Raw genomic sequence first — 140,578 nt, 5'->3', positions numbered from 1 at the left:
CTGGCTGCTGAGAAATGTCCTGTTGTGGCTGTGTTCACAGAGTAATTACCCCTGTTTATCCCAGAGCAATAACCCGTTCCACCCACTTCTGTGGTTCCTTGAATCCATCCTCCCGCTTTATTGCGCACATCTCGAACAGGCAGGAGACTGCCTGGCGAGGGGAAGCGCTGCAGCATCTTGGCATGTCTCAATTCTAAGCAGTATTGAAGTTTCAGCTGAAGGCTCTCGTGGGCCCGAGGGAACGGGGGTAGAGGGGACAGCAGCTTCCTGTGGATTTCAGCAAAGCAGAGACAGAGCCGTTGCTGATCACCACAAATACCGGTGCTGCCATGAATTATGCATCCCTTGTTTAAAGAGAGGTCGCTCTCATCAATAATTGAAAGCTCCCTGCTCTGCCTTCAGCATCACATCTCCCACACCGGGAGTTAGGGAACTCATGAAATCTGCATGGACTTCCTCAAGGTGGCTAGGGGCTGATGGAGAGAGGCAGCAAAATGCAGGCAAAACAAACCAAAAAAAACCCTGCTGACAATTTTGGTGCACGAAATTAAGAGTCATTGGAACCTGCCAGCAGCTCTGCTCCGGTTCTGCTCCTCATACCCCTCTCTCCTCCCCTCTCCCTCCCAGGGTATGCACAGAACGGTAGGCTTGCAAACATGGTACAAACCAAGATCAGAGGGTGTTTCTCAAAGCTTTTGGCTCCATTAGCCGAGACTAGTTTGCTTTGGGTGCTTGCCTAGAAATGTCTTTACAGTGGATGGCGGGATGTTCCCGGGGGGACAGTTTGAACTCTGAAATTTGTCCCTCTGGGAAGATAATAATCATTAGAGTCTGTGTCTCAGACTACAGACATAGACTCCTGGGGCTGGGGTTGGTCCAGCATTCAAGGTCTTGTCAGCCTGGCTCAGAGGCTGCAAAATCATCTTGCCTGCGGGGCAAACTTTTTGAAAGGTGCCACTCTTGTTGCAGAACTGAAATCTCAGAACAGAACTACCAAAGCCTGTGGTGATCCTAACCATTTCAGAGTTATCAAAGAGGACATAAATCAAACAGCTTTTCAATAGCGCTATAGGAAAATCGCAGGCACCTGAACTCAGGTGTCAGCCTTGACAGATCCCAGTTACCTGGGCCTCTCCCCTACCTCTCTGCACCATTCACCTACACATCTCCTTTCAAACTACTCCGCGACTCAGGGAGAAAGTCACATATGTGACTTCTTAAAGTTGTATCTAAACAGTGAGGCTGCCTGGGTTGTTCTCCAGCCTGGGAATCTTCATCTGTCTCCCAACATCTCGGCTGCCCTGGCTGTGGCAAATTCTATCCTGTGTTGGTAATTAATCAACAGCAGACGAAGGGATCGGTCACACGTGATGCTCTGAGCCTCGGCCAGATCTTCCTTCTCTTCAGCATCAGTCTGGGGCATTCAGGGTGGGGCTGGGGTCTTCCTGCTGTGTGCTTCTCTCATCCTCTGCTCCTGAATCCTTTCAGATTAATGCCCCCTGCATCAGCACATGAGCTTAAATGGAGTCTGGATGACGTTGTGTCCCAGGATGCAAGAAGTTTGACAAAGAAGCATGAAGCGAGAGTAGTACGAGAAACATTTTGTCCCTTTCATACTCAGCTTTGTGCTCTGTGTGTCTGTGTTTGTTTATTTTTAATGGAGAACAGAAGATTGATGGATGAAATTAAGAAGAGGGATGTGTAATTGGAAAACAGCTCAAGAAGGCTACAGGCAGTATATTGCAGGCATCCATCAAACATCCAGCTAATGTTGTTAAGGGTGTGTAACACAAACAAGAGCTGCAGGAGACACTAGGAAAAAAAAAAGGAAAGGGAAGAGAAAGGGGAATAGGCAGGACACGGGAAATAGCAAGGGAGGAGAAGAGCCAGCAAGAGAGTACAATCAATAATATTTGTATTGCAGTCACAGTCCAAGGCTCCTGTTGGGATCAGTGCAGGACTGTGCAAGCACATTAAGAGACAGTCCCTGCCCTCTACAGCTTAAACCCAGGAATTACGGGATGATATCTGGAGATGGGTTTAGATGATCACAAAATTTTCTTCTGATCTTGAATCTCATTTAATGGGATCTACTCTGAATGGGTGTAAAGGCCGAAGGAAGATAGCTGGCTGGTCCAAGAACACATACAGTAATGCCTGCCAGCCAGGCATGCAATTAATCTGAGCCACTTAGGGGGCTTTGTTTTTAATTATAAAAAATAGGTAGAAATATGCGCAGTAAACCTCCATAAGGCCCACCGGGGCCATCAGCAGGCTACCCAGAGGCATTGACATGCAACTGGGTTTTGATGCTCTGTTTTCAAAAGGATGGGCTGATGCTTTAATGGACCACTTTGTGGGAAATATTCCATGCAGAGTGGACATTAAGAAAATGCAAAGGTCCTTTGTGTGGGGAAGGAGAGAAGATGAATGCTAAAATTATTAGTGGGCCAGGGGATTCCTCTAGTCCTGGAAACAGGGAAGAAGAGAGACTGAAGGACTGAGAAAAGGCAGGTGAAAGATACAAAGGGACAGAGAAGAGCACAAGCATGATGGATGCAGGGGGACAGCAGTGAGGGAGAGGAGGTAAGGTTTTAAAGAGAAAATAAAGTATTGCAAGACAGATTTTCTGAAAACGAGCTTTGAGTCAGACTCCTCCGTGAGGTTCACAAATGACCTGGTGCTTTATGTGGGGTTTAACTTCTTCAGCACTGCGTGCTTTGGAAAAGCAATAGCGAGAAGGTGCATGTCGAAATAAATGAGCCGGGAGCACCAGGGGAGTTGCACACACAGACAGCATCTCCACTCGTTTGCAGTGTTTGAGAAGCATGAACAGGGCTGGCTGTGAGGAGGAGGAGGAGAAAGAACTAGAAAGAGAATTTGTTAAAGCTCTTCTAACTCTGATCCACTCTCCTCTGTGCTCTCTTGGTAACACAGCTGCCACCACCGCCTCCTCCTCTCCTTCCCTCCCGAAGCAACCTGGGTTTGCAGCAGTGGCAGGCTCACTCTGTAGAAACTGTGCCTGTATAATTAAGGGCTTTTATTAAAAGGAAAAAAAACACTGGCTGCCTGATTCTAGTGCAGGGACATTTGTAATTGCAAGCATACTAGAGGAAGCAAGGAGCTGTGATGATGACAAGACAGGGCCCAGGTGGACCTAGGTGTCTGCTGCCATTACGAGGCAGTGCAGAGCCCTCCTTGGACTTCTTTGGTGGCTCTGTCTGTTCTCATGGCCCTGAGTGATGGGCAGCTTTGCTCTGTGCTGCTGCACTGGTAAGGGAAGGGATTTCCTGGAGAGAAAGCGGCCCCTGGTGTGTGTCCACACCATCCTGCCCTGCATCCAGCCTAGATCTGTAGCTTACCAAACACCCATGCCCTCAGCAGTAAAGCTTGAAGGAGACTCTTGTACTTGCCCTGGACCCAGCCATCAGAAAGCAATGAAGTGATGCAGAGCCAACACGTTTGCTGCACAAGGCTCCTGCTGCCATCACCAAAACACTCCCATGTGTCCCCTGCCACACAGGTTCCTCAGCCCACTTCTTCATCAGTTTTCCATCATTTCAAAGTAGAGGAATGGGCACCACGGTGTTTCCTGAATGAGCAGGTAAGAAGCATTAGAGATTATCACCACCAGTGGTTGGTTTGGGGAGCAGTGGAGACAGGTTTCCTTGAGGGATTGCTCCAGCGTGGTACTGTTGGTGTCTAACAAGAAACGAGTTCATGTTGCAGCAATTTCCTTAATAGGGCTTGTGAGTATCTACTTGCCTGCCAGAAGACTTGCTGAGACATGCTAGTCTTCTGTCAGATTTGGCTGAAATGGGTTTGATAGCTATTGGCAGGTAGGGCACTGATGAGCCCTGCTATCGCATTATCCTTGTTTTTTCAGGGCATCAAGGTAAAATGTCAAGGAAAAAAAATTGAAGGGAGGTCCTAAGAAGGTCCCAGAGGATGAATTTAAAATAGCATCCCCTGATATCCTCCAGGAGTACCATGTGACTGCTGTCACTAATAAGCAGAGCCCTTTTGGACCGGTTGTCATGTTTCCTCTTACACAATTCTCTAAGGCAATCCTTCCCCTTTGGTCAGATAACGAGCTGCTGGGCCTAAATCCTGGGCCAGGAGTTTCCTTTGCACAAAATGTGCCTATGACCCTTTGAGGGCCTTGATTTTAGATGACTGGCCTTGAGTACACCGAGGAAATCCCTGGCAGAGCAGGAATTTAGAGCCAACTAATATGAATCGCTTTCCATCCTTTGTATTGGTGTGATGCCATCGCCCTCTTCTCTCAAACTGCCTTCAGCCTAGAAGAGCAAGATGGGGCCACGCCGTTCAGCAGCTCGCTGGTTCCCAGGGCATGACTGTTGTTTCCCAACAGAAATCTCTCTGCAGGAGGCTAATGAAAGTTTTATGCTCCCTTTAGCCTCCTAGTGAGCATCGCCGTGGCATCGAGGAAGTCCACCAGAAGTACTTGGCATCAGAAAAGTAATCCCAGAGGAAGCAGATTACAGATGTCACCAGGAGGGAGGGGGGAATAAAATCCAGCTATCAAACATAAGGCAACCTGCTTGGAGTGATAGCAGAAAGTTGTCAGATGGTAATAAGTAACTTTGTACTCTTCAGCATTTCCGTGGGCTGCTGCTCTGCAGCGGCAGGAGTGGGTCCCTCTTTCTGAAGCAGCGCTTTTGTTGCTGATGTGTAATAACAGCATTGGGAGGTTTTGCACCCAGAGAGAGACCAAAGCAGAAGTTGGAGGGAAATGTTCCTGACGGTGTGCCAGAGCCATACAGAAGGCAGCACATGCACTAGGCAAGCCCATTTGATGTTGGACTTCCAGAAGTCATCTCTGGGATCTTATGCTCGTATGACTTACTGCACACAGGCTGTTAAAGCTCTTTCAGACAGGTGAACCAGGACTGGGATCTCCTCACACCATGACTATACACAGGACTGAGCCACGTCCCTGAACAAGTGGTCTGCAATGTGACTGGACATGATAGCTGTAGCTTTTGGTAAGCTACAGACAATGGTCTGTATTTTCCAAACTGATCATGAATGTTGGGTACTTTGTTGAAGGCATGACTGCCTTGAGAAAATGAGGATCTGATTTGCAGACAGACTGACTGCCTGTTAATCATACTAACTAGTGGGAGCTGAAAGTACTCAACAATTGTGAAAAATGAAGCACAGGACTACCGTAGCTTGGACCATCTGTAAATAAGCCACTCCCTGTTGTTGACTATTCCTGATACTTTTGTCCTTTATTTCTCTTCATTTTCTTTTAGTTCCTCTCACTTTATAGGAGGAGTTTAGAAAACAAATGTTAACTGTTGTGATTCCTCAGATCTCATTATCACATGCATTACAGAAATAAGAAATTTCTTTCTAAGAAGGAAATTAAAGTGTTCTGAAGTCTGTAATTTAAACTAAATGCTGCAGTGGCCAAACACTGCAAGCTGGGAGTAGAAAGGGACATGGAATAACTAAACTTTCAGCAGGCATCACCAGCACTGCGGAATGACTGAGGCAGGGGTTTTGTGGAAAACTTACTAGGTGATAGCATGCATCGCTGATTGCCTCAATGCATCTGCATAAGGAGGATGAAATAAAACTGCTGGAGTGAAAGAGATGCTGGATATCTTGAGGATCCTTGACATTTTTTGTTTTGTCCACTTGCATATGCAGGAACACAAATCTTGCACGCAGTTTTAAAAAATTCTACAAAAGAAGCAAATTAAATGCTCATCACAAAGCTCAGGAATGAATACCAGCCCTGGAGAGAGGACAAATAACAGTCCTCTCTGGCTTCAGAATCAGCAACATGAACGACCCCAAGTCAAGGACAGTGGGTTGATCATGGGGCAGCGGGAGGTTCTTTATAGCAACATAAATAGATAAAAGCTTCTATTCAATAGCACAGCAATTGGCCAGAGCAGCTGGATAATTGTTCAGGCCTGCAATATTAATGGGGCTCCTTGTAAACTTACACTTAGACAAATGCTTTGCTGGTTCAGGGCCCAAAATTTATCATGCGCCCTTCCAAGCAAGCCAAACTCAGTCTATTCATTTGGCCTCTAGACTTACTGTCCTAATGTTTGTGGTGACGGATACTTTAGAGGCCTTACTCTTTTTTTTCTGCTCTGGAAGGTAGAGATGCCTGGGCATTGGAAGCTCTCTGCAGCATGCTGAGGAGACGTAACCTTCTTACCACGCTCCTGATCGCCTTGCCATGGGCTCTTCTCCTAACCTTGTGGCACCAGTACCCAACCACCCGCTACCTCAGCCTGCTGAGAAGTAAGTGCAAGCATTCTGCTGTCAGTGTGCTGGTGGTTGTGATGGTGGAGGGTGCAAACCGTCGGTAGGAGAAGCTCTCTCATGGAATGGGTTACTAAAAGACAAACTTGCCTGAAGGCCCCCTCAGCGTTTGCCTATTGCAGGCGCACAAACCGTTCTTAAGAGTGTGTTAAACATGCACCTTAGGCTGGCTTTGGGGAGAAGATGCTGATGTGCTGAGCACTAACTCCAGACAGATGTGTCCCCAGCACTCCCTGGAGAGGGGGCAGCCCAGCAGTGATTAGTTCTCTAAGATCTCTCTTCTTCTTCTTCCTTCCTTCCTTCCTTTTGTCCCAGAAGAGACAGATGAGAATGTGACCTCTAAAGCTCTCCTCAATGGTACATCTGCACTGAGAGAAGAAAGCCTCCCATCATGCATTCGGCAGCAGCAAAGCACAGGGGCAACGCCTAAAGTTGTCCAGAATTATGTGTACTCCAGGCCTCCCCCATGGTCAGATACCCTGCCGACCATCTTCGTTATCACCCCTACCTACACCCGGCCAGTGCAAAAAGCTGAGCTGACCCGCCTAGCCAACACCTTCCTACATGTACAGAACCTGCACTGGGTGGTGGTAGAGGACTCGCCTCGGAGGACCAACCTGGTATCCAACCTGCTGGAGAAGGCAGGGCTCAACTTCACCCACCTCAACGTAGAGACACCCAAGAGTCTGAAGCTGGGGCTGTCCTGGATCCCATCCCACACGCCAAGGGGGACACTACAGAGGAACCTGGGGCTGCACTGGCTGAGAGACAGCTTCAGCAACACCACGCCACCAGAAGGGGTAGTGTATTTTGCCGATGATGATAACACCTACAGCCTGGAGCTCTTTGAAGAGGTAAGAGTCATAAAATTACCTGGGACAGAAAAGCAGGATAGAGCCACAAAGCCTTTTAAGGCCAGGTGCACTTGCAAAGACCTCTAAGATAGGGCTACCATGTGGGCTTTTAGCATCAGCTGGGAAACAAAGGGCTCTGGCATGCTGCCTAGAGCCCTCCTCGCCCACCTTGCACTCAGTGGGAGCTGAGTCTAGGGCAGAGGCAAACCTATAGCTATGCAAACCAGTGACCACACTCTAAAGGACTGAGAGAGCAAAGAGCACATCTGCTGTGGTGTAGGCTGCAGATGTGAATAGCCACTCACACAACGTTGCGCCAGCTAGAGTCCCTTTTGCCAGTGACCACAGGATACATACTTTAGAATTTATCTCTCTCCTCTGGGAAAGCTGACCTGATTTAGACAAACACCAAAGACAAACTTCTGTCAAAGCACAAATCTGCACTGTTGCAGGGGTGTGATGGGCAGGAGATGTTAGAAAAGTCGACTTTCTAATCCACCTTTTCTCCTTGGCTGCCCTTCTGTACTCTGAGTTCCAGCCACCACAACAGGACTGCGCCCCTGGGATCACAGAAGCTTGCCCAGGCTTCTGCTGGAAACCTGGCTCTTGTGAGATGCCAAGTCTATTGCAAACTTGCAAAAATGATTATTCAGTGAACTCCCTTGTCACCAATTTAAACCAAACTGTACAACGGCACTTGAAATACAGAGTTACGCATCAGAACACATTTCCAGTTTTCAGATTTTTTTAGATCTCTGTTAAGCTTATCCTTCCTTATTTCTTTCCAGGTCCTTTCTGAGAATTTCAGTAAACTCTCACTCTTTTAGGCAGTAGCCATGGATGGAAGAACCAGGCTGGGGGGAATTAGCAGTAAGTGAGGACAAAGATGCATCAGCCAGGGAGGGATATTACTTGCATGAGGATGAAGTTGGTGTAAGCAGAGTTGTTAATACGAAGCTAGAGGCCTGGCAGTAGTTGTGTTTGGCATTTACAAAAATGACAAAAATTTTACCAAAAAATGCTAAAAGTTCAGATGAGCTCAGAAAACTAAAGGTTTTCCTTCTTCTGAGGGACTGACAATGGGCATGGAAAAGCAGTGAGTGTGGTGTTCAGAGAACGTGCTAAAAAAGCCCTGTGGCTTTGCAGGCTGTAGCTCTCCAAGCAATAGCACAGGTGAACAAGAACCCCTGTGCTGCCTAGAGCTGTGTGAGTCTGTGGGAAGTCAACAGGGGAGGACAGGTGCCAATGAAAGTGGCGGATGGTGTACTAATGGGATGGGACAAACGTCAGGGGGTTGAATTCTCACAGCACTGTTTCTTTCTGGCACACAGATGCGCTACACGAGGAGGGTGTCCGTCTGGCCGGTGGCTTTTGTTGGCGGGCTGCGATATGAATCCCCAAAAGTGAGCCCAGCAGGGAAGGTGGTGGGCTGGAAAACCGTCTTTGACCCTAACCGGCCCTTCGCTATTGACATGGCTGGATTTGCTATCAGCATCAAGCTGATCTTGGAGAAGCCTCAGGCCAGTTTCAAGCTGGAGGGAGTTAAAGGAGGCTACCAAGAAACCAGTCTGCTGAAGGATCTGGTGACTATGGATGGGCTGGAGCCCAAAGCAGCCAACTGCACAAAGGTGAGCAGGACAAGAGACCTTGAAAATACATTCTCCTGGGTGGGTGCTGGCTGCTTTTGTGGCCTCCTGCCATGCTGCTCCACCTTCCACTGTGCTTGCCCTGTGCTGCCGCATGTCCACACCAAACAGTGCTGGGACGATGGGCAGAGCCTGCCAAATTCTTCACAGATGGTAAGCTCAGAGAGCGCTGAGGAACAGTTAGTGCTATGCACTCTTAACTGTGCTAATAAAGAGCCTCAGCTGTACAATTCATGCCCAGATTGCTTCTCCAAAATCCAGGGGGATTGGCAGAGGGTTGAGTCTAGGGTTTCTGTCCAGAATGATCCCCCCTCCTTATCACTGTTTCATGCGCCCGTGAAGTCTCTCGCAGGCTCAACCCCCTTGCATGACATGCTTCAAACAGCTGCGAGCCCCTGGTTGCTGAGGATCCCACCTGATGGATGTGCGGCGCTCAGCGTTTCCATGGCATCCGGAGCCCTTGAACTTTTTATGATTCCTTCTAGGTGTTGGTCTGGCACACAAGAACTGAGAGACCCACTCTGGTTAACGAAGGCAAGCGTGGATTTACAGACCCCAGAGTAGAGGTGTAAGCAGAGAGCCAGCTCCAGGGTGTGAGTACCTTTGTCTTTATTGTTTTTAGCAAGGCAAATAATCTGTACCTGTTTCCTTATTTATGCTATGATTTCCTCAAAGACTGTATATACGGTTGTCTGTGCCACGCCACCCTTTGTACAAGAAGTAGATTATCATCTTTACCCACTTACAATCTGCATTTCATACTTATTCAAGCCCCCTTGAAGTCCACATGGAAGCTTTGCCTGCATACAGTTAGAGAGAAAAGTGGGAGAAAAATCCCGTGGTTCCACTCAGTAATAATGACAAGCCAAATTCCTTGCTTCCCTACTTCTGCCATGTCCAAACTCTCTTTAGCATGGGAGTCATCCAACAGTGTGCAGAAAGAGATCACAGCCCTACTGATGAGCTTTTCCCCCAGCAGCCCTGCCACCTCTGCAGTGGTCCATGCATCCACCTTCAGCTTTTATCCTGCACGAACAACCATGGTGTGTGTGCCGCAGGGAAATGCTGATGGGGACACTGAGACCACCTCAAAACAGGAACTAGCAAAGCGCAACCTCCACAGACTCTTACAGGGTTTGAAGCGCTCCGTACCAGCATCACTAGAGCTAGCAATACATCTGCTGCGGAGGAGAAATAGCAAAGGCATTAGGAGTGCCTTTGTGGTCCACAGAGGTTCAGCAGCAGGAGGGGAGATTATGGCTACCACCACAGGTGCAGGAAGTAGTGTATCAGAGATCAGTGACATGTTCTCAGAAGCAGAGATTGATGAAGAATGGGCTTCAGAGGAGCCAGCTGCCATGCCCTCTGATCCCAATGTCTGCCCTTGGCAGACTCCTAACCCCAAAGTCCCAAAAGGATAAAGGTATCCAATTTGGGAGTACCCAGCTCTTCCTGGAATGACTCATATCTCTGGCAGGATACAGGATGCTGAGTGATTTACTCCTGCTTAGGAAGATATTCCAGGGCTGCTTTCAGTCCTGACCCCAATATACACCTCAGCTCAGCTCTACCCATGGAAATAAAACTGATAGCTTTTGTACATGCAGTCACGAGTATTTCAGCTCCTGCACTGATCTGCTGCCTGCATTACGAGTAGCTGCATAGAGCATTTCCACATCATTTCATCGTCTCTGAGTGACAGCCATACAAAGAGTGCAAAGCAATCCCAGCGCCTGCACACCCAGTGGCAAATGGGAGGGACAGAAGCCAGTTGCCTAAACCCAGACACCTGGTGTCACCACAGGGACCCCGGGTAGGCTCCCTGGCCCTCTCGTAGGGCACAAATTCTGTACCGCAACTACCAGCTTTTCATTAATATCTCGGATATCCTAGCGATCTGTAAATGATGCCAGACACCTATGCTTAGGCAGCAGCCCCTCTTTCAACCTGTGCTTCTGTGAAATCCACTAGCGGGAACGGGCTCATTTTACACACCCACCAATGCTGGGTCTGCAGTAGGCTAAAGCTAGTGTTGCCCAAACTCAGCTCTGAAGGACTCAGAATCCAGTTAACTGGTCTCAAGGTGCCACTTACTTTGTAAAGGATGAGCAGGCTTATGAAAACTCCAACAGATTAGACCTGCCTTGCCTACTTGTCAGAGGAGGGGTTGACAGCTCCACTGCAGAGTGTGGATTTGATGTTTTCATAAGTGTGTCATTTATGTATCAGCGCTTTTGTCCTCACCTTCTCTCCCCAGCCAAACACTCAGCCATCCTCCATGAGAAATGCCACACACCTGCTATGGATTCTCATGGGAAAGCTCCCCATAAGTCATTTGATGTGGGAAAGGGAAGCAACCAGTCTGAGAGACCAAGACATTGCCATTCATTCATCAGCAGGATTTGCACCCTTATCTAGAGCCATCCTCTCCGGTGCTTTCAAGCCAGATTGTCAGCTGGGCCAGCTTTGTAGATTTTGAAGGAGCTTTCCACTTGCACCAGCAGAGGATTTGACCACAATCCCTTCTGCACCACCGCCTGCCATGGGGGGGCAGCTGCTCTGACCTGTCAAGTGGGCAGGTGGCATCCACTCCAGGAGACACCTGCAAGCTAAATTGCTGGACTGGGCAGTCAAGCAAAATCATTAGATTCCACCCCTTAAAGTTTTAAATTGAGATCTCTGCTGATGGCTATGGTGTTTTGGAGGCCCTTACTATCAAGGCTGCTGAGCTTCAGAACCTTGACAGACATGATCTAGATAAGCCAGTGCTGAGAAAAAAAAAAAAAAAAAGAGGTAAAATTGCTCCCCTGAGGATGTTCTGTTCTTAGGCACAATAGGGAGAATATTTCTGTCTTTCCTTCCCAGCAATTAGTCCTTGTTGAGGATCAGATGGAGCCAGTCAAGTAGCAGACCTCCCAGAGGCCTCTTTCCCCTTTAATGCCTGCAGATGCGAGCCAGGCAGACATCGCTTGGTGCGGGATCTGGTGCTCTCTTAACCTCTAGTTGGACCACCTGCACGGCTGCTTGGCACATGTGCCTTCTTGGTGGATTGCCACAGTGTAAAGGGACCTGCTGATCACGTGAACTCTGAAGATCGAGCTTCAACAGGTGCTGCATAAATAGGGGTTATTTTGTCCCAGATGGAGTCCACTCTCTGCCTTGCCCGCATTAGTTGCATCCAGCTGAGTCTAGGGTAGAAAACTGTACAGGCCAAATCAGCACAGATCTGCAAAGGGGGAGTAATAAGACACATCAGGGGTTTGCTTGTCACAAGAGACAACAAAAAGAAAAAGAAGAGCTCGACATTTTTAAAAAGGAGTTTTTCTTTTCTGCACTAGAAATTCTGCTTTTTTTTTTGCTGCCCTGAGAAGCACTAGGCAGGATCTGCGATGTGCTGGGACTGAGGATCGAGGGTGAGAGCCTCAGCTCCTTCCCCAGCCTCTTCATGCAAAGTGGAGGAACAGGAGGAACAAAAAGGGGGTCCCTGAGTCCATCTTCAGCTGGATGAAGGCTTTTACTGTTGAGACAGTGTGCAAAATGGCTGTAAGCCTGGTCTCTGAGAAACACTATGGGGACATGCAGAGTAGGAAGGGGAATGTGAAAGACAGGGAAAATCCTTGGAATTGTCTGTATTGCAACAGGGGCCACAGGGCAATCAAAAGCTATTGCAGCATACGGCCCTGCCAACTGTATGGAAACCCCCTCGAAACACAGGCTTTGGCTTCTCAGAGCAAGAGATAGAAATTAATTTTGCTTCATATTTCTCTTTGTTAAAGCCCTGAAAACTATCACTCAAGTCTGGTGTTATAAAAACTACATATTCTTATTGCTAACATCTATATACAGGCATCTGAAAAAGAAGATTTTGCTTAGGTTAGCACAGGACTCCTGCTGCCTTGTTATATTTGGAAACAGGGAAAAAAGTTCACCTGCACTTCAGAGCTTTCAGACAGACTGAACAGGGACCCTCAGATCTCATCCTCCTGCTCTTACTGTAAAAAAAAAAAAAAAAAAAACAGAACAAAACAAAATAAAACAGAGAGGTTAAAATAATTATTTTACTGGTGAAAAAAAATCCTTCAAAAACTTTTGCTAATTCATAAATAAAATATCCCAGCTAGGACTCCGTGCTGTGGCTAGAACAAGCCATATCCCAGGCCACATCCCAGCCCAAAGCTGTGCGTAGTGTGGCTGAGGAACTGGGTTACTGATGCCTGCCTAGTGTCTACCTGAGACAGGGGGCAGCCCTGTTGGAAATGCAGCTCCTGTCCTGCCATACTAGATGTGACATTGACACCTCTGTCTCCTTCTTACCTCATCTTGTGTTTGTTTTGACAGAGGCAGAGGGCAGTGATCATTCCCAAAGTTTGTCGGCAACCACAGCAGCTGCACACACTGCCTCTTCTGCCCAGCCCTCTGCTCCACCACTGGAGGACGACAAACACCCCCAGACGTAGCCAGGTAGATCAGCTCCTGCTGCCCAAAAGGTGGGGACAGAGCTGATGTGGAGCCCGGCGATCCTACAGCTCTTCATCTATGACTTTGTGCGCTGGCTGTTCCTGAGCTCGGAGAGGAGTGCTTCGCTTCCCCTATGGGCTCTGTGTTTTTAACCATTCCTTAAAATTTATTAGATGTGATCTCCATTCTCGACTAAGCCAGCACAGAGGCTGAAACCCGGGACAGGTGCAGGTGCCTCTGAAGATCCCTCCTGGCATATCATCAATCCTAAGCTTCAGGACAGCTGCTGCGAGCTGCACTGGTTCAAGGACAGGAGTCGTCACAAAAGCACAAACATGGACCTGTCAGCCTGAGGCTGGTATGCTCTCAAAACGGCTTTAAAACAAAGCTAGCCAGAGAGAGGCTCTCCCTCCAAAGGATGCACTCAGATACCTACATGGACTACATGGACCAGCCGTTCATGTTGGTGAGGAAGCTGTGCTGAAGCGCTTCATTTTGGGCTTTGGGACTTCAGAAGGGATCTGGTGCCTGCACCTTGTCTGAGAACTTGAACTGCCTCCACTCAAGATTGTTTTGGAAAATGCCATCCCAGATGCCAGGCCCAGAGCCCTCTGGATAAATTTCCTCTCCTGCTCAGGGAGACTTGGCAGGTACTGTACCTCAAAGGCCATGCCTCCACGTCTTGCTGCAGAGACCAGAAAGCAGGGGCAAAGATGGGTGAACTTGAAAGTCTTGTTCCTAGCCTGGAACCCTGCTGCAGCACCATCAGGCAGTTCAGTAGCCTCAAAACATGTACACAGATTTGTTTCCTTGACCTCCAGAGAGGAAGACACCTCTCTGGGGTGGAGGTGGGGGAGAAGTGCTCAGAGAAGAGGAACCCACAGCCTGCACTCATCTCCTGTGAGAATGTCAAGGAATTGGAGAGGCATCATCAGGAAACGTATCTTGAGCATGTAGATGACAATTGAAATAGCAAATGCGACAAGGTTTTTTCCCAGTTGAACTTTGAAAGGCACGCGTGGCCCTGTGAAGAGAGAGGAGAGTGTCATGTGGAAGGGTTTCCCTTTCCCTCAATAAAACAGGAAGACAGCCAGGTGGAAGGCAGCCCACAAAGGAGGAGGTGACAAATGAGGACTGAAGGAAGGATGGATTAAAAGCACAAGTGTTGGTACCATGTGTGTGCGTGGGGAGTGGTGTCGCTGTGACTTTTCCAAGAAGATTCCTTGAATGACCCAGAAACCCCTCTGAGCACATCTTGAAAACTGTCTTCACTCAGGCCATGAGAAACAAGGCTTTAGGTGTTCAAAACACATGGAGGATTTCACAGCTGGGGGAAAGTTATGAGCAATTGAAACAACCCCCACCCAAGAAATTCTGAGCTGGCAGAAGACTTATTTATTTGTTGATTTATTTATACTAGGATTCTTCTCTGCCTATTCCTTGTTTAGTTTTGGTTTTTAGCTTAGATCACCTGACATGTTCATGAAGAAAGCATATTTATCCCCTTGCCCCAAACTCTCGCAGAAGAACAGCAGAGCTTGGTGTTCACTGATGAATGTCAAATGTTCTGCGCTCCCTGGGGTTTCTTTACAATGGTGTCTTAAACTGGCAAAATAATCAGAAACACAGCAAGGAGGGGAGTACAGCGAAGGGAATTACAGTTCCTTTATGCAAGAGACGTGGGTGGCACTAAGTTTCTGGTTCCCAAGCAATCATAGCAAGGTAAAAACATGTGCAAAGGAGTGGCTCACTCGGCAGATAGTCCCCATGGGATCTCGAAACCTCCATGAAGGGGGCTCTTTGAAGGGTCTATGAGAGAGGGAGTCGGTCCATGTTCCTGCACATGGGGAACAAACAGCTGCATCCTGCTACGGGAGAGCGGCTAAAGTACAGGAGAGGGCAGAGGGGGTGAGATGCCTCCTATCAGAGAGGAAGGCAGGAGAAATCAAAGAACAGGCAGCAAGGAGAGAAATGGAGGAGGTGTTTAGTGAGGCTTAGGCCAGGGTCTTTCTGGATGAACACAGCCAGCACTTCAAGGCCACCCTGCCAGCCATCTCAGCATGAAGAAATACTGAATGGGCCATGAAAATGGAGTCTTCTCTGGGCCCTAGAAAGGTCCTTACAGAGCAAGGGTCTGGCTTACTGGCAGTGGATAGCACGTCTATGAAACACTTTTCATTCTCCATTTGTCAGAGCTTTGTGTCCTGTCCTCTGCAGCAGGTAACAGGCCTTGCACTCCAGTGGGCTTTGCCGACCCATCCCTCCCACCAGGCAGGTGGGCTCAATGCTTCCACCCAGTAGTAAACCAAGATTAAATCCTCTTCTCTGTGGGTTCAACGAATGAGCAAGAGCGAGGGAATAAAGGAGCTGATTTATGATCCTCCATTTTCCCCTCCGAGATGGGCAGGGTTTCTGCCCGCATGAACAGGAGGGGATATGGTGATTAACTGCCTGGCCTTTAATCTCGTGCAGGTCCTACGTGGGGTTCTGGCACTGACCGTGGGTGTTTGTAGCAGGGGTCCATTCCCCTTGCAAAGGATACCCCCACACACGTTTTTAGAGAGCTGTTCTCTCTGCATCCCTACAAGAAAGCAAAATTATTATTCCTGGTTTTCCCACTGGGGACCTGCATTGCAGTGATTCGCGCTACACTGTCAGTTCAGCGCCGGTTGGAGCCTGCTCTCACGACCAGCCCTTTTTGCACCATCCCCATTCTTGCCCCAGCCTGGCCCTGTGGAGGAGAGTTTCTGTGAACCAAGAAATTCTGTCAGTCACTAAACTGTGCAGGACCAAGACCGCAGATGGACAGCGTGGATGCACACAGCTGATATTCCAGCCAAGCAGACATTTGGACCTGTTCAGCACAAATACTTTTTTCCCTTTAGAGCAGCCTAAGGACAGCAAGGGCTGCTGCTGGCTGAGGTGTATCAGCTAAGGGCAGGTGAGTAACCGACACCACAGGTTAGGATGGCAGTTTGTTAGCAGAGCTGGGTGGGAGAGCCCAGGAGTGGAGCAATGGACAGAGCTGGAAGCTTCAGGGAAAGTGAATGCAGGGGTGCAGTGAGGAGATCAAGCCCAAAGTGTTTAAAAAAGAGAAAGCATCCCAGCACCTGGTTTTTACTAGCATACTCGTATCTGATATTTATGTTCTTTGAGATTCATCCACTTCACCAACCAATGCATATTACTAACATTTCCTGTTGCAGAAAATACTATTGACAAAGGAAAGATAATGTCAAGAAAGTAATTTTTAATGGTTATTTATTTATATTGAATGGTACTAGAGCGTTATTAAATATGATGTGAATAGTACGATATTGCACCATTGTCTTGTCTTGCAGCATAAATGCTTACTTCTTTTCCAGGGAAGAATAGCAGAGTCTGCAATCGAGAATGTATTAGTTTTAGTTGTTCTCATTTCAAGGGTAGTCCCTTTAGTCTTCATCTGACCCAAATGCCAGAAGAGAAATTCAAGCAAAAACATTTTGGGTCCCTGAGATCAGTGCCTGCATTATGGAGATGAAGGAAGGAGACAGGAGAATACAGCCTGAACTCCATAGTCTTGTGTCATCTCTAGCAGCAAGCTGTCATTTTGGTGATGTGGTGGCAGTCCTTACTCAGACTGCCCTCTAAAGGTGCTGACCACCACTCAGAAGTGGGTGGTGGTCAAAACATAGAGCAGGCAGGCAGTTCTCCGTCACAAGGGAGAGGGGAAAGGTGCCGCAAGCTCTTTTAGTGCAATGGCAAGCTGTGTTGCATGGTCGTGCCTAAAAACGGCTGCTGCTGGCAGTGACCAGGCTGCCTGATTTCTGTGGAGGTCTACCAGGTGACGTTATGAGGTCTATTCTGCAGGATGTGTGGTATCCGCTCCAGCTCTGTGGGGCCAGCCAGCTCCTGCATGCTGACCTTCCCTCTGGGAAGATCCAGGACAAGCTCTCCTGGCAGCAGTACAGTAAGACAGAAGGGATCTCCTGCAGGAATGTGGCTACGCGTGACATCTCAGGCCTCAGCAAAAATTGATCCAAGGTCATATATCCATTTTGCCTGTCTGATCCATCCAAGTCTCTCCCAAGTGGTTCTGGAGGCCGTGAAACCTCTCAAGAGACATTTTTCAACTTCCTTCCTCCTGCAAGAGGACCAGTTGCTCAGGACAGGATGCAATGGGAAGCAGGTGAGGGCAGTAGCTTGTGGCCCTCTGCAACAGAGCCCAATGCATCTCCTGGGGAGAGGGGGAGACACCCAGGAGCAGCACCAACAGGGTAAGGAAACGCAGGCTAAGGCATTACAAGGCTTAGTCTTCCTAACCAACTGCACACTGTTTCAGTCCCCGCTTCTACCAGTCCCTGTAAGCTACAGTCCACTGGGAAAAATGCATAAACTCTCATTGGGGCACTAGAGGTCAATCCAGTGGGATCAGGTAGGGAAGCAATTCTTAGTCTCTTGGTTCTTCCCTCCCTCTCCAGAAAGACCAGAGAATGGATGGGTCTGTTTGACAAGAGCCCACTGTTGGCTAATTTGCAAGCCTAGGAGAAGCCACTAGACCCAGGTCCTGTTTCTAAGGCTCTCACTGATTTACTCTATCATTTGGCCAAGGTATGTCATATCAGCTATCTGTAGCTTTGAGGGTTTTTTAACAGCAACAAGGGACCCACCTCACAGAAACATGGAAGCACTTTTAAGACTCTTTTGAGGAAGCATCACTAAAAATTTAGCATACAAGCAAACTACATACTTGTGTAACAAAAAAGCACATTCACAAAGATGTTGCTTAAAGTGCATTGTGCAATGTGCAAGCAAACAGCCTGTGAAAGACTGGGAAAGATCATCCACCCTAGAAAACATTGTCACCCTGCCAAAAAGAGGGACAGCTCTGCTTGGCTTTGGTGGCTGAAAGCCTCTACAATGCCTGTACAAGGATTAATGCTACCTTCCTCTTCCCTTGACAGAAACCCTGGGGATTGGGAGGGCAGTGGATCAGACACATTGACCGACACTGCCCGAGCACACTGCTTGGCATCCCTCTGTTACACCAGCGCATCGTTCCTCCCCTCCTTGGGCCTTGCATTTTCAACGCCAAGCTTCCCAGCCACTCTGCTGCATTTTCAACAGGGATCTGGTTGCAGGTCCCAGGAGAAAAGGCAGGGGAAAGAGAAAGAGCAAGCAAGAATGAATCTTATTAAATGGTGCAAGGTACTTCTCTCAGTCTCTCATCACGTTCAGGGCTGACTGGAGGTGAAATTACATTTGGAGGGAGGGGAAGTCCTCTCCCCTGGGACAATCCAGAGGCTCTTGCACAAACTTAATTTCAAGCTCTGTTGAAGATGGTGTTTGTCTTTTCTCTTTTTTTTTTTAATGCATTCAATTTAATTTCTCAGGCAGACATGTGAAAATGAGACAGGCAGACCTTTGACTGTGAAGACAGCCTGGTGCCTGCTTCTTACAGATCCAGTCTCACATTGTTTTCCTCCATCTCTGCCCTCAATAAATCTGTGCACAGTGGTTGCTAAAACGCCTGCAACCTCCCTTCCACGCTTCGGTGGAGGCAGTTAAATTTTTTTTTTTTTGCATTTAAGCAATCCTATTCATTTTTAATTCAAAACACCCCCCAGCTTTCGACATCTCTGTTTAAAACAGGAGCACTGTGACCTTGAAAATGGAGGGGCATGCTGGCAGCATGAAGTTCTGATCTTTACTCTGCTCTCCAGTTCATACTTGCTTGCTGTCTTGTGAGAAAAAGGCTCACGCTGGTTTCTGAGCCACCCATTTCTGTGATGGTGGCAGAGGAACTGTATTACGTTTTGGAAGGCTCCTGAAGAAGACATTCCTGGAGATTCAGCTCTCCCAGCCCACACAGCAACACGTGCTGTTCAGTTCTTTTGCAGACAGTTGTTCTGGCTAGTTGTATGTTCGTTTTATAGCCTTAAGAGCATATAAACACACAGGTAAAAATACAGACTGAGGTAGGCCGTTGCCTTTCCAGCTGAACTGCTGCTTCTGCCCAGGAACTGACACAGGGTGACAATTTGTACAACTAAGCCCTGACCGCGAGGAAGTCAGCAGAGCAGCCAGCACAGGACAGTCCCAGCGTGTCTGCCCTCTCCTTGCCTCTGAGACAGATGGAGGCAGACAGGCCTTGCTCAAGTTGTTCCTACATCACATTTTCCTACTGTGACCCAAAGGAGGATCGCAAGCAAAGCATAAAGCAGTACCAGGCTCTAAAACAATTGCCTGCTACCCCAGGTCATACCACGAAACCATAGAATCATAGAATGGTTTGGGTTGGAAGGGACCTTTAAAGGTCATCTAGTCCAACCTCCCTGCAAGGAGCAGGGACATCTCCAACCAGATCAGGTTGCTCAGAGCCTCATCCAACCTGGCCTTGAGCACTTGCGATAATGGGGCGTCCACAACTTCTCTGGACAACCTGTTCCTGTCCCTCACCACCCTCACAGTAAATAATTTCTTCCTTATATCTAATCAAATATACCCTCTTCCAGTTTAAAGCCATTACCCCTTGTCCTATCACTACATGCCCTTGTCAAAAGTCCCTCCCCAGTTTTCTTGTAGGCCCCCTTTAGGTACTGGAAGGCTGCTATAAGGTCTCCCCCGAGCCTCGTCTTCTCCAGGCTGAACAGCCCCAACTCTCTGCCTGCCCTCATAGGAGAGGTGCTTCAGCCCTCTGATCATCTTTGTGGCCCTCTTCCGGACTCAATCCAACATGTCCACATTCTGCTTATGTTGGGGGCTCCACAGCTGGACACAGTATTCCAGGTGGGGTCTCACGAGAGTAGAGGGAGAGGGGCAGAATTACCTCCCTCGACCTGCTGGCCAAGCTTTAATGCAGCCCAGGATGCGGTTGGCCTTCTGGGCTGCAAGCACACATTGCTGTCTCATGTTGAGCTTCTCATCCACCAGCACACCCAAGTCCTTCTCCTCAGGGCTGCTCTCAATCCATTCTCCACCCAGCGTGGATTTGTGTGAAAATCTTGGTTCCTCTGTTTGTTTCATGGTAGATGCAGAGATTAATTCTTCCCTGTCCATGGCATTGTACTCACTGGAGCTCTCAGCAGAACAGTGAGAATTGTTTTGTTTTATGGAGGGGAAGATAAGCAGAGTGGGTTTGCCATGGCCATGGAGGGAATGGCACGGGGAGAACGTAAACAGTAGAGACTCCCAGCGGTGTGCCAGGAAAGCAATCTTTGCAGTGGCAGTATTGGGTGAGTTTAATCAAGCAAGATTTTACCCAGGTAAAAGAAATGTTAAATATTTATTTATTTATTTATTTAAAAAAAACAATTAATTTAAAATTAAATGTGAAATTACAACAATTTACATCTAGGCCTTAAGCAACCCACTTAAATAGAACAATGGCTTGTTCTGTGCAGCAGTATGTCCCAGGTCAAGTTTCCTGCAGATGTGTCCCCTACATCTTAGTCCAGCTCCGAAGCAAGAGTACTCCCAGCCCCCTGTATAAACAGTATCACCCTCTCCCCCCCCATCTTTTTCCTCTCCCACACCATTTGGAGGGCAAACAGCCACACGTGCTTGGCCTGGCTTGGGGCCAGGGAGCTGCGTGCCCAGCCCCAGAGTGGGAGGGGAGGCTGAGCTAAGGGTGCCTGCCCCCACCACAGGCACAAACTTCCTTTTCACTCCTCTCCTCAGAGCAAACACCCAGCCGCTGACTTTTCTTTGAGGCCTTGTAGGAACTGAATAGCTGTTAAGGCTTCTTTTCCACTGGCAAATTTAAGTGAAAATTGTCAACGCATTAAGAATTTGTTAGGAGAGCAGTGAGACGGACTGTCAGCACAAACTTATAAGCTGGAGCTCATTAAGAAGTCGTCCGAAAAAAGAGATGAGTGTAAAAGCCAACTTTTTTCCAGGCAGTGAGGCCGTGACAGGCCGTCTCTCACTGTGACAGTAGTGCATTCACTTCAGTTCATCTCCCTCTACTCGGTTCAATAAGCAACGCGGACCCGGGAGAGCTCAGCAGCCGCCCCCACCCCACTCCCCTCCGCCCCAAAGCGCCGTTACCCGGCGGTTACCTGGCCGTTACCCGGCGCACGGCCTGACAGCGGCCGAGGGAGCCGAGGGACTACAGCTCCCAGCATGCCGCGCGGTGGCACTGCCCAGTCGGTCCTCGCCCCGCCCCGCTTTGCATGCTGGGAGCTGTAGTCTCGCCGGAAGGCGGGCCGGGGAGTACGCGACGGGGGCGAGGCGCTGGGCGTGGCCGCCGGGGCGGCTGCGTGGCGATTGGGCGGAAACGGCCGCGCCGCCGTTCCCCGCCCGCTCCGGGGAGGGGTGAGGGCGTTCATTTCCTCACCGCGGGCCGGGGCGGCGCTGGGGGAGGTTGTGCTGCTGGGAATCTCAGAGGGGGTTTAGACGCGAACCTGTCCCTCCCCGCGGGCCGTGTGCCCCTCTGTCCCCGGGTCCTCTGCCGGGGCCGCCCGGGCGTTCTTCCTGCGGTTGCCCCCGCCTCAGGCAGCCTGTCCCGCGGGGGTGGGCGTAAGGGGCCGCTGCGCTTCTGCTGCTGCTGCTGCTCCCCCGTGGTTCTTCTGCTCTGGGTGGGCTTGAACGGCTTCTTCTCTTCCCTCAGTCCGCCCTGCAGAGCTTGCAGCGGGAAGGGGCGGCTTGGCTCAAAGCCTCCTGCCGGAGCCGTGCTGGGGGAGCGGGCTGCCGCCGCGGAAAGTTTGAAGAGGAGGAGGAGGAGGATCTTGCCCGCACAGCCGTGTGGCCCTGAACGTGGAACGGCGGCTGGTGGAAGGCAGTTAAACTCCACCCGTCTGACTGCAGAGCATGGGCTAAAAGCTATGTCCCTCTCTCGTGTGGAAAACCCTTGTTTTCTGCTGTTTCTCTTTGTCTTCCAAGCGATATTTATCTTAATACTCTACCGAGGTGGACCTCTGAACGTGTTTGGTGGGTTTTTAGACTCGCGTCAGGTTCTGGATTACTCGAAAACTCACGATGTGTATACAAACCTCAGCTTGTTCACCCGAGCTCCTAATGAAGAAGCTATGCCGTACTGCTCAGCGCAGTCACCGATATTTGGTAGGTATAAGCCGACGGCTGGAACTAACTGCTCTGGTATGTGATAGTGCTGAATGCTTTGCAAATGTAAGTTGTATATTTTTCAAACTTTTCCACTTTAAAAGTAGTATACTGATCTAATACACTGACAAAACTTTATTGTGTTAATTGACTCATTTTTATTTGTTATACAAGAAAAAGTATTTTACTGATCTAAAAACTTCCAATGTTAAGGATTTAGCTACATGGAGACTGTAGGACAAGAGTGAAAACAGTGCATGGTGTTAATACCAAGTTAATAATACTTTTTTCTTTCTTTTTTTTTTTTTTTTTTACTTGGCAGTCCTGTTTAAAATAGGCCAACAGTTTACTTTGGTAACTGACTTTTCACTCACTGTAACTCCTGGGTTCTTTATTTCAGCCTATAGTTCAATATAAATTAAGTTAACTAATTACATTGGCTTTAAATGTTGTTGGTATGAGAACGTAGCATGGCACCTTTCTCTTAGTGATTTTTTTGGCCTGTGATTGTTATGCATCCTTTAGACTTAGAAACTTCTCCTTTAGACTGAAAAGTCTGGTCACAGGTAATTAACACTAGGACCAAATTAGAGCTGATCCTAGGGGCAGGATTCATCCTGCTACTGCACAACTAACACAGCTGAGGAACTTTAAGTAAATAAAAAGTCAACCTGTAAAGCAAGTTTGTTGGTAGTAAAGTGGTGCATCTCTGGTAATAGCAAATCAGTTCCACTCAGCCAGCCAAGAATCAATGAGTTGTGTAAGCATGCACTTACAAGTGGTTTTGGGGATGCCTGCTTCTTAAGAGTACTGTGTAGTAAGTGTCCCTGTCTGTTTTCCATACTGCACAGGTTTCTGCGGATCTGAGTCTTGCATGTAACTAGTCTGGGAGCACTATTTGGTAGTTGATTTGCTGCTCCAGGAAAGCAGGTGGAGCACAGTAAGAGCAAATGGCTGACCTTGGTTCACAGGTGGAAGTATTCTGGAAAGCCAGTGCACTAGTTGTAATTCTGTGCAGCTTGCCTGCAAACCATCAGATAAGCAAGAGTAGTGACGTATATGGAGGAGGCAGATGCAGAATAAAATTACACTAATCAAAGCTCTTAGAGCTGTAAAATCTTTTTAAGACCTCCTCTTCTGCCCATCCTTGAGAGTGCTGAGAACAAAGGGGATTGGCCTGAATGTGGTATTCCAGAGCTAAAATAAAAACATAATGTCAGTTATAGACAGAAACAAACAGTAAGTTGTCTGGGAGAAAAAAAAAATATAAGGCGAAGTAACTGTGGAAGTTTTGCTGCTTGAAAAAATAACGGTTGAGCATATGAAGTATTGTTGTTGTGAAACACGGATCATTTGGAGCATTTGATACAGGTTTGGTTTAAGAAAAATAAGTGCTTTGCTACAACTTAACTTTTACTTGGTGATTTTTCCCTTATAAGAAGTAAATTATTCCTTCTGGTATTACTATATGCCAACCTCTTCTGGGTGGTTTGCTTTTTTTTTTTTTTTTTTTTTAATGTGCTGCTCTGAAAGGTAGTTGCCCTTTGTTTTGTGTGCAATGGGCACACAGGGATAGATGTATAAATCCTTTATAAATGTCTTGATTGGTTGTTATAATCTTGTCTCATGGGACTGATCTCTCTTGGAAGTGTTATATCAGAGAGAATGATGCCTTTTAATTTCATAAACTCCATTAAATGAGACTTCAAATCAATTCTTGAGGACTCCAATCTCCAATTCAGAGCTGGTAATAAGTCACTGTGTCCACTCCAAAGCGTGTTAGAGTAACTGGAAGAATGCCAAATGGCTTAAATGGTTTCTGCATCAGGGCTTTTATGAAGTGCAGCACTTTTTCCACTTATGTATATAGTAGATCATTTTGATAACTGTTTGAATGTAAGATCAGCTTCCAGCTCATGTTGTCTTTTTCTGACCTCCTCAATCTACAGCATCTTGGTTCTTCCAGTGCTGTGGAGTAACAATTAAAGTACAATTGCTAAACATTTCTGCCTTGGAGGAACTAGACTCTTGCTGACTAATGGTACTTTTTAATGCTTAATGATGTCCATTGACTCTCTTGTGACTGACAACTTGAAAAGCATTGTACTAGATATTCAGTGTCATTATTAATATTGTGAATAAATTACTCAAGTTGCCTTAAATGTTAAAGTTTCTACACAAATTACCAGTTGCCTGTTCCCTCCTTTGTTTTTGGAAAAACAAAGTGTTTATATGCTATACTTGTGGTTATTCAAACTTAACTAAATAACATTTAAATTCAAAATCTGACTTTCTCACGTTGCACACAAGATGTGTTGTTTGTTTTGGTTCATCTTTTCCTCTTACCAGGAGGAAGCTTGATGCTAGAAGACTCAGGTTTTTATTTATTTATTTATTTATTTAAAGAGGTACCTTACCTTACGTCGTGCATGATATGTGCTGAAAGAGCTGGTTTGGCCCTTGAGGACTTTAGTAATTGAAAGTTCTGTCTGTAAATCTGCCGCATATAAGTTGTTCATGCTATGGAATAATTTTTTTCCAAGCCTTTCTTATAGTAGTTACTATCTTTCATTCCCATCTGTCATAACCTTTTCATGAGTGTGACCGTCTGTTGTGGTAATGAGTAGCTCCTGCTATGTTTTCTAATGGATGCTCTTCTACTAGTTTGTTCTTTTGGATTGAAAGAGAAGTAAAATGTGGTAATGCTCAGATTTATTTTCAGCCGCAGTTGAGGCAGCCTTGTATTGTCATTAGAAACTGGTGCTTAAATTAAGGCTGTTGGTCTACTTTTAAAAAATTTTTCTTTCCTTCAGACAGTGGTAGAACTATACTAAAGTAACTCCGTTAAAGTAGCGTGTGGTGCTGCACTTTGTCAGTGAGATATTCATCCATGCTACTGTTCCCTTTTGTTTAGCTTGTGTAAGTTTTGCTTATTCTGGTTGAACTCTGTAATTACAGGATACCAGTTCAGATAAAGCTGTGCTTTCTAGCATTTCTTAAGATGGGGTTTTCCTCCTTTCCCAAAGCAGTCTTATTTTTCCGTATTTGGTCCAGCCTGCAACTGCTCTGTTCACATCTGGGATTTAATTGGATTACGGTGCATTAGTCTTTTGTTAGTTGGGCGGAAAGGAGACTGAGAGCCAGAATTTAGCTTGTAGTCAAGGAGTGTAGGGCAGCCAGAGGTTTTGGGGATATAAGTCACAGACTAACCTCTTCTTTCAGTGTTTCCTTGGCATATAATATATTGAGTTTCTGGGCTGAGTTGTTTGAGGTATGGAGCCAGGCAGCTCAGGAGAACATGACATCTTGAAAAACCTGAAAAATGCAGATACTACCTTCAGAAATCATATGCTTGGGTCTGGAGGGAGACAACAGGAGTGAAACTATTGCACATTATCCTACTCCTACCCTTATATCCAAACTTAGATTTGATTTCTTGGAATTACAGGGATTATTGCTGCAGAATCTTACTCTGCAATACAAAGAGCCCTGATTATATTATAGAAAACAAAACTCTGCCTTTATGGGAGAACAAAAGGGATTAATTCCCTTTCTTATGTTTTCCTTGGAGCAATGATCTGTAGTTGAAATCCAGTCTGAAAATGACATTTTTTTTAGCAAGCTCCAGTTATCATCAAATCACCAGTTACTGGTGCTTTAGTTAAAAGCTATGATAATAAGGGAGTTCATAAATCTGAAAAGCAACATAAATTACAGGTTAAAAACAATGTTGGAGTAAAATGTGGTGGTCTTAAAAGCAGAACAGGAACTGTCTGCATAGAAGTAGGTAATAACATCATAAAATCTTAACAGTAAATGTGACCTAGATTCATGAGCCCACAGTGTGATTCTCTGAAGAGCTATTCTTCTGTTTCTAGTACAAAGGTATGGCAATGTACTCCAGTTTCCTACTAAGGGTAACGCAGTCAAAATCAAATTGTCCCTGCATTTTGGATACTTAGGGAAGGATTGAAAAGTGATACTTAAGAGTCAGCTATTGCAAGACCTTGCTGACGAGCAAAATTCAAGTTTTCCTTTTAAAAACAAACAAAAAACCAACCAACCTGCAAAAACAAACCGTCAAGTGGGGTTTCCAGTGGCTGCACATTTTTGACAGTGTGAGAAATGGGATTAGTGGCTGTTTGGATCGACCTTTAGCCATTATGTGTGTTCCTTGATGAGGAAAAAGAGAGTAGGTTTGCCCATCAGAAATGTGAGGTATACCAACTTCCACATACTAGCAAAATGTTTCCCAGTTCTGAACGGACAGCTTAAATCTTAAAACAAATTTAGTCCCTAAGCCTTGTTAGTGCTAAAAAAAAAACAAAACCAAACACCAAACCAAAACCAAACCCCCAAAACCAGTGGAGGGATGTTGCTTCGTTCAGTGTCAGCTAAACAGGATGTGGGTAAATGCAGGCTATATTTTTTTCATTAGAATTGTAGTAGAGACTTGAATGTAGGATGAGCTGGAGGAAGTATCTTCTGGACACACCTGCTTAAAGTACTTAGACTTAAGACACGCCCGTACCTTTCCCTGCTCAAATGAAAGCTACTAAACACCGGGCCTAAATATTTGCTCTTTCTCTCTCAGGCTTCATTATCAAAAGTTTTTTGAGATAATAATTTATTTCAGTGGTTTAAGATCTAGTCTGACTTACAAGATACTGAAAACTTGCTTTAAGACAGCCATAGCATTAACTGTCAGCTTGGAAGGAAAAGAAAATATTATTTATAGCTCTTTAAAAAAAACCCCAAAGCTTGCCTCACAGGCTTCTGGTGGAAAAAAAAAAAAAAAAATTAAAAAAATTGGGTATCATAGCCTGCCCAGAATTGTTGGTCCTACTTAAAACTGTCATTTGAAGTTGTCAGCTTTTAATTGTGATTTAGGTGAAAGTTTCTTCCTAGTTCATTTAAGTAATAGATTTTGATCTTGTTCTGCATTTGTGCTTTATTTTTTTAGAAGTTGACAGTGGTTGGAAACCTTTAAGACACACTGATTTGTGTATAAATATAACTCTTCTGCTAGTTCTGGAACCTTTTCTCACTACTCAGGATAGGTGTTTAAATAACTGTAGAATTTGTTTATTCATATTGTAACAATATGAGCATTGTGTTTAATGGCAGTTGACATTTTATATTGATTTTTTATTATTTGTGACTTGTCAAGCTTTTTCCATCTGAAGAATAGAAGAATTCATATAAAAATGCACAACTTTTTTTTTTTAATTAGGTAAAAACTGTTGAACACATCCAGTATGCTTTGTATTTAAAGTTGAGGTGCTGAGCAGAGGAACTATCGATGTAGTTTCTTTTGCTACCATGCGCCTCTTCCTGAAAATATAACATCTCTCTTTTTCCTTCTCAGTTCTGTCATCTGCTTCTCCCACAACTTTCAAGTACTGCCTGCTTATCACAGTGTATATAATTAAATAATATCACAAATACAGCTCTTGGTGACATGTGATTGTAACATCAAACTGAACTTGAAACTTTTTTTAAGATAAAGCTAACATTTCCTCCAGTGTTTCTGTTCTTCCGGGCTTTAAACTATTTCTCCCCAAACCTGCTGAATATTCTTTTGGACGTCTTTGTCCTTGAATCTCCTCTGAAAGAGGCTTAGAGACTTTTTCCATATGGGTAGCAAATATGTCTGTTCATCTTGATTCATTTTCAACGCTGTTCTTAAAGTGAATACATTTATTCAAGGATCCCATCTAAGCAACACAAGATAGAAGGTTTCCTTGTGTAGTAGGGAGCCAGTACCAGGCAAAAGCAAGCTGTGCAGGAGCCCAGTGAAGCTTGCTGGCTGTGCCAGGACTTGAGATTCCTCTCTGGCAGGTCGCCTGCTGGCCAGGTGCTGAGGGCGACACCCCTCGGCGTGGGGCGGTGACCAGCAGGCAGTGGTGAAATTCATCATGGGCACATCTGTGTGGCATTGGTAACTGTTCTGTGGTAGGGCTGGTGTCTGAAGTAGTAAACGTGTAGTTATTTGATAGGTTTGAATGAAGGTTGACAAACGTAACTTTTTTTTTCTTTTTCTGTCTCTCCTTACAGTTGGTCCATTAACCATCACCTTCAGGGTGGTCCCTAGTGAAAGAATGATCATTAAAAAAAATCCTTTTGTTCAGTCTGGTGGCCGCTACAGGCCACCTCACTGCCTGGCCCGCTACAAATCAGCCATACTTGTAGCCTACAGGAACCAGGAGAAGTACCTTCGCCATCTTCTCTACTATATTCATCCTTTCTTGCAGCGCCAGCAGCTCAGTTACAGTATCTACTTGATTCAGCAGGTAAATCTAAATCGGATGTAGCTGAGCTTCCCAGTTAAGGGTTAGGTTCTGAACAAGAAATGCGCATCTTCTCATGTAGAAGTAGTTTTATGCATGAGTTGAGAGGAGGTCAGTTGTATGCTGTCTCATCTCCATGGCTGCTAATGATTGAAATATCATACCACTTGTCAAAATCATCATTCTACTATTGATTGGTTCTACTTTTTTTTTGTAGTTGTTTTTTTTTTTTCCCCCCCTAGAGGGATAAAGTTGTAATTAAGTGGTAACTTGTATTTTCAGCTGTTCAAGAGTTGGATGTGGTTTGTCTGTAACTTGTCAGTGTGGCTATTGAGCAAAGCTGTTGAGACTAAATGCCGAAGTGAAGTTGGATAGTTTCAGTTTGTATCAAATAAAAACACCTGGTTACTTGGCTGTGGGGCAGCCTACGCATGTAAAACAGCCAGTTTTAACTGACATGGACTGGTGTTGCAAAAGATCAGTAGTGAGAGAGCAAGTTTTGGATTCATTAATTAAAACTGATGTCTGATGGGGAGGGAAAAGCTTTTTCTTTTTTTTGATCAAGGTTGTTTTTTCTAATTTCTAAGCTTTAATAAGCAGTAGTCAGGGCAAAAGTGTTCATGTGCAGATGTGCAGCTGAGGATTGACTTACTGGTCTCTTAAAAGCCAGCTTCTTCAGGTGCCTGCAGCACATAGCCCCTGACACAGCAAAGCTTACAATTGCTGAGAATATTGTGAAGAGAGTGTGCAAAATTTTTATAGTCTGGGGCATGAAATCTGCATCCAGTATTGATTCATTCCAGTGCCATTCAATTGAATAAGGCTTTTTTACTAACAGAAATTTTAACTGAGTTATCCTCTTTGTTTTTTTGGTGAAGAAATGTGGCTTTTCTTTTCCAGGTGGGGAATGGTACATTTAACAGAGCAAAGCTGCTTAATGTTGGTGTCCGGGAAGCCCTAAAGGATGAAGACTGGGACTGCCTTCTCCTGCACGATGTTGACCTGGTACCTGAGAATGATTATAACCTCTATGTTTGTGATGAGTACTATCCCAAGCACATGGCTAGTGCCATGGATAAGTTTCAGTACACGTAAGTGCCTCCATTTGCTTTGGATGTATGTTTTCTAATTGATTCACTTTCTGCATAGAAAGTAGGAATGGTGACAGTGAAAGATAAAACCTTTAAGAGGATTTTTGTTTTGCACTAGTGACTTCCCCAGAAAAGGGTATTCTTAACCTAAGCATGCAATCTTGAACAGTTCCCCTGCCTGAAGTTCCCTGTTCCACTGTTAGCTCAGCTTGGTGGCAGATGGCTGGCACATTTGTTTGCGTTTCCTTCCAGACTAAAAGTATAGGGTGGGAATTACTGGATTACAGGGAAGGTGTGATAGGATGCAGGTATTTTGAACTAACCCAGGATGTGAATTTCAAAACCAGCTTTATTTTGGTCTGCTGTGGGAGGAAACAACAGAGGGGCCATCAAATGATAGAAATTACACTGGTATTGCTCCTTTGGGCGTTGGCATTGTCATGACTGTCTGTAAGGTATGTGATTAAAATGTGTGACTTGGATCATGTTGTTAGTTGGTGGAGGACTGGTATTAGCCTTCAATATTGATGCTTTTTTTTTTTTCTTCTCTCCCCTCTTAGTCTGCCATATAAGTCGTTTTTTGGAGGTGTATCTGCTCTGACTCCAGAACATTACATGAAGATGAATGGGTTTCCAAACACATACTGGGGCAGTGGTGGTGAAAATGATGACATTGCTACAAGGTACTAATGCACATGACAGGCTTAAAGTAGAACCAAGCTGGCTAGTGAAACATGTAGCATTACCCTAAGAAAGGAACTAAAATATTGTTCCTTAACATGCTTGCAGTATCGTTATAATCCAAAATGCTGTTGGTGTTGGCAATTGTTCATGTCAGAAGATGCTCAGAATCTATGAATCCAATCATTATGTGCTGAGAGGACAAAGCTTTCCTCAGACTCTGGAGGGTGGAATGTTACTTCACATCCTTGTGCCTCCAGTTGCTCTGGAGAATGTCCTGTGGGTTATAACCACCAGTAGCTGACAAGTAACTCCATTGACACTGTCAGCCCCAAGGGAAGCAAGCTTGGTGAATAAGAAAACCAAGAAGGTACTTATTAATTCTCAGTCAGTTGGGGATTTAAGTTATGTTGGGCATCTAGGTTGCTCCAAGTATTATCTAATCACCAATACTTGGAATTAAGGCACGCAAGGAATTCTAATGTCTCTCTTCAGTGCTGGGTGATGGAGAAGCCTGTGTACTACTGTGAGTCGGTGACAGCAAGATCTGGTGGTTTTTCTTGTACTTTAGTTGCCATGGCAGCAACATGCTATAGAAGTGAATACAATGAGTTCAGTTCCAGGTACTCTGCCTAATGCTTATTCTTCCAAGTCCTAATAATGGCTGTAGCTTCTTTATTCAGCTTTGTAGTTGCACTGTGCACCTTCATCATCCTGCACGGAGGCAAGCTCATGGGGAGTTTATAAAATTAAACTGATGAAAAAGGCCTTGTGTTTTTTGGTCTTGCACAGTGTGACAAGTTACACAGTTCTGGTGAAGTGTTCTGTTTGAGGACTGTAGGAGTTTTTACAAAGCAATATTCTTCTAGGAACTGAAAGTCAGATTTTCTAACATAGAATTCTTCCTTTTCCTCTCAGAAAAATCTAACTAAAATGGTGTATGATCATCTAGAGATTCAGCATTAACTAAAGGAATGGAATGCTGGGAAAGTAGCTCTTTAAATCAAACACTACAAGGTTAGGTCTGTTCAGCTGTTCTTAGTACAGCTTAGGCATCTAATGTGGTTTTCAGTACCAGTGGTAGAGAGTCATGCCAGTTATGCATAAGAGTGTACTTCCTTACAGAAATATCTTAAGGCAAGTAGGTTATGTACATCTCAAAATAGCCCTTTCTTGAAGGGAAGTAAATCATATGTTATTTCTCTGAAAACTTATACTAATGATTAGCAATGTTCTGGCCCGTAGGTACATGGAGGCCAGGGACAGTGCCAGTTAATGATTTATTCACATACTGAAGTCTCAACCTGCAGAAGTTAGGAATGAGCTGGCTGGTTTTGAACAGCCAGCTTGATGTACCTACTGGGATTTGGATTTTAGGAGATGCTTAAGCGCTTCTTACTGAGTAGCAACAAAATTAGTTAGTATTTGAAACTGGACATTGAAATGTCAAAAAAAAAAAGTAGTCCTGTGTAAAGATTTTTCCTGGGATACTGCTTATTAAAGGAGAGTTAGTGGAAAAAAACATGCTGGCTCTACCTGACAGTTGGCAGATTGCAGTACTCCATAATATTAGGCCTAGCAAACACCAGGATTTACCTTTTATTAGAAGAAAACACTACTTTAATTGGAACCACTTAAGTGTTAACATTATCAGCTACAGGAAAGTCTGTTGGGTTCTTCTTAACTGTTGAGTTCTTATTAACTGTTTTAGTTTAGCAATGCAGAAACTCTAACAGTAGAACTAGTTCAGTGTTCTTGCTTTATCTTGTCTTTTTGCTTGAATGTGCAGAAGCTTATGTTCTGAAAGCAAGAAACCTTTTCTGAAATAACAGTATGTCATACTGTCAATAGAGTGCTGTAATTAGATTAACAAGTATTTTAACTACTGTAGCCTCTTTCAGCTTTATAGCATCACTGTTCAGTGCAGCTTGCTGCTGAACCAGATCTCAATGGAAGGCAATCAAATGTTGCAAACATGCCAGTTAAATAACCTGAACTGAGCAAACATTCATACTTGCATTCACAGGAATCAGCTTTGCGTAAGAGCTGCCTGGTGATAATGGTGGTTTGCTAGCCCTAGCACTATTACAGGCACTTTTTATTGGACATAGATGCCATCAGCAATGGGTTGCTTGAAAGTCACACAAAATGTTATTTTTAGGAGCTCTGTTCTGTAATTCTGAGCCTTCAGTTCACTTTTTTTTTTCTGATCTAACTGTCCTGCAGCTGAGCAGCTCACATTTGTTTGTCTGTTGCCTGTATTTATCACTAATCTTCTATGAAGCCAGTCCTCTAATCAGGCCATCTGAACGAATGGCACTTCTCAAAGAACAGAGAGGAGCTTAATCTGGATCTGACACCCAGGACTGGCTTTCTTTCAGAAACTGCAAGTTTGGGGGTTTAGACTTTTTTTTTTTTTTTTTTAAAATAATTTAGGTGATGGACCTCTAAGCAGTAAAAGCTCTGCTCTTACAAGGAAGTGAAAAGAATGCTCATTTGTCAGATCCATAGGAATTGCTTTTGAATGCTGTGTATGCTGCTGTTTGTTTCCTGCTTGCTATAGTCCTCTGGACCTTGTTGAAGCACACTGCAGCTGGGAGCTTTCTAGCTCAAGCCTGGTTGTTAGAACCTGCTAAACATAACATGGCACTGTGGTGTTAAACTTGCTTGCTTCAGCTTGTACATTTTGCTTTGATTGCATTAACATTGAAAATTATCTCTGACTTTAAGCTTTGTAATAACTAAGCCTAGGATTGGCATCTTTATTCCTAAGCAAACATTTTGTTTGTTTTAAAGGATTCGGTTAGCAGGAATGAAAATAGTCCGGACATCACCTCATCTTGGACGCTACAAAGTGATGGACTACAATGAAGAGACAGAGACACAAGAGCCTTGGAAAAGGTAACTGTTTGGGGAGGGGGGGCAATTACAAGGCTACTCTTTGCCTTGTGGCAGATTGACTGTTCCAATCATCTTCCTCTGAACAGGCAGAAAGTATACCTAATGCCACTGCTTCTTTTTCTGCTTTAATGTGGCTATTTAAAGAAGGCTCCCAGTCAGTTTCAACTGAGTAATACCGCTCCTGTCTCTGCATTTGAAGCTTCCTACTTTCTCCTTTTGTTAAGGACACGTGCTAGCTAGGAAGCTAACACATATCAGACTTAAGCATCAAATTCTTCAGGGAATAAAACTTACTTAAAAAAAAAAAAAACAAGCAGTGCCTGTCTTCTAACTAGGGAGAGTTCAGTTTGAAGAGGTATTTTGTTCCTGCTTCCCTATAATAAAAACTTGCCCTTCAATCTGTGTGGATTTACAATATGCCATTAAAATAGTGGAAAGCAGCATTCCAGTTTGAAGATGTGAGGAAGGTGCTATGAGAGACCTTAGTAAAGACGCAGTTTTACATAAGAGCTGGAGGAGGGTGTTGGGTCAAGTGTGGTGGAGGCTCCTCATACTGACAGTGCAACTTCCCTATATAATCTCAAAACTCAGGTTTCCATAACAACCCTGTCTTAAAACTTACCTACAGCAGTTTATGTGCACCATTGCTGCAAGCCCCTGTGTTGCACTGCCAGGTCTCTCTAAGCTGATGCTGGTTTCTTGGTTTTTCTGCAGACTGGAGTTGCCACTTGATTCATCTCCCTGTCTGATAAGGTTCCAGTCCAAATTGTCCTCCTTGTTTAGAGTACTCAGTGTGAAGTTATCTTGATCTGTTTAGTCTTACAGAATGCCTTCTCTCTCTAGTCTGTATTCTGTGAGGATTTTCTTGGAGCTTTTCTGTTAGTAGCCCTTGGCCCCTGCAGCCCCTTGCAGTTCCAGCTGCAACCATCACTTTTCTTCTCTCTAACTGCACATACTCTTCCTTCTTCAGGCCTGCTTCCCGACACAACACCAGAAAAACATGGAAGGATGATGGAATGAATTCATTAGAGTTCAAGCTCCTTTCCAGAACAAAGCATCCTCTTTATACCAACATCACTGTGGACATTGGATATGTTCCCCCATTTTCTTAAGAGAATGAAAACAAAAGCAGAGCTTGAACTCAGCATGACAGCATGCATATGGGTGTTCAGCCTTTACCTCCTGTTGTAGTGTGGAGCCAGCACCACCTGAGACTAACCCTCTTGTTTGTCATGCATTTTATTTTTCTTCTGACTGTTTAAGATTTAGAAGAAAAAGCTTCAGGAATAGGGTGCAATGGGTGATAAACAAGCTGCTGCTTACTGTAAAAATTGTCAAAGCACTGAAGGCCTCCTTGACAATAAGCTGACCCAGGGTTTCTGGAATCTTTGTTCCATAGCTAGATAGCTCTGTCCTGCTTCTTTAGTGCTAACTGGGATGCAAGTGATTCTGTCAGATGGACCTCTGAAGTGCTGTATTTTGAGAAGGTGTTGAAGCCAGTTACAATTCTGTAAATATTGTGAATTTGAGTAAAATAGAGTTATGTATTTGGGTTAAGATTTTCTAGAATACTTAAGGGTGTAATAAAGGATAAAGTTGCCCTGAGCTTAAGTCTTGTGTTCTAGCCTGATCCATCACTGGTTAAATGGTTTTATTGTAGCTGAGGGACCTGAGGCTGTCACCTAATCTAACCTCCTGCTCTGAGTAAGGAAATTAATCTAGTATTTTAGCTGTTGCTCAAGCATTAGATGTCTTTCAAGGTTGATCTGTCTTCAACATAACACTTCTGAGGAATCAAATACTAGAGGAAAAAATTGAGTCAAACATGTCAACAGTGGAGCTGTGACCCTAGCAGGAATGCATTTGTACTTACCTGACTGCAAGACTGACATAGTCATCTGCCCAAAACCTGGCCTTTCTGTAATCTTTCTTCTCTATGATGTCAGTCAGTAGTACTGCCTGCCATGTCCAGTTATTTTGGAAGAATGACACAGGGTATTTTTGCTGCTTACTTGTAGATACACTATTTCAGTGAACAGGGAATTTTAGTATCTGTCCCACTAACACCTAAGTTTTTATTTAAAGCTTCAGTCTTTGCAGTTGAAATGATGTGTCAACCAGCTAGATAATCATTCTTCAATATTATAGTAAGCAGAAGTTGCTTTTTGTCATGCAATTCTTAATGTATGGTGTCCTAAAAGAAACTCTTCCAAGCCTGGCTTCACATATACCTACAAGGGATGCATATCCAACAAGCAGGTGGTAAGGACAGGAATGTGCTGTAATCAAGACTTCAACAGAAATCCTTTTACCAGTCTTCTAAAACAAGAATCACAAATAATAATGGCCTGAGTATGTATACAAATATACACTCTGGTAACAGCATGGCCTAAAGCATTAAAAAAATGCAGATTGAAATTTCTCTCCATCTGACATAGCTGGCCACTGCATTTCCTTCCAAATCTCTTGAGAATAATGCAGCCTGCTGCAGAACTGAGACATTCATTTTGCCACAGGACACTTCAGCAGTCCCACAGCAGGATGAGCTGAGCTTAAGGACAAGAGAAGCCTTTTGATTTCAAATGGAGTGTATTTATTGAGAGACTTTTAACATCTCCTCACTCATTACCATTATTGCCCTTCTTTCACACATAAGCAGTTTTTTCCCCTCAGGCTAGAAAAAATTAGCTTTTCTCAGCAAGTTTGTAGTTGGCAAAGAATACTTGTGCTTTTAATGAAAAAAGACTGGCCTGTTCCTTTTGAAGTCATGGCTGTGTTGGCAGTGCTAGGCTGCCTTCCTTCTACAACAAATAAAAAGTTTAAGAATAGTTGCAAGAACAAAATTTTTCCAGAAGATCAAGTTCTTTCACTGGACCAGCCCAAACAAGGATACTTTTGCAAATGTCCCAGCAGAAAGTGCATAGAAGAACATGGGAACCTGTCCTTCAGGTCAGTCCATATCTCCAGTCCTCACAAAAGGAAGTTATCAACCAATCAATTAGCTGCTGTGAAGAAAAACTTTTTTCTGTGCTACTGAAGTATTCTTTCCACTGGACTGCCAGGAGTCATCTGCTGTAACAGCAATCACAGACAAGATCTGTTGCCATTTCCTATAGCCAGTGGGTGCTCACCCTTATGGTATCTTGGGCTGCACACTGAAATCCACTGTGATGTTGATGTACAAAGGGTTATGTTCAACTGAGAGCAGGTTATATGAACAAGAGTTCAGCCCATCTGTTTTCCATGTTCTAGATACCTGACGTAGAAGCTTCATTCTGAGGACAAAGAGGAAAACATCTTCATTGACATGCACAGTAGAGGAGTTTTGAGCTCTTTCCCACTACTAGTAAACTTAGAAGCAGAGCTACAATCACTCTGTATCTACTGGGAATATAAAGTCATGCTCTTCCTGTCCTTAACACAGACAATCAGATACTGGGAAAAAAAAAGTCCTTCGGTTTAATCTATGAAATCATATCAATGTAACTAAAACTTTTGAAATTTCCAGGGAATATCACTCAGTTGATTCTAAGCAGATCTCTTGTACAGAACAGCTGCCAGCTGTGAACAGCAGTATCACAGGGGTGTCCCCCAGAGCCTCTAGGTACCACAAAATGCCTGTCTGGCCTAGAGCAAAGAAGTTGGACACTAGGTGCCTGGCTCCTAGCCACATACCAAGACAATGCAAGGTGGAACACTGTTCTTGACTCACCTTTCCCTGTTCTCCTCATTACCGTAGTCTCGTTTGTGGAAGATCATCGTGTACCTGCCTACATTAGCAGATGGCCTCACAACTCTCATCTTCTGCATCTCTACCCTGGAAGAAACAACAGTGACATGAGCAAGACTTCACCTATAAACAAGCTCTTAAGGAAGAAAACCACAACAGTTGGAGACTTGATCTCTGTAGATCCCATTGAAGCAAGCACAGAGAACTGTAGGAAACTCATATTCATGTCTTCAACAACCCATTGTGCTGGAGAAATGGAGCTGGGAGTTGTGTTTCTGGAGAACACATCCAGGAGGGTGACAGAAACTCCTTTCTTTTGAACAGAAGCAGGTAGCTACTACAGTAGAGCCTACGTAGAGCTTAACACACATTAAACAACAGAATACATTTACATTGGCATTGTCTGGTCTAGTTTGTACTGCCCTGTATGAAACATACGAGGTCTGTAGCAAGATTCCACACATTTTGCCCCAAGTTTATCTAATAAAGCCCCTATACTTTATAATTCTTCACTTAAAAAACAACCCTCATGTTTCCTTTTTACTAGTTGGCAGACAGCTGCAAAATTTTTATTTGTTGACATGAAGAAAAAATTTCCTTCCAAGAACAGTGCCAGAAACACTAAGCCCCATGTCTAGATTTAAGTGTCTGACATCAGGCACTTGGTTGGAGGTTTTGGCCTAAAGTGTATCTGTGGAGCACAACAATTTTGCTCTGTCATCAGAAAGGGTTAACTTCATGACAACAGAATTAAGGAATAGCCCAGGTCTTTGTTAGTCACATCAGCAGCTGAAAGAGCAATAGGAAATCAAGAACTGAAGAAACTGAGCTCCTACAGGTTTCCAATTACTCTTTGTAGCAGTAAGTTATCCAACAAATTATCTGAAAATCTCTTTGTGATGCACACCATAGGAAGGGGCCCAAAGAAACCATCACATTTAACGATGAGGCAAAACAGTAGGGCCTAGAGCACTCTGGCCCCGAGTTCCTGAAGATACTGAAGGGGATGCTGCCATCTGCTGTCTTTGCAGAGGAAAGCTGCAAGGATGCCCGTACAACAACCCACCAAGACACCAAGCTTCTCATTACCTGCCCACTGCAAACTCTGTAACCAGCCCAGTCCAAGATCTACCCAAGAGGAAAGGTATGAGCCAAGTCAGGTTGCAGTGTGTACTCATACAGTTTGGTTTTCACACCGAGACCACAACAGCTGCAAACTTATGAGGTGCCACAAGCAAGCATCTCTCTTGATTCCAACGCCTTGCAAACATTATGGAGATCCTCTGTAAATCCTGCTGATCTGCTGCACAGTTGGTTCTCTGCTGCCCACAGAAACCTTTGAAAGAACACCACTATGACCTTTGTTCACTTCTTAACTGTAACACTTCTCAGGAAGCTGGGGAATAAGATGGTGCCAAGCCATCCCCTATCACTATAAAAACCAGCTTCCAAGAGGTCACAGAAGAAGCTTGTGTGTCTACCATGTGGTAGAGAGGCAAAAAAACAAAAACAAAAAAACCCACACCATGTTGTGATTAACAAGGGACAGAAATCCATGTCACTGGTAGACCTTTTAGATTTCTTGAGATACAGCTGACCAATCTGCTGAACTAACACAGAGAAAAACTTTCATATGGAAGTTCCTAACTTTAACACACTTGATTTCACAATTATTTAATATCACCAGGGGTATGAATTCTATGTCCCCGAAATGTTTGTTTGTATATTTAAGCAATTGAAAAGGACAAACACTTAAGAATGACAGGATACACCCAGGTTACAAATTGACAGGTTCTGCCAGGAGAGCTTGTGGGGTTGTAGAGTTTTCTGTTGTTTTTTTTTTCCTTCCTTCACTAACAGCAAGGCAGGATTAGAGGTTTCCTCCTAGGCAAAGGGCAAAAAAACTCAGAAGTTTTGTTGACTTCTTTGTCCCACTAAACCTCTCAAACTAACAAGTTTCTCATACTTTGACAGGCATGTCTGCAAAACTAGTTTTAACAAGAGCAAAGGGCACATATACATGCAGTCTTTCTAAAATTCAGGTTACTCACTATCTTAACTATCATCAACACCATCCACATACAAACCAAGCCCTGCTTGGAGTAAATCGTGGTAGTCAATGAATGCAAACAACCCAATCCCACCAAAACCAGAACACTCTCACTCTTTTGCAAAGTACTGGAACTCAATACATTTGTGTCTCCTTGGCAAATCACACTCCAGACTTCAATCTTATTATTTCAGTTATAACCAATTTCCAAGCAAGAATACAAATACTGTGTGGCAGAGACAAAAACAAACCAAATCACCTAAATTTTAAAAAACCACCACAACAAAGCACCACACCCAACCAACAACGCTGTCAGGAAGAAGACCAGGTCTCAGGCATGCCCAACCTTTTCAAAGAAGAAACCATTCACAGAACTGCATCTCACATTCCAAATCCCTACTGCAATATTGTTTTGAATTGAAGGCTCCTGTAGTGTTCCACCTTTGGAGGCTAGGTGTGAAGTCATACCAATTTTTTTTATTTTTTAAATCAATGCTTCCAATTCTCACACCCATTTCCCTCTAGCCTTTTATTTATTTTTATTTATTACCTGATTCGAAGGTCATCATCTTCTCCACCCCAACCCCAGTAGTTGTTAGAGAATCCATTCACCTTGGAAAACTGATCTCTTGTTAGAGCAGTTACACCTCCAAAATATCCCTTGTACCGTAACCTAGAAGTATACAAGAAGAGAGAATGAAGAATTAAAAGTCAAGTTCTAACAACAATGAAAATATCACCCTGAAACTATGGATCTAGACCTGTCTTTCACAGAGTTAAGGGTGCATAAATCCATGAGGTAGATCTTGTTCTCTTCCTCTTTTCACAAGAAGATGATGATTTGCTTTACACCAGAACTCTCCAACCGAAAGAACATAGCTTTCTTCAATAGTTCTCTCTCTATACAACTCCCTATGGCAGCCAAGAAGGCCCTTCACCTCAAAGACTCTGATAAGCAGAAAAGGAACAAAGCTACACACTAATATAGCAGAATTTTTGCAATAATAATAGCAAGCCATCAACTATCTTGGAGCTGAATCTGAAAAACTTGGCATTAATCAGATCACAGCAAGTGGGCATATGCTACAGGATACTGCAGGACAAATTCCAAGGTAAAAGGTGCAGTGCAAGTTACTTAGTAACCCAATGTAATGGAGCTCAGCTCTGAAGGAGATTGATTCCTAACTTCTGCCTTCCTTCTCCTGGAAATTGCATCTACTTTAAAAAGGTATTTACATACCATGCTTATTTATCTTCTTATACCATTTTGCTATTGGCTTTTTATGATACCCTTCTCTTTCTTGGCCCTTAAAGTAAACATTACAACACAACTTCTACTACATTGCCACTGCCAACTTCAGAGGTGATGTGCATGTGACTGCAGATGGCATTTTGATATCTCGTTGTATGTGAATCTAAACAGATTAACAAGTTGACAGTGCTAGAAAGTATCCATTAGGGCAGTTTACATGCCAGACAAGCAAAGGTGCAATGCCTATTATTATTTCTGGTTTGTAATCAATTTAAAAAAAAACAAAAACAAAAACAAAACCCACACAACAACAACAAAAAAAAACGACCAAACAAACAAAAAAAACCCGAAAACACACAACCTCCCTCATAAAGTATTTTTCCTGGCTGATTTTTGCTTCTGTCATAGTATCACAGAAGAATTGTGGAGGTTGAAGGGGCCTCTGGAGGTCAAGTAGTCCAACCTCTCTGCTCAGAGCTGAGTCAGCTAGGGCAAGGTGCTGAGGACCATGTCCATTTAGGTTCTTAGCATCTCCAAGGATGGAGACTTCACAACCTCTCTGGGCAGTTTGTTTCAGTATTTGACCAGCCTCAGTTACTTTTGTATGTTTAAATGAAGTTTCCTGTATTTCAGTTTGTGCCCATTGCCTCTTGCCTCTCAATGAGAAGGATCTGGCTCCACCTTCTTTATTCCCTTCCATCAGGAGATCCCTCCTGAGCTGCCATTTCTCCACACTGAACAGTCCCAGCACTCAGTCTCTCTTCATATGTCAGATACCCCAATCTCAATCATCTCCATGGCCCTTCCCTGGACTCAGTCCAGTATGTCCACATTTTTGTCCTACTGGGGAACCCAGAACTGGACACAGCACTCCAGATATCATCTCACCAGTGCTGAGTAGAGGGGCACAATCACCTCCCTCGACCTGCTGACAACACCCCTTGTCTAACACTGCCCAAGAGGCTATGGCCACCTTTGCCACAAGGGCACATGGCTGGCTGATGTTCAATTGGCTGTCTGCCAGGACCCAGATCCTCTTCTGCAAAGCTGCTTTCCAGACAGCTGGCCTCCTCTGGTCCACAGAGTTATTCCTCCCCAGTTGCAGGACTCTGCATTTCCTTTTAGCTGAACTACTTGAGATACCCGTTGGCCTCATTCTCCAGCCCAGCAAAGTCACTAGTGCATCAACCAACCCTCCAACCCTGTGATATACTTCCCAAAAGTTGATGCTATCTATATAGCCATACAGAAAAGATTGTTCTAGATAGATGCAGTCTCTCAGATGCTCTACCTGCGTTTTTTAATACCTCTGGAATTTTTACTCTTCCTTGCTCTCTCCCCCTTTATCTCCTCTCCTAGAAGAGACCAACCATAAAGCAGGGGAGGTCCTGTCAATTTTTAATTATGCATTACTACCTTGAGACTTCTGCTATGGGTGCTCTAGAGAAATGCTCTAGAGAAATGCAGTGAACAAGTGAAATAAACAGCAAGGAGGTCCCATAAACGGCAACAGCAGGGAAGAGCCTTCCCTAGCCACGCTTTCAGGCTGCACTGCCAGTCACCAACAGTACCACATTGCCCCATTCCAGCAGAATGGTAGGGTCTGGGAATTGACTGCCCACCGACACATCCATATATGCATCCCATCACTTGCTTACACACCCCGTAATTCCCCTACACCACTGCAGAGGTAGACACTGAAGGAGCCAGAGCTGTAACAAGGAGAGTACTGCCCACTCAACCCTCTTCAGGCAGAGCAGAACTGGTGGGGCCCAGGCATATCTTGCTCCTAGGTGACATCACATGTAAAAATGCATCTCTGTAGTGTTCAACCACCTCTTCCCTGAGGATGAGAGAATATCAGCTCCTTTGGGATTTTTAAAATTGGACTGAAGAAACTATACAATAGGAACCATCATTAGGAAAGGATGATGTGCTGGTCTCAAGGAAACAGCTTAGCTTTTCTAGGAAAGTTTTTCCCAACCTTACCGTCAAAGTTTGAATATATATACACCTTTTCCTAAGGAATCTAAACCCAAGTTGTAGTTTATATAACTAAACGTAAGCTATTTGCTCTCCAAAGGAGGATGGCTACTAAGATTAGCACGCACTGCATCATCATAGATTATATCCCCCAGAAGTAAAACAAACAAACAAAAAAACCAAGAAACCCACAGAAAACCCACATTCCTGCCCAGGACATTTTGTGTTAATGCAGACCATGTATGACTTCAGTTTTCTCAAGCCCATCTGAGCGATGTGTCTCAGCATGCTCACCTCTGCCTAAGCAAAACACCAAGGGCGCCCAGCTGGGATTTCAACCTGCAGTCTCAGCTCAGTTTAGCTATCAGTTTTGAGCTCAGAATCTGAATTCTTTCAAATGTACATAGGAATTCCCTTGGAAGTAGAGCATTTATTATCCCCACTTCACAGATTGTAAATAAAGGCAGTGACACAGAAAAGAAAGTATGAATCTAATTCAAACCACCAGTATCCTAGTGAATACTGGTGCAGGGTATTCACAACACTCTAGTGCAGGGATTCACAACAAAAACATTGTCAGTGTAAGAGTAAAAGAGTAAAGCCAAAGCTTAAAGCTGACCCATAACTAACAGCTCCTTTCTACAAATACGAGAAACCTGAGGAAATTAGTAGTATGAAGACCCCTTAGTAAAAGCAAGGAAATCCATCTGCATGCTTAGCTAAGCTAAACACTTTCAGTAACCAAAGCACAGGAGGTTAAGTAAAGTACTTCAAGCTGTGTGCCATGTTATTAGCCTGGATTCTACACACCTGTCAATTAACCAAAGCAGTGTTTCTGTCACTTTGGTGCAAGACCATCCTGTAGCCTTCAGCATTCTCTCTGCAAGGTGCAGTGCTCCAAAAACTTGTCACGAGCCCAATTCATTTGTGCTTGTTCCCATTTTCACTGAATAACTGGAAAGTGAATATTATTCTGTATAAGAATTTGCACATCCCACCTCTTTCTCATATATTTAACAAAGGAAACCCAGAAATGAAGCAGAGCTTTACTTCAAAGTACACCGAGATCAGCTTTTGAAAAGCCCACTTCTAACTAATATTTAGAGTGACATGACATAAGAGGTGACTCTTGAAAGAAACACATGAAATTAAAACACTCTGGTCATTAAATTCACCAAGCTCAGGAGCCTTTTTTTTCCTCTGAGGTAGACTGAACCTGACTTTTCACTTTATCACTTAGGGGACCCATTTAAAAATCTGAACAATCTTGTACTAAATGCTGTACAGCCAAATAACTAAAGGACAACCCTGTTCGTTGGCAAATTCTCACACCTGAGCTCTCAACATCAGAAGTTACCTCTTCAACAGCAAAAGCTAAGTGGCACATTTTATCAGCACAATAATAAGATCACACTGTTAAAACACAGGGCCAGGAGACTGTAAATGTATTTTTAGTTTTAACAGAATGTCTTCACACAATCTCTGTTACATTGCTTTCCTCTCAGAACACCCTTTACCTCATCCCAGAGACCAAAATGATTACAATGATCATTCATACAAGTGACCACGGAGCTGACTTCAAATACATCCATACAGTTACCTTTTGTCAGAAGGCACTTCAGAGAGGCAGAGCATTATCACCAGAAATCTGGTGTCAGAAGAAAGGGTAGATACCAGTGTACAGCTCCATCAGAAGAGGAACATTATCAGTAATGTGGCATTTCCCAGCTGGTATTCTCTCTATATTCCTGGTTTCCTACCTGTATCCAGTACTGTTTCTGCCAACTACAAGGTGCTTTGGTTGTCTGTCACACATGTAAATGTTAAAGTCATTTTCTGGCACCAGATCCACATCATGGAAAATGAAACAGTCCCAGTTTGCTTCTTTTAGGGCCTCTAGGTATCCTACATTCAGCAGTTTAGCTCGATTAAATTTGGTGCTGCCAGCCTGTGGAAAAGAATGGAAAAAACCTCTGAAGAAAGCGTCAAACCTTTTGAACCAGAACTACTGCCAGGCATTTGTTCTGATCGCGTAGTACGCAACCGTGTGTGTGCATCACAGCAGCAGTAACTGCACAGAGAGCTACCCCATAGCGTTAGATACAGCATCAGAGCAGCCAATGATGCAAAGTGTTTCTTCAGTCTCTACTTGTCATGAACACACACAGCCAGGGCCAGAAGAGCCTACAGTTATCAGAAGTACGCATGCTGCATGATGCAATTCCACTGCTATTGCTGCTCCTGTCCTGAAGTTCCCATCAGGCTACATAACAAGAAAGGTATCAGTAAACAGTTTAGAAACTGGTGCTCCATACAACTGTGTCAGTAAGGCTTATGGGAGTTTTTAAAAAAAAATAAAAAGAAAAATAAAAAAAAAAAACCACACACATATAAAACCCCCAACCAAACAACAACAACAAAAAAAAAAAAAGAAAAAAAAAACTGAAAAAAGTTACTCCAGTATTAATTGGTTTACAGATAGCAGAGCACCTGCCACAGACGATTTATGCTTGTCCACTCAGTTTAGAGGATAGCAATGCTTAAAGAGTTCACTGTATTTCCTTAGGTCACCCAGTAGGTGGCAGAGCAGGAAACAAAAAGCAGGTCTCCTCATTTTTAACTTCTATCTATAACCTAATTACTGTGCTGCACAGGGACTCACTCTAGCACAGAGCTTCACTTTACTTTTACAGCCTTTTTTGTTTGCTTTTGCTGTTAGTGCATCTTCGCCTTTCAAAAACATCATTTTTCACCTTTGAGGTATACACATATACACATACCTGGCAGTTCTGCAAGCTTACCATGACACCATTCACTCTGGAGCAACAGGTGTGTTTGCCTTGCCATTTATTTTTTACTGGGCTGTAAACACATGCCAGCTATCTGCTCCTGTGGACAAGGTGGTGAGCTGCCTCACGTTCCTACCTGGAAGTCAGAGGGCCAAGCCCTGTGCTCCCAGAAACTGACAGAACAGTCATTTTCTAGAACTGAAAGAACAAAAAAGCAGTTTTTCAAGAAAGAAAGGGGTCATTTGCTAGAAGCTGCCTGGACAGAAAGAGGCTCCATGGAAGACGAGAAAGAAGTTGGTCTCCTCAGACTGAAAGAAGTTTAGTGACAGGGAAAAGCAGTTGTATATAAAGCATGTTTTATCGTTCTGAAAAGTAACACTTTCCTCTGAAGCAGCAATTTGTTCACCATTTCCAACAGCCATCTGCTCCTGCACAAAGATTTATGGGATTTATCTCTCCGTACTTGCAGTTAGGGAAATAAAGCCCAGCGTCCACTCTGAGAAATTAAGAGAGGGATAATCAATTGTTTCCATTCTCAGTCAGGAAAGGAGTCTTCCAAGAAAAAAAATTAGATAACAATTCACCTAAAAAAATCTATGATGTCTAATTTCTGAGGGTTTTTTGTTTGTTTGTTGCAGTATGTTTTGGATTTTTTTGTTGGTGGTGGTTTTTTTTAGGTTGGGGGTGCTAAGTGTCTCATACCTGTCAGATAATCTTCTTCTGATGATGAAGAACATAGGTTATTGCATGAAAATAATAATTCAGATGACTGGTAAAGAACATACAGAGAACATCTTGTATTGGGTATCAAACCTAGCCTAGTTCAGGGGCAGCATTAACCATCTGCTGCAGTTCTGTCTCCCCCATCCATACAGTCAGCCACCACAGCCCACTTCCTGCACAAATGTAGCCAAACAACAGCTAAAATTGCTTTCCAGGAAGGACAGTTTTCAATGTTAAACCACATGCTGAACAAATAACAAAGTTTACTTTCATCTTTTATTGAGGAGAGAATGTCCTCCTTCCTTTCTCTGCAGGGAAAACACTGACCACGAGAGAAACTTCTGTTGGGAAATAAATTCTTCACCCTTTAAGGATTACAAACTCATATTTCTTTCAGTACTGCACTCATGTATGTACACATTTTGCAGAGGAAGTTTTCAAAATGTTATACATAGCCCATAAAGAAGAGAAGAGATATGGAGTATTCCCCCTTCAACGGCTCACAGAGGAAAATGTAAATGGCTCATTTTGTATCTTCCTCCAAAGTAAGCTCAGTGTATTTTAAATAGTTAAATCCTGGTTTTAACTATTTCTTTCTGCAAAAGTTACTTAAAACAACTAATGGCATCACAAATGGAGAGTGAAGATGGATTTGCCATAAAATAGTTTTGTTAAACCCACTTTCCAGTCTTTGGATATGCTTATCTACATGGAAAGGCTAAGCAAAAGTTTCCAATCTTCCAAGTAAAAACTGATAGAGCAAGTCCAGACTTGACATTACAGCTCACATCAGACAAAACTTTCATACTTCCGTATTACTTTCTGCTAAGATGACAACAGCCATTCTCCACCTCACATATTTCAATAAATAAAGAACATATGCCCATTCTCCCATGATTTATTGCTAACCACTGCTTGCTAGCTGGAGTGAGCCATTATATGTACGATTACAGTACATACTAATGTAGGAAAAAAAAGCCTAATTATTTTCACTCTACAGACCATATGACAACTCTAAACAATGAAAGAACAGTCTATTCCAACTGAAAGTATATATCCTGCCATGATTTTCATTGCTGTTGTGCTGTGCCATTCAGCAGAAGTGTAAACCTTCACCTAGGATGCACTGCCTGTTACTGATTAACTTTAGCCTCTTTAAAAAAAAGGGAAGAGAAACTGTATAAATTTATCACCTTTCTCTCCTGCTGTCTGAAAAATCTGTTTAGACTCAAAGCAGAACACATAAGTAAATGACAGCAAAAGAAAGCAAATGCTATAAAAGATCAAGAAAAAGACAACACAGACAAAGAGAAATCTATACTGCTTTTAGCTCATGTGACCAGAACATAAGCACTTTAGAGAAAAGACAACATGGCACAAGTCTGTATGCCCAAATTTTAGCTGCTAACTCAGCAGCAAGAGTTTGCAAGAGAATGCAAATAAAGAAATTACTAAATCTTTAAACATACAAATGCTCTGCCACGATTATTTCTTCCCACAGCCCTTGAAGCAAAGCAAAGCACTAACAAGCAGTAGCTGGCACGGTTAGTTTGAGGTAGCAGAAACAAGTACAACCACATGATACACACAGCTTACACGACAGTCAGTAAGCAAATGGGAGAGAAGAGCTGGATACAAACTGAAGGAAGCCTTCGATCAAAAAAAATTTCCAAATTTAAAGACAGAAAACGTGTCCACCTAGTTACATATGTGTATACTGCAAGAGAAGCAAGTTGCACTAGTAATGCAAAAGATGCTTACCTTGAACACTAGCTCAAAAATAGTAAGTTAGAGACTGAGAAACAGACATCAGTTAAAGACACTGTTAATACTTCCCAGCTTTGTTAACAGCAGCTGAGATCCTGTAGTGCTACCAGCAATTGCTGCATGTACCATTGCATTCCTCAACAAGTAGAGGTGCTCGAAGCAGGCTTGGAGGACTGATGTTAGCAGAGGCAATAGCATGCCTCTCCTCAGACTGTAGAGCACTGACATCATCCCCACCCAAACACATCTCTGTACAGTTGCCTCACCTGGTGAATAACATAGATGCCGTAGTCGAGTTGCTGCCTCTGTAGGAAGGGGTGGAGGTGCTCCAGAAGGTACAGCAGATGCTTCTCTCTATTGCGGTGTGGGATGAGGATGGCCACATGCTGCAATGCTGAGCACTCTGTAGGGTGATACCGGCCCTTGGCTACCTGAGGGTTCTCTTTCTGCACTTCTTCTAGTGTGAGAGATGCTTTGAAGGCAAGTTTGTTGGCACCTTCTGTAGGAGAAGCACAAGAAGCTTTCCTGAGATGTTTCTGGTTGTGGCTAGTCCACTCACCTAATGAGAAACTCTGTAACTAGCGTAAGAAACCCAGGTGCAAGCCTCAATTGGTTTCTCTGCCTTTCCAAGAGAAAAGCAGTGCTACAAGGACATTATGCAGGCAGCAGAAGGAGATGGTATTGAGTGTTTAGTTGCTTAAACTGATTATAGAGTAGTGATGAATAAAAACAAACAAACAAAAAAAAAAAACCCAAGAGAAGTTCCACCCTACTGCAGGACTGGCCAGAAACAGCTGCTAGGGCAAACCACAACAGTGAAGTGGAAAGAGACTGTGGCTGTAAGAAGTCATCTCTACTTAAAGCACAAACAAAAGCATTACAGTCTTAAGGCTATAAATTTGTAAGATAAAAGGTACCAAGGTTTTCTGTAGCCAAATGAAGTTTTCATCACTTCTTTTGCATTGAGTTATCATTCCAGCCCCTCCGGACTCTGCAAACTCATGAAAGAGAACAATGCAGGCAACTGTGACTGCTACAGCCACAGTGTGTTTACTTAAGCAAATACATCCTGGGGACAGAGGTGGGGGTATGCAGCTAGACAGCAGCTTTTTTGACTGCGAGGAAAGATTCCAGCTTCCCAAATGAATCCCTAATCAGGTTCACAAAAAGGAAGACAACTACAACAATAACATGGTACTGCAAAGCAGAAGCCTGGTACTGCTAGAAATATTAAGACAAAAAAAAAATGGACTAATAAAAATTGCCAAAGCAAGGAAATAGTCACCTATTTGAACCTTCACCATAAACAGTGCTAACTCCAGTGCATCTGTGAAGTCCTTCAATCGTCAAGATAGCAACCCAAAAGTACATTTCATAATGAAAAAAAAAAACAAAAATTGAGGAAAGGTGAGAAGACTTGTGCTTGAGATAAAGATAGTTCAATTTAAAAAGCAAAAGCTGTGTGCACAAGCAAGGCACAAAGAGAAATTCATTCATAACTTCCCATTGGCAGGCAGATGTCCAGCCACATTCCGGGCTTCACCACATATAGTAATTGTTGGGAAGACAAATGCTGTAACCATTAATACCCTCCTTCCTCCTTTCCCTGAGCTTTATTGCTGAGCATGATGTAACTTGTCAGGAAGGAGAGGAATCAGCATCACTTACGCAGGTATGGAGACAGAGATGGGCAATGATCCTGAAGTGACTTCACCATGGGAACTTCCACAACTGATTTGATCTCCGCTTCCTTTTGACTGTCCTCCAGGCTAGTTACCTTTCTGAAACCCTCCATTATGCTCTTAGCTTTAGAAATTTCTTGTCTGGAGTCCACAAAGTAACTGAATGTGGCCCATAGCACCATCAAACACAAAGTGACAAGCACCAACACTTTGAACTTATAGAAGAGGTGAAAGATATGCAAGTTCAAGGCCATGGCACTCTCTGATCTGCAAACTGCTTCCTTTGCTCTGACGCCAAGGCAGGCCACTGTACACCTAGTGGGGATGAAACCAAAGGTTCCAGGAAGAACGTCACAGTTAGAAAGGAGTGCTGGAGGTAGGGAGTGGTGCCACACTTCCTGCAGTTTCACAATTCATGGAGCCACGCTGCTGTTTGCTCTTCAAATGTCAGAAAATACAACTTAACCTGGACAGAGAAAAACAGGAAAAAGAGTTAGTTCCCACCACCCTCCACTGCTATACCTTTACAGACTTCATGAAAAGAACTTATAACAAAACATGAAAGAAACAGCAAGTATGAAGTACCGGTCAGAAACTAAGACACTGAACTTTAGTCCTAGCTCGGCCACAAACCAGCTGCATGATTTCAGGCAAATCACTTTCCTGCTTTGTTCCCCACTCCCAGCCTTTTTTTTTTTTTTTTTTCAGATCAGAAAGTGCAACCACTACCCCATGTTACGTCTGTGTAGAGTGCCTGGAAATATACAGGCCTTACTACTTCTATTCCTACCAAAATTAACAGCTGCAAGACAAGGGATTCTGCTGGCTATGAGTAAAGCCAGCTCCCTCCACAAAAAAACCACATTTATCTCTGCAGAAAAAAAAAAAAAAAAAGTTTTCTTCTGAAATAGACTATTATTGATGCTATCTTGCTCTGCACAATGCAGTGTGAACCCCACAATACTTGACTGGCATCAGAAATAATTCCTCCTTATCTGCTGCCTGCCAGTTACATCTTGTAGGTCTTTACCCAGAATTCCCCATGCTGCCACAGGAGGCAAATCTTCCTGCTTTTTAAAGGAAAGGTTCAGGTTTTCAGTGTTAGGTCTGTGAGGATCCAGTCCTTTGTTCTGTTTCTTGCCCTCTCTTTCAAGAGCTCCATTTTCATACAGCCTTTCACTGCCATCATACTATGAAGTTACCATGCTAACACTTCTGTCTGTTATCATCTCATAGCAGAGCAAGAATGAAATTTTAATAAAAGAGAGCTTTGATATGGAAAATTGCCACCTGTGAGAAGAACAAGGACTGAGTCTAAGTGAAGCAAAGACAGTGATTAAAGACAATGCACACGACACAGGCTGGATCAAAGAGAAGAAACACAAAAACATGGAAAGTTATTTTATACCAGCTTTCAAAATATGAAACCTTGGAGAGATACTGCAGGCAGAAGGAATATAGTAACTCTACATTCCCACTAATTTAGCTACAGTATCTTCTGTAAGAGTTTGCCAATTCAGCAAGACTTCGGACTGACAAGACAAACTACTTGATGTACTTACTACCCAAGCTTCTTGGGGTTTGCTGTTGTCCCTCCCAGCAGGCACTACACAGAGCAGATACCCTGCTCTCTCCATCCACATGCATGACGTAGTGCTGCTCTAAGGAAGTGACAGAAGAGTTTTCAGTGACCTCACCACTAACAGTAAATAATCTCCACATCCATTTCAACTTGCGGGGAGGTTTGCTGGGGTTTTTTTTCTCCCTTTGGGCTTCAAGGACACAAGAATAGAATCACCAAAACAAGCAAGAAGGGAAGCCCAAGTCCCTCTTAGTCCTCCCATTCTTGTCACCTGGCCCTTGAGACCACATTTTCCAGGAAACTCTTTCTGTTCTTAAGTAAATTACACTGGAGACCACCTGAGTCTCTGCTTCATTGTTTTGAAAGACACAGAAAAATTGGCTTAGTGCTCTCAACTACATCCTTTCCCCTGATTTTCCACATGGGGAATCATCAGAATAGTCTGCATAGTATTGACAGTATGGGTCTCTACTACTCTCCAAAGGAAACTTGAGAATGACCAGAACTAGTTTTTTTTTGTTAGCTCTGTTGTCAGAACAGGAAAGAAAACACCAACCAGAAAGCAACACCTAACATCCAACTGACCTACAAAGTAAGGAAATCTACACAGTTCAGGATAGATATATACATCTTTATTTTAAAAAGTACTGGCAAATCTAAGCTGCAGGCTGATAGCACACAGTACTTTCTACTGTCAGCTTGTAGTAAACAACTGGAAAGCAACTTTGAGGGGCAGTCAGTAACACATTTCACAGATATGGTAAGCTCAACTACTTGTTTCTGAAGGTAATTCATTTTATAATGCTAAGAGGAGTAACACAGTATCCAGCTTCCGCGCTATCCAACAGAGCTAACATAGACTTCAGATCCAAATGCAAACAAATCTCAGGCCTCAGTTATAAAAATCTTCACACTCGCTTAGCATGCCTTCTTAGTGTATTTACTTACATACTGTGGTAAAATCATTCCTCCATCACTTCTTTCTCCTATACAGCCAACACTGACAACAGAAGAGAAAACAAGAAAATTTTTTCTCCTTCTGCATCATCAGAGCTGTTAAATAAATTCTTACTACAAAATTAGTTGGCAGAGGTCTCGCATGTCCCTAGAAGAGCAGTGTTCTCACTGCTGACAGCTACCCCAACAAGCCACGTTTCTGCAAACACTCAATGCTCCTTTTCAACACAACTCTGGGTTGAGGCCCTGTGGCCTCAACATCATGCTACCACAACCACTCTGGCAGTCACATATTAAAAATACATATACAAAATCATGTCTCAGAACCACTGCACACACCCCAGAGGAGGCCCACACCAAGTATTTCGGGGCACGCTTTCTGACAATCTGTTCCAAACACCAGATTACGCCAACCCTGAGCAATGTGCACATGAGCCTGTCTGCACCAGCTCACCTGGCAGCCTAATTCTCTTTCTGGTACCTGTCACACAATCTTTGTTTCTTACAGCATATGCTGACTGTGTGCTGGAGAGGGTACTGTCACTGTAAAACCAATTCTCAATTCTTCAATCTTTCCGCAGCGCTCAACAACTTTATACTGAGTATTACAAACAAATCTGGACTGGAATGCAACCAGATGGAGATCAACAGTGATTAAAACAGCCACATAGACATCTCAAAGCTTGGAGATCTATGCAAGAACAGCAAGGATTTGTCCCCTTTACTTATCTTTCCCCTTAAAAGGACACACAAATGTTCTTTTGACCTGGTAACCTTCCTGCTGATTCTGAGTTTTGTCCTAACACAGCCTTGGTGATATTCAAAACAGGACTCATTAATCCAGAGGGACAAGGGAGACTGCAACAACAGAGCAGGATTCTCCAGCTTCCACCCCTCAAGGGGGAGATCTGACTGATCTGTTCTACAAAAGTTTCATCACCTTTTAAAAGGTGTGGTGGTCCTGCATATTTTAAAAACAGAGGTTGAAATGGACCCCACACTCCACTGTTTTCCATGCTAAGACCAACTACAAATAATCATTATGTCTAGGGATCTGCAAGACCAGAATGTCCACAAGCCACAAATGGACGCATACATGAGGAAGTGTCATGATTCAACCCCAGTTGGCAATCAAGTACCACACAGCTGCTCATTCGTCTTCCCCAGGGGGATGGCAGAGAACCAGAAAGAAAAATTAGTGGGTTGAGATAAAGACAATTTACTAGGACAGCAAAGGAAAAGATAATAAAAAAAAATATATAAAAACAATAATAATAAAATAGAAGGATAATAAAACATATAAATGCACAATTTCGCGCTACCCGGTGACCAATACAACCTGTCCCGTGCAGTAATAATGGAACAGAACCAAGAGCAATCTTGGAGCAATCCCAACAGAGAGAAAAAGAGAACAAAAGTGAGAGTTGCCTGCCAGTCAACCCCGCTTATATACTGAGCATGACATCTATGATATGGAATACTTCCTCTGGCCAGTTTGGGTCAACTGTAGTGGCTACACCCCTCCCAGCCTCCTGCATCTGCACATCAGCAAAGCCTGGGAAGCTGAAAAAGTCCTTGATCTCTTAGCAACAACTAATAATATCAGTGTATTACCAACATCCTTCACATACCACATCCCACACTAAACACAAAACACAGCGGCTATTGGGAAGAAAACTATCTGTATTCCAGCCAAAACCAGGATAGTAGGGAATTTCCTTCTCTACCACCCAACTCAAATATGTTCCAGATTAACTTGGGTTGAAAATGACAACATAAAGTTAAGATACTGAACTTAACATGCAGGGTATGACTATAAACAGGTACTTGTTAAAAATGAATTTATTAAATTCATAGCCTCCCATTTTATCAGAAGTGGACTGCATTCTTAAAAAAAAAAAAAAGTTAAAAGAGTAGCTTACCTCTGATGCACAGACTAGTGCAAATGTGCTGCCCCCCTAAGAAATTATTTTTTTTCCACAAATAAAATTAAAAAAATAAAAATGAGCTATCCATGGAAAAAAACATAATGAAACATCAGGAAGTAATTAGCAGTATTAATCAGAATAACAAGCTTATGAATTATTTATTTTTTTTTTAAGTATGAGGAAGAACATGCAGGTGTAAAATTGCTAAGGTACAAGGTCGTTATACTATGAACTTAAATTCTGAACTTACTGCACCAATCTTATTTCTACCCTCCTCCCCTCCTATTCAGTTAGGTGAAGTCTCCTATGTACCAATTTCCTTTGTCAGCTTTGTGAGGTTCTTTTCTAAACAGATGTTACTAAAAGTTCACAGTACTTGCCTCTGACAAATATTCAGACCATACTACTGTCAGTGTGATTTATTTCATATAACTAAGACTACACCTTCACGGAGTTCTACAGCAGCAGAATGTTGCTCTTGCTTAAAATACACTTGAGCACTTCAACAGGGCAGCATAAATCTGCATACATGATCACAACAATTAATCACTTTCAACTCACCACAAAACACACATAGAAGGGCATAATTCATGTTTCATAAACTTGCAGCTCAGTATTTTGATGTTTTCTATGGAGCATATAGTATGTATTTCAAAATGTGGAAAGCATGGGGATATATTGGGTATTTTAAATGAAAAAAAAACATACACGAATGAATTTACCCATCAATTTACCTTATGTTATTACTTCATAGGTTAAAAGGTATTAGGTTTCACCTCCCACTCCTCCCCAAGACACAAGAATGGCATGTGCACAGAAAGGCACATCTGATTCTACTAACAAAAGACAAAGAACTGTACCCCTACCAATTAAGATGAGAAACACAGTGAGGAGCTAGCACCTTTATGACTCCCATCAAAAATGGAGAACTCATGAACTTAAGAGGACAGTAATTGGAAACAAAAGGACAAGCAAGAGGTTAAGCCTCAATAAACACTTGTCTGTCAGAGAAATGACAGGAAAACCTGATCATTGCCCCTCTGGAAAATCTTGCTTTACTATTTCATGCTAAGGACTCTTCATTTTAAAAAATGATCTTTCACCAACAAGCCTAGAATATCTGAGTTGCTAAAGTTAGGCAGCTAACACAGAGTCAAGAATGCCAGAGTTTTGGCCTTGTTAAAGAAAATTAAAAAAAAATAAGTTAGGCCCAGGGTCTGTTGTTAAAAAGCTACGCTTGACAAAGTAGTATAAAAGCCAGAGTTGTAACACATCCATAAAAACAGCCTTAAAATACTGACTTGAATAGTCATGTAGACTGTACTCCAACCTTAATAAAGCCCAATGGTCATTCTGCAATTCACATTAAATAATGGAGCAGATGCTTCGCACTTCATAACTTCCAATTAGATAAAATTAAACCTTTAGCAATTAAGTACAGATTGAGGATATGCAAATCACAACCACAGGATGGCTGAGGTTGGAAGGGACCTCTAGAGGTCATCTGGTTCAACCCTCCTGCTCAAGCAGGGCCACCCAGAGCCAGTTGCCCAGGACTGTCTCCAGCCAGCTTCTGGATATCTGCAGAGATAGAGACTCCACAGCCTCCCCGGTCAACCTGTGCCAAGGCTCAGCAATCCTCAGAGTAAAATATGCGTTTCCTGATATGCAGATGGAACCTCCTGTTTCAGTTGTGCCTACTGCTTCTGGTCCTGTTACTGGGCACCACTGAAAAGAGCCTGGCTCCATTCTCTTTGCACCCTCCCTTCAAGTATTTATATACATTAATAAGATCCTCCCCTGAGCCTTCTCTTCCCCAGGCTGAACAGTCCCACATCTCTCAGCCTCTCCTCATAGGAGAGATGCTCCAGTCCCTTCATCATCTTCATGGCCCTTCGCCAGGCTCTCTTCAGTATGTCTATGTCTCTCTGGGGAAACCAGAAATTGGCATAGGACTCCAGGTGTTGCCTCACCAGTGCTGAGTAGAAGGGAAGGATCACCTCCCAACCTGCTGGCAATGATTTGCCTAATGTAGCCCAGGATACTGTGTGCCTTCTTTACTACAAGGGCACATTGCTGGCTCACATTCAGCTTTGTGCCACCAACCCTAGGTCCTTTTCTACCAAGCTGCTTTCCAGCCAGGTGGTCCCTAGCATGCAATGGTGCATGGGGTTGCTCCTCGCTCTGGATGGCAGCACGACCCTCTGGTGTTTGTCTATCTGCTGCTCTTCACAATTTGGTGTAGTCTGCAAACTTGCTGAGGCCAGAGTCTGCCCTAGCATCTAGATCATTAATGAATCCAGTCCTGTTAAACAGGACTGGACCAGGTATTGACCCCTGTGGTACACCACTAATTACTGGCCTCCAACTAGACTTCATAACCAATCTCTGGGCCCAGCTATTCAGTCAGTTTTCAATCCACTTCATTGTCTGCTTATCCAGCCCATACGTCAACAACTTCTCTATGAGGATCTTAGGGGAGATAGCGTTAAAGGACTTCCTGAAGTCCAGGCAGAAAACATCCACTGCTCTCCTCCCATCTACCAGACCAGTCATTTCACCATAGAAGGTTATCAAGCTGGTCAAGTATGACTTCCCCTTGGTGAATCCATGCTGACTGCTCCTCATGATTTTCTTGTCCTTCATATATCTGGAAATATCTTTCCAAGGTACTGAGGTGAGGCTGACCAACCTATAGTTCCCTGGGTCATACTTACTGCCCTTCCCAAAGACAGCAGTGACATTTGCTTTCCTCCAGTTTTTGGGCACTTATCCCAGTCACCATGATCCAAAGATTATTGAGAGTGGCCTAACCATGACATCAGCCAGCTCCCTCAGCACTCATGGGTCCATCCTATCATGGCCCATAGACCTATCTATGTCCAGTTTAAGTATTCCCTGACCTCCTAAGTAATCCTCTTCCACCAAGGCTACATCTTCCTTGCTCCATCCTTTTCTCCTGGTCTTTGCAACCTGGGATTCCTGAATCCCAGTCTTGCTAGTAAAGACTTAAGGCAAAGAAGGCATTCAGTAGCTCAGCCTCTTCCACGTCCTGTGTAGCAAAGTCTCCCACCCCATTGAGCAACAGGTCCGGATTTTCCCTTGTGTTCCTTTTGTTACCTATGTACTTACAGAAGCTCTTCTTGTCATCTTTGATATCCCTAAATCATGGCTCACACACTAGTTTGTGGCTGAAAAAAGACCACCCAGTCAGATATTAAAACGTGTAAACAATAATTCAATACTAAACAAGTTTGCTATAAACAATAATCCCCAAGATGCTGGAAGTGTGGTTCTTCCTTCTTCTATACTTTGTAACTCGGAGTGACTATCCTTCAAACCATGGGTGGGAAAACATCTGTGGTGCAACTAAAAACTCTTCTCCTAGCACTCAAACCTGTCTCTAGCTAGATCTGATCTTCATTAAAGGTACCAAGAAACTTTTATAGGAACATAGAGTACAACTCTTCTTGTGAAATAAATTCTCAATGATGTATAACCAAATCTAGCTTAGAAAGTTACTACAAGGGCACAGCCCTTCATGCCACAAGGTTAAAAACACCACGGTACCCTTTTCAAAATCCACAATTGCCTATCAGCCTGACTGAAGCCACTAGCACTACCGAGCTCAGAGACATCCATAAATTCTCGAGTAAAGGCTGTTCTTTTTATCTGGGCAAAACTCCTAGGTAGATGAAGACAGCAGGAAGATGGATTGCTGGTAGCCTTGACCTACATATTAGTGAAGGAAACTAATCTTATAATCAAAATTTGTTATGTAATTGGAGTTGCTAAAAACCTCATTATTTTCCAAACACTTATTTTTCCCTTAATAATTTTTAGATTAACTGTCATTATTACTATGCTAAAGCCTACAGTTACATGATTACTTATTAAAAAAAAAGCTACATTTAACAATATAAATAATCAGTGAGAACATACTTTCTGCCTCAATTTTACTTTTCACATGTTTGTACTTAAGATAATTCATCCTGTACGGAACATCTGCAAAGCAGCTCCAGAGAAATACTTTCATTTGAGGCATGGAAAATTAATTTTTAATTTACACAAACTAACTTTGACTCCACCTGTTTCACACTGCCCAGGAAGTACAGGTTTCCTATCATGCAGGAATTTCCAGAAGCCCCTGCAACCTCAAGCTCACGTACACATCACAGACAGAACAGGTTCACTTCCATCTAACTTTAAAAACCTTCACAAGTTCAAGGAAATTAAGAACGAAAGAATTCCTTGAGACTGCATTTATCAGCTCTCTACTATGCAGACTATTAGTTAGTATTTTATCCAGGCTAAAGTCAAAAGCAGCAATAGGTTAGCTCTGGGACTATCATGAAGCAGTATAGCAATCTCCTTCATTAAACCCTCCAAGAAAGAATTAGATTCTTTACAATTGACAAAGTAGAAAGATCACTGTACAGCATTCAGCTTTTCTATGCAAGATAGTTTGAGTCCTCAAGTTTTACAAGAGTCTAAATCCACTCCTTTCACAGACATTTCCTTTTTTCCAGTAGACTAGTTTTTTAATAGGACATTAAGATAATAATTTTTAACACCTCTTTTATACAACACTTATAATCCTTTTACCTCTTCCTATTAAAAAAAAAAATCAATTGCACTGAGAAAGGGTGAAATTATGAGCTATTTAAGAAAAAAAAAAAACTAACATACAAAAAATACCCAATCTTCAGACAAACGCCCTTTCCACTTCCCAGGATTTCAAGCCATATGAAGCAAGTGCATTAAACCACTCACTGTTGCTGCCACATCCCTCCTTCCTGGAGAGCAGTCACTCCAAGAAGCATGAAGAGTGCTACACAAGCAGCAGACACTTGTCATCCAGGAAACTCTACACCATAAAGAAACACCTGTTACTACTCACATGCTGCAGGAAAGAGTCTGCTCAAAACTCACAGGATGACTAAAAGAGCCAACAGATCTCACTTTTACCCCAGCCCTAAGAAGCTCACTAGTGCCATTCCACACAGCCCTCCCTCAGCTCACGGCCCAGCTCGGGATGGCAGACTGCCTCTCTCCTTTCCTCCTAGCACAGCAGAACCAGCACAGGGGCACTCAGGCATATCTTGACAGAGGACTGTGCCAGAAGCAGTACTGCACAGAAATAATTACTATAACAAATGACCTGATTAGAAACAAAGGCCCAAGCCTTTGCTCCTAAAAGCAAACACCTATTTCTATAGGCGTCTTTTGGTATCTGCTCCATTTGGAGATTTTTAACATTAGAGACATCATTCTTCTTACATAGATCAAGCTGCCCACTCTCTTGTCCACACCTGTGGAGAAGTCCAGGCACTCCCACCACTGCACTCCTCTCCATTATTGCCGGGACATATCTGCTGATGGCAGTACCGCCACAGACAGAGGTGTGTACTTTATGCATGGGCGTTTCAACTAGCCTGGCCTACTAACCAGTCTTTTCACAAAAGGTAACTTATTATAACAAGGTTGTCCCTCATCTGTACTTTTTCCACCACTTTGCCCCATAACACTCCTCTAGCAACCTTACAGAATCAGCAGGATGGAAACAACAGAGGTGTCTCTTTGCCATCTTGCCCATCTGGGGCTTTCTCAGGCTACCAGGGCAATAGCACTGCAATATTAGCTGAGCTCTGGTCCGGCACACACCTGCCAGGAAGAGTTTTGCTGCCAACCTACCTAAGCCTCCTCCCTAGCTGCTACATATTAAGCTGACAAACACACTTCCTTTAGTAGAGTTGCATCTACATTAGAGGAATTTATGAGCACACCTATGTCAGGTAAGGGGTGGGATTTTCTCATGCTTCAAGTCAACATACAGGCAATGACAAAACACATGGAAAGGATGAGACCTGAATACACACAGGATACACAGCTAAGATAGATTGTATTACAGGTAGGGAAAGAAAGGATAGGTACAGCCTCATGATAAGTAATTTCCTGTAACTCAAACCTGTTTGAACTCTGTGCAATAATACATTCCAAGCAGGAAGATATTTCAAAGCTTCCCCTGTAAGCCTCCTCTATGTCACAAAGGTCTTTTTTATTATCAGGAAGACACTTATTATCACAAGATAATAGTTATTTATTATCGGATAGATATTTATTATCATAAGAGTTTCGGGAAAAGCTTCCTTGTTTCCAACCCTTAGTGGTATGGAAAAAAACCTTTGGACTACTGTACGTTTCAACTGGTCAGCCACATAAAGTCAAACTAGCCTGGATCTTGACTGTCAGTGTCTCACCTTCCTATCTGCTCCAGTCCCCAAATTATACTTTCTCTGCACCAGCATTGGCTCTCACGCAAACATGGGGTTAGCCAGATCAGTAGGCAAGCAGTATTTTTAGCAACCTTCTGTGATCCTCCGTCTAACCATCCCACTAAAGAATGTAAGAAGATCTGGGACGACTACCAGCAGAAAAACAGTAGCTCAGCTTTCAGTTGAATAGAAACAGTTATTTTACGGGTATTATAATATAAGTTTCCAGGCAATAACTGCTAACATTCTACAAACTGCCTCAAACCAGACAATTTTAAAGAGGAAACGTATGAGTTAAAAAGAAACAGCCACTGCCAGCTAAAGCATTCCAGTTGTGTCAAGAATACAAACAGATGTGCTGGCTCCACACTCCTTTCTTGCTATTTATTACTTGATAACTGCTTGATATTCAATGTAAAAAGAACAAAACTCCCTGAATTACAAACTAAAAGAGATAAATACATAACACACCAGGAAATAACCTATTTAGCTTACGTAACTTACTGTCTCCACGTGTGTGGGCATCATAGAAGTGGCGATTGCAACAGATGTAAATGAGGAAATGCTTGGTAGGCAAATATAATAAATCTATTTCATACAAAAAGAAAATCATAGCAGAAAAGCACTGAAAGAGGACTCTCCATATATCTTTAACTCAGACATGCAGGACGGAGAAGAAAATAAGAGCATGTCAGTATCTCATCCTTCCCTAACAGAGAAGTCATTGTTCTTCCACCTAACATTACCCTAAAGGAGGAGTGCTATTCCTGTGTTACAACCTGCTTTGGTTTATGATCAAAGAATTGAACAACTTGCTCCACAGGGAATGCACAGGACAAAAGAAGCAGCTCCTCAGCACTGGTATGTGTGAAGTCCATTGTCGTTTGAATATGTGTCACTGACTTTCTGGCTACCAGACACCCACCCAGCCACTCTCTTACCTGCCCCTGCCCAACAGGACAGAGGAAGACAATAAGATGAAAAAGCTCACGGGTCAAGATAAAGTCAGGGACATGACTTATCAATTACCATCACAGGCAAGACAGACATAACCTGGGGAAAATTAATTTACTGCCAGTTGAGAGTAGAGTAGGATAATGAGGGACAAGAACTACAACATCTTCCATCCACTCCCATCTTCCCAGGCTCAACTTCACTCCTTCATTCCCATCTCCTCTACTCAACCCCCCCGCCCCCAACAGTGTAGGGAGATGGGGAATGGAGGTCAGTCCATAACAGCTCCTCTCTGCCACTCCTTCCTCCTCACATTTTTCCCCTGCTTCAGTGTGGGTCCTTCCCATAGGACACAATCCTTCATGAACTGCTCCAGCATGGGTTCCTTTCACAGGCCACAGCTCCCGCCAGAAAGTCTGTTCCTGCACGGGCTCCTCTCCACAGGCTGCAGTCCCTGCCAGGAGGCTGCTCTGACACAGGCTCTCCATGAGCTGCAACCCCTTCAGGACACATCCATTTTCTGTGGCATGGGGTCCTCCACAAGGCTGCAGGGTGAATACCTGCTCCGCACCAGGAGCGCCTCCTCCCCTCCTCCTTTTCTGACCTTGGTCTTCAGAGCTGTTTCTCACTCTTTTTTTTGGTTTTGTTTTTTAATTCTCCCCCACCCCCCGCCTTCTCTCACAGCTGCTGTGCAGCATTTGGTCTTTTCTTAAATACATTTTCCCCAAGATGCCACCAGCTTGGCTGGTGGGCTCAGCCTCAGCCAGCAGTGGGTCCACTTTGGGGCTGGCTAGAACTGGCTGTGTTCAGCACAGGTGCAGGCCCTGGCCTCTTCTGACAGAGGCCACCCCTGCACCACTACCCCTGCTGCCAACACCTTGCCACCTACACCCGACACAGCCACAGTGGTTTAAAATGCCCAGTGTATTGTTTGAGGTGTATGGCTTCTTAATGATTACACAGATCTGTTTACTAAGAATGTATGTCATTTTCTGACTACTAGTACACCCAAGTGATAGAATCCTCTCCACCCCGTACCTCCAGCCATAGCACACGCTTGTGAGCTTTGTTGTCCTCTACTGATATCCAGAGAGTAACTACATTCTTCTGCCACCTCAGATTAACCTACTGACACTTTCTGACTGTTCATCTAGACAGTTATTGCTACATGGCATAACTATCCTGCCATAGCTATGCAAATCTATCTTCAGGTAGACAAACTTGAGGCAACAGTTCCACCAACACAGAAGAAATTTCAGTTGACGTTTTCACTTAATACAGGGCCCTAGAAGAATCTTGGCTTAGCATTACTCTTGCTCCAGTGCTTTACCTCTAGCTCAAATATTAGATAGTGGATATACAGTTACTTTAACATTTCTAGACAATTTGGTAAGCAAGCAGCAGACATTTTTATATAGTCACATTTCACTTCTAAAACAGTGCCCCAACTCTTGGCAAATACTCAGTGCCTAAGCCATTACATTAAGATTTCTGAAATGACCACAGAAAAAGCTCATGCTTTCTTTACTAAGAAAGTACAGAGCCTTTGCTGCAAACAATCCAACATCATTAACAGGCATAGGCCAACTGAGTGGGTGCCACTCCAACACTCGAGCACAGTTTTCACTTTCCTAGGATGGAATGAACTCTGATTATACGCTAGGAAATGCAATCTAACATCTCCAGGCCAAGGAATACACTTATGAATGGCCTCTCTTGTTACACAACTACAGCCGAGCCACTGACCTCACTGTAAAAGACGCAGCACTGTCAGACTGAGTGCGAAGAGATGGAGCAAGGCATACAGCAAACAGCACTGGCACACCCTGTAACTACCTAACTGCTTACCACAGAAATATCTTTTAAAGAAATACAGCACATTATAAAAACAGCTTCCCCCGCAACGTCAGTTGAATATCCTGAAAAAGCACATGGTAAAACAGATTTCTGTGAACACAGGAAACTCATGTATAATGGAAAGCTAAGGTCATAATTCAACTCAGCAATATCCTATCTTTTTCTGGCAGCTGCTGTCTTGCTGGAGTGGCATCAGTCAGTATGGATGCCAGATGTCAGAGACCTTGTCTCATTACAAAAAAAACCTCAACACATTTCTGGCCAAATTCCTCACTCAACTCTCTCCTGCACAAAATATAACATATGAGAAAAACACTGTATTACAACAGTGCACATTCTTATTTCAGCTTTAAGTACTTCACAACATAGTTTTTAAACCGAAGTGTCATCCATAGATAGCTAAAGCTATACAGGACAGAAGTTGAGGTAAGAAGTACAGACCTGTGGCTACTTAACATATTTATAGTTTTCAGTTTACAAGTATCTATGAAAAAAAGTGGTAAAAAAAAATAAAACTAATAAAGTTGTGCATTTATTATGAAAGCATAACTAAAGACAGAATACCATTATTTGTTTCTCACCGAGGTACTTCAGCAGGAGAACTGCACCGAAGACATTTCAGCTGAAGCTTCCTTAGGCATGAACAGATTTTACTCTCTTTTTTTTTTTTTTTTTTTTTTTTTTTTACTTTTGCAATCTTATCTGAGCAAGCATTACAAATTGTCAGTGCCTACTGCAAAGTCATCTATCAAGAAACTGTGTAGACGGCATGACTTCATTAAGCTATTACATGTACAGGACCTTTACCATGTTAGAACACAATTTAAGTCTATGCCAATTTTCAACCAACCTGCAGATGGATTTCCATGCAGGAGAAAAGTTTCAAACATACAGTTTAAGAGCTCTAACTCCCATCCTCTGAAAGTGTTACGGCCTAGAACAGCATTTGACAGAATTAAAAACTGTTCCAACAATTCCAGTGCAACCTAGCAATAAGTAATTTTTAATCAAATGCTTGTGAAAGTAATTCTAAAAACATACCCCTGAGAATCAGGATACTATTAAACCTTTAGGACAAGCAGCTCAGTAAAATTTCACGCATTAGGAGATAGTGTATCACTCTTCCTCCCACTCAGTTATCTTTTCCCCATCTCACCAGATCTTGCTGGGGAGTCTGGAGAACTAAAGGCAGATGTGATGTAGACTCCTCTCCTACTCCCTCAGGGTGAAAGAGCTCCTGTCTCTCTACAACCTTCCTCCTCCTCACCCAAGCAGCAGCTGGGCTCTAGCTCTTTCCAGGAAAAAAAGAGAAGGTGGAGGGGGATGATACTTAACTCAGAAGCAGAGTAGGTGAAAGTGGCTCCTTTCCAACCCATCACTTCTAAATTCTGTGCAGGTACTACCCCTCCCCATCTCACTGATGAATAAAATTAGCTGCAGAAGTCAACTACAGGACTGAAGACTGAGGGGGACACAAGATTAGCGTAGACGATGGCCCATCAACATTAGATCCTAAAATTTTGCTATTATTTATAATTGCATACATTTAGAATCATCATGAGTTTAAAAGGACTATCTGAATTATAATGCATGATAACTTTATCCCACAACTCACTGCCTGACAAATAAATATTACCCAGTTGTTACTCTCAGCAGCAGCACTGCACATATGATAAAAAAAAAATTTAAGGACATCAAGATGACACAATCATAGCTGTAAGGCATGTTTTACAATATTTTCAAGATCCTATTTATGCACTGCGCAAAAAAACATAGCCTCTGAAGGAAAAAACAGCTAGCCCAGTTGCACACCTGCTGGGTGACTTTTGGATCTGCCTAAACAAGCAGGTTTTCAACTGAAATGGTGCATCAAAAAGCAGGCTGTCGTTTAACCAAGCTTCAAAATCTCCAGGCACACCACCTTTGAACTAGCAAAACCCAAGTTCATCAAACTCATTCATGCAACTTAGATTTAGTATCATATAACAAAAAATAGAAATCAAGCACCCCTCAACTTCTACTTTTTCCTACCTATTATTTAAAAGAGAAGAACATGGTAACTCAAAACAGAGAGAGAAAGAAAAACACAAGCCTTCCAGAGCTGAAGTGACAAGTTTCTTCTAATTGAAAAGTACTTGTGAAAATGAAATACAGTCGTTACAAAAATGACAAGGAAATACCTACATAAATCAAAAAACAAGATCGATGATACTTAAAGAAAGTGTTTATCAAGGAAACTCATTTACAGTAATCTTGGGGGAAAGGTGATATACACAGTGTCAAAGAAAAGGTCATGAAACATTATTCAATTTGAAGTGACAGAGAATAATGCAAAACCCCAAAGCCATGCTTTTCATTATTCTAAATCAAATAATAATATTTGTAATTAACAATAGAAGACTTAGACAATCGTCACTGAGTCACAGAGAAAAAAAAATCTCTAGAGAAAGATCATCTCACATAACCTTACTGACAAAAACTGAAATATTTAAAATCAAAGAATGTGAACAGATCCTAAAGTTTTTGGTTTTGTTTGTTTGTTTTTAACATTAACCATTTCAATAACATCAAACTTTCACCTTCCTTTTCTCTAATCCTCTCTGTTGAAAACTGAGCTGTTCTAAACTGACTCAGCTGTCCTTTGGGAACTTCCTGACCTGCTAAGTGAAAGAGTGCAAAGAATGTTAAATTCACAAGAGATCTTCATTGTTAACTCTTTGAGACAAGCAGGTGTTAGTAAGAAATTGACTATAAGTATTCTCCTTTTTGATTATTACTACCACAGTGCCAAGAAAGTCTTAAGTCTGCAAGGTTTCTAATCATATTAGAGCTACAATTTAAAAGGGTTTGTATTAGGACTCAGAAAGCAAACCTTCTTAAATACCCTCACTAATAGCCATACTTCTGCATCCCCTTATGACCTCCAAACACATTTCCATTATCACCTGAGGCATCCTCATCAAATGAGGGCTCCCATGAACCTGTGCAAGTCTCCTCTCAAGCCCTTTGATCACTGGCTCCTCCAAAATAACATCTAGAGCAATGAGTGAAAAAGTTTACATCTAATTAGTGAGAAATTTTTAGTGAACAGCATCACTTGCTGGTGCTCCAGTTTCTCCACGTGTGAAATGGAAAAAACACCAAGTACTGAATTTACTTTATCACAAATCTGTTCAAAAGCTTTGGTCAAAATGAAAACCAGTGCACTACATCCATCCTCCTGTCTTAGGATCTCTGAGCCTGATACAGTAAGTACTTTCATCTGGTATATAATTTGTAAACATGAAATTGTTCCCAATTATATCAGTAACACTACCTACATGAAGTTCCGTACCGGCAGACTTATTAGCACGATCACACCTCCAAGTTCTGCCTTTGATGTTCATGAGAGATCACATACAGAGGACTGCCTAGAAGCCATGACCTGCAGAAGGCGAGCCAAAGTTTTCTCCACGCACCCGATCCTCCAAGTACGAGGCACAATTAAACAAACCCCCTTCCCTAAGGATTTAAAACTGAAACATCTCCCGGAAATCCGTTACCCCCACCACTCATTTCCACCTTTCCAACCCCCCCTCCACAATTTAACCCAGTTCCAACACCCCGCTTCCTTCCGTACTCGTGCTGCTGCCGCCGCTACAGCCTCTCTCTGTCCGCGGCTCGGGGCAGGCCCGCCCTCACGGCGGGCAGCTCTCCACCGCGCTCCCCTGTTTTTTACCCCAGACCGGTACTTACGAGGCTCGGACACCTTCCCCGCTCCGGGGGCCGCAGGAACAACCACCCCGCTCCCGGCGCTGCCCCGCAGCCCCTACCCAACCGCCAACCAACCGCCGCCGCCCCCTCCGCGCGCAGGCGCCCTTCCCCGCGCGCCCCCTCCCCTCACCGCCCAGCGCCGCGTGCCGGGGGGCGGGGCAGGGCAGGGCAGGGCGCGCGACCGCCCAACGGTAGCCGGGGGAGTGCCGCTGAGGGGCAGGCGAGGGGCGGAATGGAGGTGAGGCGGCGGGGCCGGGACGAAGGGAGCGGGGAAGGGGGCGACGGGCCGCGGCCGGCCTTTACCTGCCGGCAGCGCCGCCGTCGACCGCAGCCCCCCACCTCCCCGCCAACCATAGAGCGCAGGGACAGAGCGGCCGCCTCCCGCCACAGAGACCACCTTCCCCCCCCCAACCACCGCCGGAAGGAGAGAGCGACCCCCGCGGTGGCGGTCGTTGCCTCCTCGGCGGCGGCAGCTCCTCGGCGAGGCCGGGAGTAGCGGGCCAGCAGGCCTTATCCGCTTGTTTGCTTTAGGATTTCAGAGCAAACTCGGGAGGCGAAACTTTATCAGCACGGCTTTATCTGCCGGCTCCTGCCATTTGCGGGAACGCAGGAGTGCCTGGGTTTCGAAGCTGCGGGGCCGTGGGCATCGCAGCATTTGCATGGCTGGGACTCAAAAGTTGAGAGTTTCGCTTCTTCTCAAAATGTATCCTATTAGGCACTTCTTTACAGCAAAATTAGACGAGGCTTGGCGGGAGTTCTTAGAATCTCAGCAATCAGAACTTGATTCCTGCTTCCAAAACCTAAACGCTCAGGAATGCGAAAAGTGTTTCACTTCCTGAAGTGGAATCACAAAAGGGCTTTTTGTGTCAAAAAGCTCTCAGATGGCTGAGAGTGTTAATCAGTTACTAGTAAGTCTTCTTAGTATTTGGAAAAAAAGCCTCAAAATCAAATGTATTTTCACCTGTGGTACAAATTAGATCACAGTATGGATTAACCGAAGTTCGTATTGCTATAAGGCAACATTGTTTCTCCATGCAAAACTTTCCAGCCTATCGTCTTCTGCCTTCCAACAAGAAACAATTTTAAATTATGTGGTCAAAATATCAAAGCCATTTCACTGACAATGGCAAGAAAAGCAAAAGGGGAGCAGCAGGGATGACTACAGTGGTGCCCTGTTGAGTCCACCTGGCTATAGGGGAAGCCTGCAGACATGCCCTTCAGGACCTGGAATGTTCCACCCAGACCTCATAAAGTTGCACCCAAGAGGAATCTGCTGTCAAGCACCAAAAAAGCCCTTCAAGAAAAAGGCAAGATCCATCTTCTTTTGGGGAGAGAGGAGAAAACTTCTGTTTAAAAGTGTAAAATTAAATGAAGCGACATCTTGCAAAATGTTTTTGCAAGACAAAAATAACCTCAACTGAAACTGTTGGAAAATAGATCTCAGAGAGAATGAAGGGTAGTCTTAAATTCCTTCCATTTGTAAATAGTGAAAGATATTGATAATCAAAAATTAGAAGATATATGAGTAGTTGTCCAGTAAAAACTGTGTGAGTGACCCCTTTTCTAGCACTATCAGTCATATCTATTGATAGTTTTAGTCAAGTTTTATAATGTGTAATTTGTAATGTCAAATTCAGGTGCTACTTGCTGATTGTAATAAAATCTGCCAAAGTGGCATCAGTCTCAGAGATAATAAGTTTCAGTTAGTGCTGTGAGAATCAGAGCTATAGATACAGAAGACACTCTGCTGAGAGAGTGACAGAGAGGGTTAGTTCTTGTTTGACCCAGTGAGAGTGTATTGGCATTATCTGGCTTGTCAGTCCCCACACTTACTGCAGGTTTAATAACTGTGTACCTTAAGTCCCAACACACACAGCAAATCACATTCTCACTCACCCTCCAGGCTGACAAAGATAGGTAAGCGAACAGTGAGACATGAAGCACTTGTGGTGGTCTCGCAGGATGGGGATGAGGAGAGAAGAGGTGCCCAAAGGTATGTGTGAAGGTGCTAGAAGGGAATCTGGCTATGCAGAGAGTCTGCAAGTGTTGCGTGGACTTGGAGTTATCAGGATACTGTGTTATAGGGGTGTAAATGATGTGTGGGAAACTTGGGCTATTGCGGTGAAGGCATCAAGGGCATACGGGAAACAAATGGGCTGAGAACAGCAATTAACTCCATTTATGGCCCATAGAATGTTGTGTTAAACTGATAAAAGCAATTTTTTGACTACACATTTATAAAAGTCCCTCTGCATGTTTTCCTCCACAAGCGTTCTTATCTGGCAAATTTAACAATTGCCAAACTTTCTTTAATCAAGTTTATTTCCTTTGGACTAAGTATTATGCTTGTTCTAAAAAATAAAACGTTATTGTGGATGTCATGGGAACAGAGTTTGAATTGAGAAAGGTCCTGAATCTGGAGTCTCCTTCAGTAATCTGTCTTTAATCATAGAATCATAGAATAGTTTGGGTTGGAAGGGACCTTCAAAGGTCATCTAGTCCAACCCCCCTGCAAGGGGCAGGGACATCTCCAACCACATCAGGTTGCTCAGAGCCTCATCCAACCTGGCCTTGAATGTTTCCATAATCTTTAATTAAGCAAAATCTTACATTTTCCCGTACCTCAAAAATTCATGTTGTGCTAGGTAAGATCTTTAGCTGTTGATTTTAATCTCACTTGTAGAATACGACAAGAAGTGAACTTAAGCTACCTAGAATATCAGCCATACATCACTGGGCCCCACGCCCCATGCAAATATAGTACACGCTGTTTTTCCCCAAATGTTCCACTAACTCAAGGTTTTCAAAGTGTAAAATGATGATTTTGAAGTCTTTGAAAAAGACCAAAGGTCATTAGTTGTGGAAATAATTCCATCTAATAAATAATTATCTGTGAGCTTAGTAGTAACTACTTCAGTGGAATGCTCCATCTCCGGTTTGGAGAAGGACACACAGTATATGGCATGTTGAATAACATTATTATGTTGAGATGAGGGAATGGACATTTTTTTCCTCTTTGGGAAGAGGCAATGGTCAGACAGAAAACCTTGTACCTCATCAGTTTCCTTAGTACGGCATAAGCAGTTTCCCTTAAAAATCAAGTCCATACCAGCAGGTTCGTAGTGCTACTGAAACATTACCAGTGAAGCGATCCTGGATGTAGTTTGTCTCAATACAGCATCACAGAAATACTGGAATTTCTGAGCAAACAGAATCAGAACATGGGTCATTTGGGTCTGTTTCTGTTAGTGTTGCTATTTGCTGAGCAGGAGTGGATTTTAAAGCCCTGCAGGTTAGTTTCCCATTTGCACATCAGTGATCTAAAGTAAAATTGTTCCATAAGATGACTTATAGAAGATGTATGAAAGCACCATTTTCTTGGAGATGCAGATACAAAGTCCACATCGGACGCTCCTCCCTGCAGCAGGTGTGAAAGCAGCCTTTCTTTTCATCTCTGTTCTTTAATCTCACAGTTAAAACACAGGCCTTTTACCTGATAAATCTTTTGGATGAAAGCTCTTCGCCAGATGCAATGTGGCGTCGACCCTTTCTTGCACGCAGATGTGTTATGTTCAAGCAATTGGTTCATGCTGAATTTCACATCGCTACAGCTACACTGTTGGTAGTACTCAACCTCATCTGGATATGTGTGCACAAGACAGAAGTTATGTCTTTGCTTTGACTCTCTGAGTTAAGTAACAGCTATAACCCAGAGTAAATTTGCAGGACTGTTCAGGGTCACACCCATTCATGTCCCACAGATTGTGGCACAATAGCCCTGAAGTAAAAGGATAGAGGGTATGTTTGATAAAATGAAAAAGGAAGGAGTTAAATCAGTAAGACTGGAAAGGGATTTGAAACAGGAGGGAGAGTGAGTGACAAAGAAATAGCAGAAAAAAAGACACAAAGCATGGCAGAAGTGAGAAGCAGATGAATAGGGCATTAACCTGAAATACCAGAAAGGAAATGAGAGTTAGAAGAAAACAGGAACAGAGGAAAACATAGGCAAAATCAAGTGTGCTGTTGGCTGAGAGTGTAAGAAGTTCTGTATGGTTAGTGTTCGCCGATGTACTGGTTAGTGGGGAAAATGGTGGTACGGTGACTCGGTATGAGTGTTTTATCAAAGCCCCTGTAGCAGTTACACATTTAATCAGAGAGGAAGGGTCTTTTGGAACATGAGCCTCTGTACGTCTCTGGGCTTCTCATTGCTGTAATCCAGTGTTTCACATGATAAAGTCCCATGCAAGGATCAGTTAAAAAAACAGGGAGATTTCACAAAATGTAAAATGGTCTCTTCTTTCACATTCTGCCTAAGCTGCTCCTTGTTCCTCCACGCTAGTTTCCTTAGCTCAGTCTGCATTACAGTTTCTTTTGCAAATATGAGGATAGCAAGGTCCCAAACATTCACACATCTCTCTGATTAATTCAGTGATAAAAATAAAACATGCCAAGGATTGGCCACAAGGACCCTGGCAGATAAATGCAAGGTATTTTTGAAAGTGTTATCAAGGACAGATGGAAATAGCTTGTTGCTCTGCAATTGTCCTTGGCTTATACTATTTCCATGTGAGAATGAGAAAGGAAAAGACGAGGCACACGAGTTCACTGTACTATATGCATAACCATAATTCTATATGCATAACCATAAATAAGTAGTATGATAGGGAGGAAGGTGTGTAAACCTTAAAACATCCAGTTAGAGCTGTTGTCATAGAATCATAGAATCATAGAATGGTTAGGGTTGGAAGGGACCTTCAAAGGTCATCTAGTCCAACCCCCTGCCAGGAGCAGGGACATCTCCAACCAGATCAGGTTGCTCAGAGCCTCATCCAGCCTGGCCTTGAATATTTCCAGGGATGGGGCTTCCACCACCTCTCTGGGCAACCTGTTCCAGTGTTCTACAACTCATATTTTTTTCCTAATATCCAATCTGAATCTACCCCCCTCTGTTTTAAAACCATTACTCCTTGTCCTATTGCAACAGGCCTTACTGAACAGCCTCTCCCCATCTTTCTTGTAGGCCCCTTGTCAGGTCAGTAGCCTAACTTTTACAAATAACACAAAGTTACTTCTTTGAGTCAAATTGCATAGCAGCTGAAAGATTCTTCTGGAGATATCCAGACTTAAACTGGTGTTCAGATTTGCGGCTGAGAAGGAATTTACCCCTTGTGGAATTAGCACAGGCCTCTGTTTCCTACCTTACTGTGCCTTGTTGCACAGCTCCATCAGCTAAGATCTGCTGGGCTTATTTTACACGAAGTGCAGCTTTCTCTTGGAGCAGGGACCTCAGGCCTTAGAGACACGTGGACTGAGGTTAAGAACAATTTTTTTTTTTAAATATTTCACATTTGTGTTTAGGGTTTTTTCCATCTGATCTGGAACAATAGAATGCTTTGGCAGATTTCCTAGTACAAGGTGTGTATTACAGAGGTGCAGACACAGAGACTATGGCGACAGTCTGCTGGTACAGCTGGGATGCCACTGGTCATTTATGTAGCTACAGAAAGAAGGATGAGAAAAGCTGAGGTGCGAGGGCAGTGAGGCAGGCATATGCGGTCTGTTCAGAGTGTGGCAGCTGTGGTCCAGCTCGTAGACATGAAAATTACCTGAAGATGCTGCTGAGGCTGGAGGAAGGAAAGCGAATGCCTGAGGGAGAGACCCTGATCTGCCTGCAGAGAATGAGAAGGGAGAAATCTGTATTGGAGAGAAGCCCAACCACATGGATAAGCCAATGAGGCTTTATTGGAGCCCCTTCCAGATGATAGTTTTAAAAGTAAAGCAGAATAGAGGGGCAGGTTGGTCAGGCCAGCTCTATGCCATTTGTCATAGACTTGTCTGGCCTGAGTTACTAGGTTCTCAGGGTAAAACTTTTCAGCGGTGCATCCCTATGCAGAATTGTCTATTGCCCACATGCAAGGTTGATTGTTTCCTCCAGTATTTCCTCTCGCTCCCTGGGATCATTTTCTTGTTATGGTTGTGAAAGCTAATAATTCAAAGATTGATTACTTTTCACCAGTACAGCTCCCCAGCTTTGGGCTGGCCCCTACAAGCTGGCCCAGAAGTCATTTGCTGAACACTGCTCAAAAAAGCCTTGGGTTGGTTACGGGGCTAGCAGGTCGAGTGATTCTCCCCCTCCGCTCTTGTGAGATCCCACCTGGAGTATTGCATCCAGCTCTGGAGTCCTCAGTACAGGAAAGACATGGACCTGTTGGAGCGAGTCCAGAGGAGGGCCATGAAGATGATCAGAGGGTTGGAGCACCTCTCTTATGAGGACAGGCTGAGAGAGTTGGGGCTGTTCAGCCTGGAGAAGAGGAGGCTCTGGGGGGACCTTAGAGCAGCCTTCCAGCCCCTGAAGGGGGCTTATAAGAAAGATGGGGAGAAACTTTTTAGCAGGGCCTGTAGTGATAGAACAAGAGGTAATGGTTTTAAACTAAAAGAGGGAAGATTTAGATGAGATATAAGGAAAAAATTTTTACAATTGGGGTGGTGGAACACTGGAACAGGTTGCCCAGAGAGGTGGTGGATGCCTCATCCATGGAAACATTCAAGGCCAGGTTCGACAGGGCTCTGAGCAACCTGATCTGGTTGAAATGTCCCTGCTCCTTGCAGGGGTTTTGGACTAGATGACCTTTAAAGGACCCTTCCAAACCTAACCATTCTATGATTCTATGGTTTCGTGTGAACCACCGCCAAGCTTTGATTCTCTGCTGCCGCTTAGTGGCTGTTGCAGATACAACCCGATGTCCCTGCCCCGCTGCTCGCTCTTCCCTGGCTCTGTCAGTGCCTGAGGCTGTCCTGAGCACCTGTGCGAACCTTCTAACGTGTGCGGGTGGCCCCGGTCTTACCCCGTTGTGGCACTGCATCGCACCTCAGCCCAGGCTGGCAGTGCCAGCAGGACTTTACAGCTGCTGATGTTCAGTCATGGGATAAGTAGATTTGCTGGCTGTCATGAAGCAGTTAATCATGATTATACTATAATTATTATCTATTATTATAATTTTTTGGCATCTCATTATGCAAAACTCAGCGAAAAGGACAAACTGGCGGCAGCACCGAGGCCAATACAGCCGGTAACGCGGCCGGGCGGCCCTGCTGCTGCCACCACCAAGATGGCGGCGTGGCGCGGCCGACCCCGCCCCCGCGGCGCCTTTCCCTCCCTGGGCCGGCCGGGGCCGGCGGCCGCCGCGGTGGCTGTTGCTGCCGCCGCCGCCGCCTGTCGCCCTGTGATGAGAGCATCAGCCCTCACTGCCACGTCTCCCGGGCAGCTGCGGCGGCGCGGGCAGCCGGCGGTGTGCAGGGCCGCGCCGGGGCGCCGAGACCGGGTCCGCCCGCCTCCTCCTCTTCTTCCCTGCCTTTCCTTTCCCCTCGGGGCGGCCGCCCGCCTCTGCTCCTGACCCGCCGGCGGGCAGCGGCGAGGTGGGTTTGCCCGGCGGGAGGAGGGGCACTCGTCGCCGCAGCCTCGTCGCCCGCCGGCGGTCCGGGGGGCTGCGGGGACCGGGGCTCGCCGCCGGGCTGCTGCCGCCGGAAGGAGACCCCGCTGCCGGCCGATGTCCGAGCCGCGCCGCCGCCGCCCGCGCTTGGATGTGTGAGTACCGGCCCCGCCGCTCCCTCGGGGCGGCTCCGCTCACGGGAGAAAACCCGAGCGGCCGAAGCGGGCTCCCCGGGGCCAGGTGGCCGAGCTGGCTCCCGCCGGAGCCCCCGCAGGCTGCCCGGTGCGTGCGGTGCCTCCCGTCCACCTGAAACTTCGTGTGTGTGAGTGTGAAGTGAGGGGGCGGGGGGGCTTCTGATGGCTTTGTTCCGTCGTTCGGGTAAGATACGGCGCGAGGTCCCGGGCTTCTCGTTTTAGACGGTTCCTGATGCGTCTGGGTTAAAGCAAGAGGTGCCAGCACGGTGCTGAGCAGCGGGTGCTCCGTGATAAGGGGGGGTTCGAGGGTTGGTTACACCCGGGGAAGTTGGTCTGGGGTCACGAGTAAGTTTGCTTTGGGCTTTAGAAACGCTGTCCCTACGTAGTCAGTCCTGGAAGGGAGGTGGGAGAGGACTCTATCCTGTGGAAGATGAAGAGCTGAGGCAATCTTCTGTAAGTCCACCAGAAGGTACCGTTTCCAGAATGGACATGGGTGCACGTCTGTATAGCTGTTCTTTTTTGTACCACTAAGAAAACAGTGTCTCAATCATCCTCCACTACATAGGATAACAGTTAGGCTGATAATTTTCCTTATTACATGAGGTAGGTCCTTCACCAGTCCAGCATCATTTTAACATGTGAACGTGCAGCTGAAACAGAGGCAGCTTTGTTTGCAGTGTACGATCGCTCTCGTGCGTGCTTTTTCATTGTGAATAACAGGCCCCTCGTGTCACCGGCATCTGTTACAACTGCAAGTAAAGGAATGAGATGTCTGTATTCCAAAGCAGCGAGTTGTAAAGTTTTTGGAGATGAGGCATCCCTTCTGTAACCAACTCAGGTCTGTTAATGCTCTGTGATCAGAGGAATACAGTAGTACAGGGATGGGGATGGGGCTGGAATGGCTCAGCTCTGAGATGTCAAGAGCAGAGCAGGACCCCAGCCTTTTAACCTGCAGTCTGCTCCTTTGTTCACCTCCTGGCACGCCTGTTTTTGGAGTGGCTTTGTTTCTGACACTTGTTTCTCCTTCCAGCTGCTTCTCTAGAGTGCCGGCTCCTTCAGCTGAGGTGCTTGGTATCGTGATCAGATGATGACTGACAGTTTACTCTGCTGGTAAAACCTGGGCCCACTGAAGCCAAAGTGGTAGCGCGGCGATGTTGGCCTCTGTGGGAGTTGTGCTGAAACTTCACCTGCTCCTTGTTGTCCCTTATGGGACTGGAAGTTCTTCAGGTGTAGATGAAGCTATTCCTTGTTTCTGTTCTTGAGCATCTTTGGCTGAGGTTTTGCAGTACAAACCACCACGTACAGTGGGAATGCTGCTCAGGTCCAATTTATTTGGAAGGACAGAGGAGCTCGGGTAGTATCACTTACCCAGTTAACTGTGTCCAATGTGATGTGTACTTCTAAACTCAAGACCACAGAGGTCTGCATGCCTCCTGTACAGGTCATTCCTAGCTGTCTTTTTGCAGACCTAGTGACTTGTGGGCATTTGAGACCTCATTTTTCAGAAAATCCAGGTATCCACGCTCCTACTGTTAGAGGTATCTATTATTGCCTCAACTTGAGCATTCAAAATCATTGCTAATTTAGAAAAGGCAAGCCTTTTATTTTTATTTTTTACTTTACTTTTATTTTTTACAATCTTTGTGACTGTAAAATGGGGATAAAACATTTTGCTTCTTGCTTTTGCAGAGTATATTTCTATTCTGCTTGTAAGAAGAAAAACTCTTTTAAAAACTTATGATGTACATGTTAGTACCTAGCTGAATTATTACTTTTACAGAGACACTAATGGCATCCTCCAGTAGCTAAGAAATTAAAGCTACTGTAGTGTTAGTGGCCTGCTTGTATTAGCAGTATATGCGTGCTGATGAAACATCGCCGATGTAGTTATATTGTTAACATATTGCTCAAAAGCATACAGACCTAATCACTTTTTTTCTCTTTGCTTTTTTCACGCACTGCTTTTTGGCCTGATACTTCAGAGAGAGACCAGGCCAAGTGCAAGGTCCTGCACATGGGTCGTGGCAATCCCAGGCACAAATACAGGCTGGGCGGGGAATGGATTGAGAGCAGCCCTGAGGAGAAGGACTTGGGAGTGCTGGTGGACGAGAAGCTCAACATAAGCCGGCAATGCGCCCTTGCGGCCCAGAAGGCCAACCGCATCCTGGGCTGCATCAAGAGAAGCGTGGGCAGCAGGTCGAGGGAGGTGATTCTCCTCCTCTACTCTGCCCTGGTGAGACCCCACCTGGAGTACTGTGTCCAGTTCTGGAGCCCCCAACACAAGAAGGACATGGACCAGTTGGAGAAGGTCCAGAGGAGGGCCACGAAGATGATAAAAGGGCTGGAGCGCCTCTCTTATGAGGACAGGCTGAGAGGGTTGGGGCTGTTCTGCCTGGAGAAGAGAAGGCTCTGGGGAGACCTGATAGCAGTCTTCCAATACCTCAAGGGGGCCTACAGGAAAGATGGGGAGAGGCTGTTCAGTAAGGCCTGTTGGGATAGAACAAGGTGTAATGGTTTTAAAATAGAGGGGGGTAGATTTAGATTGGATATTAGGAAAAAATTTTTTTACAATGCGAGTTGTAGAACACTGGAACAGGTTGCCCAGAGGGGTGGTGGAAGCCCCATCCCTGGAAACAGTCAAGGCCAGGCTGGATGAGGCTCTGAGCAACCTGATCTAGTCGGGGATGTCCCTGCTCCTTGCAGGGGGGTTGGACTAGATGACCTTTGAAGGTCCCTTCCAACCCTAACCATTCTATGATTCTATGATTATGTATGTAGTATTTGAGAAGGAAAAAACCACACCTTTCTGCTGTTTTTGGAATTGAGCAGCACTGAACACAAATCCTCCTCTGAAAGTGGAGAGTATTACAAACTGACTTGGGTGACTCAAGTCTGGATATCATGAAACTAACATTTTTTCTCTTCTGCAGGCATCAAATCTGGATGTTTGAGAACACAGCAAGAGCATTTATACTAGAAATGGTTGTTAAGGTGGCTTCCAATTTCCGTGAGCGTTCAGTTCACAAGCCAGTTGGGCCACTCAGTACGACTCGGTAGAGTTACAGCTCCTAAACATGGATATGGTGCAAAGCAACAAGATAGTAGTCATTCTGAAACCATCCTACTCATCAGTCTCAGTGCTTTCCCTGTGTCTCAGTATGAAATCCTGGACAAAAAGGTTTTTTTCTGGCTGTTGCAAGCACGTGGTTCAGTTTTAGTTTATGGATGTGAAACTCTTGAGTTGGAGGGGTTGGATTTGAACTCTGGATTTAAAGAAGAGATATTCTGTCAATACAAAGATGTATGTGCTTTTAGCACTGGTGAAAATCAGTTAGAGATCTGGCTGAATTTGTTTACTGTTAGAATGTTTGGTCTTAAAAATATTACCCGTTTCTGACCATTCTTTTGTTTGTCCATTGTGAAGCTTTATGTCCTGGTATGTTTATAGACTGAGAAATACAGAGAAGCATTTAATTTGGCTTGCAGAATGTACCTAAATGCTTGAGATCTTTAGACGTTAGTGTTACTTGATCTGTCATACCTAATAGTGTAGTATGATACTCTGTTATATTTTGCTTTTTGAGGCCAAATTTTTGTTCTCCTTGTGCTGCCATTCAATTGGAGAACTGATACAATTTGATGACAGTACTGCAGTGCTAGCTTATGTACAAGAAACCATAAGGAAGATATGAAATTACAACAATTGACCTTCCTCTTCTTTTGGTGATCCCTTCCCTCTGCCATCTCCTTAATCCACTCTCTGGCAGCGCAGTTTGGCATGTCCCGGTAATGGATGGTGCCATGAAGTTAGCTCTCTCCTCTTCTTTGTTCACCTAACTACAGCAGGTCTCTTGTGCTGATGGAAACTTCAGTCCATTTACTTCTCGCCATACCACAACTACATAAGCAGCACAGCTCTTAGCAGGTAGATTTTTAAAATCAGAGGTAAATCTCTAGTAGTTGTGTGACTTGGGCGACTCGTTCCTGAGCTATCACAAACTCGCCTGAAAGATTTCCTGCCATTCTTCGTGGTGTGTAGTCATTGGAAAGTCACTTGCAACCTTTTTTTTTTGACTTTTTGGGCTGAACATGTTGCAAGCGGAAAACGAGACTTCTGGTGGGAAGTGAGTGTTATGCAAGTTAGTCACAAAAGCTGTGCAGGCTAGCGTGGTGCAGCGGTGTCCACATACGCTGGTGGATTTGAAATGGTTAGTTTAAAGCAAAATCATCAGTAGGCATCTGTAGCTCAAAATACAAGAGAGCATTTATGCAGGTTCAGACAGCTAAATTAGTCTGGGTATAATTAATTATACCAGGGATTACTGTATCCTATTGCGTTTTTCCAATCTGCTAGATTAGTTGCTCTGTGAATGGTCATATGAAGTTCTGAGCACCACCTACCAGAGTGTTAGAAGTTGAATTGAAGACCCTTATCGTTTTGCGGGGAACTTGTATATTACTTGTACCTGTTACTTAAGAGGCAAGTAGAGGAGAGTTGATGTATTCTCGTATGTGTTTTATATTTTAATGCAAATTTATGATTTATGCAAATTACAATTTATTTAGAATTCCTGGCAATAATTTTGCTTTTCCACAGTGTCAGGGATATGCAAGTTGTTATCCCAGTGATACTTTCCAGAATGAATCCCAGTGCGATGACTTGGGGTGAGGCTCGAGGAAGTGTTTCTCCCTTGTGTTCTACCCCATGCCTTCAAACTCATTGCTACAGATGGCAGATGCCTGCCTTATTTTTAGCTATGTGAGGACAAAATAGAAAAATCCTAGTGACTCTGCATGATTTGTCATCATGGCTGATCTCCATTAAATTAAACATAGGGATTGGCAGAGGAGCAAAACCAGCAGGAAAGCTGCTTCTGTTTGTTTTAAAAAAAGCTTGTCTAAAGCACTAAAATAATACTGTAAAAAATATTCACTACTACATACAGAGACCCCTGGGAGGAGAAGTACTTGCTGAACAGTTTATCCTGTTTGGGACAAGGAAATTGCGGTCTAAATTGGTAAAATAACTTCCCTGGAAGTCAGCTGAAGATGAGAGATTAAAAAGCAAAAAAGTTCCTGGCTTGCAGTCCTGTACTCAGGCCATTAGACCATGTGTATGTGTTCAGGGTTGGGAGGAGAATGCATATTTTGGTAGCTCTTGCTTGGCTGAAAATTATAAGATAGGCTCTTAAGGCAAGAGCATCTTTTTTTTTTTTTTTTTTTTTTTAACCCCTCCCCTCTCCCTGCCACCCATAGCCATCTGTTTTGCTGTGCATTTGCCCTGATAAGTTGGAAAGAAGATCTCAGTGGCCATAGCCAAAATTTCTCTCCTTTCCCAGTTGCTCTGTGTTGCACAGTGTAATGGCGGGCAGTTGGTGGCTGTGTGCTAGCAGCGCCCTGCCTGTGCGCAGTGTTTACTGAAGAGCTTTGGTGCAAGATGTACTTGGAGTGCGTGTTGATAAATTGTATTAACAGCCAGCTTTGATAGCTTTGCCCGTGTTGTGTCTGCTAATACATTGCCCTTGTGATTCAGCATTACTTCCCAACCAGTGGCCCTTTCTAAAGTGAACTTTTGTTTCTGTCTGTAATAGGCACGTGGAATTGGAGCTTAGAACTTTTGTGTTGTTACATACTCAAATCCTGGTTTGGACCTGAAGCTGAAACTGCTGAGCTTTCAGACGATAATGCAGGTTGTCTTTGAGAACCGTACGTCTAGCTCAGTCATTCCCACCAGCTCTTTACTTTGAACCTCTCACTCTGGATGAGGCTGGACTTGCTGTCCCTTTCCCCACACGATATAGGAGCGTGAGAACTGTAGGACCAAAATAGACCAGGACCCAACTGGTCAGGCGTGCATTTCGCTCTGCTGCTGGAAAAGCTCAACTTTGCAATTCTGTCTTGTTCTCACACCAGAACAAGCCAATGCTTTCTTTATTCTCAGATCCAGTATTTGGCTGTGAGTATTGCTGTACACATCAGAGGGGGCCAAAGAAAATTTTAGTGTCTTGCTAACGGTGATACTGTTGTCTTGGTGAGAAGCGCATTATCGGCCACTTGTAGCTGATGAGCCCTGAGGATCTTGTGTTGTGGGGGTTTTTAAAACTTTTTTTGAACATAATTTCACTTGTCTTCATTCATAGAATCATTATAGTCATTCATTAAAGTCTTACTAAGCTATTTACTTTGACCTTCTGCAGCAGTTAGTTGCACAAGGTAATTATATGGTTATGAGGTACTTTTTTATTACTCCAGGAATCGCGGCTTTGTTTTCATACTCGCCAGAGGTTCACTGAGAGTGCTTAGTGTGTCTGTCTTCTTTCCTCCAATTCACAAAGACTTGAACTCATCTGTATTCTGAAGAGGACCATATATCCTGCATACCTCTGGAAATCTCTTCCTCGCACCCTCTGAAGTAAGGCCTTTGAGGGGATTTTTAAGGAATGTGTAGGATTCGTGTTGGAAATCCTTCGCCATTTAAAAAAATTGCTTGTTCAATCTCTTTGATTACTTTCTTGAACTAGAGTGTTAAGAATTTACATCTGTGCCCTGTCCTTAAAGAGCATATCTGCAAGATGAGCTGAACTGAGCTTACTGCACTTTAACCCAGAGAGACTTTTCCTGGAAAACTTTTCTTTCCTGTTCCCATTTTTGTCAGTGGGCATTTGAAGTACCATGCTAGCTACAAACGACAAGTGCTTATCTTTAGCTGGAACTTTTATTTTCCTCACTTAATCTAGATGTCTGCTTAGCTCTATCTAGCCTTCCTTGCTGAAGATGCCTGAAATGAGTCATACAGTATGTATGCTGTTCATGAACTCTTGCCTTTTTCTTGCTACTTACACCCTTCAGTTTTGGCACGTGTGTAGAGGACTGATAGATGGAGCCTCTTCAGCCAGAGTTGTGCTGTATTATCAGAAAAGCCTATGCTGAATTGGTCTTGCTGGGTTGGTTTTGTTATTACTGAGGAGGTTCTTGGTTCTTAGTCACTAAGCAAAAATTAGTCTTGCTGGTGTGTCACCTGACGGCAGTGATTCACCGCCCAGCTTTGTCCTCCTCACCCGACCCTGGGCTGCGCTTTACGGGGGGGGGGCGTTTTCTGTCTCTCTCTGTACTGAATCTCCTTCTTAATCCATCGCTCTGTACAGCATGAGGATGTGGAAAATATGCTGACTTGGGAGACCTCCCTCCTAACTGGTTTTGCCTCCCAACCCCGGGGCCGGGGCCGAGCTGTGGGCCAGGTGGCGGGTGTGTGCCTTTGGAGCCAGCCTGAGTTGAAAGGTTGTGTTGACTTAGTGCTGGGGGAGCTCTGCGCAAGCCAAATATTTAGCTTTCCGTCTCATAACCTGTCTGTTGTTTCCTCCCTTGGAACAACCAAATGCTTTTTCGTTCCCAAACCCAGTTAGGGCTTTCACAAAAGTTTTGCAGCTTCTCAGCTTTTGGTGTGGCAGATGTGAGGGCACTGACAAGGTGGCCTCGTGACTGAAGCACGGGTGTAGCCATTGCTGTTTCTAGGCTCTGTTCTTGTTTTGTTTGGGGGTTTTTTGGTTTTTGGTTTTGTTGGTTTTTTTTTTTGGCACTGTGTTGGGTGAATCAGTTACGAGCTTTGTGTCTCAGTTTTTCCATCTGTCAAAATGTTTTTATTTAAATAAATAAATGAAAAACCTCACACTAAAAGGAAGTAAAAATAAGCCATAGTAACTAGGACTTACAGCAGTTCAAAAGAAAACTTGACTATAAGGTGAATTTGCTGAGAAAAGACATTAGGATTTCTGGACAAATGCAAGTTTGGGACTAGTTGGCCAGCTACAGCGACTTGAAGTGAGGATATTAGTAACCAAGAGACCTTTTACATTGCTTGTTTCAATTTTGGAGACTGACAGACGTGGGAAGTAGGAAGAGAAGAAAGAGCTGTTTCTCTGCCAGCTGAAAGTCACAACTGTTACGGTATATATTTAATCCCAAAGATTAGAGAATCCTACCCTATTTTCCTCCTCCCATCCTTCTAAAAGTGGTTTCACTGGGGGCTAGTAACTTTCTCTTCCAGTCTTGCAGACATGGTTTTTTTAAATAAGCTGCTGTCAGGGACACAGTGAGCTGTTGTTACGTATGGGGTGACAACAGAAGCTGTACAGGTGCTGGCTGTGCTGTGCCATGGCAACCCTGGGGACAGAGCCTTTCACTCAGGCCAGAGTGAACTGTCCAGGTCTTAAATGGTCACTTGCCTTTGTGGTCTGGGAGCTTGCACCTTGGAGCTTATCCAGACAGTCCAGTTCCAGGATATATCTTCCTTCTTGAAGGAAAAGGACCTAGAAGCCAGTGCTCCTGACAAGAGGGGGACAAGCAGCTGCTGCAGCGGGAGGAGGAATTGCCAGATACCTGGATGCAGGAGTGCTCTGGAGATGTGTGGTGCTGCTTGCCGTGGCACTGAACGGCTGCTTCTGGCACTGCTGCTTCCATGCTCCCTGGCTTGTACTTTCCCTGTGCGGTTCCCAGTTCCTTTATCCTTTTGTCTTGGACTTGATGCTAGCTGTAGTTCAGTGTATTACCACTAGCACTTGGAGGGGCTGGAAACATCGATGGTGTTTTGCCAGCGCTGGTAGTTCCCCATGCTTCGTGTCAGTGGTCTGCAGCCGTGCCGCGGGGGTGGCCTGCTGCACTTCCCTGCAAGGGAGCTCTGCACACGTGGCAGGTGTGTTTCCGTGCCTGCGTAGCCCTACAGCATGACCACCCCGAATGGAAAGTCTTGCTAGCAACCCAGACAATGCTGGGAACTTCTGTGCTACTGAAGAGGAGGAGGCAGGCAGAGCTCCCTCACTAACGGCCGCAGAAGTAACGTGTTGCTTCACCCCAAGACATCATGTGCTTACTTGGCAGGAAGAAGGCTGCTTTGATCAAGATGGAGAGTTGCAACGAGAGACCTGTGGTCTTCTCAAGCTGTGTTGCTGCAAGTGAGGGTGGCCACATTTCCCTTTCTGCTCTTGAGAGTATCTGCTTGTAGGACTTGTGGAGCCAAGGAGAGACTCTTGAATGTTTTCCAAGCTCTGAGAGTTCTCACGCCTTGGTGCAGCGAGCTTCCCGAGAGGATTGGAGGCTTGGAGTTTTCTCCAATTGAAAAAACGTTAACGCCATCAAAATAACTGGCTGAGCATCGTAGTGTTTCCAGCAAAGAGATGGGGAACCAGGCAGACTTTTCATTCTGATGAATCACTGACTCTCTCCTAATTTGCCTCTTGTAAGAGCTGTTTGGGCAGCTGCTGATGCAGGAACATGATTGTGAGTGATGATCCCTGGGGAGCAGGACCAGGCTGCATGCTGCTTCACCTCTGAACTGGTGGATAGCTCATCTGCTTAGCTCTTCATCAGTAAAGCCTTGCTCACAGCTGTGGTTCTTGCCTGCCTCCATCCTGCCTCGTCAGGGTAGCTGGGGAGCTGATGAGAAGGAGGGGTATTGGTGTAGAGAAACAAAATGCCCAAGTCCTAGAAGCAGAAATTGCAGATCAGAGGGTCTGATGCCTTACGTTCCTGGATTTTCCTACAACCATGTCACAGCTGAAGGTTTTGTCTCTGTCCCAAAGAAAGAGCGTGGTCCCTCTCTAGGACCCAAGAGCTCTCTGTACCCATATCCCTTCCCTGGGTGTGGACAGGACCACAGTCCACTGCTGTGTAGCTGGTCCCCAGATTGTTCTTGCGTGTTTTTATGATGCCACATCTGCCTGAGAGGGGAGAACTTGGAAACTAGGCAGTTTCTGTTCTGGGGATGTTGAGGATGAAGGGACTACAATACATGACTTATTTTTATGGGAAATTATGGGTGAACTAGGAAGAACAATGTGGAATCACATTAATGGACTAAAGAGTCTTGTCAGGAAAAGCTTTTATCTTCCATTACTCACTTTTTATGCCTGTGACTTTATATAAAAGAATATCACTGATGGAGTGGGGACTCTGCAAACAGAGAAGGGAGCCTGGTAGACTCCCAGCTTGCTATGCAGGCTCTTTATTAATATGACTTGGATGCACACAGGAACCTTATCTGTTGGAGTAAAGGGTCATGGACACTTTTTTTTTTTCTTGTTAGCATATTTTTCACAGTAGAATCATGCCTTTATTTATTGATTGAAAACTATAAAAAGGCTTTTTCCCATGTTTCTCTCCTCAAAAAGGAGGGTTGTTGATTGGTTCAAGGCCAAAAAAAAGCAGACTTAGAGTAAAGCTGATCTGTAATCTTACTGCTTTGTTTAACTTCATCTGGGGAGCTTCAGTTTTGTGTGGCTAGTTTTACAAAACAAAAGCGAACAAAAAAGGAACAGTTATTAGGCATTTTTTGCTCTAACAGTCACCTACATAATTTGATCAGGCTCCAGTAAAGTAAAGTTGTTTAAAGCTTGGCTTGAGGAACTGCCCAGTCTATATGTTCATGAATCACTGTGAAAGGGCTTATTCAAGTCCATTTAAAATATGGTGCACTGACGTTAAGGAGGGCTCTTTGCACAGGCTTTCTTCTTTACTGGTAGAAACCTGCATTACCAGAGGGTGGAAGAGCGATTACTCAGTGTCCAAGTGTCTGTATTGGCAAGTGCATGAAACGTACTAATGAGATAATAGTAATGAGAGCTGTTAAATTATTTACATGAATTATTGAACGTGGCATAAAATACCTTCCACTGTAAATATCACTAATTAGACCACCAATGTGTTGCATCCATTATCATAAATATCCTGTAGGTTGAATCAGACGAATTGTTTTAGCTTCCACAGTCCCTGTAGTAGTTTAATTTGGCTTTAAATTACTTTCAAAGTTGCTCCTTTTAGAGGTTTTTATCATTATTTTTTCTTCACCTTAGCTGCTTATATATAGTGTCTGGATGCCCTAAGTGAATTCTGCATTGTCTGTTGCTGCCCCTGCTCATCTTGTGCGTGCAGAAGAATTTTTTTTCTGTTCATATTAATTCTTGAAATAGAAATACTCCCAAATAAAACCTAGAACATCTTAGAGAAAGTTCTCTGAAAGCTTTAGAGTCTTGACTAGAAAGGTAAGGAAGGCTTCAGTTCTCCGTTATGTTGTCATTGGAATTATAATTACAGTTTTGAAGTCTGCCAAAAAACATTATTTTCCTCCAAACTCAAATTGTCCAATGTTTGCTCTCTCCTTTCATACAATTTCACAACTCCTTTTGGTTTTTTTTCTTTCTTTTTTTTTCTTCTTCTCTTTTTTTTTCTTTTTGGTAAGTGACCTTCATGTGAGTATGTAGAAAGCATTTGTCTTTCGAAACATCTTGATTTTTGTTGAAATTTTGAGAATTGGTTATTGGAGTAGAGATGAACTATGGGCAATTTTAATATAAAGGACAATTCTCTGATGGAGGTTTTTAGAATAGTTCTCCTGCACACTGTGTTCATGGCGACAGTGGTGTGACTCATTGAGCAAACTTCCTGGCATTTCTGCCAGCTGTGATTTCTCAGGATTTTAAAGGAGGTGATATATAAATAGACAATAGGTTCCATCTGTAAATTTCTAAGCTAGATCCAGAGTCTCCTAGAAGGTGGACATGTTTTTTTGAACCCTAGGTTGGTTCTGGCTATGATATTTTGCCAAAAGGGCAGCTGATTCGTCTCCAGACATGCAGACACACCAGTCCTCATAGCGAGATGCTAGCTCAGTGTCTTGATTCTGTACAGCTTGCGCGCTTGGAATGACTTCCAGCTTCACATTCCAGTTCAGCCCCTCACTCTCTTATGTCTGCTAACCTTGAGAAACTTACCTGACTCCTGAAATCCTTGCAGTGTCATGTGGGAGACCAGTAAAATAAAAATAAATAAATATTTTCAGGTTTTTTGATATTTTTTTTTTTCCGAGGCTGGGATATGTGATTGCCTAGCCGTGCATTTGAAGGACATGCATACAGGTGCGTTTTGCTGCACTACTCTGCTAGCTAGAACCACTTTTAAATTTATGTCCTACCATCATGTCAATCAGGCTTTCTTAGCACAGAAGGGAGCTGAACCATGCAGTTAACTCCATGGACATCAATTAAGACTGACTATTCTGAGCTCTGGCAGAGGGGGTCCCACATCAGAGCCTGTGAAGTGATGTGTTGGGTGGTTAAAAAGACCTGCAAAGCTCTAGAAGCTCCTTGCACCAGAACAGGGAGAGAGCTCTTCCCAGGCTTGGTTGTGAAACGTGGCACATAGTTGTGTGGTCTGCAGCACTGGAGATGCTCCATGGCCCTTTCCAGCCAACAGGAAGTGCTAGCACTTGCTGGTGGCTAATTTAAGCGGCCACTTTTTAAAGACACAGTGTCTGTGGCGTCCGTTCTGTGTATGCAAGCAGAGGCTGATCTGGGGCTATTCAAATGGCACAGTGTTTTAGGGTGGTGATGGATGTCCCACAGGGCTCTGCATGTACAAGAGTGGTTTCCTTTTGCATGAGCTCTCTTGGCTGAGATGTGAACTAGGTGACCAGCAGTTTGCAGCCTGACTGATATTTCTACCTCCTTTGCAGACCTGGGAAGGCTTCGGGATCATTGTCTGGGTCTCAGGGAACAGCCTGTCGGAGGCATTGGAAGTGGATTGGTTCCTGGTCATGCCCGGTGGAAGGAGGGGACCCAGCCGGCAGCAGCTAAGCCGTTCAGCTTTGCCTTCTCTCCAGACGCTGGTTGGTGGGAGCTGTGGAAACGGTACTGGTTTGAGAAACAGGTGAGGACAAAGGTAGGGTTGTTGACACACCTGCAGCTAGGATAGCGCTGAAAGCTAGGAGCCTTGATTTGCTCTGAACTCGGCATGAGAGTGCAGCTTTGTGGTTGAAGTGAGGAACTGGGAGGTGGGAACCTTGAGCCCTCTGCTGTGCCTTTAGGCCACTCCAAGAGGGGCTCCTTCCATGCCCCTCCAAGAGGGAACATGCTTGACAAACCTCTTCCAGCTTCTCTTCCCAGCTCTGGCTGGCACGTGCTTCCCTCTGCGGCCCGTCTCTTCACTTCACGCATTGAAATCAGCCCTGTGAGGAGGATTGTGGAAGTGGTCTCTGCCACCCATTGCCACTCGCTGTGGTTGCAACAGCCAGGGGTGGAAATCACACAGTGCTCAGTTTGTCTTTCCCTGCAGCAGATCCCAGGGCAATGAGTCCTAGCAGATTGTGAGTCCTTGTTGCTTGCCTGCAATGCCACAAGGAGTTGGTGTGACATGTCAGAGCTCAGCTGTGAGTCCCTCTCTTACCTGATAGAAAGGCAGGTCGGGAGGATGCCTGTATTCTGTTTTAGCCCTGCTGGCTGCAGATCAAACTAATTCTCACAGTTGGAAAAGCTCATCTCCATTTTCTGGGGAAGTTGGAGGCTGAAAAAGGAACACACGGTGACATTTAGATCTCCACATTTGGCACAAAGACTTTAAAGGTCCCAGTGTTACTTCCTTCCATACTGAAGTTACCGGACTGGAGAAACTATTTGCTGCATGTTGAGGCCCTGATCTGATATACTTCATTCTTACAGAGTAGAGAGATCTAAGCCATTTAGCTTTGGCCTTTAAAGACTTCTCTGGCTGGGACAGATGGATGGCACATTCTTAGGTTCTTGAGGAACAAATGACTGTGTTGAGACCATGGAGTCAGTGCCCTAAGGTCCTGGGGAAACGTTGCTTATCCTGGTTTCAGTCAGACACAGCATAGTTTATGTCTGAACTTCCTCCATCAGTTTAGTCTGCTGGAGCTTTTAGTTGTCCTGGCCTCCCCTGAAAGTTAGGAAAGAAGGAAGTGTGAGAACAGTTGAGAGGTCAGCCTCTAAGAAGTGGCTGAACTCCTCCATTCCATTTTTAGTTACCTCTCTCCTGAAGAGAGGAACTGTGAGCAGAAAGATGATGGGCACTTTGCAGTACTGGAGAAGGGTGCTGGGTGCTACTGTAATGTCCTAGTGATGGGTGGAAGGAGCCAACAATTAAGTGCTCTGGCACAGAGTCCTCAATGAGAGTTACTTCCTCGCTCAGTACCTCTGTTCCTCTATCTGCAAGTTTACTGAAATATTGCTGAGTATGTCACAGCACCTCTGGCAGACCGATCTGTTGTCTAAAGAAAATGCTGGATAAGGGTTTTGTCTGAGCTAAGAAGATGAAGCTCACTATCAGTCTTGTGCCAGAGATATGAATGCAAGACTGGTACCATTTCTCTTCTAGCAATGCCCAGTCCTAAATTCACAACCCCAAGCACTCCCTGTCCTGAAAAATGGTAGAGGTGATGTGGAATGTTTACCAAGTGAGTGATACCTGTCTGCTTCAGGAATGGTAGTGCCATCAGCCTCTCCGCGCCTCCTATCACAGCGCTGATTACTCCAGAGCCTGTACGTCACTGCCGGATCCCTGAACTGCCATTGGATGGGAGCCTTCTCTTTGAATTCCTGTTCTTCATCTACCTACTGGTAGCCCTCTTCATTCAATACATCAACATCTACAAGACTGTCTGGTGGTACCCATACAATCACCCTGCTTCCTGCACCTCACTGGTGAGTTCCCCAGCAAATGGCATCACTCGTGCTTTGTCATTACCCAGCTTCTTTCCATGCTTCTTCAGTCCAGGAGTCACCAAGTATTTGACATTAAGGGGGCAAAGAGGAGTTCATGTGCACCTCCATCAATGAGGGCCATGACATCCCCCATTTTACAGGGGAGAAAACACATGAAAGGTGAGAGAGAGAGGTGTCAGCAGGGCCCCTTCAGTGGAACTTGCAGATACTTGCATGGCCTTGCTAGCCCCTGGGGTTTGAAATGGAGTTGAGACTCCAGGAGCCCTCTGTGGGTGCCCCTTCCCAGTAGAAACAAGGGAGCCTGAGATAAGGGAGATGGTGGAAGTTTTAATTAGGATCTCACAGCAGGTCAGCAGCAGAGGATTTGGGGAGGGAGTCATATCCTCAGCTTACGTAAACCTTCTGGTCTCTTCAGTTGCAGTCTTATTCCTGCCCAGTAAGCTGCACAACATGGCAGGGACCTGTACCTGAGTCAGCAAACCTCATTTGAGTGAAGCTAGCATCTGAAGTGGTCCTTTAATTTATACTGTGTCCTTGCTGCTTGGAAGCATGAGGTGGTTGCTTAAATAACTAGACCAACAGGTGGTGCTGGTGTTCCATTTATCCAGCTATTACTTTCAAGTTCAGCTATGTAATGCTGGACACAGCTTGCTTTGAAGAAAAAGCATTCTGGTTTAGGCTCCCTACCTGGCAGGATTTAGTGGTCATATTTTTGTTCCCATCAGAAGTCAAGCATTCTTGTTCATCCAAAATGTCCTTGAAGTTCCAGAGAGCAGTATTCAAAGTCTATTAATTGTTCTAGCCAGAACACATTTGATGACTTCACTCAAAAATCGTAAGAGGTTTAAGAGCTTTATCTAACTTGATGCAGCCAGAGCCAACATTAAATGTCTAATACAGATCTATGGCCTGTGAAGATTATATTTCTCAGATCAGCTTGATTATCAGGGAGCACTGATACCACGACCTAAAGTGAGCTAGCGTGCTCACTTTGGACTCTATTTCGGCTGCCCTTGCTCTGGTTGCTCAGTGGCTTTTCTCAGGAGAACTTGCAGGCTGTTCTCTGTAGTAGGATCCTGGTCCTACATCTCCCTTTGATCCCCAAAATACCTGCCTGAAGGGTGGGTTGTGGCTTTGTTTTGTTTTCAGTGGAAATCTCTCCATGGGAAGGAACGTCCATGTGGGGAAGATCTTCTGGAGACATTCCTGTGTTACTTCCTTCCTAATAGAGAGACTTGAGGAATGCTTACATGAGGTCCTAATACGCTCTCAGCAGCTAGCTTTCCAGTTGCACCCCAGCTGGGTGTTTTCAGAGCCCCTTCGCCTGGTGAAGACGTTTTCTTTTTCCTCCTTCAGAATTTTCACCTCATTGACTACCACCTGGCAGCATTCATCACAGTGATGCTGGCGCGGAGGCTGGTGTGGGCCATCATCTCTGAGGTAACATTCCCACTGCTCCCTCTCCTGTCTGTAGTACAGATTGCCGAGCATGACCATCCATGGCCTGAGAAGGTTCTGCAAGTTGGATAGCTGGAGGGTTTCTTCGCCCAGAACAAGTCTGAGCGTGAAGGACTAAGATTTTGGGATGCCCTTCTGCCTTGGAGTTTTCTCCTTGAGCCCATTCATGTCCTTCAGTATTGGGTAGCTCTGTTGCCTCTGCAGCTACAAGGAGATGAAATGGTCCCACTTGCTTCTTTATACCTGCAGGTGCAATACTGTACCTCACTGTATTGTGCCAGAGAAGTGGCTGAGACAATTGCAAGTCAGGTAGCAGAAAAGCAAATAAGGGGGTCAGCCAATACTGGAAGAATGAACAGGAGATTCGAGGGGAAAGGTCAGGAGGAGGACATCTGAGTACACTAAAGGGAAATAGGAATAGCTGGTAGAACTGCTTTTCTAGTCCTGGTTACTCAGTAACTCTGAGACTGTGGTCATGTCACCTCAGATTTTGAGAACCTCTCTGTGTTTGTGAGAGCAGAACTAGACCAAATGTATGTTTGAGAAAGGTAATTTTGAGAAAAATGGAAGTTCTATCCACTGAAATGGTTAATGCAACTCTAGGCTAAGCAACTAAGCAATAGGTTAAAAAAATAAATAAAATAAAGGAACGGTTATGTTCTGTTGAATAGGTGAATGGAGAAGATGGGCTCTTTAAAGTTCTCTTTTCAACTCCAGTTCCTGCCATTTTCATTTATGTGCACATCCTCCGAAAAACTTCCCGTAGACTGAAATGTCTGCATTGAAACCTTCCATGCCAGTTCTTGCGCATCCCATCTATTGGCTCTAACCCCTAAGAATCTTTTCATAGTTCAGTTGCCTTCTCCCCTCTGGAGACCGGAACAGGTATTCTTGCTGTCCTTTTGAAGGTGGTGCCTCCTCACTAGACTGCAGCCTGTACATCCAGTAGAGATGAGTGGTGGAAATCTAGATTTGGGATTGCCAAGGTGCATCGTCTTCTTTTCCCTCAGCTGAGAACTGTGACATTCCAGTTCTTTAGGAAAATTAATGCTGTAACCTGATCCTGCTAAAGGAAATGTGTTTCAGGCTATCCTGGACTATCATCAGAGGAATAAGGGACTTGAGCAAAAATATTTTCTACTTTGCAGCTCTGAATTTTTTTTTAAAGGCTCTATTTTAGTAATGCCTTACAACTTGTGCTTCTTTAAGTCTTTTGGACTCTGCCAATCATGAATAAAATCAAAGGTGTTCACCTTTGTAAGAGAGTCAGTTTCCTACTTCTGGGAGGCAGAGGGCAGCCACCCCTCTCTCTTACAGTGCCTCCTGGCACCCCTCTCCCTGCTTGTCTTCCGCAGGCACCCCCTGTGCACTAGTGTTACAGAGCTGCTGAGTGTTTCTTCTCCATTTGCAGGCCTCTCAGGTGGGTGCAACATCAGTGATTCACTACATGGTGCGCCTGGTGCTGCTCACCCTCTGTGGATGGGTGCTCTGCTGGACTTTGGTCAACCTCTTCCGCAGCCATTCTGTTCTCAACCTTCTCTTCCTGGGCTACCCGTGAGTGACACCACCTTGTACCTTCAGGGCAGGGGATAGCATAGCCGCTCGGGAGTGGCATGAGCCACCATGGGAAGTAGAGCTGTTGGTGGTAATCTGCCCCCAAAGGACATGTAGCCAAAAGTCTCCTCATCTTATGATTAAAGGGGAAGTAGGAATGGCCCGGGGATGATGTGAGAAGGTGGTGCTGAGCTGATGAAGCAAATTGCCTGCAGTGTGCTGTTTGTGGGAGGGACCTTTATTGTGGCTGAAGACTGAGCCACTGGGATCACTGGTTCCACAAATGGGATTCAAAGCAGCTTCTCTGCACAGGGGTCTTACAGGAGAAGACCCCTAGCCTCTTAGCAGGGAGAAGAGTTGACCACTAGCTTATGGAGTGAGGGTTCATATGTGATCTCCCTCTCATAAGGGCCAAAATCTGTTGAGAAGGTGCCCCTTGCCTCATGTTGGGATGGCTGTCATTTCAGCCCTTTTTTTTTTTTTTCTTTCCCTGCAGGTTTGGTGTGTACGTTCCTCTGTGCTGCTTCCACCAGGACAGCAGAGCACAGCCCCTACCTGCGGACTGTAGTTACTTGGTACAGGACCAGATGGTGGATGATGGGGCTTCAGCCGTCAGCAGCCTGGTCAAACCCAAAGATTTCCTCTCGCTTCTGTGGGAATCCCTCAGAGAACAGTTCAATAATCCTACATCTATCCCCACACACAGCTGCCCCCTCTCCCCAGATCTCATCCGCAATGAGGTGGAGTGCCTAAAAGCAGATTTCAACCGCAGGATCAAGGAAGTTCTCTTCAACTCTCTCTTCAGTGCCTACTACGTGGCATTCCTGCCACTGTGTTTTGTGAAGGTAGCTCTTGTCTGGCTTTCTCTGTGCCCCTGCCTGCCGTCTCCTTCTGAATGTTGTGTGAATTGCTGCCAGGCCAGATTCCTGGTTAATTCCCCTTTTCTCTGTCTCCCCTTTGGCAGCCCGGATAGCGGAGCATGGCTGCATCCGGAGTGCACTAGTACTGCTCCTGGTTGGCGGATAGGTATTGCCATAAATGTGATGCACCTCTAGTCCCATCACCCCACTTACTAACTCCCCTTCTCCCACTCCCTGTCCTAGGCAGATGGATAGCTGTGTTCTTCCTAGAAAAGGGAACCTGTTGTTACCTGCCTCAGATCCAACATCCTGGCTTTTGAGTGCTTGGATCAGAGGCTTTGATGGTCAGCCTATTAGAAAACAGAGCCAACTAGGATGCTTGGCTAGCTAAATCCAAGAACCTCTTGTCAATGTGGGGGTTGTATTTTTAATCTGTCATTTTTCTAACTTGAATGAGCTCCAGTTGGTGTAGTGAAATGGGCAGAGCTTCACAACTCATGTAGCAGTCTTGGTGCAATTGGTGCTTCTGGGGCAGTTCTGTGGCAAGCAGACCCCTTTGATACCTGCTGCTGGAGGAGGAGATGCACCAGCTGCAGCATCATCCCCTGCCCTTTCTCCTTCAGGTCATAAACTGTAACCCTCTGAAATCACCGGTCGAAAAGCGCATGCCTGTAATGTGTGGTGTGGGTCTGCTGGATGCACACGCAGTACGTCCCTCGTCATCCTTTCCTCTGTTTTGTGACAGCGGTGCCAAGTTCTTGTCTGGTCTCTTTGCAGAGCACCCAGTACTACGACATGCGCTGGTCCTGTGAACACCTCATCATGGTGTGGATCAATGCCTTTGTCATGCTCACCACTCAACTGCTGCCTCCCAAGTACTGTGACCTGCTCCACAGATCAGCTGCCCACCTCGGCAAGTGGCAGAAACTAGAACATGGTTCCTACAGCAATGCTCCACAGCATATGTGAGTGTGAGGATGGGGAGGGGTTGGCGTGCCCGGTAAGGGGCCAAGAAGACATTCTAGTAAATAAGCAAATATCAGCAGTGCTTATCAACGGAGGACACTTCTCCAATTCCCGTGCAACTCTGCTGGTCTTTCTGTTCCCTAGAAACAGAAACATCTGCTCTGAAGAGCTGTCTGAGCTCCTCTGGTCATAGCTGGTTCCTTCCCAGAAACAAACGTTGAAATTCTTCTTGGCTGGCGGAGAAGGAGCTTGTGTAGGGGCAGGGGGTGCCCCCCCCCCGCCACCTTCCAGTGTGGTGGGCAAGGTTCTTGCACTGGGAGCCATTTGTTCACTTTATTCAGTCAGAGTCTGCCTGGTGGGCTTGTGATCACCTCTCTGTGTTTTTCAGTGGGAGCTAAAACATGCTCTTGTGGCAGAGGCTTTAGTATTTTTCAAGATGCTGTCCATTCCTGTGAACCCGCGTTCAGGGGGTTGGGAGCGTGGATGCTAACGCTCTGGCATTCTTTCCCCACAGCTGGTCAGAAAACACAATATGGCCACAAGGAGTTCTGGTGCGACGTAGCCGATGCCTGTATAAAGCAGTTGGGCCTTACAACGTTGCAGTGCCTTCAGATGTGTCCCATGCCCGCTTTTATGCAAGTATCTCTTCTCTTGCTTGACGTGTTGTGATTGTGGGAGGGAGGAGAGGCTCCAACCTAGCTGCAGCACAGCAGATCGTGCAGAACAGAGTTCAGTGCTGCCCAACAGCCTGTTGTTGCTAAACAAAATAGCTGCGTGCAGCAGAGGGGCTTTCCCGTTGCAGTATTACAGTGATGTTTGGGCAAGATGGAAGCCACAGCTGCCTTGTCAGTGCTGTCTCATAGTGACACAGCTTTCCAACCAGGCAGTGGCATGTGCTTAGTAGGGTTCTAGTTAACATCTTCCAGGGAAATGGGAAAGTATGTCAGCTGGCCAGTAGGTTATTTCATCCATCCTCCCCTTCTCAAGCAAAATGACACTTCTACATGCCGTGTTTCTTATGCTGTTTTCCCTGAGTAGCAGCTAGCGGTGGCTGGAGTACAAACATTTCTTCTGCCTAGCACAGTGGTCACTAGCTCAGTGGTGCCTGACAGCATTATGTACATACCCTTCCCCACCTTAACACTGCAACAAATTGTAGAAATCTATCCTTTTTAACTGTTTCCCTACAGTTCCTTTTTCACCGTCCATTACGGCTGCTCAACCTGCTGATTCTCATCGAAGGCAGTGTGGTCTGCTACCAGCTCTACTCACTGCTGCGCTCAGAGAAGTGGAACCATACCCTGTCCATGGCCCTCATCCTCTTCTGCAATTATTATGTCTTATTTAAGCTCCTCCGGGACCGGATAGTATTAGGCAGGGCATACTCCTACCCACTTAACAACTATGGACTCAAGGCACACTAGGCCGGCCAAATGTGTACCCCTTCCCTTTCCCTTCCCACAGGGCAGGGAGGGAACCTCAAAAAAAAAATATTTTCATACAGTTCTATTTTTTTCTTGCGGCGTTTATAAATATTTAAAATATTTTATATTTTGTATACTATTGTTTTTGTGGGGCGGGAAGGGAACCAGTGGCAATTAAATGTCGCTTTATAAACAAGGTGTTATTTTATATATATAAAAAAAAAATCAATGTGTATATACCGTATATCTATACCCATACATATATCTATGTGAAGCAACAGGATTGTTTGTGTGGTCACTGTGTCCGCTTTCGCTCACACAACTGCCTTGCTATTGCATACTGTGGGGATAGAACTGCTATTCATGAGGAACTGGTCTGCTCTGGAACTTGGATAAGCTAACAGCCAGGGCAAGAAAGGAAGCACATGTGCCTTTCACCAGGAGAAGTAAAGTTTATCTTAGTAACCTCGGTACTAGGGAAGTCTTGGACTGGAAATGTGCACCAAAGTGATACCACTTTAGGGAAAGGGAGGAAGCAGTGTGCAGACAGACATACTTAAGTTCCTGTCAGTCAGTAAAAGCTCTCAGTTCATTCTTCTTCCCACTGTTAGCAGGATGCAGGTATTATTTTTAAAAAGTAACAAGCTTCACTTTAGCTCCTATCTTTCCTCCTAGCAACTTGAGCTCCCTTGCTCTGCCCAGAGGATGAACTAAATATTGAAATTATAGTTTTAGGGTAGTGTATCATTTAGGAAGGGACTTAAAAAAAATAGCTTAATCTAGCAGGATGATAACTGAATATTTAAAACACCCATCTCTAATCCCTTGAGTAACAGCATTAAATTAGGGAATATTCAACCATTTCCTTAAATCAGTAATGTTCCTGGCAGAAATTTATTCTTGTCAAACACTTATCGATCCCTTATTGCTATACAATGCATTTAATCAGTGTTTCATTCTCAGGTTTGTTGGTCATGTTTAATAACTTATCATTAATAATAGAGGAAATACTTTGCTTTTAAACTGTTCTTCATAAAAACCGAACCATACTAGAATCTAGTGAAAAAATAGTTATGGCAGTATCACATAGAGGAATTTAAGAGAAAAGACAGTATCAACCGTATAATTAATTAAACTGAGGATGCTGGTGACAGCTGATGGTAGGAGTTGATGCTTTAACTCAGATGATTAAGGAGGAAACAGCAATGCAGTATTCTTCCATTCAGATGCCATCTGACTTAACTTTAGCCATTAGTAAAGTGCTGTTTTAAGAGTGGATATGTACGGGGGGAAAAAAAACCCTGAACTGTACTGAGTTTGGGAGAAGCTGCAACTACTTTTTGTTCCTTCTTTCCTTCCAAGCTAAGTGAGAATACAGTGATCTTCTCTGCTCCTGGCTGTAGGACAGCTTCTCCAGCAGCCTGATCACAAGCCCAGCATACCCGATGAGGTAGGCAACAGGAGATGCCTGAGCATTAACCCCAAACTACTCCAAAATGAACACAAGTGCTTAGCTTTGGTTACTCCTGGGCCTTTTCTTATCTTTCATGTGGCCCTAGTGCTGCCAGCAGGATGCAGGTACTTGGAGGTTACAGTCTGGAACCTATCACTGAAACAGTGCTGTGGCTTAGAGCCAGGCCATGCTTTACGCAGTATAGCCTCATCTTTAATCAATGTCTTAATTTGACCTTGATTACTTTAGGAAGTACACTTGGGATAAGAGGGGGTTGGCTTACCTAGAGCAGCCTCTTTTGCTGCACATAGCTTTGTGCAACGTTTTTCTTGCGCCCAGCTTCAATTCTTGTAGTAGCTTGGTAGCATTTCCTACAGATTTCACCCATTTGTAATAGCTGGCTCAGTACCCCTTGAACAGTATTTCAGTGTTACTAGGCAGTTTCTTCTATTTGGACACATAAATGATAGTAGGTTTATACTTCAGCAACCAGTGGGAGAAAAGAGGCTCTCCAAGGCTTAGTTTGGGAAAGAGATGTACAACAGAATGCCACAACCCTGGACCAGGGCTTTGGGTCACAGAATTGATGGGAGTTCATGCTGTGCTTTTTCCTCCTCTTGCATGCAAGGCTGAAGGTGAGTGGGACTGCTCATGCAGCGAGCACAGCCTTACTTTGTGCAACAGCTGGACTGACCTTGCACTGCGTGCAGCATAGGGGACAGAAGCACAGTGACACTGCCATAGCTACAGGGTTTCTATTTTGCTGAACAGCTATCTAAGTAAGGGGCTAAAACACACACTACCTAATTGCAGGTGTGTTAAGATCCTCCTCATTCTAAGGGAGCTAAGCGTTATTTGCTGCCTCTCCACCTCAAAACAGTACCTTTGTTATATCCTGGAGCAGGAGGAGTTGTGTGAGAAGGTTCAAGGTCTAGGGATTGCACCTTTCCATGCACAGTAGCATGAACTGCCCATGTGCAGTCCTGAAGATGCAACTGTCTTCCATCTTTACACAGGACACCTACATGGAAAGAAGTTGCAGAAGATAGTTGCAGCTTCCCCTGACGGTAAAAACACAGTAAGGAACTAGCTAGCACAGCTGGTCTCCCCAGTATAAACTGGAGCATCCAATAACAAACAGCAAAAATGATGCCTGCTCAACAGCAGTGCCTGCTTAGATCAGCGTTCCTCCCCATTACTCAAATGGGCCTGCTACTAAGCCTTATTCAGATGAACATTGAAAAAAGTCCACTTCAATACTTGGTCAGGTCAGACTAGGACAAATAGACTTATTCCCCATCTTGGTCGTTCCATCATGCGAGGATGTCATAATAAATGGATGGTTTTTTGGTCTGGTAACGAAACTGCTCTAGCTTCAAGCCAATCCTCAGAAGAACAGCTTCATCCCACCATTTTGCCATGACCTGGGAGAAGATAAGAGAGGCAGAGAGAGAAGGGGGGAGGAGGGGGAAAGTTGCATCATCACATACATACACTCTTGAAAGTAACTAACAGAGTTTCTGCCTGCCCGCCCCCCCCGGGCCAACAGCACCAAAAGGACACATGCTTTTCCCTCTTACCCCAGTAAGTATGGTATCACTGCATTTGGGATAAAGGCAGCTGGGTGACTTGTAAATGAAAGGTCCATGTCTTGTAATTACATTAGTTCCACTTCAAGAGGCAGAAGGGCAAGGAAAGACTTAAAGAAGAAGTTACAGAACTCAGAAATAAGGAAAAGAAGAAAGAGTAGTGACAAATAGTGGGTACTGATGCAAGTAGACAGGGAGATAAAGAAATCCTATCTCCCAGATACCTGAAAAGTCCCTCTGCCACTCAGGAGTGAGCTACTCTCAGGCAAATTTCTTCACTCACAAGTTAAAACTTTATTACCAGTACCTGCCAGCTTTTTGAGTGTGCTGTGTGGAACAGTAGAAACCTGGTTATAGTGGTTCAGGTCAAAGCCAGCTGGGGATTTTGTGACCCAGCATTCACAAAGAGCCAATACTCACCTGAAAGCTGATGGGAAGCCCAGCAGTAGAATATCCAACAGGGACCACAAGGCCTGGAATCCCAGTGAAGTTAGCAAGCTGCATGAACCTGTGGGAAAAGCTGTCATCAGCATTCCTGCCCTGGGACAGTCATCCTTTTTGGGGGGAGGCAGCTAGGATCGATCTCTCCAGCTCTACAGCCTGAGCTCCTTCGGTTAGTGCAGCTAGTCTCCGGCTGTCCACAAGCTTTTGCTTCCATAGTGCAAGCAGCACTCTTCTTACCTCATGGACCGGACTGCGAAGGTCATATCGCTGCTCCCAGTCAAGAGGTCAGATTCAAAGATTCTTGGGGCAGTGCAAGGAACAGCTGTGGAGGAATCACAGTATGACTGAGATTGAAAGGGGCCTCAGGAGGTCATCCTCTCTAACCATCTGTCTCAAGGATGGTCAGCTAGAGCAGGTTGCCCAGAACCATGTCTGAATGGCTTTTGAATATCCCTAGGGATGGAGATTCCACAGCCTCTCTGTACAACCTGATCCAGTGCTTAAAGAGCAGAGGAAGAATCAGGCAGTGGGCAATCTTCAAGGAACAGCTCAGTTCGTTAAAGCCAGAGGTTTGATTTACATTGGTGATGCAAACTCATGCCCCTGGAACACAACCAAGTCGCTGGGATTTATTAATAAAGCAGTTAGTCCATTTAGAACAAGAATGTTTGCATACATAAGTAGATGTCCAGTCCTTCCTGTGTAAGTGTGCTGGCTCTGCAGCTCCTGTTTCAAGTAACAAAAAGGAGTTTCTCAATGCTATGGATATAGGCAACAAGTCTAGAAATACACAGGAAATGTAGAAATACACAGCAGTCTTTCTAACCAAGCTGCATTATCTTCTAAAGGCTTGAGGCACAGCAAAATATTTGCACAAAAGTCATGCTCTTAAAATTGAGGAGGGAAAGTTCATGGAGTGACTGTTCTTAAAATGCACCACAGAGCTGTTGGGAACCAGCTCTTTGGCCAAGGCTGCCAATACCTGGTGTAAGGATACAGTTCACAGTGGTGAAGATTTCTTGCAAAAATCTCATGCTCCGAGTTCTCTGTCGATTTGCCTGCAAGCAGAAAGACTACTGTCTGACCAGGCCCTCTTGGTTCATGAGGCTCATATTTGATGTTGACAGACTCTGCCCATCAGAGCCTATGTCTTTGCTAAAGAAGACACCATTCCTGCAGTTTGGAATCATGATGCAGGACACCAGTCCAGGTGGCATATCCTCTATGGTGCCCCACCATTCAGCATGCTTTCACAGAAGAGGGCAGTACAGCTGGGTGACATCTTTCCACATGTTTGGGGAGGTTAAGAGAACCCCACCTTTACAATTTAACTAGGTGCCTCCCTTCAGCCTTCACCACAGTAAGTTCCTTACCGTAATATAATCCAGAGCTGTGAATTGGGAAGCCAAGGCCAGGTTAGCCCGAGTCTCCAAATTCTGAAAGAGAAAACATTGATCGTGGCTGTGCTTGTAAGAAACAATGTGACAGCCCAGGAGTTCTCTTACAGGTCTCCTCTCCTCTATCAGTAGTCATCCAACAGGTGGTTTGTCACAGAAAAAGCAGGAGAGCCTCAGGTTTCTCGCTGGTACGACACTTGTTCTGTATCAGCCAGGACAACTATTGCCACTGATCCAAGCCACTGCTACTTACCATTTCCTGGAAATGTTTATTGAAGTCAGGTTGCAGGAAGTCCCTCATCTCACTCAGAATGCAGATTACATGTGCTACTCGAACTTCTTCCATCTCTGGAAGAGACACTTCAACTACGCTGGCTCCCAAACTCTGCAGGTGCTCCACAGCTGCATACAGAACAGGTAAAGCACAGACAGCATCCCTGAGTTCTCCAAACTTCATAGAAGGGCTGCGAATCCCCACCCCCTTGAGAAGTTAAGAGACCCCATAGGTCATTACAAGGCAAGCATCTTCAGTGCACCATGTGGCATTCAGACTGCTGCAGCTGCTTCTCATAGGTAAAAGCCCTCAGCCTAACTAGATCTCAGTTTTCTAACAAGGCAGGGGTAGGGACTTGCAGACAGGTCCTAACTTACCCGCGACCTTTCGGATAAGTTCATCTCCTCTCTCTAGCCCCACAGTTAAACACCAAAGAGTAGAGGTGGACTGACACTGCTTCCCTGAAAACTTGACGCGACTGGTATTTTATCAGCATGAAGTGATTATTTAGCATCATGAGATTCCCATTCAAAGCCTCTTCTGAGCCGTAATGGTAAAGGAACCCGGGAGATACTCAAGAGACCAGGTTCACTAAATCCTGATGCACTTTAGCAAGGCTGAACACTAAGACTTCAGAAAAATAATCTTTTGCAGTCTAAAAAGAATCTTCTTTCTTTGACCCCAACTTCTTAATAAATACTCAAGCTTGCCTATTTCACTGGCTATGCTGCATCTCTCCTCAGAAAACTCTACAGATGTAGAAGCCTGTCTATAGAAATAAAGGAGGCTGAAGAAAATCCAGGCAAACAAAGCCTGAATACTGTTAACTATCTCAGCTCCAACGCATAGGAGACCAACTACTATACCAGGCATTGTAGAGTCTTTCTCCCCCACTCCCAGGGACTCACCAGGGTCAATTTTGCTTAGTCTAAAATCTGACAAAGCCACCCTAAAGGCACTATTTGTCTGATTTAAAGGAAATGCCAAAGGACTGGATACATCATAAAGACCTAGCCTGGTCTTTCCTACTGAACATTATGGTGTGAAACAAGTCCCTCCCTCAAAAGTCTTTTACCATTAAAGCTTGCAGAGTAAGTATTGCTGAGCACAGATCTGCCTTTATACAGACAGAGGCTTAGCACACTGGACTGCATTCTTCCATTGTACCCTGACAGGCCTACAACTGCTGAGCTTTTTAACCCTCAGCAGTCAGGAGGGCTTCCCTAATACAAAGCTATTGCTGTTTGTCCAGCCAGGCCTCTTTAAGCATCTGCCTTTCAAGGACTTCAAGCGAGGTCTTTTAAATGCATACATATGAGGAGCACCAAGTGATACCATAACATCAGGCAGAATAAGAGACTTACAGACTTTTCATCTTTACCTTTCTCACAGATGGACAGGACTTCAGCATCACATGCCTAGAGAATAAGAGGAAAGAACTAAGTAGACTTTAGTATCTGCCCTCCTTTCTTTGGTGAGCACACTCACCAAGACTTTGGTCCTCATGGAGCTTTCCTTGTTCCTATCCGTAATGCTAGTGAAACACAGCCCTCCAGTACTGCCTTAGGCTACCTGGTCTAAGAGAACAGCTTGCAGGTCATATCCCTAAGGAAAAAGAAAGGTCCTCTTTTCCAGAGGAGAGGATATTCCTCCTCTGCACCGGGGTAGAGCCAGAAAGAGTCCTTGTTTTCCTCCAGGGAAGAAATCCTGAGAACATTTGTGGGGTTGCATTACAATTGCCAGGCAGTACTAGCTTGCAAGCCCAGTTTCTACAATGAAATGATGAAATATCACTCTGCAGCTAGAGCACTGTCTCCAAATGGATACACTAATTTTCCTAATTTGATTTTAGACTAACTGCCTTTTGTAATCATTTCAGAAGCTTTGCTTCCAATAGGAACAGCAGTACGAGGAAGCATACTGCCATCAACTGTACAGTCATTAGCATTCCTCTTCCCTCCAAGAGACTTTTATTCAAAAGGCTGCCTTAGGGAAAAAAAAAAAAAAAAAAACACATCTATCCCTGTTGATGTTTTCACCCAGGCATATTCTCTTACAATTGTAGGACTAAATATGAGACCCTCTGATGGTGACAGGCAAGAGAACAGTGAATGCACTGAATTCCTTTAAAATCTTGTTTTGCAAAGCAGCAGAAAGAGAGAGGTAGAACAGGCACCTCAAAAAATGTCCAGTCCACTCCCAGTTTTAAGCCTTTCAGGTCAGATGCACACATACCAGATAGGGTTGCTTTGGGCTGTTTTAATCCTGCAGGGAACAAACAAGAGTTCCTCCGTTTATCTAGGATACCTCTAGGAAGGCAGAGCACCTGGGCTCAGGGAGGGAGAGGGCTCGCTTACCATATGGATAGAGCAGATCTGGCCCAGCAAGGATACTGTAAACAATGGCTGCATCTGCCACTGAGGTACAGATAGGGCCTGTAAAAGAAAGATCAGTTATAAAAATGTGACAAGGGATAAATAGTACCTTCCTCCCAAAGTCTTTTGTAGGCACAGATTGCCTCCCCAATGAGGAGGCACAGCAAAGCCCCAGAAGTGCAGCACAAGTCCTCTTACCTGCGCTGACTGTGGAATAGGAGAGCGGCAAGCTGCCATGACAACTGATGCGCCCAAACGTACCTAGAGAAAAATAAATTAGCAGTTAGCTAGCTACCAGCAGTTGCTGGTAAGATCTGACCTAGAAGGCTCTGGTGCATCCAGTCAGTAAGCAATACACCCCTGTCAGTCACTTTTATATCTGCTGTTTCAGAGCCCAGTCACTCATCTTTCAGTACCCTGTTCCACTGACCATGATCTGTCTCATCAGTGAAACAGATGCATTCAACAAATAGTGAAACTGTTTCCCCCCATAAGAAATTACTTAGTTGAGGGGAAATGTGTGCAGGGACATTTTGAAATACATGTATCTAAATATGCAGAAGCAGCATCTATGGTATGGAGAGTGGAGAAGCAGGAGCAGGATTATCAACAGCAGGAGATTCTCTTCACCAGCGAGACTTTGTGCCTAACACCAGTTGTCTTCCGTGAGTACTCGTATCGCCTTTCTGAGCAGTTGGGTTTTTGTCATCGTCATCATTATCTTCCTCAGATGAATCAAGATTAATCAAGTTGATCACATGTGAAGGATGGAAAAACAGAGTAATGGCTGAGTATCTGGTCTCAGATGAAGGAGCCAAGATGCTTCGGAATGATAAACCATTCCCAAAAGCCAGCATCTCTTCCAAGTGACAATCCTGCCTTGCCATCTTCCATGCTGTAGACACTGCTCTTTGCTTTTCTTATGTCCTCAGCACATTCTCCTTGATTACATTAATTCTTACTGCAAAAACTGCAATGGTACTTGTTGTAACACTGAGATAAGAGGGAATGACTACATCCTGGTTTCACACAAGCCTATGACCAGGTTTAACTTACCAGATACAAATCTGAACAGCATCAGCCTCTCCATATAACTGGGGTGATGGCAAACCATTGTAGGTGAAGATGCTTTTCACCAGCTCACTACAGATACCCAACTATGTTGGGAACACCTCCCAGCAAAGAAGGAAGATTGAAGAGGGACAAGTGGGTAGAAAGAAAAGCAGCATGCATGTTTTGTTTAGCATTTGACTCAAATACTTAAGTCAGGTTTTTTTGAACATCTATTCAATCTGCCAGCCCAGCCACATGACTCTCAGGGTGTTAAACTCCAGAGTTTCTCTGGACAAGTTTTGCTGGACAGGAATTAAGGGACTGTGCCTGACTTGTTTGTGGCATTCCGTCTGATACAGCAAACAAGACACACACCCCCTCCGTGATTAAAGGGTTCTACCTTTCAGCCCCACCACACCACAGAACGAAGCAGGAATCCTCACAGAGCCGCCTCCATCTGTGCCGATAGCCATGGGGCAGAGACCTGCAAAAAAAACCCCACACATTGGGGTGATCAGAAAGACATTGTGTTGCCCTGTCCGTTCTACGAGCAGCTGTAGCCAAGACAGCACACAGAGTGCTCTGTTCAGCTAGGAGTTCCCTCCAGCTTCTAAACCCCCTCATAAAAATTAAATGCCTGAGGTACTTTGGCTCAGGACCTTCCTCCTACCACCCTTGAATTCCATTTAAGACCACCTACCTGCTGCTACAGCTGCTGCTGACCCACTGGAGCTCCCACCTGTGAAGTGGTTCGGCTTGTAGGGATTCCTAGGGATCTTGTGGTACCTGAAGCAGACAAATAGTGTTGAATCTTTTCCTAGGAAGGACCATATGTGCTACAGGGCAAGAAACCAACCAGAAACACAGCTCAAGGATTCTGATCTCTTAGTAAAGAGATACCATTTAATCCCAGGTATGCTATGTCCCTAGAAAACAAGATTCAAAAGATACTTCTGCCTCAGAGTCCAATCTCTTGTTACCACAAGCAGCCTATCCAAGAGAGACACTCAAAGCAAGAGAAAAGATGCCACTCCAGCTCTTCCGTCTGCAACAGCACCGTGCCATTACTGCATGCCACAGTGCATTGTGCAGTTCCAAAAGGTGGAGCAGTTGGTGGGCAGCAATTCTTACAGACAGTCAAGTCTGCATCCTCAGCTCTGCCCTTCATCCCAGAGCAACAGCTCCTGAAGTCTTCAGCCTGACCACAGCCCCCAGACACCAAAAAGACCTGCCAGACAGCAGGCTATCCAGCCAACTTCACACAGTGAGGAAATGCCCTGGCAGGTAGTTGCAGCTGAAGGCAAGCCCCAGTTCCATCCAGCTGCACATGCACAAAGCATGGCTCTGCACATGGCTTATCAAGGAGCAGTGAGAACCACTGCTCTGGAATAGCAGTTCTTAGCTTGGCTACAGCTATAGAATTCACAACAGTAAAGCAAATTCCAGTGAACCTGTCTTAGCTAGGAAATAAAAACACTATGCTCTCCTGAGATGACCGTTCTGGGCCTTTAGCCATTACTGTGACTGAGCATTAGATTACTGTTTATTTGTTTTCTGTCACCACTTTTGTCTACCACTCATTCTGTAAACATTCACACCTCTGGGCCTGTAAGGCTTGGCAAACCAAGTTCCTTACTCAGCAGACACCACTTGGATTCTCTCCTTCCTTTGGTTTCAGGAACCTTCAGGCTTCCATGGCTACTCTGGTCCTCAAATCTACAATGCTGGGTTTTCATTCCCCCCAGGGTTCTCCCTGCATAGCATACTTCCATAAGTTTTATTTCCACATGCTTGCCCTATTTTTGTACCCTTCCCTATCAGTTCTGGACAGACTTTTATGTCTTTCTAGACAAGAGAGAGGAGAGGGGAAAGATTTTTTACCTATTAGGGTTGCATCCAGTTGTTCCAGTCCCTAGTTCATGCATGTTTGAGACCCCAATAATGATAGCCCCAGCTTCTCGTAGCCTCTTGGCCACAGTAGCATCTTCTGTTTCAGGCTCTGTCCCAAGATACACTGTTCCCACTCGGTGATGGTAAGGTACCTTAGCAAGAAGACACTTTATTATTCATCCTAAAACCCTGGCAAAGGAGGCAGGTACATGTGCATGCTTCATATGCGCACTTCAACTCCACAACAGATCCCAGACATTAGGACCCACAGAGGTAAGTAAGGGCTAGGAAGCCAACCAACTTGTCCTGTGTAGGTTTCTGTTAGGAGGGACACTTCAATATTTGGTCCTTCTCCCATGCAGAGGAGTCCATTTTATACCATGACACCAAAGAGTAGAAATATGTAGACAGTCAGAAAGTCTGTCTCCCTGCAGCAATGCAATTGCTATGCCCAGAGGTTGCAGAACAGTCACCTTGGCCCCACAGCACACAGGAGCTCTATTTACCATTTTTCTATGGACAGAGTTGCAGCGTTTCAGATCTGCAGTGCTTTGAAGCAAGGCACCAAGATTAGATGAATGCCAAAATACCAGATGGACTCATTTTCAGGGTATGCTAAGTACTCTTCACTTCGAAGCAGCAATGGAAAAATCTGTACATAAACAGGGCTCTCACTCTACGGGTAGGTCTCTGCAGAGCCTATGACAGCTTCACGGCACTGCCAGGAGTATTTAATGGTAACTGTTGTTAGGCCACAGGCAAAACTCCCTTGTGAGTGGAGATTTTCAAAGGAACTTGCATGTTTCTGACACGTGTCATTTAAGGTAAGGAAAGAGGGATACTTTGCCAGTGAAGCAGATTCAGCGCCTGAAAAAATACAGACAGATACACCCACTGCTACAGATGATTTTATACATTTGCATTTCATCATAAGAGCAACTGTTTCCCACCCCCACCCTCTGCTCCTCATGGATTAAAGAAATCGGTAAAAGATACGGAATATGTCTGCTCTACCCAAGATCTGTCTTCACCTGGCCAAACGTGTTAATCCTACTCATTAAACTCACATGCTACCCCCTATTACAAACATATTCTCAGGCTTCTGCTGAGAAGTTGGCCTTAAAACCTTGTTCAGCGAGTTATCCAGGTTGACCACCTGCAGCTAGACAAAGAAACCCACCACTTTGAACTCTTCTTTCAGACACACTGGGATGCCATCCAGATAAGACAGGGTACATTTATTCCTGTAACGAGCAGTGGAGGCCTCAGCCATCTGCACAGAGATAAAAAAAAAAGTGTATGTTATATGTATTTAGTTGAGCTGAAGGTCACTACCAGTATCAGAGCAGATACCAAAAATGGCTTTCCTAGGCTGCTACTGAGCCAAACTATAAATTCTTTCTTCTTCCACCATATGCTGGTGGGAAACTACTACTTGGAAGCATCTATACCAATAGATGCCACATGAACACAGAAGTCCTGTTTTAAACATAGTCATCCAGCAGGAAACAGACTGCTTTAATGCTACCTCTCTTTCCAGGAAGGAAAGCAACCTTGTCTACAGTCCTCTGCACAAGAAGGGAGGAAAAATGTACATATTTTTCTGTGCAATATATCAGCAGAAGAGCCTCTGCCCCTTATAATGGATGCTACTGCTCTTAGGGTGGAAGAGGCTCCTTTCCTATCAGAGGCAGACATTACCAGCATTATTTGCTCCTGGTCCCATTGCACTATCGCTCTGAGTGGGGGCGTGGATTTGTTGCAGTCCTCCAGCACGGCAATGATGTTCTTTGCTACCTCAGATGGTGTCAGCTTCCCACTCCTACAGGACAGAAGAAGCTGGGACCTTGTTACAAGACCCCCACACCACACCCACAAACAGAGTTTGTCTCTCATGTAGCAAGATGGTAGCTGTCACAGCTGTAAGCAAGAACTGGATAAGAATTAGTGTGTAGTGATCATTTCAGTTGACACCATCAAGACAGGAGACTTCTTTCCTCAAGGGGAGAATTTGCCTACACAGCACAGCCCCAACTCTTAGAGAAGGGGCAGGAGCTAGGAGTGTTACCCAGATATTCCTGAACCACCAGATAAACAGGGAAGGACAGCTGACAACTTTATAGAGTCTTCAAGCTCCTGAAAGCCTGAGGCTATAAAACTCCCAGTATCATGAGCTAGGACCAAAAGGCCAGCCCCCTTTATACAGGCCTCCCATTACAGGGAAGAGGCTCCCAGCAGTACTGTCATAACCCACCTTTAACAAACATGCCTTCCCTCCCTCCTTGCAAAAGGCTACATTACACCACAAACACATCTCTCTCCGGCTGACAAAAGCCTCACAGTCAGGATGCACCTATAACACCAGACAGCAGTGTCAGCCTTTTGCTCCATGGCTGCAGCCTGCTGCCACAGGTGACCCTCGAGGAACAAGTGCCAGGAGCACAAGAGGATTTACCTGAGTGCTCCATATGTGCCACATGTCCCAGAGGCAACCAGGAACTACCGAGCAGCCAACAGCTCGCAGAACCTCAGTGTCAGGGATGTGCTTCCAGCTCTTTCCAAGCTAGACACATTTACTGGGTGAAAGCAGGCAAACTGCTCAGAGGAGCACAAGCAGCTGGGGAATAAACGGATCCTTCAGAGACCCACAGTATGTGCAACTTGCATCATCCAGATGAACCTTCCACTCCTTCTCCCTCACGTGTTTGGGCAAACAAGGTATGTAGAAATCTTTCCCAGAGAAGACTGATAATAAGCCAAGGAAAACAGCATTAAAATATCTTTGCAGGGCTTGTAGAAGTTATGCCAGCTCTCCAGGTTGGCTTTCCTTCATTATTCTGTTAGAGGGAAAGGACTGCAGAGGGTGATGCTAAACAATGGTACCTCAAGGACAATCCTAACAAAGAGATGCCCAAGAGCTTGTGGAACAGCAGCAGCCCACAGCAGGGGAACATGCAAGATAGGTTGTTCCGAGACCACAATTTCACCTACCGGTAGCAGTCCAGGTAGTCTTTGATCCCTTTGAAGCTAAACCCATTGCTAGCAGAATCAGACCTGCAAAGAAAGGATTAAACGGGCAACTGCGAACTATGAAAGCCACCTGTTTAGACCTGTAAACTTCAATATCACAAGGATTCACATTAGCAAACTGCTTAAAAACTAAATCAATAGCTCTAGTGCATAAGAAATAGACTGTTTCTTATCACAACAGGAGCAACATAAGATCATCTGAAGAGCTAGCTACATGATGTCTCCATATCATCACCCAGCCCAAAAGCCATATCCTGGAACAGGACAGCGTACAGCACCATAATGTGCTATGCAGGGAAGAGGCATAGCACGTTATGTAACCTGCCCTGTAATACCCCATGTATCACCAGTGGAGCTAGGGACACAAGAACCAGAAGGCTGCACTCACCCTGACCAATGCCTGGAGGAAATACATCTCTTCCTCTAAAGTGAAGGAGGTGAAAGTTTTTTCTTGCTTTACCTTAAGAACTCTAACAAGGAACAAGTTTAGTCTTGTTAAAAGCAGACACACATACAGAGAACCCACTCTCTGAGATACTCATGAAGTGGAACTCATAGACATCTTCAGTAACTACTGGATAGGCCCACAACTAAGAACCAAACCAGATGGGAAAGAGCATTCATAGCCCAAGTAATGTTTCACTAGGAATCTAGTGGGATTTAATAAAATACAGACTGCAATCAAGAAGCTGAACAGGGTTTTCTCCAAGTAACCTAACTGACAAAGCCTAATTTCTTGTGGGTTGTTATCTTTGTACCCTGTGTTCCTTCACTTCTCACAGCAACCTCTGTGGTCTCTTTGAGATTCCTTGCAGGCAAGAAACAGCACACCTGCAAACTCACTTAAAGGGATGTACACGCTGACTAGCCAACCACCACATATATCTGCTCTAACAGTGCAATGGGAGCCCTGGCAAGGGCAGAATTTGGTCCCTCCCCAGTGAGCAGACTCCCTGAAGCTTGCAGAAGCTTCGCATTGCTTGTAACTACTGGCGATTTGTAAGTCACAACAGGGACGATGACTGACAGCACAATTTGCTTTGTAAAGTAGCCGGGTGTGTAAAAACATTTTAATCCAGATTACTGACAACAACAGCTTCCCACTAATATAATAGTGCCAACATGTGTTCTTCCACTCCTCTCTTACACATCACATACTGACCTTGCATCTATCAGCTGCTCAATAATATCCGGAGTGCTTTTAGCCTCAGACGTGTCTTCTGCAACCTCCGCAGCAACCTCCGGGATAAATGTGGGATCTTCGAGAATGTCAAGTGAACGCATGAGCGAGAAGTTGTTCAGCCTGAAAGAGAGAGAGTCACTGCTAGAGTTCGCAAGCTCTACCATGACTAATTTTCCAAACTGTTCCGGGGAAACCTTACCCAAGAATATTTTCTCTTAGCAGTCTGCTCTCACAGCAGGGAGCTGCAACAGTTACAAAATAATCTCTCACACCTTTCCTCAAGGCAGCATCAGATCTATTCTTCTTGCTTAACAAAGCCTCCTACCTCTTGACATAAGGCCAGCCAGCCTCCATAAACCCAAACTGGGAAAGAAATAGTGAAAGTTTTTTATTCACTTTAATTAGGCATATCGCCCACAGGCCAATAAAGACAGGAACGGAGAGGAAAAGAAAAGGAGAAAGTAGTATAAGCCATACATTCAAGCACTAATACTGTGAAAATAAGCCTCTTCAGACTTCTTCATCTTTCAACACAGTCTGTTTCCAACCAAACACCACAAGGATTACAGCACAAGTCCAGGGCTGTAAGCAAGAAAATCAAGACCCTGTTATAGATGTCAATGAATGATCTGCTGTATAACAGCAGTGACACTTGTCTGAGTTTGATTTGCTCAAAAAGCCCATATTTCAAGTAAAAATTCAGGGGTACCAACTGTGTTTAATACATTTCTCAGTGTCCTGGGACCTGCACAGATGACCCATCAAATGACGGGCAAACTATGTGAGCCAAGCCTGAGCTTGAGGTTCCTGACACCTCTCACCTGAGTGGCTTTCAGTGCAACATACTCTTGAAAGCGGTTTCTAAACAAAAACGTAAGGGAGAGAGAAGAAGAAAAGGCCAACCTAAAACAGTGAGTGTCTTTAAAAAGAACATACTAAAACCTCTGAACTTCATGTCTGGCCTCATTTCCCTGCTACTGGTGATAAACACATCAGATTGACACATCCACAGGCTTTTGAAGAAAGACTGCTCTTTAGCAAAAGGACAGAAAGGCAAGGAGGCAAGCTGATGAATTTGGTTTCTATGCACCTGCCTATGAAAAAAGGTTAACTTCTTCTAATAGAGACCCGCTCAAACTAGACTAGTTAAAAAAAAAAAAATCTAGTAAACAACATCTATGACATAGTATTCCTCGCTCTCCGATCAAATTACGAGCTTCTCTCTTAGAAAAGGTCATTTCAGACAACCTGCAAGTGGTGTGCAAGCACCTTTAAAAAAAACCCACAAAAACAACAAGCTTGGAGGGGGAGAAAACTCCTAACTCTTACCTTATTAAGAATGGCAGTAAGCAGATCTGTCCAAAAGCCTAGAAGAAAGTAAGCAGAAACATTGGTTTGCTGTAACTTTGACCTGAACACCTTCCTCACTAGACAAGGAATGCTGAAAGTGGAATTGCTGCAGTCTCAGAGCACCCTAGGGAGCACACAATGCTATGTAGCATAAAAATAACACAAACATTTGTATTTCAGGCCACAAAAGTGGCCTGAACTGCTCCCCCCCCCCCACTTCTCATTTATATAATTATAAAGAGTGTATTCTTCTGGCTCTCCTGCCTTTGTCCTTCCCTGACTCAGCCCAGAAAGCCTGCAGCTGCAGGCTGCAACACCGTTAAGAGGCATCTATATAGCTCCCATCCATTACTTCCTTCACATTCCACAGATTATGCAAACACTGGATACGGTAGAAGCTTATTATTATTCTGCTTATTTCACTGTTAGGATCTTCCCTGTCTCTTTACTGCTCCTGCAGTAAACCGAGTTAACTTGGAAAAGCATGAGAAATTTAGAGGCTCCATGGTAGCAGACAGCTGAAAACACTCTTCGAATACCCTGGTTCCCAGTGTAGCAATACCAGCAGTCCCAAGGAGACCAGCCTTGTTCTAGCCTGTCTGAAAACGGACTACAAAACCTGTTAAGGGATGTACAAATACAGTACAAGTCTGAAGCAAGGCTTACACTCCCAGAGTCATGAAGTGATATGTTGCCTCATACGTTACATAAGAATTACCATCTCTTTTTGAAAACACATTGCTTCTAATCTACATCTAATCGAAGCACAATACTGTAGGAGACTGAGAATCTTGTGTCTCCTCTCCAAGGGGGATGCCAGGAAAGGAAATGAGCCCAGGGGCGTGCACCAGAAGCAGCCACAAAGGAAAGGATAAAACTCATATTCTGGTTGTTATATCCTGGAAGAAAGCCACTTGCAAAGTATTCTCACGAACAAACACAGCCCAACCAGCCGCCAAGCTCTGTAACAGGTCACACTCCTGAAACAAGACATCCACGCCTGATCTCGACACTGGCTCAAAAGGAAAGACCCATCAGCAGCAGCAACAAAATCCACCTGCTTTGGGGTGGACGATGCCGCAAGGCGCTCACTGCCAAGGGGACGCAGGCTTTTCTTCCCCCGGCACCCCGCTGTACAGCGATCACACCTCTTCCACAAGCCCACAGGAACACCAAAGCCCACCGGAGGGGAGCACGAAGGGGAAACTTCAACACCAAAGCCCCCCGCCCCGAAGAGAGCAATGAGGGGACAGCTGCCTTCAGCGCCTTCCCAAAAATCCTACTCAGGGGGCTGAAGGACCTGAATCCCTTCGCACCCCAGCAATACCGGTGGCGGCTGCATTCTGAGTTTAATGTCGGCTTCGGGCTCTCCTCACCCGTGACACCCTCACCCCCAGGCCAGCTCTCTCTCCCCCTCCCCACGGCATCCCACCTGGGGGACAGCGTGAAGCCAAAACCACTCAGAGAGCCGCAGCTTCCCTACAATCCCCCTACAAACGTGGGTTTTAACCTTCCAACCGAGACCCCCTCCCTCCGAAGTCCCCAGCAGTTTCATCCTCGTCCGGTTTTCCCCCGGCAACCCCGGGATTTTACAGCCGTTTATCCGGCTCCCCCCTCGCCGGCAGGTGCCGGGCCTCGGCGGCGACCCTACCCCCCCCCCCCCTCACCGTGTTGGCTACATGGACGAAGAGGCGCAGGCTGGAGCCGCACAGCCGCGGGGCCCACTGCGGAGAGAAGGCGAGAAGTGAGCGCCGGGCCCCGCTGCCGCTGCCGCCACCTCCCCACCCGCTTCCCGCTCCCTCCCCGGCGCTCACGGGATCCCGCGGCGGGCTGCGGCTCCGCGCCTCGGCCCGGCCCGGTTCCCGGCGGCGCAGCACGGCCCCGGCGCTGCCCGTGTGCCGCCGCACGCAGCACAGGTAGGCGGCGGCAACCGGTAGCAGGAGCAAAAGGAGCAGCAGCACCGCCGGCGCCATCACTTCCCCTCTTCTACCGAGCCCGGCAGCGGCGGCGAGTCCTCCCGCTGCCGGGGCGGTGCTGGGGCCTCGCCCCGCCTGCGGGCCGGCCCTGCCCGCCCACCGCAGGCCGCCTGCGGCCCGCCGGGAGCTGAGAGCCGAGTGGCGGGAGTAGCGCGGCGGCGGCCGGTGCCTGACGAGCGGGGCTTTCCTCCCGCCATGTCCCGCTTCTTCCAGGCGCTTCGCCGCGCTGCCGGCGGCCGGGCGGGGGGTCCGGGTGTGGAGGAGGCGGACGTTTACCGGTGGGGTCTGACAGGTCAGCGGTAACCGGCCAGGCCCCGGGCTGCCCGGGGGAAGGGGTGGAGAGGGAGGGAGCGGTAAGGCGCCTTGGGGAGGCGGGGGGCTTTGCGGTTGGGTGGGTGTTTAGGCCAAGGGCTTGGCTCCCTGGGCCCAGCTGTGAGTCTAGGTACAAGGAAAGACCTTGAGAACTCCTGCTTGACTTATTTTGTGTTTGTTTTGACGTGTTGTGCTCCATAACAAGGATAGCAACGGTGGTAGTAGCTACAGTGGCCTACACTTCATGTCTGCCCTAGCTTAAATGCAGGAAAGCTGGAAAACGTCTTGTTGAGAAACGATTATTATATAACAGTAGATTGTTACAAACATTTCCGGTAGCCTAGAGCGCGTCTATGGATCTAGTATTTACATATTTTAAAAAGTGGCTGAAGCTGACTTTTAGGAATGCAAAATAGCGGCTTAATTATCAGATTAGATTCCTTGTACAGGCCTCTGTAGTGACTTGGGGCATTTTTGTGCGTACTGGTTCCTGAATAAGGGTTAATTTGATGGATTTGCTGTAACACGGCTGTCTCTGCTCTCCAGCAAGATCAACCAGCTTCTGCTGAAAACTGGTGTGCTTTTCATGCAAGGCAGTTGTTTGGAGTCACTTGTCTGTGCAGGCCCTCTTTCTGATGGCTTCGAGGTGTAACTATGACTATGATGATGACTATGTAAATATAACAAATTGCTTTTATTCCCAGGCATTAAGCTTCGTCCCTATCAAATAGAAGGTGTAAACTGGCTGGTGCAATGCTACAAAGTCCAACATGGCTGTATCCTGGGCGATGAGATGGGTCTTGGGAAGACCTGTCAGGTGTGTTGTCATCTTCTCCTGGAAAGTGATCTTTGCCTAATTTAGCTCAATATTTCTGCAGAATGAGAAGAAACTTGCCCTAATGATTGGTCAGTTAAGCAGCCCCATCCTTAAGTCCATACTCAAAAGAGAGAGCTCATTGTTTCTTTCATTCCTTAATCACTTAAAACCCCTGTCAGGTCCTGAGTGACACTCCAAAAAGGTTTCCGGGTTTTGTAAAAAGATGAGTGGTCACTTTATACAGGCATCTGAATGTGTAATTCATAGTGTGCAGAGTTGAAGGGACACTACACAGCCAGTACAGAGAGGATGATGTTTTGATGCACCTGCAGCAAGATGATTTCTGGGTTTGTCAACACATGGGTTAAAATTTATATGTGTATATTTTTTTGTGCTGCTTTTTTTTTCTTTTGGTAAGTTTTAAAATGGGCTTTAGTTCTGTTGAAAAGTTAATGTTTGTGCTTTGGTTCATCTGGTGGTATTCAATGGGTCTTAAATAACAACGTGGTGGTTTTAGGAAGTAATGTAGGGTAGATCTTTTTTGTGATTGTGGAGAAAGGTCTTTGGAAAGGGGCTCCAAATATTGAGGTAAGGTTTTGGGATCTAAGCTTTTTTGTCATCGATGGTGGATCTTACTTAACATTCTCTGGGCTCTGCTTTGTGCTAGAGAACCTATGGGAACCAGCTAAAAAGCTCAAGAGGGAGGCAGTTTATGTAGGTTCAAGCTATTGGGTTTAACCTTTTTCTTATTATAAAAATAATATTTTCCTTGCCTTCTAGACTATTTCTCTACTTCTTTATTTGACAAAAAAAATAACGAACAGAGAGAAATTTCTGATACTTTGTCCTCTATCCGTTCTGAGCAACTGGAAGGAGGAACTGGAGAGGTAAGTTTCAACTGTTGTCCAGCTCATCATATTCTTGCACATCACGTTATAAAGATTCTCTTCAAATGGGCTCAGTCCAACAGTTTTCTTCCTTTCAAAAGGGAAAAAAAAAGTGAAAAGGGAAGCTACTGAAACAACAAATCAGTGCGAACCCCACTTGTAGTTAACGTGTAGTCTTTACAGTGCTGTGGTATATATGAATTTATCCAACTTATAGTGTTGGCTGACTTTCAGCCCAAATGCCCCCAGTAGCTCCTTGCTTTTATTGATTTGTAACCCTCCATGCTCAGCCTCTCTTAGGCAAAATCTGTTGAAGACAGCCAGGATTCTGTATGATGAAAGGTAAGACCCACGTTGAATAGTATCTTTCTTAGCATGATCACGTATGCATGCAAAATACATTACATCTGTGCATGCAACCCGTCTCCACTGGGGTGCAATGACTGTGCTGATGGCACATTTGCTGTGCCTGGAATATGTACATTTTTAAGCTGGAGCCCAAAGATTCCTTTAAAGAAGGAGGGCAGAAAGTTAAAGATTAGAATAGAAGTTGTCTATGTGGCTGTGGGGTGATGCTGTCTCTCAGCATCTGAAGTCCTCCAGGTTGCATTCTGAAGGGAGCTGGCCTGATTTGCATTGACTTGCGGTTGCAATAGTTGCGGGAAAGTGCATCGCTTCATAGATCAGCAGTGAACAGCTATCCGGGAGAAACATTAGGCAAGTATCAGTGGTGGGATTAAATGAGGAAGAATTTTATGGTCCCAATTCTTCCTCCATGGAAGTAGTTTTATGTGCTTTTTGACTGAGAGGATAGGTTTTTGAGGCCCTGACTTGGACCTGTTTGCTGCAGACATTGTTTCCCTTTGTTTTAGCATAATTTAGGCCAATTCTTTGGTCCCATCTGGGCTAACTGTATTCATTCACCTGCTTCTCCTGAACTTTTTCAGTTCAGAACAGCTGATGGGCCGTGAGACTGGTTTTCAGTCGTCTGCCTTGGGCTTTAAGACCTAGGAGAACACAGTTTATTTGGGACTTGTCCAAACCAGAACCAGCAGCTGAGATGCCAACCTGAGATGCAAATTAGTCAGGAAGAGGTTAGATAGAAAAGCTGAGACCCAGGCATATCTCACGGGAGGGTAGGGTGTTTGGATAGGAGGTTCTCATCTGTGCAGTAGCTAGGTTTGATAATGAAGTCCAGGGTCATAAAGACATGAAAGACTTAGCTTGGCTCACTGTTTTTATCTCTGTCTTTCTCTTGACAACAGGTTTGCTCCAGGTCTTTCGTTTGTGACATACGTAGGCAACAAGGAGGAACGACCCAAACTGCAGCAGAACCTGAAAGAACAATCTCACTTCCATGCGGTCTTGACAACATATGAGGTAAATGATGTCTTTATCGCTTGAAAGGAGAGCTCAAGTTTTTCCTTGCCTTTTCCATTCCTCTGTACCACCCAGCTCATGCCTTGCCCTCTGTACTCATTTCTGGCCTTCCTCAGTGATTTTCTACCCTGTAACCCATTTCACCAAACTGGTCTAAGTTGCTGAAGTTTTTGTGTCCCTAAGATAATCTACTTTAACCTCAGCTTACTACGTAGCTGTATCACACCTTGAGTAAAGAAAACAGGCACATGGCCATCCTTAACTAATGCTAAATGGTGTCTGCATTGTCTTTGTGTGGTGCCTTGCAGACCTTTAGCATTTAATAAAAGCGTACATATGTGTGATGTTTATTAAGATTCTATTAATCAGGCAGTGTAAGAACACTTAGAAAGAGTTTGCCTTTTTTGTGCCCTCTTCAGCTTGCCCTCCTCAGACAAAACTCTTTCTTGGACTGCAAAGTGGTGAGGTTCCACTTAAAATTGATAGGACGTTGGGCTGAATCTGATCGGAGCTCTCCTGAGAAGGTCCTGTCCTGCTCTAAACAGAACCAATCAGAATAGAGTTGGTTCCTTGATCACTGCTTTGGACTTTGCAGGAACTGGTGCTTAGTTATCTGAAGTGGAAAAAAGCCCTTATTTTTCTCTTATGAGGCAGTCCCACTCAGATGTTACTTCATATCAGGACTTTGATTTTATTTTAACAATCTCTTAACAAACGCATCAACTTGACATTAGATGAGAAGCATCTCTTACAATTCCTTTTTTTTTTTCTCCACCTTTTCTGACCTCCCTTTCCCTCTGCCCTTTTGCTTTCTGTCTCTTCAAGTATGTCATGGTCTTTTCCTGCTGGGAGCTGTGTGACCTGTGCAAACCACTCTGAACCTGAATCTTTTTCCGCGTTGCACAAGTGGACGTTGGTAGCAGTGATAACCCTTGTTGTGAATGCGATAACTGGCGATGCTCATACTGAAACAAGTCCAAGAAAGTGATCGACTGTATCAAGATAGTCACTTAGCTAGGATTTTGCTTAACTCTGTTGTTTTTCATGATAAAATTCTGTGCTTTTTAAGGATTTCTCCTGAGTGACCTGATTTCTCTTCCTCTGAATCTGAAGTTGGGCACGCAACATCTACACTTTAGGATACTATCAGGTCACTGTAATAGCTTAGATTAATCCACTGAAGCATGCGTTTGGTTAGAGTGGAAAAGACTGTGGTGCTGAAAGTGCATGGTGTTTCTCACTGAGTGAGAAACATGAAAATCTTTACAGAGGTGAAGAGCATTTATGATGTATGTAAATTTCCATTAGTTCTTTAAGGTTCTACTGCTGGTGTTTTGCCAGACAAGAGTTAGAATGTAGGATCACAACAGCTTGTGGTTACAATAGCTATTATGTTACTTTCCTCAGGTAGTAAGTGGCTTCATTCCACTCTCTTCCATTCCACCATAGTTTGCAAGTAGACAAAAAGATGCTCTGTTTCTTAACTGGTATATTAAGTTATAAATTGTGGTTCATTTCCTTTCATTGCAGATTTGTCTGAAAGATGCAGCATTTCTAAAATGGTGAGTCTGGTTTTAATTTTTTCAAATTTAATTCTGCACGTCTGTCAGCGATTTCTTAAGTGTATGTTTGTATGTGTGTGAGATCCCGTGCTTGTTTCACAAGAGCCAAAGATGTTCTTTGCTTGTGATTAGAGCTTTGCCTTTATCAGCTTTCAGTGAAAAATCCTTTATGTTGTCAGCCAAGATGTATGTGAACTTCCCCCAAGGACAGTTTTCAAGCCAGATAACTCAAAATAATATGAGACACAGTGGCTTATAGCACAACACTAAATATCAGTCTGGAAGATTGATATTTAGAACAGAGGAAATATTCAAAAGATTTCGATTATGAAGGTATTACATGCAAAATTTGCTGAAATCAACCTGCATTATACTATGGTGATCATGTGCTACTATCATATCCTGAAGTTTATTGCCTCCTGCCACCAGGCAGAACTGTGGAGGGTTTATGGAGCATTATGCTTTCTCACAAGACTGATTATACAGCTGAAATTCAGCCTATAGGAATTATTGTCATGGTCATGCAGGATTTTACTGAAGCCTACATTTGAAATGGGGAGGAATTTTCATATTTTTCAATAATAGCGCCAATGCCTTGCAACAGTGACAAGTGCTGTGACAAATGCTGGGGGCAGCCAGATGTCAGGAATGGCGCAGGATCTTTGTAGGAGCAGAAACTCGGTGGCCCCCACTGACACAATTTTGCATCTCCCAGGCCTCAGTCAGGCCTGCTATGGGCACCTCGTTGTCTTTCAGCAATGCATCTGTCCTTGGTCACTGCTGGAAACAGCAAGTTGTGCTGGATGAACAGAACGCATCATGGTGGAAGGCAGGCCTAGTAATGAAAGATAGCCATGGCCATACTGTCATTACAGTTTCATGTCACATCCTGCACTGCTGCATATGATTCTACTTATTTTGCAGTTTACCCTGGTATGTACTATCCCAGGAAGAGCAAGCAACTAGCACTAGTATCACAGAAAGGTCAGCTCCAGTGCAATTTCCTACTTCTGAGGCTAACATGTAGCTTCAAAGCCATGTTACTGAAGCTTGAGGTTTTTTGCCCTCTAGTCTTTCTTCTGAAAAAAAGTGGTTGCTAATCATTTGTACATTGTCCTGTGTAGGAGCACTTGGAGCACTTTCTAAAGGTGGGTCAGAGTTATCAGATGTCCCACCATCAACACTACTCCTTACAAGCAATTTAACAGCACAAATGAGTTGAGCAAGGGCCCTACTCTAATATAATGCATGAGAGATCAGATTCCACTCTGCACATGAGCTTCTGCAGTGCATCACACTGCAGTGTTCCCTCTGCAATTCAGTTGCGGAGCCTATAGAATAAGAATAATGACATTTGACTGTCCTGGCAATGGAGAACCACTCTGAAATAGCAAAGAGGGGAATCAAGGCAAACAGAAAGGCTGTGGGGAGAATGTCGGTTGCTGTGGTTCCAGACCTTGTATTCCACTGAGAAGAGAAGTGTGTGAGGCATAAAAGCTGGAGGGTCATGCTTTCCCTTTCCTACTTACCCATCAACCAGACTTGACTGTGTGGAAATCACTCTGTGATGTGGGAGTTGAAATCCTGGTGATAAGCAGGCACAAACACTGAGGGTTGAAAGATCTGGAGTTTATATTAAGTCTAGTGGATCTACTAGATCATCAGTGACTCTGCAGCCTACTTGAGGAAATGCTGCATACAGCTGTATGAACCCAGAATAAGTTAGAGCTCTTGTCTTGGGTGATTTGTAATCACTACCTCCTGATAGTTGTTGGGGTTTTGCACAGGTGCTAGGGCCTAGTTTCATGTCTCTTTTTTGAAATCGTAGACCTCCTTGACTGACTAACTTGTGCTTATGTCATTTTCCCCATAGTAATGGGAGTGGAGAGAGAAGCAACGCATTCAAGTGAATTTACCTAGTTTTGGTTTCAGAAAAACTCATTCAAGCTATAGTTAAGAAGCTGTGTTGGCTCTTGAAACCAGTACTTGTGAATCCTTCCCAGCCTACTTGTGATGTTTGCTTGTTGTTCATGGGGTGGGACCATCTCAAGTTCAGCCAAGCAGAGCCACCACTTATTTCAGCCTTTTTGTGCTTACAAGAATGAGTTGCCAGCCCCTAACTGAAGATGCTGTTTTGTGTTTGTTCAGCTTTAACTGGGCTGCCTTGGTGGTAGATGAAGCTCACAGACTGAAAAATCAAAGTTCTCTGCTTTACAAGACGCTTTCTGAGGTAAAACAACTCATCTATCTTCTAGTGTCTAAAGACTTTTTCCTCTTCAGTATAGCATACAGATTCTCTGTTTGTTCTTCTGAGTATTTATTAAGCTCTGGGCCACAACCAGTTTCCATCATAGTTGGTGAACAGATTCCCATATTTAGTGGCAGACAGATAAAGGCCTATCTTGTTAGCTTTGCATGGAGGCGGGTAGTATTTGGAGCTTATCTCTCATTCTGACTTATGTTTGGGCTTGACAAATTGGAGCAATTTGAGAGACTTAAAAATGTAAAGCAGCCAGACATAGCGCTGAACCATGGCTGTGCTACTGAAGTAGTAGAAGTCTGGCTAATGTAAGACAATATAAAGTGACAAGAGCCTATCTCCAGCTCTGGGAGGGTGAAGGAACCCTCACCTAGTTCATGGGACCTCAAGTCATGAACTACTGACTTCCGTTGTCCCATTTAATGGAGCCACCCTTATTTATTGAAATTAGTAGAATAGCTCCAGCTTCCAAAGCACCCTGCCAGAGTACAGTGAATACCTGGGTGAAGGATACACTTCTTGTCATGGTGGTGAAACACGAGCATTAGGTCTGGGCTGGCATGAGCAACAGTCAACTACAGTATCTTGAAAAATTATTTTTTTATTATATTTCCTGAAAGTCTTATATCTTCTGATCATATTGTCCATGATGTCTGTATTTAAGGAGCTTTGATTGTAGTCACAAAGAAATAGGCATGATTCACCTTAGCTCTCCTCCTAACATATTTTTGTGTTACCAAACTTGAGAGAAACGTGTATTTTTTCAAAGATAACCATATTCCCCAAGTCTCTTTACAGGGGTTACTGTAAGCAAGATGGACCAGATAATGTTGCTGTGTTTGTTAGAATTAGCCAGCAAATAGAAGTGGAACATAGTCTTTTGCAGTTTCATTTCACTCTCCTATTCTGACAGCATTTTGCAGTCGTGTCTTATTACCTAACAGAGTATGCAGTACTGGACCGTAGAGTACTTGGATCTGAGGATTTTAATGGTGTTGGTTTTGGACTTCGTTCTTATTTTGCTTACACTGGCTTCCTTGCATCGGCGCCATCCTAGTCAGTTTGGTGGAGCTGTTTGACTGTCACACCATACCTTGTGTTGGATGGTTTGGGCAGACATTTGCAGCATTCCGCGGGCAGTTCTGCACCACCTGTCATTTCTAAGTTAAGCTTAAGAGTGGTGTGGGTGAAGTGGTATATTAAGTAACTTTTCATTCCAGATATTTTCTCCTAATAATTTTGTTTTGTTGCTGGTTCTTTCAGTTCTCAATAGGCTTCAGCCTGCTACTCACAGGCACTCCAATACAGAACAGCCTCCAGGAACTCTACTCCTTGCTCAGCCTTATTGAGCCTGACATCTTTCCTAGGGAACAAGTGAAAGAGTTTGTTGAGTATTACCAAGCAATTGAAAAGGAGAGTGAGCCAGGTCAGTAATAAGCAATGTTGTACTTCAGTCAGAACCAGCTGCTATCTTGACTAGGAAACAGGCACGTTGTGTCCTCTTTATTTACTTTCTTTTAATGCTGACTCGCTTCAAAACAAAGCCACTAAAAGTAATGATTACTTACCTTAATGTAGCTCCTAAGTATTTCAGGTATGCAGCTATGTTTTGGTTTCTCTGTTTGTAAAACTGGGCTTGAATAATTTCACTAATAGATGTAAGGTTCCTTACACATTTATTTTGAAAGTATAGTTATGAAGGTACTGTATAAGTGCCTGACATTTAATGTGGTAATCTCTTCTTTTTTTTTTCCCTGCCTCTGCATAGCCAAGGAATTGCACAATCTTCTGCAGCCATTTTTGCTTCGAAGAGTCAAATCTGAGGTGGCTGCAGAGCTGCCAAAGAAGGTGGAAGTCGTTCTGTACCATGGAATGTCAGCACTGCAGAGGAAGTACTACAAGGCCATTTTGACGAAAGATTTAGGTAACTGAGGGTTAATTCCTTTTTTAAATCCAATTGTAAATCCATGCTCTGTAGCGAAGCAGAAGAAACTTTGCCCTGCAGAATATGCATAGAGTAAACCTGCCAAATTCAGTGCTTTGGGCTGCTTGATTTGGACTTTTAGCTTGTGATAAAATAAGAGACATATGGATCTACAGCTGAGCTTTTGCAGAGCTAGGGAGGGTCAGCTTCAGGATTCTGCTTTGGGCCAGCCTGTAATTAAAAATACTTATCACCAGGTAAGCCTGATCCTATCCCATGTTGTTGTGTTAAGACAAAAGGGTGGTACAGGAAATTTTGGATCTGTGGATCTCTACAGATTTTCCAATAGTAGCACAGATGCGATACAAAAAGTCTAAACCTACTGGATGTAGATATGAGCTTAGGAAACCAAAAGACCATATAGACAATGCAGCCACAGGCTTTTACCATAATAGCTTGCTCCTTGTCACTTAATGTATCAACTAACTGTAACAAAGCATTCTATGAATGATGGTATGAAGTATTTCCTTCTCTCTGAATTCTTCCTCTTCCATCTATGCATACCACATCATATGGCTTTCCAGTGCTTATGTGTTGCAGGCGAAGTAAAACTGGGGAATGGAGATCCCTTGTTCTTCTAGGGCTAGTACCTGGGTGCATCAGGGAGCCACTGGCACTCTGCATGAACATCACCAGGCCAGCTGAACCTTCTTCTGAAGTCAGCATATGTGCACATTTCTTCTTTTTCTCCTCACAAAAATGCAACCATTCTTAAATTCCTGGTTTCCCAGGAGATCTTAACTGTGCTGTATTATTAGAAAAATGACAGTGACCCTTTTCAGGGAGTCCAGAAAGTTCCAGGGAGTTTGACAAGACAGAGTAGTTTTCATCAGGGTCTTACTTCTAAAGATTTGTCAAAAAAAAAAAAGTGAGGGAAATTTTTTTTTGGTCCATGAAAACAGATGTGTTAGTCTTGAGATAGAAATTCAAATGCAGAAGTGATATACAGAGAGATACTCCAGTGCTCAGTAGCCAGACATTCCCAGGTACACTTCTTGGTGGAGTATGGGCTTTCCTGCTCAGTTCCTTTTCTGTGCTCTTTGTTCCAGATGCATTTGAAAGTGAAACAGGAAGGAAGGTTACACTTCAGAATGTCTTAATTCAGCTTCGAAAGTGTGTTGCCCACCCATACCTTTTCAATGGTAAGAAAGCACTCTTCTCTTTCTTGAAACAGAAAGAACTGTTTCATGATTTACACAATGATTTTCTATTATTGCTTAGCATCGTAATGCTTAGAAGAACCAAGTAATTAATGATGTTGTACTTGAATCAGAACCAGCTGTGAGTTCGTGACCAGTTCCAACAGAAGACAGTTCATCAATAATGAGGAATAAAACAGGGAACTGTGTGAAGTCTGAGTTTCTTACTGCAACTCTCCACTCATTTTCACATCAATGCATCTACTCTCACCTAAACAATGAAATCACAATGGTTTGTGGACTACTGAGGGTGTTCTTTAGAGACAGAGAAGGACCACCACTTATCAAGCAAGCATCATGGGCATCTGCTTGGCAATAGTTGGCAGCGCACACACGCGGAGTTGACCACTGAATGGTTACTTGCATAGTATTAGATCTGCTTCTGAAACTCCTTTCTGTTCCAGGTGTTGAGCCAGAACCCTTTGAGATTGGAGACCATATTGTTGAAGCCAGTGGCAAACTCTGTTTGTTGGATAAACTCCTTTCATTCTTGTATGCTGGGTATGTCATGTTGGGGTGGAGAAGATAGAGTGGGGTTGACACAGGAAGAAGAGGTAAACTGGGAAGGCAAACTACCTTATTTAGCCATAGATTGAGTAGATACTTGGCACAATGCAAGCACTGCCCTATTTGTTGCATGTTACTGACTAACTGAAAGAAGCCATTTCAGTATAAGGAAATTAGACATGGCAGAGGAACCTCAAAGGTTTTTGTACCTTCCCTTTATAAACATTTCTCAAAGCACTTCACTAACTCTCTCACATGTTCTTATATTTGTCATGTTTTGCAACCTGGGAGAATAACCATCTGACATAGTTTTCAGCATATCTAGTTTGACTGTGGGTTTCCTGAGAGCAGCTTCCAATGCATCAGTTGAGTTCCTCTGTGCTACCATACTTGTGTTAGCCTGTGAGGCAGAATGCTTAGCAAATGTGGAAAATAAATTTGACTGGACCAAAAAACAGGAATAAGCTGAAACTTCAGCTTTGGGATTGGCATTATATTGGCACCTTGTGTTGAGCTCTGGTGACTTCAGAACCTGGAGCCCAAGTACCTTGGGTATTTCCTTCTGGCTCTCAGATGGGATGCAAATCGGTTTGCATTCTCATGCAGTCTGTGAAGTGGTGCCTCCTGCATGATACAAATTCTACCTTCTCTTTTAATTGAGCTGCATTTTCCCTTTGGCTACTTCCAAAGGACAGAGCTTCAACAGCCCTTGGGAAGTTCTGATGTGGTTGTGGAGGTCTTTGTCCTTCTGCTGTAAGCACCTTGTGAATGAGTTCCTGTCCCTTGGATGTCTTAGCCACACAACCAGCCCTATGCAAATTCTGGACTTGAAAACATCTGTGTTCTGCTCTACAATGAAGTCTGATGTAAATAGAGCACTGTCTGAGGCCTAGAGTTAAGAGGGAGGAGAGTTAATCTCTCACTTATACATGATTGTAGGCAGAGCTTGATCTTCGAGGGTCATTTGCTGGAGAAGGAAATGCTCTGCTATCACAGAGATGCTGATATTACATTTTCCCAGCATTTAAGATGCTTTGTAGTGTGTGATTTGAGAGCAATCTGGTGTGGCAGATCATGTGGTGCGGAAGACCTTGTGGTGCTAGACTGAAGCTGAGGATCCTTTTAGACAAGCTCCTTTGGATCCTCACGAGGCTGCATCCAGCCAGCAGCAAAGCTGTGCCAAAGCCCTGTTACCTCTCTGTGACTCCAGACTCTAGACAAGACAATTGAGGCTGACTGGCTGCATCTGGGTTTGGGGTTGAAAATATGGTGAGGGAATGGGCCATGACCCTGCGAGGCTTACTGTACAGAGGTGGTGAGGCCTTCCTATCTAACAGTGACTGGTTAAGCTATTGTAACCCCTCTACCGCTGTGTGAAATGCTGTCTCAGTATGTCTCAGAGGCTTATGGTGTCTCACGTTCTTCTTCCAGTGGCCACCGTGTCTTGCTCTTTTCTCAGATGACTCAACTGCTTGATATCCTGCAAGACTACATGGACTATAGAGGTATGTTCTGCACGCTCTGGCAGCAGAAGGCTTATCTTAATGATCTCTGCCATATATGGTTCCTCTAATTTTGATTAATCTACCTGGGATGGAGAAGGGACAGTGATGGGGATTTATTGCTCTTTAGTAGACAGAAACCATATTGTTGCAGTAGCACTGTGGTTTGGAGGGTCTTGAGTTCAGCTCTTTGCTGTGCTACCACCTTCCTGAAATGAGCTGGCTCTTCAATGTTGTTTTTCAAAGGAGTTTCAGCTTCAGTTCCTCAAGAAAATGGAGCTAACAGATAGCAAGGTAGCAATGTTTCATACATACCTGTGTTCAGTTTTGTACCTGAGTCCTGAAGTAATTACATTGAAGGCAGTAGGCTTGCTCTAGGTTCAGTCCGTCCAGCACAAAATGCAAATTGGGCCACATTCATACCAGGAAATCAATTTCTGATTAAAACGGTTGTTGGAAGCGGGGCCCCAAGGTGCCTGTAAGGGCAGGTTGGATCAGACCATTTTTGGCAAAGTATTCTTGGGACATTTTCTTTTGTTTCAATCCACATGGCTCCATGCCTACTTAGGATTTCCCATGAAAGAGGCTTTTGTTTGGTGTTTATGGTTTTGGACAACTAATAATGCAGAATAAAGCCAAATGTAGGGCTATATCCCATACTGCTTTCTCACAGGAAAGCATGCACTGAAGGCCGTGGGAGTTTGCATAAGCAGGATCCAATGGCTGTTGGCCTGTTTTGTGGGGCCAACAGCCAGCACAGCATAGTCTGAAATGGGATTGTGTGCTAACGTTCTTTTACTTTGGCTCTGAATTTTCCTGTTGTGTTTCCAAGCACTAAATTAAATGCTAAGAGTCTCTGCTTCAGACTCAGCTAAATTACCCTTTGCCAACAGTCAATCTGGAAGTCAGGGTCCCTACTTCAATTTATATGAGGTTTAACTGGGAAATAATGAAGGAGTTGAAGGCAATAAAATGAGAATAGAGACAGGAGGATTTGCCATGAGAAGATTCAGGACAGCAGTGAGACAACAGAGAACAAGGTAAGAGGTAAGAATTTCAAAATTAGATGGAATTTCAAAAACATGTTGCTTGTTTGAAAAGGCTACAGCTACGAGCGGCTGGACGGTTCTGTTAGGGGAGAAGAGAGACACCTTGCCATTAAGAACTTTGGTCAACAGCCCATCTTTATCTTCCTGCTGAGCACCAGAGCAGGTAAGTCAGGAAAGGAGAAACAACCAACCATCTTGCTGCTGCGCTCTTCTTGTGCTCTCTCTGGCAAGATTGCAGGGAGTTCTGAATGCTGCAGACCCTCTTCATGTGGGGGATTTTTGAGGGAGACAAGACAAATCCTGAACTTGGGTCTCTCAGATAGGACATCTGGTTTCTGTGCTTCCCTTTCAGCAGCTGATGCCAAGATACTTTTCATATTGCAGTCACTTGAGTTACTTTTTTTATTCCAAGTCCCATAATGCCTGTCCCTCTGCCAGGTTGAGCTTAAGGAATCTCACTAGCATTTTATTTCTGCGAGCACCAGGCTTCAAGCAGGAACAGACTTCCTTTAAGTAAGCTGGTGGAATTGATTCTTGAATTTGCTGAATATGGACATGTTCTCTATCTGGCAGACAGACTCGAATGAGAGCCTTTTACTGTCCTGAGACTGCAAAGAACACCATGGGAGTGCCATCCATGCTTCTTCCCCTCTTAGCTCCTTAGGCAGATCTGTGTCTTCTACAGAGTTTCAAATCACCCTGTCTTTTTACTCAAGCAAGCACAGAGGCAGGCTTCTGCTTGTCTCCAGCGGAGGGATCCACACTGCTTGATCTCAAGCATCAAACTTGAACTAAGTCTTCCTTTGGGCTTCTCATCAGACTTTTCTGAATGAGCCTGGCTCCAGTGATACCACAGTGCATTGCGGGGTGCATGTAGAGAGACCGAAGAGAAGTGCCTAATGTAGATGGTAGGAATAAGTGTGTCTCTCACCACAGTCCCTGAACTCTCCCTGCCCGTGCCAGCCGGACTTAGAGTTGTTTTTTACTGCATATCGCTGTTTCTGGCCAAAGTATCTTGCATTCAGCTGGGAATAGGTTCAAAAACTTTAAGCTGTATGAATACAGAGGCTCTGGTTCTTGTGTAGATGGACCTGATGTTTTCCACTGTTTCAGCAGTGGAAAACTGCTGAAAAGTACTGGTTGCTTTTGTGCTGCAGCCAAGTCATGACTTGGGCAATCCCTTGTAGCGTCAGTAAAGCTAGTCCTTGCTGAGTTAATCTGCCTGCTAGCTGAGGAATATGTCTATGTTCATCAGCTGTGACAACCAGTCCCTTTTGTATTGGTTCACTTGCACCCTATCCTTTTTTACTACAGTGCACTTCGGTTTTGGGCTCTTGCAGAAACCTGGAAGCACACAGAAGTGCAGAAATGGAAGGCTTACTCATCTTTTTAGATCCTTGTGGGACTGATGGATTGAATTAGATGTAATTGGTCAGATCTGACAGAACCTTGCACACCATAAATTCCCCAGCTGCTTCTTTATTTTCTGCTGGTGACTTATTTTGTGACCTTCTTTGTTTGTAGGTGGAGTTGGCATGAACCTGACAGCAGCAGATACAGTTATTTTTACCGATAGTGATTTTAACCCACAAAATGACTTGCAAGCAATAGCACGAGCTCACCGGATTGGGCAGCACAAGTGAGAAATTTTGCTACTTCTGGTTTGGTTGCTGACTCTCGTTGTCTCTCAGTATTGCTCTCCCTATCCATAGGCAGTGGAGGGTTAAAGGACAATAGTTTGAAGTTCAAAGAAGGGGAGCGGAGAGGATTTTATGTCTTCCTTTTTCTGCACCCTCATGCAGTCTTGTCCTTGTCATGTGTCTAGGGTGGGAGCTTTGTAGATTTGGAGGAGGAGAGGGAATCTGGAGGTTTGCTTGCAGTTTTGCAGTGAGCATTTCTCCTGTATCAAGAAGCAAATGTATCAGCTTTACATTTCTGCTGATTATTTTTGTTGATTTTGTTCTTGCCTTTTTTCCCCCTACCAAAGGAGTGGGTGAAGGGATAGTGCTCCGTGCAAGGTAACAGCTTTAGTGTGCTTCAAAAAAGGGAAATAATAAGAATTTTCTTAAACTTTTCAAGGCCTGTAAAAATTATCCGCTTGATTGGACGAGATACAATTGAAGAAATAATCTACCGAAGAGCTGCATCTAAGCTCCGTCTGACAAATGCCGTTGTAGAAGGGGGTCAGTTTGCTCTGGGAATGCCCAAGCCTCAGGGAGCAGCGGAGTTGCAGGTAAAATAGAGCTATGTCCTCAATTTGATTCCAGTAACATCTTTAGAAATGTCCCAGCATGTTTCTGTATTTATGTCTGATATGAACCTAGCCAAATACTTACGTTTTGGGGGAGATGTGCATTGACATGACAGCTTTTACATGTCTTAGGAACCAAAATGACATCCCAGGTCTAGGCAAGATCTGATGTCTGAAGACAGTTTTTACAATTTTGAGGCATGTCCATTGTTGAAAAAGGGTGTGTTTTCTTCAAGAAGAGGGAAAGGCAGAAACCCTCCTTTTTTTTTGTTTGTTTATTTTTAATTATAACAGGTCTAAAGTGGAAGCTGACTCATTGTTTCTAGAACTTATCTGTCTCTGGTGCTTTTTCTCTCACAAACACAGCTGATGATTAGTACTTAGTCAGCTTTTGGTTGCTAGTCTGAAACTCGGTCAACCTTCTGTTGACCTCTTGGCACACATAATGTTTCAGGAGTCAGGGCATAATTTGTAATTCTGACCTGAAAGCTGAGGTTTGTGCTGAGAACTTGGGTTGAAAACCTCAAGCAAAATGACATTTAGGGGAATATATCCCCTGCATACAGCTAAACCTGGGAGAGGTTTGGAATTAGTGTTTCCTTTCCCCTGCCACCCCACCCCATCAGCATGTATCTTGGCAATTAGAGTTTCCATGAGAGAAGTGGAACTGAGCCTATAGGAAATTCCATGCTGATGTTTTTCGCCCTATGGATTTTTGTGGTATTTTAGCTTTTGTTTTAAAGCAGTTGGGGGCAAAAACAAGCCTGTTCTTTCTGCCTATAAAGTTTCTTGAACTCAGTCAGTAGAATGCTGTTTTGTCATTTAGCCCTGGAGAAGAATGACTTGTTCAAATCTAGATGAGTTATGTTTGAGGGAAGTATGTTGTAGGGGCCTGTCCTGTCAAGTGTTGGGAGAAATAAGCGTGTTAAAGCATTTTACAGGTGACATTAAGACTTAGACTTCTCCACTTGTACATCCTTTGCATTTAAGCCTGAGAAGATCGAGACACTGGGATTGGCATGGAATTAGGAGATACTAATACTGAGCTTCCCCTTCTCTTTGTTAAAGCTGAGTGAAATCTTGAAATTTGGCTTGGATAAATTGCTCTCCTCTGAGGGGAGTACTATACAGGATGCGGAGCTAGAAACCATCCTTGGAGAGACAAAAGGAGGGAAGTGGGTAATGGATGTTGTGCTGCCAAGCGAAAAAGAGGGTGAAGAGGAAGATACAGAGAGTAAGTTAAGAATCTAAATATCTATGAAATACATGACACTTAGGTGCTGGTAGAAAAGGCTTACCAGGCAGGGGTGGCATTTTTCAGGCTACAAGAAGAAAAGTGGACATGTAATTAAGTGACTTGGATTTTGTTTGTGGCCTATCCACAAACTTTATTTTTGAGCCTTTATTGGTCTTTTTCATCTTTTTGTGTTCTTATTTGCCTGTCTGAAAGATAAAGGTAACAATACTTGGCCAGTTTTGGTGGCTAGGGGGTTGAATTCCTTCATGTGCTTCAAATATTTTGAGACCTCAGATGAAATTAATGAGAAAAGCGGAAATATTCAAATTGCAGCTGCTGTTTTTCCCACAGACAACCGTTAAAATAGATCTACAGTTTTAGAAATATAACAGTAATTTAAGGAAAGGCTATATAGCAGGTATTTTGTATTTATCTCCAAACAAAAGATTATTGGCCATGAAAATCACAAGTTGAAATTACCCTAAAAATTCCAAAACATGAGATAAGGAAGTGGAGTCATGGAGTCTAAACAATTAGAACAAACCTACTCTGTCTTCAGTATTTTACCTTCCAGTCCAAATGTAACATGTTAGTTTTTCATAGCCTCATACTATATAAGAATAAATTCTAAAGATGCTTTCCCTCCTCTAGTGTCATGGTGAGAAAGAACGAATTTCTGTTTTCAGTACACAGTAGCACTTAAATATAGATCTGTGACTGAAGCAGAAATACAGCCCTGCAGGTTAGGTATTCTGCATCCTGCAGCATTGCTGCAACAAGTAATTATTTGCTGAGACTTAGCAAAGAGTAGTATTTTCTGTTGGTAACTTGAAGAGGAGCAGTGGTAGCACACTGTGTAATAGTTATTGGGAACATAGCTCACCTGATGAGCAGTAACTCTGGGTTGTCAGAATTCTGTGCTTTTATTTTGTTTGGGAGTTCAAAAGAAAAATTTTGCTATCTATTTAGAAGAGTTGCCTGTAACCAGATAGCACAGCTAAATGAATTCACTACTGACAGAGATGGAATCACCAAAGAAAACAATGATGGAGCCACAACTTAAAATATTTAATTGACCAAAATCGGAAAAAATATTATTTGCCAGTATAAAATACTTGAATGAAAAGGTTTTGCCTAAGGAAGCAAATATTGATTCTGTTGTTTCTGACACTAGTCATACAAATGACCAGTGTCAGAAACATGATGCTGACACTGATCATACAAAAAAATGATGAGAGTGAACATCTTTTTTTTTCTGCTGAGGGTAGAACAGTGCCACAGAGAAGCCAAATTTATTTTGATGTCACTTGTACACTTTATGTGTTAGTGGCTTTCAGTTCCTTTTTACACTTTTAAATTATTTTTTTAAGATCACATGTACATATACGAAGGCAAAGATTATTCAAAAGAGCCCAGCAGAGAAGACAAAAAAGCATTTGATCAGCTTTTGGATCTTCAGAAAGCCTTGACTGAAGAGACCACTAAGGAAGGGAGAGCTCTCCGGAACAAAGCAAACGTAAGACAAAAGATGTGATAAGGCACATGATGGTGCTTCATTTGCTTGTGGAAAACAAGGCTGACAGTTTTCTGTTTACCTACAGCTTGCATAAGGCATGTTAAAAGATTTGGATGTCTGTAGTAAAGTTGGCTCTTGAATCTGAGGGCTTGACAATTCAGCAATTTTGATAACAGATCAGAGGTATGATCTGCAGGGCACTAATGTAACCTCAGGTCACAAAACTACATATTATGGTGACAACTGGGATCTGATGATTAAGACCTGTGGACAAGTATGCACAGATGGGAAAGGAGTGTAGGATAAAGTGAGCACCAGACATGGCTTTAAGATGAGCAGTTTCTTTCCATGATACTTCCTTCTTTCTCCAGGCACTTCTCACAGGCCTCCGGCAACAGTCAACCAGGAGGAAGCACTTGTTGAGTGCAGAGGAGCTGGAGGCTAGGAGGAAAAAGCGCCAAGAAGCAGCAGCAAAGAGAGCAAGGCTCATGGAGGAGAAGAAGAAGGCAAAAGCAGAGGCAGAACACAAGAAAAAGTATGGTTTGTACTGCATCTTCTACTTGTAAGCTGATGTCTGTTACACTATACTCTAGAAATGTGTGTCTGACTGACGAAAATAAGTTGTATTCTGTATCCACTCTGGCAGGTGGAGCTTGGGATGAGGGGAGAAGATAACCAAATGGCTGCAGGCCACTCTCATGAGAGTGTTAGCTTCATATGTCAAGATGTTTCTCTGTGTGGCCTCAACTGCATAACCTAGAGATGTGAAGGTGGAAAAACGGCTTGAGCCCCTAGCAAGGGTTCTTTTCCTCTGAATATACTGCCTGACTTCATATCTAATTTAATTCATAGAGTGGCGTGAATAAGAACCCCATATCTGAATGTACATCAAGCTTTTGGGAGAAGCTTTCTGAAATGTCACAGTTGGCCCCTATGTATTGGTCTGACATCTGTGACTCTCTGGCATGTGTCTTGACTTTCTCCTCCTTGTTTCCTAGATGTTCTTCCTTTTCACCACTCTAAGTAGCTGGGTGCCCTTTGTCATATGCTTGCTTTTTCCGTGCCTGCAATTGGCTTATCACACTGGCATGTGGCTCTTACTATCACAGATAACAACTGTTGTAAACTTGTTTCTGGCCTAAAATAGGGGAGGGGAGCAGAGAGAGTGCAGGTCTGGGTCTCCTGTGTTTCACTACAATGATTTAAAACAGTGTGTGCTCCCCACTCTTGATTTTCATTGAACATCATAATCTTTTGTTCTGTTTCAGGATGGCCTGGTGGCAAGCAAATCATTACACATCTACCTGCCTTCCTTCAGAGGAAAGCGACTCTGAGGAAGAGTTTGAGGAGGATGAGGCTGGGCTGAATGTGGATTTAGATGATGAAGATGCAGACCTGAACCGTATCAAGTATGTCATGGGAGATGTCACCCACCCCAAAGCAGAAGAGGAGGATGCCATCATTGTCCACTGTCTAGGTGAGACTTACGACAACCGGAGTGTTGTTGGGTGAGATGGACAAAGGGGCTGAATTGTCCCTACTAGCTCAATACTTTCTAATTTCTTTCCAAACTGAAATAATTTGGATTTGAGTCTGACCTAATCTTGAGTGGTGCAGAGACAATACAGCCTCTACTCCACCATTTATAACCCACACAAGTACTAGCAACGTGTATATGGGTCTTTTCATGCCCTCTCTGGATTTATGGCTGAGCCTCTTGAAAGGTGCCTGTACAGCTTGAAATTTTATGTCTGTGGCCAAATGGGGACAGTTTCTCATGAGAGCAAGGCCTTTGTTCATCCTGTGGAAGCTGTAGCAATTGAACTGAGATATTGAAAATCATCTCCCTTATACAGTCAGCAGGGAGAGGCAGGCACTTCCAGAGTCTGAGATCGGAGTTTCTCTGCCTCAGTGCTCATCTCAATGCTGACAGTACAGAGGCTCTAGGGTAATCTCATCATTTAAGCACCTATGTTAAGACACTAAAGTTAAGGGAGAGAAATTCATATTACAGAGTTCCTCCTGAATCAGTGTTGGAGCTGCTCTCTGACCAGGGCTATAGCAGAACATTATAATCTGCTTTGGCTTATGTTAAGCTCAGCACAAACCCTCATGTTTACAGTGGAAATGCTGTGTAAAAGTGAAAGCCTGCAAATAACAAACATCTACTTGTGGAAAGCCCAAGGCACCAAACTAGAGATGTCCTAGCTGCGTGCTCTATGCACCTATATACATATATGTGAGGCTACTAACAGGTTTATATGCTCAGTGCCATGGTTAGCGCTTGTTTGAGGACAGTAAGAAGGAATTCTTCACACAAAGTTTTTCAGGGAACTGTGACAAGTTTGTTTTTCTCAAGGGCTGATGTTTATCCTCTAGGATAGCTCCTTGAGTACTGGAGTTCATGCATGAAGAACTTGAGACTTCAGTTCATGTGTGGTTCCCATATCTGTTTTTGATAATCATTCATTGCATTTGTACAGAGTAGGTCCCTTTCCTGCAGGGGTGGTGTTCAACCTCACTTTCTAAAAGGAGTCTAACTTGTCATTTCTTTCTAGATGACTCTGGCCGCTGGGGAAGAGGTGGTTTATTTACAGCTCTGGAGGCTCGTTCTGATCAGCCAAGGAAAGTGTATGAGATGGCAGGAAAAATGAAAGGTAAGAGATTAAAATATGGCCTTAGACCAAGATATTTGAAAGAGCTTAAATCCCACTGATGTTGCAGGAGCAAGGTGCCTGGATACCTTGATACTCATGTTTTTTCCCCTTTCTAAAGATTTGTGCATCCCTAGCTCTGAAAGTAGTAATACAGCGAGTGCTTTGACTTGACTTGGGAATGTGAGAACTCTCCATAGGGGCTGGTCATTCTGATCCATGCTGCAAGCCATAAAAGAAGAAAAAAAAAGAAAAAAAAAATGAACTTGTTCATTATTCACAGGATGTTTTTTACTATATAAGACAGAGCCCTGCATCTTCTGTCAAGGTGCTTTTAAGAAGGATGAAAACCACCTCAAGCAGTACTCGGTTGAGCCTTTGGTTCCCTCGAAGAACTAATGTTCTCCTGAGTATGTATTAGCAGTTTTGAGCTGGTGAGCAGTGCACGTCTTGCTGTAAGGTGGATCTGTTGTTTTTTTTCTAATTTCCTGGGAGATGCTTTCTTCGTCTTCCAGTATCTCTTTTTCCATTTGTGGTCTTTAACTGGGATGTGTGTGTGTCTGCATGTCTTGGGGTGCATGTGTGTGTCTGTGTGTCTCGGAGTTGGGTAACGTCTGTCTTGCTTCCCTGGGCAAAGGGACTGACTCTGCTGAAACCATCATGAGGAGATAAAGAAAGCCAAGAAGAGTAACACAGAACGTGACAGTGAAATCACTGCTGCATTGACTCACTGTGGACTCTTCAGGACTGACTTTTTTTTGTTGTTGTTCTTGTTCTGTTCTTGTTTTTTGGACAGACCTGGAGTTAGGAGGAACCTTGTTATTCCCCATTGATGATAAAAAATCCAGGAAAAAAGGACAAGACTTGGTGAGAATGAGGAGCTTTTTTTTGTGTTGCTCTGTGCTTTCAAACCTGTGTGAAATGAATGTCTTTTTTCCCAGTACTAATGGTACTGAATACTGAACATGGCTAAGTTGCAGTTAAATATTAGAGAAAAGGAGATTTTTTTTTCTTATTTATTAAAGCTATTATTAAAGTAATGCAGTTTTCCAGCAGCTATCACTGTGTCTCTTAGTGCTGTATATAGACTCCATTTCATGTTTTTGTATGTTTTCTCCTTAGTTGGCCTTGATTGTAGCTCAGCACCGGGATCGGTCCAACAACTTGTCTGGCATTAAGCTGTCTGCTTTGGAAAAGGGTCTGAAGAAGATTTATTTAGCAGCCAAGAAAAGGAATGGTAAGTGTTTGTGCAGTAGAGCAGTGAATATTCACATGTGTGATTGAACCTAAACGGTGACCAATTTTTACCTCTCCTGAACTGTTTTTTCTGAAGTAAAGTAAGAGTGAGACCTCCATGACAGATCTGTTGTGTTCCAAAATATTTTTGTTCTTGTTGGGTAGCTTGAAATCCTTATGTAGATTGTTTTCTATATGTGTACCTTGTCCTAAAGAGCGTGCACTTTCTGTTCCCTCCTTCTCAGCAACAGTACATCTTCCACGTATTGGGTATGCAACAAAAGGTTTCAACTGGTATGGTACTGAGCGGCTCATCCGAAAATACTTGGCATCACGGGGTATCCCCACTCTTATGTATCCTTTTGGAATATGTTTTATTTGGTACACAATCTAATATTGAAATGATTCCCTAAATATCTTGGTGGATGCAAGGCAAGGAAGCAAGGCAAGGTACAGAGTCCAGCTAAAAACTTGGTTTATCTTATTTTGCTCTCATCAAGGTACTCATTCCACAGTAAGGACTTATCATCTTAGGGGATAATGATAGATCAGTGTGACTCAGTATGCCTGTCAGAATTGGTTGGAACTAGATGCTAGTCTTCTCTTGACAGCTATCAGCTTACCTGTATATGCCACATCTGTGGGGGCGATGCCTGGAATTTCAGAATAACAGAAGTGACTCAGAAAGTAGCAAAAGTGAGGATGTGAAAAGAATATTACAATGTTGCACACAAGTGATAACCTGCTTCCTTGGCTGAACGTGGTGGAGTTGGTGTGTGTTATGACAGGCTCTTATAACAAAACAGCTCATTGCTTTCACCTTCCAGGAAGGCAAGGTTTACACAGAGGCTGTGTTTTGTCACTTCTCTAGGAAGACATGCATTTGCTATACTGCCACTGTCAGCAATTCTGTGAAACTGAAAACCTGAAACAAAGACAATAGTATTCAGAGCATTCTGCCTCCTTCCTTGGTGAATCTTTTAGTGGACGTGTTATCTGGCATTCCTTGACACTTGACAGTGTTTCCTTGACAGCTTTTTTTTAGATACTACTTCCCTAGGAATAAAGGCTCTTCCTTTGCCTCACAACCATATTCATCTTCAGTGACAGTCCCAAAGCCATGAGGATGCAGTAATGTCATTGAAAAACATGCACAAAAAGCCAAGGATCTTTTCAACATCACACAGATGGTCTTTATAAATCCACTGCAGAAACATGGCTTACACAGCCATTGTTCGCCCCTGTATCTCTCTGCCTTTATTGGCCAGAACATTTACATATTGTCAGTGGCTCTGGAGAGGAATGAGACTGCTTCAAAGTTCAAAGAGTCTTTGGATGAGGATGTTGGCTCAATCCCAGATCTATTTTGGAGATGGAAAATTAAACTTTCACTGATGGTCAGTTGTTATCCCTTACATTAAGTTATTGCTAGGGCTTCGAATGCAATATTGTTTGGCCATATTTTTTCACCCCTTCAGAATTCATTCCTTTTCTTGCTATAGCTCTTTTCAATCAGCTTTTTAGTGATTTTCCGGGACTCTGTGTACGTGCCCACATAGATGTCTCAGTGGAAAGGAAACTGTCTGCATTAACAACACGGCATGATAACCATATATTATTAACTGTTTATAGTGTTCCAGTTCCCCAGAAGTCCATTTGCCTTGCATCTGTTCAAATGCAAAATTTAGCCACATCGTCACATCCTTACAGTCTAGCAAAATCCTGACCACTATTCCTGGCAAAGGTGTGCAAGGCTGCCAAAGTTTGAGACTGGCTTTATGAATGACACCTTTCCTTCTCCGACAAAAGCTTTTTCATTACACAGTTCTTTGTTGCAGCTGTTGGGCAAAACCAGTTCCTTACTGCTGTCCAACAAGATGTGCGAAAGGTTCCATGACCCTTTGGTTCACTGTAAGGAAATCTTAATGTTGAGTTTTTGATGTTGGCTTTACTCTATTGCATCAGAACTTCCCTGTTTTTCACATTGTTGGCACTGTTGGCTTTAGCATATTTTTTAGGGTTTGGGTTTTTTTGTGTGTGTAACCAGGCAATAGTAGCTCTCCTAATAAGTGTTTTAACCAGAGAGACTGTGAGGTGCTGAATTTAATTCAGTGTAAAGTTCAGCTTCCAATAGGAAATCACACCACAAGCAGTGGAAAGTTTGTCTTTAAATATTTAATTGCTGACATGCATCTCATTGGCTGCGTTTACATTGCCTCTGTAGCACCATCTGGTTACTGAGTAAGTTCAGGCTTGATTCTGACATGGCTCATCATGCTGACTGGTGGGCTCTGCACTAGAAGAAGCCTTCCTGAGTTGGATACTCTGTCACTCACTCTTAGCTCTACCAGAAAACCCCAAGTGATTATCTCCTTTGACCCTGCTGAAGCTGAGGTAAGCTAGTGCTGCATAGCACCTCCCTGGGTTAAGACCTTACTTGCAGCTGCTCACAGGAACAGCAAAGGGCTGTATTTGGCAAAGGGCTTGCAGGGTCACAGTCTGACTGTGAAGACTTTCTGGTGTGAAAGGTGGTGAGCAGATGTACCTTACCTTGTTTTCCCCCCAGCCGTGCAAACTGGCACTCTTCCAGCAGGCCGGCTGGTGGCACTGTTAATCAGCTGAAGCAGTACATGTTGCTCTCTATCCTCCTTTCGAAGAACAGGGCAGTGGTCTCCAACCTGGAAAAACGCTCTGTCTTTGCCAGAATTAAAACACCAGTTATGCTTTTCTCTATGCCAGCTTGACTGAACGTGTAATATCAGTCTGCAGACTCAAGGCTCTGTTCCTCCACCTCTTCTTTTCCTGTATATTTATTGCCCTTCTATAAAAGGTTTCATTCCCAAGTGCTCCAGTGTGTGCAGTCTTGTTCTTCAGCTTCACACGCATCTATGGCCAAATCCCAACCCACCTACAGGTTCTCTGGCCATGACGCAGTTACATATGGCCAGGATTTGTCTCGTGGCTGAGTCCACCAGAACAGGTTGAAGTAGTGTGTCTACCACCACTATAGCCAGGTATTCCTATTTAAGGCCTCATGCTTTTCATTGTTTCTACAAGAAGACGGGGCTCTGGCTCTGTCCTGTGCCCCCCAGGCCCTGCTATAACTGGCTAGAGGAATAAAGGAGAGGAGGGCCTGTTAATGTCGCGTACCCTCTAAGGTAAGGTCCACAGGTGGCTGCAAGGTTCCCGGCACACACAGAGGAAAGGTCATGGTATGCAATAGATTCTAGCCCTCTAACTTAGGGGCAAGTCAGACAAAATATATTATCTCTTCCCCCTCTAGTCCTCTTGGCCTGTACAGATTAAATCTACTTTATTTTTTTCCCTTTAAATTTACTTAGGAAATGCTTCTGGAGTGTGGGAGGCTTGTTGGGTTTTTTTTTTCTTCTTTTTTAAACAATATTCTTTAATAGTCTTTAAATCTGCTGAACCCAAAGAAAAGTACTACCTCTATCTGCTTTGAAATGGAAGTGAGATTTCAACTGAGCTGGGTCTTGCAGAATCTCAGCCAAGTGAAGTTTTTCTAGTGTTTGCTACCCACCACCATTTTTCTTTATCTGGGCAGAAATCATGTATTTTGGATAATTAATTCCACAAAGGGCTCAGTAGCTTTTGTGCTAGTTGCTATGCAAAATAAATGTGTCGTGCTGTTTCTTCAGCTGTGCAGTACTACGCATTTTCCCTTTCTAAATAGCAACCACCCCAAAAGGGAAGGAAGGTGCTCTTTTGTAGTCATGTCCCTCTGGCCTCTCTCTTCCTCTAAACAAGATTTTCTGCAGCATAAGAGCAGAAATGTGGCTCCTTGTGCATATCTGTCATTGCACGTTTACTTAAACTTTGGATGTATGCTGCTAGATTGAGGTTAGCGGCACAGAGCAAGATCATGGTTGGCTATACAAGCAGTTTCATCACATATGACCTACAAAGTGGCATCCAGTCTCAGTGAAAAACTTTCCTCTTCAACGAATGCTGGAGGCTCCTGCTGATTCCATATAAAAGTGGGCAGTAATTCACAATGATGTTTATACTTGTGCTGGCTCAGCTCGTGCTTATGTTTCTTACTTGATATGGCACTGCTTCTGATTCTCAAAGTGTTGTGCAGACAAATTCTGTCTTTGGAGAAGAATCTCTGTGACCTGTAACTTAAGAATGATTTTTCTATCCTACTCAGGAAACAGTAAAAAAATGGAGAAACCAATCAGATTTTATGGACACGTGTAGATTTGTGATTTTTGTCACTGAATTTTGTCACAGACAAAAATTAGCTGGATATGTCACTGTGTGTTGGGGAAGGTGGAGTCTGGATTTTGGGGAAAAGAAGAGGAAAAACTGATTTCCAAGGTGATGGAGAAAATCTACAGCAAATTCAGCCTCAACATCTTAACAAAAATACTGTATGTATGTGTCTCCAAACAAGGCAGAATATGGCCCACAAAAATGATAGTAGGAAAATATAAGGATAAGTAGATGGATTTATTTAAAAATAACTGAATCTAATGGTCCTGGAGGGAAAAAAAAAAAAAAGAAAGCAAATGTTTGAGCAAAGATACTACTTAAAAGAGTAACCTATGTGTCACGTTTTGTAAAAACTCCCACCACTTTACAACAGATGATTCTAGAAAAGAGAGCATAGACATTTATTTAGCTAATTTGATTGGATAGCAGTTTGATCATGCACTGTGATATGCAAATCAAAATGTAAAATAGAATGATTCAAAACATTATGAGATTTTTTTTTTTATAAGGGATAATGTCCATGTTCCAGAAAGTGCCTTTTCTAGTAGATCCAAGATCTGTGTTGCACACAACTGTGACCCAAAATCCATCTCTCTCTGGTTTTCTGTCCAACTCCTGATTTTCAGAGTGAAAAATACAAGCCTGAGGAATGCAGCAGCAGGATTAGGAGAGTTACAGATGAGTATTTCCTCTAAAAAAAAAAAGGCAGATCTCTGTATAATTTTGAATGGCTTGCATGAATGAGTCTGTGTTTTCCATGCTGGGCTCTACCATCCACCTATATTGGCCTTGGTCAGATGGTATTGTGGGAAGACACCTAGAACCTTCGCAAAATGTGACGAGCACAAAAATTGTCTGGATTCTCATGTTTCAACCAGGAAGATGATGTTCCTGCTTGCACTTCCTAGCTTCTTCCTGAGTATTTTGTCTGAGATAAGGATAGAAACAATCCCCTCAAGGGGCTACATGAAATGGGAATGTTAGTCATGTTTCTATTGGAAAAAAAAACAAGCCAAAGGAGA

General features: G+C 44.2%; 6 protein-coding genes across 11 annotated transcripts in view; 4 read left to right on the top strand and 2 right to left on the bottom strand.

Annotated features, from left to right (window-relative positions):
• Positions 1–16,582, top strand: part of LOC104484658 (galactosylgalactosylxylosylprotein 3-beta-glucuronosyltransferase 1) — a 30,368-nt gene extending 13,786 nt beyond the window's left edge. Inside the window, exons 2-6 of one of the 3 annotated variants that reach the window (XM_086761126.1) lie at positions 6,149–6,291; positions 6,628–7,166; positions 8,498–8,794; positions 9,298–9,405; positions 13,151–16,582. In XM_086761126.1, the coding sequence (XP_086617252.1) occupies positions 6,180–6,291; positions 6,628–7,166; positions 8,498–8,794; positions 9,298–9,384 (1,035 nt within the window). In that variant the 5' untranslated portion in view covers positions 6,149–6,179 and the 3' untranslated portion in view covers positions 9,385–9,405; positions 13,151–16,582. Of the gene's footprint in view, positions 1–6,144; positions 6,292–6,627; positions 7,167–8,497; positions 8,795–9,297; positions 9,406–13,150 lie in introns of all 3 variants that reach the window. The other 2 variants (XM_086761135.1, XM_086761116.1) reach the window with 2 other exon arrangements.
• A 4,910-nt stretch (positions 16,583–21,492) lies between these two features.
• Positions 21,493–34,883, top strand: LOC104485874 (beta-1,4-galactosyltransferase 3). Its single transcript, XM_086761107.1, has 7 exons — positions 21,493–21,568; positions 21,864–22,315; positions 28,373–28,608; positions 29,506–29,696; positions 30,257–30,379; positions 33,174–33,278; positions 34,249–34,883. The coding sequence occupies exons 2-7, from the start codon at positions 22,078–22,080 to the stop codon at positions 34,388–34,390; spliced, it is 1,035 nt and encodes a 344-aa protein (XP_086617233.1). The 5' UTR covers positions 21,493–21,568; positions 21,864–22,077; the 3' UTR covers positions 34,391–34,883.
• Positions 34,884–35,848: 965 nt separating this feature from the next.
• On the bottom strand, positions 35,849–66,640 carry B4GALT4 (beta-1,4-galactosyltransferase 4). The gene is made up of 7 exons (XM_086761099.1): positions 66,543–66,640; positions 49,241–49,720; positions 47,839–48,071; positions 44,054–44,241; positions 39,609–39,731; positions 36,991–37,095; positions 35,849–36,553 (listed from the first exon to the last, which is right to left on the bottom strand). The coding sequence occupies exons 2-7, from the start codon at positions 49,506–49,508 to the stop codon at positions 36,412–36,414; spliced, it is 1,059 nt and encodes a 352-aa protein (XP_086617225.1). The 5' UTR covers positions 49,509–49,720; positions 66,543–66,640; the 3' UTR covers positions 35,849–36,411.
• A 7,158-nt stretch (positions 66,641–73,798) lies between these two features.
• On the top strand, positions 73,799–95,231 carry TMEM39A (transmembrane protein 39A). 2 transcript variants are annotated; one of them, XM_086761082.1, is made up of 9 exons: positions 73,799–74,145; positions 86,687–86,880; positions 88,448–88,670; positions 90,048–90,131; positions 91,561–91,703; positions 92,200–92,548; positions 93,341–93,528; positions 94,044–94,164; positions 94,720–95,231. In XM_086761082.1, exons 2-9 carry the CDS (start codon positions 86,768–86,770, stop codon positions 94,951–94,953), a joined length of 1,455 nt encoding a protein of 484 aa, XP_086617208.1. In that variant the 5' UTR covers positions 73,799–74,145; positions 86,687–86,767; the 3' UTR covers positions 94,954–95,231. The 2 variants fall into 2 exon arrangements, with proteins under 2 accessions (XP_086617208.1, XP_086617216.1); XM_086761090.1 differs by having other exon boundaries at positions 73,812–73,976.
• Positions 95,232–95,828: 597 nt separating this feature from the next.
• On the bottom strand, positions 95,829–112,964 carry LOC104486004 (uncharacterized). Of its 2 annotated transcripts, XM_086761067.1 has the most exons (20): positions 112,806–112,964; positions 112,659–112,715; positions 110,971–111,008; positions 109,621–109,761; positions 108,420–108,482; positions 107,130–107,250; positions 106,609–106,701; positions 105,420–105,580; positions 104,239–104,324; positions 103,939–104,022; positions 102,684–102,746; positions 102,468–102,545; positions 102,287–102,375; positions 101,492–101,528; positions 100,090–100,238; positions 99,813–99,875; positions 99,422–99,497; positions 98,677–98,761; positions 98,416–98,503; positions 95,829–97,830 (listed from the first exon to the last, which is right to left on the bottom strand). In XM_086761067.1, the coding sequence occupies exons 1-20, from the start codon at positions 112,962–112,964 to the stop codon at positions 97,720–97,722; spliced, it is 1,842 nt and encodes a 613-aa protein (XP_086617193.1). In that variant the 3' UTR covers positions 95,829–97,719. The 2 variants fall into 2 exon arrangements, with proteins under 2 accessions (XP_086617193.1, XP_086617198.1); XM_086761072.1 differs by lacking the exons at positions 95,829–97,830; positions 98,416–98,503; positions 98,677–98,761 and adding an exon at positions 98,770–99,165.
• Positions 112,965–113,105: 141 nt separating this feature from the next.
• CHD1L (chromodomain helicase DNA binding protein 1 like) lies at positions 113,106–139,526 on the top strand. 2 transcript variants are annotated; one of them, XR_015260366.1, is made up of 24 exons: positions 113,106–113,259; positions 113,984–114,096; positions 114,877–114,983; positions 116,249–116,363; positions 117,894–117,925; positions 120,074–120,155; positions 121,449–121,611; positions 121,954–122,109; positions 123,219–123,311; positions 123,773–123,869; positions 125,307–125,380; positions 126,479–126,589; positions 127,951–128,065; positions 128,506–128,659; positions 129,746–129,911; positions 131,285–131,430; positions 131,802–131,965; positions 132,699–132,907; positions 133,989–134,087; positions 134,881–134,951; positions 135,207–135,321; positions 135,566–135,674; positions 136,366–136,717; positions 137,545–139,526. XR_015260366.1 is itself a non-coding variant. In XM_086761054.1 (23 exons), exons 1-23 carry the CDS (start codon positions 113,163–113,165, stop codon positions 136,442–136,444), a joined length of 2,667 nt encoding a protein of 888 aa, XP_086617180.1. In that variant the 5' UTR covers positions 113,106–113,162; the 3' UTR covers positions 136,445–139,526. The 2 variants fall into 2 exon arrangements, 1 of the variants encoding a protein (XP_086617180.1); XM_086761054.1 differs by having other exon boundaries at positions 136,366–139,526.
• Positions 139,527–140,578: the final 1,052 nt, after the last annotated feature.

Source organism: Chlamydotis macqueenii, chromosome 1 (assembly GCF_036417535.1).
Source record: "Chlamydotis macqueenii isolate bChlMac1 chromosome 1, bChlMac1.mat, whole genome shotgun sequence".
Taxonomy (NCBI): Eukaryota; Metazoa; Chordata; class Aves; order Otidiformes; family Otididae; genus Chlamydotis; species Chlamydotis macqueenii.
This window is presented reverse-complemented; position numbering and strand designations above follow the sequence as displayed.

What these genes read in the sequence shown, in the direction of transcription:
- LOC104485874 (XM_086761107.1), top strand. Translation starts at nt 22,078, where the DNA reads ATGTCCCTCTCTCGTGTGGAAAACCCTTGTTTTCTGCTGTTTCTCTTT. An exon ending in ATGGATAAGTTTCAGTACAC is followed by an intron (nt 29,697 to 30,256) that starts GTAAGTGCCTCC and finishes CTCCCCTCTTAG; the next exon opens with TCTGCCATATAAGTCGTTTT. An exon ending in AATGATGACATTGCTACAAG is followed by an intron (nt 30,380 to 33,173) that starts GTACTAATGCAC and finishes TTTGTTTTAAAG; the next exon opens with GATTCGGTTAGCAGGAATGA.
- B4GALT4 (XM_086761099.1), bottom strand. Translation starts at nt 49,508, where the DNA reads ATGGCCTTGAACTTGCATATCTTTCACCTCTTCTATAAGTTCAAAGTG. An exon ending in ATCTCTGTCTCCATACCTGC is followed by an intron (nt 48,072 to 49,240) that starts GTAAGTGATGCT and finishes CTTCTCCTACAG; the next exon opens with AAGGTGCCAACAAACTTGCC. An exon ending in AGAAACAGTACTGGATACAG is followed by an intron (nt 39,732 to 44,053) that starts GTAGGAAACCAG and finishes GTATACTTCTAG; the next exon opens with GTTACGGTACAAGGGATATT.
- TMEM39A (XM_086761082.1), top strand. Translation starts at nt 86,768, where the DNA reads ATGCCCGGTGGAAGGAGGGGACCCAGCCGGCAGCAGCTAAGCCGTTCA. An exon ending in CTGCTTCCTGCACCTCACTG is followed by an intron (nt 88,671 to 90,047) that starts GTGAGTTCCCCA and finishes TTCCTCCTTCAG; the next exon opens with AATTTTCACCTCATTGACTA. An exon ending in AGCAATGCTCCACAGCATAT is followed by an intron (nt 93,529 to 94,043) that starts GTGAGTGTGAGG and finishes CTTTCCCCACAG; the next exon opens with CTGGTCAGAAAACACAATAT.
- LOC104486004 (XM_086761067.1), bottom strand. Translation starts at nt 112,964, where the DNA reads ATGGCGCCGGCGGTGCTGCTGCTCCTTTTGCTCCTGCTACCGGTTGCC. An exon ending in ACCAGGAGCAAATAATGCTG is followed by an intron (nt 106,702 to 107,129) that starts GTAATGTCTGCC and finishes ATCTCTGTGCAG; the next exon opens with ATGGCTGAGGCCTCCACTGC. An exon ending in GGCTTCCCATCAGCTTTCAG is followed by an intron (nt 97,831 to 98,415) that starts GTGAGTATTGGC and finishes ATCTTCTCCCAG; the next exon opens with GTCATGGCAAAATGGTGGGA.
- CHD1L (XM_086761054.1), top strand. Translation starts at nt 113,163, where the DNA reads ATGTCCCGCTTCTTCCAGGCGCTTCGCCGCGCTGCCGGCGGCCGGGCG. An exon ending in GTCTTGGGAAGACCTGTCAG is followed by an intron (nt 114,097 to 114,876) that starts GTGTGTTGTCAT and finishes CTTGCCTTCTAG; the next exon opens with ACTATTTCTCTACTTCTTTA. An exon ending in GATGGCAGGAAAAATGAAAG is followed by an intron (nt 134,088 to 134,880) that starts GTAAGAGATTAA and finishes TTTTTTGGACAG; the next exon opens with ACCTGGAGTTAGGAGGAACC.